The sequence below is a fragment of the Dendrobates tinctorius genome, unplaced genomic scaffold, assembly GCF_039654945.1.
Source record: "Dendrobates tinctorius isolate UK_male_01 unplaced genomic scaffold, ASM3965494v1 ptg000039l, whole genome shotgun sequence".
NCBI lineage: Eukaryota > Metazoa > Chordata > Amphibia > Anura > Dendrobatidae > Dendrobates > Dendrobates tinctorius.
This window is the reverse complement of record NW_027361707.1, coordinates 18,309,287-18,450,513: the sequence shown is the minus strand read 5'-3', so window position 1 is coordinate 18,450,513 and position 141,227 is coordinate 18,309,287. Positions and strand designations below refer to the sequence as shown.

Genomic DNA, 141,227 nt, shown 5'->3' with positions numbered 1-141,227 from the left:
TATGCTGCATAGTGCCATGCCTTAAGAAAATGATGATGAAAACTATGGAAACCACAGTGATGACCATGCATGCCGATTTCGAAGATCCCCTGTATGAAAAATGTCCCAATGAAAACATGCAAGCACCACCTCCGGAATATGCCTGCCTGAAGCAAGCCAACGAGGGAAAGTCCAGGATCTGACTTCCTCCTGTGCAAAGTCCGTTAGGAGGGGGTCCATCTACTAGAGATGGGTCGTCTCGTATATACGGTGAAGATTAGTTAGTTAGGTTCCAGCATTGTTGAGATAGGTAGGCCGGGAGGACAGATCGATAGGTTCGACGAGATTAGGATTTTGATTTTGCATATCTCCAAAGGAGGGACTGTTAAGGGAAGAATATATGGCACATGAATATATACAAGAATCAAAACTGTATCACTATATGGACGCTTTGCTGGATATTGGGATCATGTTGCTTTAAGATACTTCTGATTTTCTTATATTCTCTTAGGGTTGTTTCTGTATGGTATCACTCACCTAAGCTTCATCAAATATTGAATAAACTGGGTGGACCAGGGTGAGTCAAGCTAGAAGACAATACTTGTGTATATAAGTATTAGCTAGCAATGTGGGAGCAGTCAACGGTAGCCCAGAAATGTACATAATAATTGTGTAGCGACCTGGGAAAAGCAAATAGTAACTGGAAACATGCCCATGATGTAACTGATGATGTAGCTCAAATTCTGTTATAAAAGCTGTACACGTTTGATTAAAGACAGAGAAGAATCATACTGACACGATACCCTCTTGTCTTGTGTATTCTTTTCTCGAGTATACGTATACCTTGTGCCAAAGCTACAATTCGGCCACAGACAATTAAGACGGGTCGCACCTTAGTGTGACAGAATCATCAGTAAGGTGTCTAATTTTTTCATTAGCTTATTCAGGAAGCTAATTTGTCTGATGGTGGGAACATAAGTATTAACTATTGTGAAGGTTTGGCCGTTCAATTTGCACAGGAGAATATGACAATGTCCTTTTTCGTCTTTTACTTCAGAAAGCAATTCAAAGGAAATTGAGTTACTAATCAGGGTTAAAACCCCAGCTTTCTTTCGTGGGCTGCAAGATTCAAATACAAATGGGAAATTTTTGAGATTTATAGAAGGGTGGTTGTCTTTTTTGAACTTGGTTTCTTGAGACAACCTCAGGATGCATCCCGTTAATCTCCTTACCAATGGAAAAATCTCTTCCAAGGGCTATTTAGCCCCCTGACATTGTATGATACGAATTTTATTTTCATGCTCGTATGAAGTGGGGTAGAGGAAATGCAGAAACCAGAGTGCACCTACCTTTGTAGAACTTAGTTGTCCAAAAACCTCAAAATATATACCTATTTGAAACCAAAAACAAAAGAGACACAAAAACAATAAGAACAAAATTGTTCTTCAGGAAGAGCCGATCCGGAAGGCTATAATTCCTTAGTGGGGAAAGTTTGTGTATGGATCCCATTGGAGGCATCCCTTGGCATAACAACACTATTCCCAGAAGGAAAATAATCTCATGCGATATATGAGTCCATAAAGTAGTAGAGAAGTGAGAAAACCTGTGGAAAGAAGAAGAATAAGTAGTACAGTACAATACATTGACCAAATAATCAAGAAGTGTAGAGGGGCCTTATAACAAGGTGAGTAAATATATTGGCCAGGTCTCTCCGTTGGATCATCCCTTCTTTGACGAGGGCCCAGGGTCTTGAGAGTTGGAGATTCTATGGCGGTCAGGTATCCTGTAGTAGGACAGGAAATCTCTTCCTTCTTTAGGTGAGAATAGGACGGTCGTCTTTCCTTTGTAGATTATCAAAAGTTTAAGTGGGAAGCCCCATTTATAGGGGATATTATTTTCCCTCAAGGTGGAAGTGACTGGCTTAAAAGACTTACTTCCTTCAATCATTTCCTTTGAAAGATCCGTAAATAGCTGAAGGTGAGCATAGGGTTCTGGAAAACCTCCTAGATCTTTAACCGATTGTTGAATTTTTTCCTTAATCTTGAAGAAGTGTACCCTTAAGATGGTATCTCTAGGTAGATCTTTATCGATATTCCGTGCTTTGGGAAGTCTGTGGATCCTATCTATGATGAGATCTTGGTCTGTAAGTGTCGGTAGTAATTTTTTTAAAATTGTCTTGACGAAGTCTTCTAGTTTATCCGGTGAGATAGATTCTTGTATTCCTCTTATTTTCAAGTTGTTTCGTCTGTTCCTGTCTTCTATATCCGCAACTTTAATTTTAAGTCTGTGAAATTCAGATTTGAGGTCATGGGTGTCTTTTGATAAATCATCAGTGTGTTCTTCCACTACAGTTAGCCGTTTTTCGTGGTTGTCTAACCTGCTACTAAATTTATCCAAGGTGGACTGTAAAATTTTATTTTGGTTTTCAAACGATTGAGACATACTGGACGTGATTTTCTAGGCGAGAGTATCCATGTAAGAGTGTATGGATATAACATCCAGATTTTGGGAAGGAGAAGGATTGGTGTTATGCATCTTAAATTTTGACCTTTCCGGTGAAAAGTTTGGTGAATTATCTCCCGACTCAGGACTTGAAGCGTCGGTTGGCGATGTGAATTTTTCAGAAGTTTTACCAGAATTTTTCCTTTTTGATGAGAGAGATGTATCCATGACCTCTTTATGAGGAGATCTGGCCTTAAATGGGTTAACGATATCCACTTGATCTTTAAAGTGAGGATTGTAAGGATCCTGAAATTTTTGTGCTTTTTGAGGAGTCGTATTAGACACTTTCGTTGATTTGGATACTGGAGTTGCATTGTGACTCATCTTGTGCCTTTTTTGAATCCTGCCTTGAAGGGATTATATTAGAGAGAATTGATATTATTGGTGATGTTTATACTGAATAAACGTTAAAAATATAGAAAATTCTTGTGTCTTCCTATGCCTTTTTATAAAAGGGACCATGAGGAATGAGATACACCACAGAATCAGATGGCACTTTTAATATTGTATGATGCATACAGTAAAATCCTTTATTAACTGCGTGCTGATATAGACGCGCTCCCTGTGACTTTAGATGCAGCCGTGACAGGCGGCTAGTCTTCACATAGGGCTCAGTGACGTCAGTCCCCGCTCATAAAATATGCAACAGGGGAGCCGGCAGCTGATACACGGCACCGCGAAGAAAGGTAAATCACCCCAGTGGAGCCGCACAGGAGCGGTGGGGAGTGGAGGTAACATAGAAATAGGCACAAATCACAGACTATTTTGTGTCCTTCCGCCTCACAGATCTGTTATGACAGGAAAATGACGTACTTGAGATAGGACGTTGAGATGAAAGAGATCCCTCCGCAGCCGTTATAGCTCCCGCAGCCTCGCACAAAGCAGGGGAATATAGCTAAATTAGGACACCCTGGGACTTCCAAAGGGGTCTAAAACAGACAAGAGGAGATTCCAAAAAAAAAAGTCAATGTCTTTTAATTATGCAACGAGAGAAATCCTGTCAGATTAGGCACAGGGTGGGGACTATTTTGTATCCTTCCGCCAATCAGCTGGTATATGACAGGATTTTTGTAACAAAATATCTCCAAAAGACAATAAAAATCTTTAAAATGTGGTAGACAAGCGTGGAGATACTTTACAGCCGGTGGGTAATGGAGGGAGCAGGGAAAGGATTTTTTCACTCACGGTTCAAAATGGTGTCACCTTGCAGTAAAATGGCAAGAAAAGGTCTCATATTTCAAAAATGTCTTTTTTAATGTCCAAAGCTCAGACAAGGAGTATCAGAATGTACCTCTGAGTAGCGAGAAAACAATCCTTCCGTTGGTTATTGAAGAGAGCGATTTTCTTTTGCTTTATTTGTCGCTTTAGGAGATGCCTCCTCAGAAATCCTGAGCCGTGCGTGTTACACCATCGCCAGCTCAGGCCACGCCCCCGACAAATGGATTATGGCCTTAAACACCCACGGTGGTCATTATGAGTATCATGTAATGCCGTTTTGGGCTGTGTAATGCCTCAGCAGGCTTTCAAGAACTGGTAAATGACTTCTTCCTGGAACTCCTCTACTCGTGTGTGGGAGATTACCTTGATGACACCTTGGTGTTTTTTCTTGATTTGCCTACACACGGGAGGGATGTTTGCCAGGTTCTGTAGAGATTAACCCCTTTCTGACATCTGACATATTACCCCGTCCACGGGACTCAGGCCTCTATGACCGGGGACAGGATAGTACGTCATCGCGATCAGCGGCGCTCCCGGGGGGGCGCCGCAGATCGCGGCCGGGTGTCAGCTGATTATCACAGCTGGCACCCGGCACTATGTTTCAGGGGCGGTCACGGACCGCCCCCCCTGGCACACTGCGATCAAACATGATCGCAGAGTACCGGGGGTTTAGAGAAGCATCGGCAGGGAGGGGACTCCCTCCGTGCTTCCCTGAGACCCCCGGAGCAGCGCGATGTGCAGTGCTGCTCCGGGACCTCCTTCCCTGCAGGTCTCCAGATCCAATATGGCCACGGGGACCTTTGGGGGCTTGCAGGGAAGCGGCTTCTTCAGTGCATGCTGAGAGCAGGGCAGAGGATGCCTGTGCAGCGCCTGTCAGATCGCTGATCTGACATAACGCTGTGTGATGTGTCAGATCTGCGATCTGACACATGACAGTGATGTCCCCCCCTGGGACAATGTAATAAAGTTAAAAAAAAGTGTAAAAATATTTTATAAAAAAAAAAAAAAAATCGCTAAATAAAAAAAAAATTCCCTTTTGGAAATAATAAAAAAAATACACATATTTAGTATCGCCACGTCCATAGAGACCCACCCTATAAAACTGTCCCATTAGTTAACCTCTTTAGCAAACCCCTTAAAAAATAAAAATAAAAAACAAAGCAAAAAACAATGCTTTATTATCATACCGCTAAATAAAAAGTGCAATAACGCGCAATCAAAAAGATAGATATAAATAACCATGATACCGCTGAAAATGTCACCTTGTCCCGCAAAAAACGAGCCGCCATACAGCATCATCAGTGAAAAAATAAAGTTATAGCAGCGCAGAATAAAGCGATGCAAAAATAATTATTTTTTATATAAAATTGTTTTCATTGCATAAAAGTGCCAAAACATAAAAAAAGACAAATGAGGTATCGCTGTAATCATACTGACCAGAAGAAAAAAACCGCTTTATCAATTTTACCGGACGCGGAACGGTGTAAACGCACCCCCCAAAAGAAATTCATGAAATGCTGGTTTTTGTTCATTCTGCGTCCCAAAAATCAGAGTAAAAAGCGATCAAAAAATGTCACGTGCCCGAAAATGGTACCAATAAAAACGTTAACTCGTTCCGCAAAAAATAAGATCTCACAAGACTCGGTGGGTCAAGATATGGAAAAATGATAGCTCTGAAAATGTGGTGATGTAAAAACTATTTAAAAAGCGTCTTTTAGCGTGTGACAGCTGCCAAACATACAAACCTGCCATAAATAGTAAATCAAACCCCCCTTTATCACCCACAATGTTAGGGAAAAATAATAAAATTAAATTTTTTTTTTATTTATTTCCATTTTCCCTTTAGGGTTAGGGCTAGGGTTAGGGTTAGGGCTGAGATTAGGGTTAGGGATGTGTTGGGGTTAGGGTTGGAGTTATAATTGGGGGTTTCCACTGTTTAAGCACTTCAGGTGCTCTCCAAACGCAACATGGCGTCTGATCTCAATTCCAGCCAATTCTGCATTGAAAAAGTCAAACGGTGCTCCTTCTCTTCCAAACTCTGCCATGCGCCAAACAGTGTTTTACCCCCACATATGGGGTATCAGGACAAATTTCAAAACAACTTTTGGGGTCCAATTTCTCCTGTTACCCTTAGGAAAATAAAAAATTGGGGGCAAAAATATCATTTTTGTGGAAAAAAAATATGATTTTTTTATTTTCATGCCCGGGAGTTATAAACTTCTGTGAAGCACTGGGGGGGTTCAAAGTGCTCACCACACATCTAGATAAGTTCCTTGGGGGGTCTAGTTTCGAAAATGGGGTCACTCGTGGGGGGTTTCAACAGTTTAGGCACATCAGAGGCTCTCCAAATGCGACATGACACCCGCAGACCATTCCATCAAAATCTGCATTTCAAAACATCACTACTTCCTTTCCAAGCCCCGACGTGTGCCCATACAGTAGTTTTCTCCCACATATGGGGTATCCGTGTACTCAGGACAAATTGGACAACAACTTTTGGGGTCCAATTTCTCCTGTTACCCTTGGGAAAATAAAAAAGTGGGGACTAAAAGATCATGTTTGTGGAAAAAATATGATTTTGTTCTTTTCACGCCCGGGCGTTATAAACTTCTGTGAAGCACTGGGGGGTTCAAAGTGCTGACCACACATCTAGATAAGTTCGCTGGGGGGTCTAGTTTCCAAAATGGTTTCATTTGTGGGGGGTTTCCACTGTTTTGGCACATCAGGGGCTTCCCAAACGCGACATGGCGTCCGATCTCAATTCCAGCCAAAAAAGTCAAATGGCGCTGCTTCCCTTCTGACCTCTGCCATGCGCCCAAATAGTCTTTTACCCCCACATATGGGGTATCAGCATACTCAGGACAAATTGAACAATAACTTTTGGGGTCCTGTTATCCTTGGGAAAATAAAAATTGGGGGTGAAAAGATTTTGGTGGAAAAAATATGAATTTTTAGTTGTACGGCTGTACGTTATAAACTTCTGTGAAGCCCTTGGGGGTTCAAAATTCTCACCACATATCTAGATAAGTTCCTTGGGGGGTCTAGTTTCCAAAATGGGGTCACTTGTGGGGGGTTTCCACTGTTTAGGCGCATCAGGGGCTCTCCAAACGTGACATGGCGTCCAATCTGAATTCCAGCAAATTTTGCATTGAAAAAGCCAAACAGTGCTCCTTCCCTTCTGAGCTCTGCCATGTGTCGAAACAGTGGTTCCCCCCCACATGTCAGGTATCAGCGTACTCAGGACAAATTGCACAATAACTTTTGCAGTCTAATTTCTCCTGTTACCCTTGGTAAAATAAAAAAATTGGACCTGAAGTAATTTTTTTGTAAAAAAAAGTTAAATGTTCATTTTTTTTAAACATTCAAAAAATTCCTGTGAAGCACCTGAAGGGTTAATAAACTTCTTGAATGTGGTTTTGAGCACCTTGAGGGGGTGCAGTTATTAGAATGGTATCACTTTTGGGTATTTTCTATCATATAGACCCCTCAAAGTGGCTTCAAATGTGATGTGAACCGTAAAAATAAAATGGTCTTGCAAAAATGAGAAATCGCTGGTCAACTTTTAACTCTTATAACTTCCTAACTAAAAAAAAATTTTGTTCCAAAATTGTACTGATGTAAAGTAAACATATGGGAAATGTTATTTATTAAGTTTTTTTGTGTGCCATATCTCTGTGATTTAAGAGCATAAAAATCCAAAGTTGGAAAATTGCGAAATTTTCAAAATTTTCACCAAATTTCTGTTTTTTTCACAAATAAACGCAAGTTATATCAATGAAATTTTACTACTAACATGAAGTACAATATGTCACAAGAAAGCAATGTCAGAATCACCAGGATCCATGGAAGCGTTTCAGAGTTATTACCTTATAAAGGGACAGTGGTCAGAATTGTAAAAATTGGCCCGGTTGTGAACGTGCAAACCACCCTTGGGGGTAAAGGGGTTAAGGAAGAACAGTATGTACTCCTCCAAGTATGAAAACTGCATCTTCAAGAAGACAGGTATATTTCCATCCCCATAACGTAGTGAATGCGATACCCCTTCTCCCGACGCGTTTCGTTATAGCTCATCAGGGGAGTCGATTGGGGCCATAGTTGCCATATATTTCAGGTGGCGGTTGCCGTTTTATGTCCAGACTGACATCATGCGCATGATGTCAGTCTGGACATAAAACGGCCACCGCCACCTGAAATATACAGTGCCGGCAAAAAAAATCTTTACACTTGCGCAGCAAAAATACACTTTACATATAAAATCCACATCATAATTTCACTTTTTAAAAGTGTACACAGTGGGGGAGATAATAAAAAAAACTGTCTAATATTAAAGCTGGCTTTGTTGCAAATATCATCCAATCAACGCTCAGTTTTCACTTCTCTGGTAAAGCGAAAGCTGTACTCTGATTGGTTGTTATGTGCAGCTCAGCCAGTTTTGCTATTAGGCAGTCTTTTATTATCTCCCTCATTTTTTTATTATCTCCCACAATGGGTTGAAAGAAGCTTAAAATGGAAGAGAAATCCCGTGCCTTGGCTCTGCTCGAGAAGGGGGATTCGGTGATTGCTGTAGCTAGACATCTGGGATTGTCAAGAGAAGCAATTTATCAACTGAAGCGGTCGGCGGCATCATTGCCTCCTGGGATGGTACTGCAGAGGAAGTCAGGCTCTGGCGCACCTAAGAAGACTTCACCAAGGACTGATAAGCTTCTGAAGCGTGAAGTGATGTCACATCCTTCTATAACTGCTGTTGAACTAAAAAACAAGTACTCTATGCTCCTCCAGAACATCGCAACTAGGACAATTCGTCACCGCCTGCAGAAGGACTGGGTCTACCAAGTTGCTGTGCCGCAAAGAAGCCCCTGCTCACAGCAGCAATGATGAAGAAAAGGCTTGCCTTTTGTAAGAAATATCAAGATTGGATATCTGAAGAGTGGAAGAAAGTGATGTTTAGTGATGAAAGCACTTTCAAGCTGGTCAGGGGAGGCTCAAAGGTTGTGCGTCGTCCGAGTACCATGTCACGGTATGACCCAAAATATGCAGTTAAGACTGTTAAACACTCTGACAGTGTGATGGTATGGGGTGCATTCAGTGGAAGCATGGGCAGGGCAGGTTTGTACTTCCTTCCCAAGAATGTAACTATGAAAGCAAGCAATTATATTACTGTTTTGGAAGAACACATGCTTACTTTTTGGGTCATACATCAGTGTGATTACTTTATGCATGATGGAGCCCCTATCCACAAAGCCAAGACCGCGAGAAAGTTTCTCAGCGACCATAACATTAACATTTTAGAGTGGCCAGGTAATTCCCCTGACCTTAACCCCATAGAAAATGCCTGGAATTTAATGAAAAACAGGGTTCAAGAGACACGACCCAACAACATCAACAATCTAAAGGAGGTGCTGAAGACACTGTGGGTAAACATGGACTCCGCATACTTAGCCAGCCTTGCTGAATCCATGCCTAAACAACTGCAGATGGTGATAAAATGTAAGGGTGACATGACAAAATACTAATTGTAATAAAATATCCACAAGAAAACACTTGAATCCACTTGAATATTAAGATTTTGTGGTTTAATTGAACTTGTAAAGATTTTTTTTGCCGCCACTGTATCTTCAAGAATACCTTTTTTCCATTTCTTGGGTATATCATCTCCGAGACCAGTCTGAAAATGGATTCTGAGAAGGTATCCACCGTCCACATGGGTTTTCTTGCCTTCCACTGGATCAACATGTTAGGGCAAGTTAGGATAGAATATGGGTTGAACTAGATGGACTTAAAGTCTCCCTTCAACCTTAATAACTAAGTTACTATGTCCTAAAGTGGTCCTGTCCTGATGATCAAAGCTATCCAGTGGTTTCTCAGATTCGTTAATTATTACCACAAGCTTATTCCGCATTTCTCCTCTCGAACTGCTCCTATTTCTGCCCAGACCCACAAGGGGCAGAATGCCTTTCTTTGCTTAAAACAGGTCTTCTGCTCAGCTCCTGCATCGACCAGACAATAATATGCTATTCTTTTAGGAAGTGGATACTTCTTACCCATAAGTCTCCTTCCGGTCATATGGTGACTTGTGGCTTTTTTCCAAAATCTTCTCAGCTCCACAACGCAACTACTTAATAGGTGATCGAGAACTGTTGGCAATAAAGCTGTCTCTCGAGGACTTGCAATTCTTGCTTGAAGGAATGATGCACCTGTTGGTTATTTAAACTGACCACAAGAATCTAGCCTATCTGCAGTTCGCACAGCAGCTAAATCCTCTGTAAGCCAGGTGGTCTCTGTTCTTGGCCCATTTCAATTTTATTCTCCATTTCTGGCCGGTTGATTAGAACCTCAAGGCAGATGGTCTCTCTACATCCTTTCTGTCTTCAGGAGGAGGAGCCTCAACATAACACAGAACCCTCCAAAATAGTTACAGCTGGTCCGCTGGATTCTGGGTCCCATCCAGAAAGATTTATGTTGCTGTACAAGACAGAAAGCAGGTTCTTCACTGGGTCACTAGTCTAAATTGGCTGGTCATACCGGATACAAGAAAATGGCTGTCCTGGCATTATTGGTGGCCGATCCTGTGCAAGGATATTGCAGATTTAATCTTGGCCTGTCCTTGTGCCCAGAACTATACTCCGAACAGCTTCCGACCGGTTGGCTACTTCCTTTGCCTGTACCACCTGCCCTATAGCTCCATATTGCGATGGATTTCATTGCCAACCTTTCACAATCTGCTGGTAGTTCCGTCACCTAGGTGGTTGTGGATCGCTTCTTTAACATGGCCCATTTCACTCCACTGTCCGGACTTCAGTCTGCTTCTGTGCTTGCAGAACAGCTCATACTACATATCTTCTGTCTCCATGGTTTACCTCTCCATATAGTCTCATATAGAGGCATCCAGTTTACATTTCGCTTCTGTAGAGCTACCTGTAAACTACTGAATGTCACTTTGAATTTCTTTTCAGCCTACCATCCACAACCCAATGGGCAGGAGGTAGAGCAGGTCAACCAGATCCTGACCAACTTCATACAGCTTGCCAAGCTTGCTAACACAACTGAGCGCCCTGTTGATATTTTCATTAACCAGTGGTGCCGGTTGGTTGTCATGGCCAAAGTAATTTTTTCAGTTTTCCATCTATTAGCCCTGTCCCCTGTACATCTAAAAATATGTGAGCTACTGAGCTAACGTCTTTTAATCAGTCTAGATAACTTATTCAACCAGAAAGTCTCATCCTTCTATTCGGTTCATGTACGTGTTTTTTTTCAGGCTATAATGACACCATACATGACTATGTGTCTGATTTCTATAGGTTTTGTATAATTTTATTATGGTTTCTTGCAACATGCTAAATGAAACAAATTAAAAAAAACAGTATTGACATGAGCTAAATTTCAAGCATCATATTCGGTAATTTTTTTAATAAATTTGTACAAATTTCAGCAAACCTGATTTCGCCTTGTTATTACGGTATATTGTGTGTAAATTGATAAGACAAAAAGTGAAGCGAGTCTGAATATTTTCTTAAACCACTATGGGAAGTAATTATACCTCTGGCTCTATCTGACAAGTATGCAATCACACAAGTTCATAAGAAAATTATAATCAGAATTCAAGAGAATATGACCCAAAGTAAAAGAATTTGTTTTCAGCAATTAATCCCTACAGCCCGCTTTTACCTTCATGACCAGGTCAAATTTTACAATTCTGACCAGTGTCACTTTATGAGGGAATAACTCTGAAAGGCTGCAACAGATCAAAGTGATTCTGAGAATGCTTTTTGGAACATATTGTACTTCATAATAGTGGTAACATTTCTTCGATACTAAAAATTTGAAATTTGGGGAAAACTTTGAACATTTTCCAATTTTCAAACTTTCAATTTTTATGCCCTTAAATCAGAGTGATAAGTCACAGAAAATAGATAACAAATAACATTTACCACAGTTAAATAACATTTGCCTACTTTATATCAGCACAATTTTTAAAACAATTTTTTTTTGTTAGGAAGTTATAAGGAAGTTTCTCATTTTTTCAACAAAATTTAGAAAACATTTTATAGGGACCACATCACATCTGAAAAGACTTAGAGGGGCCTATATGAAAGAAAATACCCAAAATCTATAAACTGCACCCCTCAAGGTGCGCAAAACCACATTCAAGAAGTTTATTAACCCTTCAGATGCTTCACAGGTATTAAATGGAATTTCTTTATTTTCACAAGGAAAACAGGAAAAAATGGACTCTAAAATTTGTTGTGCAATTTCTCTTGAGTACACGGATACATCATATGTGGGAGAAAAGTACTATTTGGGCGCACGGTGGGGCTCAGCAAGGAAGGAGCATTGTTTGACTTTTTGAGCGCAAAATTGGCTGGAACTGAAAGCGGATGCCATGTCTTTTTTGGAGAGCCCCTGATGCGCCTAAACAGTGGAAGCCCCACACAAGTGACCCCATTTTGGGAACTAGACTCCCTCAAAGAACTTATCTGGAGTTGTGGTGAGCACCTTGATCTCCCAGGTGCTTAACAGAAATTTATAATGTGATGCAGTAAAAAACAAAAAAATCTTTTTTCCACAAAATTATTTTTTTAGCCCCAATTTTTTTATTTTCACAAGGGGAACAGTCAAAAATGGACCCCAGAAATATTTGTGCAATTTATTATGAGTACGCCAATACCCCTTATATGGGGGAAAAGTACTGTTTGGGCGCACAGCAGGGCTCGGAATGGAAAGAGCAATGTTTGACTTTTTGAACGCAAAATTGGCTGGAATCATTAGCGTATGCCATGTTGCGCTTGGAGAGCCACTGATCGGCCTAAACAGTGGAAACTCCCCACAAGTGGTGCCATTTTAGAAACTGTTTTAGGCTAGTTTCACACTAGCGCTTTGGAGCGCAGCGACGGCCTGCGCACGGCCGCCGCTAAGCCCCGCTCCCTGCCGCGCCTCCGCCTACCGGCGCATGACGCTGCATGCGTCCTGCGTCCCCTATCTTTATCACTGGGGCGCAGGCCGTGCGCAGTATGCGTTTGGTGGCGCATGCGCCTTTTTGACGGTGCGCCGACCTGTGCCAAACGCAACCTGCTGCAGTTTGGTTGCGCCGGCGCACCGTCAAAAAGGCGCATGCGCCGCCAAACGCATACTGCGCACGGCCTGCGCCCCAGTGATAAAGATAGGGGACGCAGGACGCATGCAGCGTCATGCGCCGGTAGGCGGAGCTACCGGCGGAGGCGCGGCAGGGGCGGGGCTTAGCGGCGGCCGTGCGCAGGCCATCGCTGCGCTCCAAAGCGCTAGTGTGAAACTAGCCTTAGCCCCCAATTTTTTCATTTTCACAATATTAGCAGGAGAAAATGGTCCTAAAAATTTGTTGCGCAATTTCTCCTGAGTACTCTGATGCCTCATACGTGGTCAAAACTACTTTTGAGGCACTGTGCAAAGCTCAGAAGGGAAGACGTGCCATATTGGAGTTCAGATTTTCCTGGGATGGTTTGAGGGTGCCATGTCACATTGGCAGAAGCCCTGAGGTACCAGAACAGCAGAAACCACCATATATCAACTCATCTTACAAACGACACTCCCCAATGAATTAATCTAGGCGTGCAGTGATCATATTGGCACCACATGTGTCTCACAGAATTTTATACTATTTGGCAGTGAAGAAAGAATAATTAAATTTTTACCACTAAAATGTTGTTTTAGCTCCAAGTTTTTAAAATTTTCTAAGGGCTAATAGGAAAAAATGCACTTTTCAAACAAACTGCAAAGCTCGGAAGGGAGGAGCGCCATATTATTAGTGCCGATTTTACTGTTATGGTTTGATGGAGCCAAGACCCACTGGCAGAGCTCCTGAAGTGCCAGAAAAGCAGAACTTCTCTTAAGTGACCCAATTTTACAAACTACACCTCTTAAGAAATTAATCTAGGGTTGCACTAATCATCTTGGCACCACGAGTGTGTCACAGAATTTTATACCACTGGGCAGTGAAGGAAAAATAATAATTTTTTTTTACCACAAAACTGTTGTTTTAGACCCAGATTTTACATTTGCACAAGAAGAAATGGGTACAAATGGCACCAAAATTTGTCCCACAATTTCTGCTCAATATAGAAATACCCAATGTGGCTGTACAGTACTGCTTAACCATACAGTGAGAACTCAGGAGAGACAGGGCGCTATTTGCCTCCTGGAGCCCAGATTTTCCTAGAATAGTTTGTGGACTCTGTATAAAGAGCCCCCAAGTGCTAAAAGAGTAGAATTCCACCTCAAGTCACCTTATTTTGGAAATTATACCTCTTTGGCTAGAAGCTATGATTGTCCTCATACCCAAACCCAACACTGACACAACCCAAATGAAAAATTATAGGCCGATCTCCTTGATCAACACCGACATTAAGATTTGCGCCAAGACTATTGCAAACAGATTAAATCAGTTCCTCCCCAACCTAATAAACAATGATCAAATTGGATTTGCTATTAACCGACAATCTGTCGACGGCACCAGGAAATTAATTAATATTATAAAATTAAAAAATGTGTGCAAAACTGTAAAGCGCTGCGGAATATGTTAGCGCTATATAAAAATAAAGATTATTATTATTATTATTATCATCAATTCTAAGAAGTCTAGAGCAACAATCATCTCCCTCGATGCCTAGAAGGCATTTGATCACCTAAATTGGGTATACTTACTTGCAACCCTTCGTAAATTCGGCTTCCATTCAAAAATTCTGTCTAGTATCTCAGCCCTTTACTCTAACCCCGCCGCAAAGGTATATGTTAATAATCACTTGCCTCCGTCCTTTAAAATCTCAAATGGCAGGAGGCAGGGGTGCCTACTTTGACCCTTCCTCTTTGTCCTGGCCATGGAGCTGTTGGCTCAGCTTATAAGGGTTGACCCAGACATTCAAGGCATTGTGGCAGGTCTTAGAGACTTTAGAATTAGCCTTTTTGCCGATGGCATCATCCTAACAGTCTCAAATCCCTCCGCTTCAATTATGAAAATCCAAAGCTTACTCTCAAATTTTTCCAAAATATCTTACTTCAAGATAAACGAATCCAAATCGAAAATCCTGCCATTAAACCTAACCCCTTCCCTCACTAACAGTGTCAAACAAATAACTCCCTGGACTTGGTCACATGACCACATAACCGCTTTGGGCTTAAAATTTTCTAATTCTATCTCCTCCCTGATCCCGCTGAATTTAGCCTCTCTTAACAAATCCATTTCCGAAGATATGTCCTCATTCGGTGAAAAAGGCCTCTCATGGTGGGGGAGGATTATCACCTTTAAATCCTACATCCTTCCAAAAATCCTGTATGTGTTTAGATCGTTGCCATTGCCGATACCAGTCTCTTACCTAACAAGTTTTCAAACACGTACCAATAATTTTATTTGGGGCAACAGAAAGGCGAGGATTGCCACTAATATCCTTTATAACAACAAAAGATTTGGTGGTGCCGGCTTACCTAACATCTCGGCATATTACCAGTCCTTCTTAATCAAAGAGTCTATTCTGGTGGCACCTTCCAGCACCCCCAGCTTGGTGTGAACTGGAACAATTCCTTAATAAAAATATCCAACCTTATCGCCTAATCCTAGACGCAATCCTACTTTAAAAAATATCATCCCTTTCCCATCCTATATTCAGTGTTACTTTGGACTCTTGGAAATTATTTTCCAAACAAAAACGGGGCACAAAATCTTACTTTCCTTAAAAGTCTCCCACTCCAATTAATTTGTGCCCTTAATAATCAAGATATTGATTCCATTTGGACAGAACATGGAATCAAAAAAGTTAAAGACCTTTTTAATGATGATGTCCGCATCCCCTTCACTCTAATCAAAGAGATTCAATGTCTCATCTTCTTCATTCTGTAAGTACGTTATACTAAAAGACCTAATTGAAAAATTTCTATCATCCAAACCAATCTTATCAGAACCCGCAGCCAACCTTTTAACCAACCAAAACCATAATATTATCTGGTCTACTTCATATATATACATGTGATTAAATAAAAGCCAAACGCTAGTCAAATCTCAATCTGCTGAGATGGGAAAAAGAACTACATATAGCCCCCAGGGTCAGCGGATAGGGAGCAGGCCTGCTCCATTTCCTATGCAGCCACTATCTCGATGTCTCTTCAAGAGGCCCATCACAAGCTGCTAACTTGGTGGTACTATACACCAGCCACACTTTCCAAGATAAATCTGGAAAACCCGTTGACCTGCTGGAGGGGATGCGGCCATTACGGTAGCTTACTTCACATATTCTGGCATTGCCATCTAATCAAACCTCTTTGGAAAGACATATCTGCCTTAATTAATTCACTACTCCCCAAACCCATCACTCTGTCACCTCAATTAGCCCTCTTATCATTAAACTCAGACTTCATTGAACATTCCACCATTCCTTTGGTGGTCCACATCGTATTAATTACCAAAAAATCTATCGCCTTTCATTGGAAAAGACCAGATTCCCCAAAATCCAAGATATTATTGAAAAAAATTACCCTCCATAAAGCTTTTGAACAAAACATAGCTCAAGTGAATGAGTTTGATAAATTTACTAGAAAATGGTCCAGATGGATTACTCTATTTCCTTAAAGCTTACTAAAGGTATTCTACAGCTTTGTATTACTCCTTGCTTATTCGATTCTTTTTGTATTCAGTGCCTTTGTCGATATTGAGTTATTGAGATGTTTGTAACAATTACCTTATTTCCTATCCTTTGGGTTTCAAGGACCACATGGTCCCTTTTTTCCTTTCTTTCCCCTCCCTGTCCCACCTGTTTCCCTCCCCTTCCTTTTGTTATGTAAAACCGTAATGAAAATTTTGGAAAAGGAAATTATACCTCTTTGGGAATTGTTCTACAGTTGTAGTGGCGATTTTGAATCCATGGCTTTTTTTTTTGTTTACAGAAAAAATGCAGTGAATTTTACCAAGCAAATTGCAAATTAACGTTGTATTGACCAGTAAGTTTTAGTGACCAGTACGTTATGCCCAGTCAGTATGCCCAAGCTCGGTAAGTACCAGCCGATGATGACGTACTAAGTACGTCCAAGGTCATGAAGGTGTTAAAATAAATTTAAAAAATAAATGAAAAATATTAAAACAAACTTTTTATATAAAAAAATAAATATGGCTCCTAATTTCCTCTATAGACTACATATATGAGGAGGATGGGGGAGCTGCATTTCATGGCAGTTATTAAAAATGCAGAAAACAACATTTACCAAAAAGGTATTATTGTTCCTATATCTCAAATGCTAAGAAAAACTAAAAAAACAACAACTTTTTTTTTAAAAAATCACATCTTTAAATATATACGGTACCTAATTTTCTAATTAAAAAAGCTAAATGCAGTCATTTATTTCTGCTTCATTCTGCATGTAAATAGTGACATTCTCGCAGGGATTTTGGGCTTGATTCATCACTTATGGTTTCTTTTTAAGCCTTTTTTTTGTCTTGTAGTATTTGTTTTTGTGCCAAATTCTTCAAAATTGTCAACATGGTTAATAAATTTTGTGCAAAATATAAAGCGCGCTTTAGTTTTGTCTCATCTTTTGTGCATCATTTTAGAGCAATAAAAAAATACATCAGCTAAAATGCTTCAAAAGTACATTTGTGCAAAAAATGTTTTGTGACCTTTTCAGAACTGAATCATCCAAAAACATATGGAAAAAAAAAAACCTGCCCGTAATTATGGATATAAGAATAAAAAAAAACAACTTGTGAATACATATGAAATAGACTGCAAAGAAAGTGGAGATTAAAAGAATCCAAAAAAAAAAAACAGGCTAAAGCACCGTAGACTAGATTGAGAACAAATGCCCTCTTATGTTTTATCACGGATTCAATGCAAAGATGGCATGGTGACAAAAAAAGTGCAAAGTCAAAATGTCTGCTTTCAAAATGTGATTATATATATATAGACTGGGGAACAAGAAAATTATTGCCCGAGATATTTATTTAGCTTGTTGTTAGGTCAGTTTTTGTAGCAGATTCTAAATCTGCCCATACTTTTCTTCTATCAGCTCTAGTTAATGAGCTGGGATATACCCCATGTATTAAACTAATACCTTAATACTTTTTTTAAATGCACATTATTTTTAATTACATTAATATTCAAGTATTTGTCACATACCACAGACCATCTTTGATTCTATAATTAAATATCTCTGTCGCGGAAGAAATCCCAAATTCATGTGTGAGAAAGTCTTAGTTACTCACCGGTTAACGGTATTTTTCGGAGTCCATGACAGCACCACCTGAGAGAGGGGATCCGCCCTTTAGGAACAGGAAACCTACAGATACAAAAAGGGTGGCACCTCTCCCACGCATCAGTTGGATTACAGAGCACAAGAGGACTTCCAAGGTTAATGCATGATTTATGTACAGTATTCTTTACAATTATAACTTTTATCACCAGTGAGCATATACAAGAAAAAAAGACGTGCACACCCCAATTAAACTAAAGGGAGGGAATATACGGGTGCTGTCATGGACTCCGAAAAATACCGTTAACCGGTGAGTAACTAAGACTTTATTCGGTCGTCCATGACAGCACCACCTGAGAGATTTACAGAGAGTAATATCAGCTTTAGGGAGGGACTACAGCCTGCAGCACCCTTATACCAAAAGAGAGGTCTGTGGAAGCACCCAGGTCTAGCCTATAATGACTATAAAAGGTGCTCGGAGAGGACCAAGTAGCCGCCTTACATATCTGGTCGATGGAGACTTCTGATCTTTCGGCCCATGAGGTTGCCATTGCCCTGGTGGAATGCGCCCTCAGCTTTCCGGGTGGCGACCTGCCCTTTGATGTGTATGCTATTGCAATCGCCTCTCTAATCCATCTGGCTAGTGTATTTTTTGATGCTCTACAACCTTTTCTGGGGCCTTGATGAGAGATAAATAGGGCATTATCTTTCTTCCAGGGATCAGTGACTGACAGATATTCTATGAGGCCTCTCCTGACATCCAGGGTGTGTAGTTTCCTTTCCTTCTCGTTAGTTGGATTAGGGAGGAAGGATGGCAGAACTATCTCCTGTGTCCTATGGAAACTAGAAACTACCTTTGGCAAGTACGCTGGATCAGGTCTAAGTATTACCCTATCCTCTTTAAACTGTAAATAAGGAGGACACCTAGATAAAGCCTGAATATCGCTTATTCTGCGAGCTGATGTTAGAGCTACCAGGAAGGCTACCTTGAGGGACAGGTTTTTTAGGGAAGCCGACGAGATAGGTTCGAATGGAGTCTCTGTCATAGCAGTGAGGACTAGGTTCAAGTCCCACGGCATAAACCTATCCTTCATTATTGGCCTGGATCTACCTGCTGCCTTAATGAATCTGCTTATCCAATAATTACCAGCAATGTTACAGCTAAACAGAGCCCCCAAGGCTGACACTTGTACTTTAAGGGTACTGGTAGAGAGTCCCATGTCTAGACCTTTTTGTAGGAACTCTAATATCTGCATTATAGGTGCTGAATCCCCAGCGATTACTTCTGAGTTTTGAAGGAATTTTTTCCAAATCCTAACGTAAATTTTTGTGGTAATGATTTTCCTACTTTTAAGTAGGGTGTTAATTAGGTCTGCGGAGAAACCCTTCTCTTCTAATAATGACCGTTCAAACTCCACGCCATCAGATGAAGGCCAGCCACCTGAGGATGGAAGACTGGGCCCTGGGACAGGAGATCCGGGATGTCCGGCAGAACCCAAGGATCGGACACCGACATGGTCCTGAGGCATGAGAACCATGTTCTCCTGGGCCAAAACGGAGCGATAACTATCACCCTTGCTCTGTCTTTCCTGATTTTCCTCATCACCAGGGGTAGAAGAGATAGGGGAGGGAAGGCGTAGGCTAGTTTGAAGTCCCAGTTTATCAGGAAGGCATCTACCGCCAGAGGATTTTCTCTGGGATTCAGGGAGCAGAATTGTTTCAATTGCGTGTTGTCTCTGGTGGCGAATAGGTCTACCTCTGGATATCCCCACTTTTGAACAATCAGATTGTTCCGATTGCGGCTTAAAAAGTCTGCCGTGATGTTGTCTTTTCCTTTTATATGCAATGCTGTTAAAGATAGGAAGTATTGTTCTGCTAGATGGAACAACCGCTCTGCTACAAACATCAGGGGTCTGGAACGAGTCCCGCCTTGGTGATTGATGTATGCCACGGTGACCTGATTGTCGGAGAACACTCGCACGTGATGGCCCTGTAGGTACACAAGGAGCTTTTTAGCCGCCTGTTCTACTGCCGTCAATTCTTTTAGGTTAGATGACATTCTTAACTGATGATGTTGCCATTGGTCCTGGACTAAAATTTCACCCATATGAGCTCCCCAACCGTAAGGACTAGCATCCGTGGTGACTATGCGGGTTACTTTATACTCCCAGGGCACCCCTTTTGATAAGTTATCCTTGTCTAACCACCACTCTAGGGACTCCCTTGTGTTATGGGATAAGGTTAGCTGACCCTCCAAGTAACCTCCAAGGACTTTTTGATGTAATAAGACCTCGCTCTGTAGTTTCCTTGCATGAAACTGGGCCCACTGGACTGCTGGGATACAGGCCGAAAGAGAGCCTAGAAGGGACATGGCTTTTCTGAGGGACATGGTGGGGTTATTGGAGGCGTTCAGGATCTGATAATCTAGGCGAACAAGCTTGTCCGGAGGCAGACGGCATTCCTGTTTTTCAGAATCCAGGGTTAGGCCCAAAAATTGTTGGACTTTCATTGGTTGCAACCGGGACTTTTTGACGTTCAGCAACCATCCTAACCGTTCTAGGGCAGACATTGCCTTTTGTAGCTGTTGTAAACAATGGTTCGCCGTTTTACCTACAATAAGAAAATCGTCCAGGTAGGGGATCACCAGAATGTTCGATTCACGTAGATGGGCCATGACCTCCCCTATCACCTTAGTAAACACTCGGGGAGCGACTGCCACTCCAAAAGGGAGGGCCGCATATTGGAAATGTCGAATTGACCCATCCAACTGAACCGCCACTCTGAGGAACCGCTGATGGCCTGCATGGATGGGTATATGGTAGTATGCGTCTTTTAAATCTAACACCACCATGAAGCAGTTTTGGAATAGCAATTTTATTGCAGATTTAATCGTTTCCATCTTAAAGGGACGTATGACCAAAAACTTGTTGAGGGCCTTAAGGTTAATTATTGTCCTAAAGGAGCTGTCCGGTTTGCGGACCAGGAACAGAGGGGAGTAGAATCCCTTCCCCCATTCTTCCTCTGGAACCTCTATCAGGACTTTCTTAGCGCACAGGTTATGAACCTCGGCTTCCAGGGCAGCTTGTTCTGCCGCAGACGACCTGAGTGGGGTGATTTTAAATTGATCAAGGGGAACCCTAGAAAACTCTAGTCGTAGTCCCACGGCTATTATCCCCAATATCCAGCTGCTATTGGAGATCAGAGACCAGGATGGGTAGAAGGCAGCTAGTCTCCCTCCTACTGGGGCAACTAGTCATTGGGGCGGCTTTTTCGTATCCCGAGCTGGACCTTCCTGGCGCCCTCCCCCAAACATGAATCCTGTACCTTTCCTTTTTTTATCATCCCATCTGCCCTGATCTCTGGACGGCCTTCTCCGGAAAAACCCTTTCCTGGCAAAGGGACGTCTGTAAGAGGGGTTCGGGAGACTGGGAAATTTCTTTTTGTCATCTCCAGCTTTCTCCAACAATTCGTCCAAGACGGGGCCGAATAGGTACTCCCCCTCGCAGGGAATGGAACAGAGACGGGACCGGGCTTGAATATCTCCTGGCCAGCATTTTAACCAGAGCGCTCTTCGCGCTGCATTAGACAGACCTGCGGCTTTAGCCGCCATTCTTGCAGAGTCTGCAGAAGCATCGGCTAAAAACGCCGCGGCATTCTGAATGATGGGCAAATTTTTCCGAATAGATGATCTTGAAGTTCCATCTCTTAGTTCGGAATCTAGCTGATCTAGCCAGACCATCATAGATCTGGCTGTACAGGTGGCAGCTACCGCTGGTCTTAACGCGCCTGCTGACATCTCCCATGTCCCTTTAAGGAAAGAATCCGCTTTTTTATCTAACGGATCTTTCAGGGAGGCCATATCGTCAAATGGTATGGCGGATTTTTTAGATGCTTTGGCTACTGCTGCATCTAGTTTCGGGGCTTTATCCCATCTGTTTACTACCGGGTTATCGAAGGGGTATCTCCGCTTAAAGGCTGGTGGCATGGAGCCCCTTTTCTCCGGTCTCTTCCATTCTCTATCAATTAGGCTCTGAACCTTTTCGTTCAATGGAAAAGCTTTACGTTTTTTGGGGTCCAACCCCCCGAACATTATGTCCTGTGCTGAGAGTTCCCGTTTTTTGTCCGCTACCCCATGGTGGACCGTATAGCTTTCACTAATTTGTCCATCTGGTCTAAGGGGAAGCAGAACCGGCTAGAGTCTTCATCCGAGGAAGATGACGAGGAGGCCGAGGAGTCCGAGGAATTGTCACCCTTCCCAGGGGCGACTGAGGCCTCCGAGCCTGAACCACTAGCCTCTCTTCTCCTAGAAGGTTCTCTTTGAGGTAAAGCTTTCATTTCTGCCCTGATCATGTCTCTCAGGTTTGAAGTGAAGTCAGGTGTCTCTTCCGCTACCTGCATAAACGGGGGAGAGTATAAGGGCCTGACAATCTACCCCTGGACTCCCTGTCCTTAATAACTCCTACCGTCTGCCGTATGCATGGCTGGCATAACTTTTTAGGGTGGCCATCTGGTAGGGGGGAACTACAGAGGGCACATTCCCTGTGTTTCTGTTTTCCCGTAACCTTCTTCCCCTGAAAAAAAAACATAAGGGAACACTGCATCAGGGTACATTCGCGGAGATCTCTTACCCATGCAGATGAGGCAGGTACCGGATCACGGAGGGAGGCAGGGGGGTCCTTTCTGGAGGAACTTTCGCGGCTCTGGTCGCTAGTTCGTCTCTGTTTCTTCTGCTGGCCACTCGCCTGTTTCTGCGGGTGCTCCTGCGTCTCGTCCTGCTGGACTAAGGGGGCTTCCGACGTATCCATTGCTGGGGCCTTCAGAAACACCCCAGCGGCGTCCCCATCTGCCTTATATGGCCTCCTGTCCGGGTCAGCAGGCATCCTGCCAAAGCACCACCCACCCGGCTCTTGCGTTCCCTCCCCCATGCTCCGGCCCCCCTTGCGTTCGCCGGGTCGCCGCGCGACCCCCGGACCGGCACGCACCCGCGGCGCGCGCCGGAGGCCGCCGGCACCCGACTTCCGGTATCGGCGCTATCGCTCCGCCCCTTCCGCCGCGTCACTTCCGCCGCGTCACTTCCGCTGCTCACAGAGCCCTGCGGGAGCACGCGCGAAGGAGCCGCGCAGCCCTGCCCGGAGTGCCAGCACCCCCCGCGCCCGCCGCCATGAGCCCGGCCAGGGGACAGCACCGACCTGGAGGACTGGGCCTGGGGAAGCACACCGGGGCATACATACCAGGTGCTGGCTTTGGAGACGGCATCCACCGGACCCCTGCTCCACCTGCTTCGTCCACTGCCGTGGTGACCTACCCGGCCCCACCGTGGCGCTTCCAGGGACCCCGCACTGACCGAGGTAGGAGACCCCCTCGCTACCTGGGTCGGTCAGCCGGCCTGGGTATTCAATGATGATTCCATGACGGACGATCTGTAGAGAGTCCTGTCCTCTAGGAACAGGAAACCAACTGATGCGTGGGAGAGGTGCCACCCTTTTTGTATCTGTAGGTTTCCTGTTCCTAAAGGGCGGATCCCCTCTCTCAGGTGGTGCTGTCATGGACGACCGAATAAACTGTACATTAACTCAAAAAGTAAAGCGGATACATAAATTATATATACACCGTATAATTATTATATATATATATATATATATATATACACACATGCATACACATACACACACACACACATATACATAAATACACACTGCTTAAAAAAATAAAGGGAACACTAAAATAACAGAATATAACTCCAAGTATATCAAACTTCTGCCAACACTGTGCAGGACCCTTGGCATTTGCCACATAACCCCAGGGTTGGCAAATTCGCCACTGGCGCCCTGGGCTCTTAACAGATGAAAGCAGATTCACACTGAGCACATGTGACAGACGTGACAGAGTCTGGAGACACCGTGGAGAGTGATCTGCTGCCTGCAACATCCTTCAGCATGATCGGTTTGACAGTGGGTCAGTAATGGTGTGGGTTGGTATTTCATTGGAGGGTCGTACGGTGTTGGGCTGTGAGCACAACTCCCATCTGTGGACATCAGGCACTCAGACCATCCTCATGGAGTTGGTTTCTAACCGTTTGTGCAGACACATGCACACTTGTGGCCTGCTGGAGGTCATTTTGCAGGGCTCTGACAGTTCTCCTCCTGTTCCTCCTTGCACAAAGGCTGATGTAGCGGTCCTGCTGTTGCTAGCGCCTCCAGCCTCTGGACACTACGCTGAAAGACACAGCAAACCTTCTTGCCACAGCTCGCATTGATGTGCTATCCTGGGTGAGCTGCACTATCTGAGCCACTTGTGTGGGTTGTAGAGTCCGTCTCACGCTACCACGAGTGTGACGAGTGTAAAAGCACAACCAACATTTAAAAGTGACCAAAATATCAGCCAGAAAGCATTTGTACTGAGATGTGGCCTGTTGCCCCACCTGCAGAACTACTCCTTTATTGAGGGAGTCTTGAAATTTGCCAATAATTTCATAATTTCCATCTGTTGTCTATTCCATTTGCACAACAGCATGTGAAATTGATTGTCAAACAGTGTTGCTTCCTAAGTGGACAGTTTGATTTCACAAACTGTTTTTTTAAGTGTTCCCTTTATTTTTGAGCAGTATATATATATATACACACACATACACCTCAATGGGGGTGGTCTTTGTTGTCCTTACTCATTCTCGGGTCCTCTACCAGAGGCCTGGAAGTTTGAGGGTTCTGTGCAGGATCTTAGTTGTTCCCAGTATTGTGCTTTTCTGGACAGAGAGCTCAGCCTCGACCACCCTCCTGTTGGTATACAATCTTTGGATGCTAGACTTAGGGTGGAGACCTTCATGCATTGTGAGGAACTTTTGTGTCTTCACTTCTGCAGCTTCCATCTCTTCTTTTGGCCAGCACACTATGCCAGCAGGGTATCTGATGACTGGCAGGGCATATGTATTGATGGCAAGGATTTTATTCTTCCCATTGAGCTGGCTCTTCAGGACCTGTCTTACCCTTTGATTGTATTTGGATGTTGCTGCTTTCCTTGCCTCCTCATCATGGTTACCATATCCCTATGGGATGCTGAGGTATTTGTAGCATGTCTGTACATCTGCTAAATGCCCTGCTGGTAATTGATTACCTTCCCTCTCTTTATTACCAACCGGCCGCACTTCTCCAGTCCGAAGGACATTCCAGTGCCTTCACTGTAGATCCTTGTCAGGTGGATGAGTGAATCGATGTCTCGTTCATTTTTTGCATACAGCTTGATATCATCCATGTAGAGGAAGTGGCTGATGGTGCTTCCACTCTTTAACTTGTATCCATAGCCAGACTCTAATTATCTGACTGAGGCGGTTCATGCCTATGCAGAACAGCAATGGGGACAGTGCATCATCTTAGTATATGCCGCATTTGATGGTCACTTGTGCTAGTTGTCTTGAGTTGACTTTCAATTTTGTTATCCATAGCCCCATTGAGTTTCTGAAGAAGGTTATTAATTTCCTGTTGACATTGTACAGAGCCAAGCATTCACAGATCCATGTGTGTGGCATTGAGTCATATGCTTGTCTGTAGTCAATCCAGGCAGTGCTGAGATTAGTCTGTCTGGATCTTGAGCCTTGAGCGACTGCTCTATCTACTAAGAGCTAATGCTTAGAGCATCTGGTGTTGGTCCCGATGCCTTTCTGAGCTGGATTCATGTACTGGTTCATATGGTTCTGTAGCTTGGTGGCTATGATGCCTGACAGGAGTTTCCATGTTGTTGTAAGGCAGGTTATTGGGCGGTAGTTGGATGAAACTGTTCCTTTATGAGTGTCCTTCAAGATCAGCACTGTTCTACCTTGTGTTAGCCAAGCTGGATGGTGGCCTTCTTCTAGCAGTTGGTTCATCTGCTTTGCTGTTAATTTCTTTAGCCAGTAGGAGTGGATCATGTCAGGGCCAGGTGCTGCACAAGCTCTTCATATTCTTGACCCGATGTTGGATGTCTGCTTCTGTAATGGTGACTGGTTCTTGCTCTAGGTGGTTGCTGTGTTTCTTTCTCAGATCTGGCAGCCACATTGCACTGGTGTTGTGTGTTTTTTCCTCCTCCCATATGACCCTCCAGTATTGTTCAGTCTCTGCTATTGGTGGAGTTGCTGCCTTTGTGCTGTTGTTCTGTAGTTGGAAGTACATTTTGGATGGTTCTTTGGAGAACAGGGCATTTATCTTCTTGGCCTCAGCTTCTCTAGTCTTGCGAGTGCTGTGAGCCTTTGTTTAGCAGTCTCTAGGGCTTCAGCTGGGGTTATGTCTTTGTACTTGTCCAGCTTGGTCTTATTCTTGATATTTACACCTTTCTGTATTTCTGTTAGTTGGCCGACTTCCCTTTGTGTCACCTTGATTCTTTTCTCCAGCCTTCTTTTCCAAAGGGAGCACATACTTCTGTTGTTCTTGCTGGTTGTATAGCCAAGCATTTCCATGATTGCTGAGGCAATAGGCATAGATCAGTTTATAAGTTTGAGTTATAGTGGAGGTAGGTATTGATGCAAGTACTCTAGCATACTGTCTGGTGGTGTTACTTTGCTTGGCAGTCAATCTCTGGTGTTGATGGTATTTAGTTTATCTAAGATCTTCTGTTTTAGAAGAGCTGCAGTGATCTTCAGGGGGTTGCACATGTTGTTCTTCCAGGTCTTCATATGGGGGTGAATCTGCGTGTGTGCAGTTGATCCATCACAAGTTGTGATAAGTTGCAGGTCTTATATCCACCCAGAGTTTCCTCATACGCTTCATATATCCTCTTTCATTTGTCTGCTGTTATAGTATCATTTCATCAGATCCAGGTGATATTGTCCATGAATGGTTTGTTCCAGTAGTCCATTTATCATCAGAGTGTCCTGGTTCGACATCTGACGCGGACCTTGTCCATGATACGCTCATGTTTATTGAGGTAGGAACTATAATATACACTACTGATATATGTATGAATCCCACATTGGTGGTTATGTGTTTTTAACAGCTATAACAGCCACCTAAGGTACTATTATAGTGTCAGGAGCCTTACATTAGTATATAATTTAGGAGCCTTAGTATATAATTTATTTTCAATTTATTTTCACAGGTCAGATTTCAACCCTAGTCTCCATGTCATAGGCTGTGCACTGAACCACTACACTATACATAATAATATATATATATATATATATATATATATATATTAGCTGAAGAGCCCGGAACTGCCCGGGCATAGTAACTAACTGTGGTTAGTTATAGCAAATAATAATTATCCTCCATCCCATAGTCCCGTGCCCATATAGCCATCATACATATCCTCCATCCCATAGTCAAGTGCCCATATACCCATCACACATCCTCCATCCCATAGTCCCATGCCCATATACCCATCACACATCCTCCATCCCATAGTCACAGGCCCATATACCCATCAGACATATTCGCCATCCCATAGTCGAGTGCCCATATACCCATCACACATCCTTCATCTCATAGTCCCATGCCCATATACCCATCATACATATTCTCCATCCCATAGTCCCGTGCCCATATACCCATCATAAATATCCGCCATCCCATAGTCCCGTACCATATAACAGTCATACATATCCACCATCCCATAGTCCCGTGCCCATATACCCATCACACATCCTCCATCCCATAGTCTCGTGCCCATATACCCATCATAAATATCCGCCATCCCATAGTCCCGTGCCCATATACCCGTCATACATATCCTCCATCCCATAGTCCAGTGCCCATATACCCATCACACATCCTCCATCCCATAGTCAACCATTATGACATCATAATGAGCGGCGGGGCTTGCAACCTATGATGACATCAGCGTCGCCATGGCAACCATTATGACATCATAAAGAGGGGCGGGGCTTGATACACACACACTTTTTCCCCATTAGGTAGATAGGGGCAAAATTGTTTGGTGAATTGGAATGCGCGGGGTTAAAATTTCGCCTCACAACATAGCCTAGGATGCTCTCGGGGTCCAGACGTGTGACTGTGCCAAATTTTGTGGCTGTAGCTGCGACGGTGCGGATGCCAATCCCGGACATACACACATACATACACACACTTGAGCTTTATATATTAGATATACAGTATATATATCCATATCCTAGTATGATTCAGAGGACTGAATATACCAGAAATCAAGCCCAATACCTGACGCACCCAAATTTTTTTCTCATTTGTTCCCCATACTTTTCTCAGTGATGTTGCATGTATACAAAAATTTCCCATTCATCTGGTTAATTCGTGGTTGCACCAAATTTGTCCTAGAGTCGGATTGGAAAACGGTAGAGGTGAGCGACTTTGCCTTTTTTAGGGTTGAGTCGGGTTTCATGAAACCTGACTTTCTCAAAAGTTGAGTCGAACGAAATCGGCCGACTATAGGGAAAAGTCGTGAAACATGAAACCCAATGCAAGTCAAAGGGGAGAAAAGTCGGCAGTGAGTGGAGGACTGTAAACACACCTGGCATGAATTTTAACCCTAAAGGCAGCGAAATCTCTCTCTTTTCTCCCTCTCCCACTCCAGCTACGCTACGCTTCTCTCATTGGCTGAAAAAGTCACGTGCAAGCATTCGGTGAAACCTGACTTTGGCGCTTGGGTCACCGACCGCATGGCCGACTTCACACTGTGGTCGGGTTTCCTTTCATGAAACCCGACTTTGGCGAAAGTTGGCGACTTTTGAATCTGACCGACCTGTTTCGCTCAACTCTAGAAAACAGCATTATGCGTGCTGTCACATCTATCCCAAAATGATACTAATAAAAACGTCGTCTCGTCCCTCAAAAAATAAGCCATCACACAGCTCCATCAGATGAAAAATAAAAATGATATGGGTCTCGGAAAAAGGCGACAACTCCAAACATTTTTGTTTGAAAATTGCAGAATTTTTTTCACCACTAAAATAATGAAACTGGACATTTTTGGTGTCGCCATAATTATATTGATGAGGAGAATTATATATTCAATGGTCATTTTAACCACAAATTGTACACCATAAAAACAATTCCCAAAAAACAATGTCAGAACTGTTTTTTTCACAATTTCACGGCACTTGGATTTTTTTTTCCTGTTTTCGAGTAAACTATGTGGTAACATGAATGGTGTCATTCAAAAGTATAGCTCATCCCGCAAAAACAAGCCCTCACATGTCTATATGGACAGAAAAATCAAAGTTATGGCTCTAGGAAAAAGGGGAGAAAAAAAAAACAAACGAAAAAGGAATTCTGATCCATACATTCCCTGGCGTCTTCTACTGGTCTGTTACTTCACCTATAGTCCGATTATTCTTATTTTTAAAAGGTAGCGATCTCGTTTTACGGCATTTTTTAGTTCTATAGGTCATTGATTTTGTGGGTGAAAGATATATATATATATTTTTTTTTTTAAAAGAGGAAACAAAATGTGCCCCAATCTCAGTTTCCTCTAAGTTGTCTAAACACAGGTGCCAATCTTGTACTTCTCGAATCCTTACGGTTGGAAAGTTACCCTGACATTAATTGTAGCTAGAGTTGAGCGACTTTGGTCGGATCGGGTTTCGTGAAACCCGAATGAAACAAAATAAGTTTCAGATGAAACTCGTCCGACTAGAGCAAAACAAAGTCGGAGTTTCGTCCGAAACCCGACCCCAATGCAAGTCAATGGGAAATAAAAGTCGGACGAAACTCCGACTTTTTTTGCTCTAGTCGGACGAGTTTCATCTGAAACTTATTTTGTTTCATTCGGGTTTCACGAAACCCGATCCGACCAAAGTCGCTCAACTCTAATTGTAGCACATCTGGTTTTAACACACAGCAAAAAAAACAAAAAAAAAAATGATGTTACGCTTGTTAGATGCTGCACAGTTTGGTATATATTAGTGATACTAATACAGTTGTGGTTACAGTGTTTCTGGCACAGGAAGCCACAAAAATATGTAGTCACTTTCGAAATTTTATAGTACACCCTCCATATTAACCTGAAATATCATGCCTGAGAACAGGACAACCTCACACCTCCCCAGAAGCCACCAAGATCATCACATGTCTAAAAAAAAAGTAAGATGCAGTGGTTTTGAGGGGGCTATACACAAGACCCTTTCGCTTGACAACTTCTGGCCAGGAACAAAGAACCATGGACCTTCTATGTAATTCTGCGTATATAGAAAAAGAAATCAACAATAACTGGCAAATGTGGCACTAACCACATTGTATGAGTATTTTGCACAGCTGCATGTCCTAAATTCTTAAATACTTAACAACAAAACCAATATAAGAGAACAAACACCCTGGCAGACCTCAGCTTTGTGACACACAGTTCAGAGTTCCACTTCTTTGACATGAGCCCCAACATCCTTTGAGCTTAACTTTAGTTTCCTTTCAATCGTTTTCATTTTTTTTTACTCACTTATACAGTGCTTTACAGGACATCAACATAGGAGACTTTACTGAAAATTCTCTCCAGATGGCACAAAAATTTCACATGAAATTTTTCTTTGGTTTCCGCGCGATGCAGGAGATGATCCAATAATCAAAGCACTGAGCTCCACAAGTTATATGCTAGTCCTATCATACATGATCATTATCCTTAGCTTCGATTTTCAAGGGTTGGGTAGTAAATTCTTTTATCTAAGCTTCCAGCATAATTTCCATCCACTCAGAAAAGATGACTTAGGCCGGGGTCACACTGACCTGCGCAAAATACAGTCCGTAGTTTACAGGCGAAATACGGATGAATGACCCCTAAATAGTGCTCCGTAGGTCATCCGTAAGCAAGGTGTGGTCGCGTATTTTGCACATGTGAGCATCCGTATGGCGGGATTTTCTCACAGGCTTGCAAAATGGACATATAATGGAGCCCTATGACAGGGTTTCTAACAGAAACCAAAGATTAGATATAGACACATAGAATGCATATATATGTATTCTATGTGTATATATCTATTCTTTCGTTTCTTTATTAAAACTGTCAGTGTGAGTTTACTGTATAGCGCACTGAATTGCCGGCTTTGCTAAAAGACACCTGGTGCATATTTCTCGCAAGACAATGTGGCCCGTGTGTAATCCGTTGTTTTTGCGCACCCATAGACTTGCATTGGCGTACTACGGGCGTAGTACGCTGACAATCGCAGCATGCTGCGATTGGCACGGACCGTAGAATACGGATGAGAAATATACGGCTGGTGCGAGTGACCCCATAGAGAATCATTGTTCCGTGTCTAATGCGTGCTTTTAGCGCCTCTCACTCGGCTGTATTCCTCGCCAGTGTGACCCCGGCCTTAGGCATTTTCTGATGGCCATGAGGTTGGTTGTCCGCAGACTCCCACCACCCCCATCACAGCACGGAAGAATTTTGCACATGGAAGAATTTTTCACCACTGGTAATCAGGACAGGTGAAGAATTCTCTCCACCTGGTGTCGTTCTATGGACAATTTTCCGGAGCGCCCGACTTTTTAAAGACCTTAATAATGGGAATCTGCCCTCCTACATCAGCGTCCTCTATATCTAAAGGGAAGAATGTTTCTACACCAATGTAGGACAGGATCTTTACGATAAGTGTAGGGAGACAAACAATGAAAGTGGTCACCGGGCAAAGCTGTCAAGTTGAATTGACAAAGGAGATCTTTCTTGAGAGTCATGACATTACTTGTTCTGGTTACTAGATTACTGGAGATGGGTCATTGCTCAGGTTTTTTTTTTTGCATGTGGAGTCACCAAAGTTTTTTCTAACTTAAGATCATTGTCTTTTGCCTCATGGGGATATTTGCCTTTCTCTGGAGAGAAGGCTGAACTTTGTTATTATGCTATTTTACGGCCACGAATTAACTGCTCACGGTGTCCTATTATTATTATGCATTTATATAGCGCCATTTATTCCATGGCGCTTTACATGTGAAAAGGGGAAATATAGACAAGTATAATAAACATGTGTAAGACAAGGGACACACAAGTACATAAGGAGAGAGGACCCTGCCCGCGAGGGCTCACAGTCTACAGGGATGGGTGAGGATACAGTAGGAGAGGGTAGAGCAGGTCGGGCGGTGGTTCAGTAGACCGAGGATCATTGCAGGCTGTAGTCCTAGGGACGCAGTGGGTGACAGCTAGGCTGCCCAATAGATGGCAGGGGCATACTGGGCTGTCAGTAATGTGAATGGGATAGCCCAGCTGTCCAATCAGGACTGGAGTGTGCTGACTAACCTCATGCTAATTATGGATAACCAAGCTGCCCAATCAGGGGCTGGGGCATGCAGAGCTGTCCCTATGCAAGTTTAGGATTGCCCAGCAGCCTAATCACAGGCTGGGACTGCTGGACTTCCTCCAAATGTCACCATTTCAGAGTAATCATACCATTGGTCAGACCATTTCCAGTCGTAGCTTTGCTTGGTGGACTTTGTGCCTTGTGCTGTAGGCTAAGTGCACACGTACCGGAACTCTTGCGGAAATTACCGCGAGAATTCCGGAATTCCAGTCCGCGGGAAAATCGCATTTTAAATTCCCGCGATTTTCCCGCGGAAAAACTAGCATTTTGCAAGCGTATTTAGCTTGCAAAATGCTAGCGTTCTCCAAGCGATCTGTAGCATCGCTTGGAGAACTGATTGACAGGTTGGTCACACTCGTCAAACATAGTGTTTGACGAGTGTGACCAACTTTTTACTACTGAGGCCGCCTATGCAGCATCAATAGTAAAAGATAGAATGTAAAAAAAAAATAAAAAAATGGTGTTATTCTTACCCTCCGAAGTCCCGCGCAGGCGTTCCCAGTAATCCTTTGCGAAAATGCCCGCGATGACGTCAGTTCTCACGGGATCGCGACGTCTCGCGGTAATTCGCGATGACGTCACGCGAATGACCGCGAGACTTCGCGATCCCGCGAGAACGGACGCCATCGCGGGCATTTTCACAAAGGATTACTGGGACCGGGAGCGTGGAGAGAAGCGGGAAGACTGCGCGGGACGTCGGAGGGTGAGAATAACAATATTTTTTATTTTTAAATTCTATTTTTTACAGGGATATGGTACCCAAAGCCCGGAGGACAGTCTCCTCTCCTCCGGACCGTGGGTACCATCCGCAAATGTTCTGCTTACTTTCCGCATGGTGGGCACAGCCACATGCGGAAAGTAAGCGGAACAATGCATTCCTATGGGTGCGGGATCACCGCGATTCCGCAAATTAATGAGCATGCTGCGGTTTTTACCGCGAAGCGATTCCGCCGAGGTAAAAACCGCAGCATTAGTACAGCAAGTAACACAATTATGCTCATACCTGCTAAAAGTGATGTTATTCAAAACATCAAAATTAATGGGTAACTCCCCATAGACATGGAAGCCTTCATAGAATATCGGAGTCAAACAAACCCAACAAAAACTACTTTTCAAAGTCACATCAGTAAAAAATGCATTTTTATTACACATTTCTTACAAAAAATATATAAATTAAACAAAATGAGTCAATATCAAGGTGGAGACATATTAGAGAGACAAATCAGGTATAAGGTGAAAACACCAATCAATATTGAACCCCTAACAGAAGGGGAAAAGATTGTCACACCCTAATTAGGACACAGGAGAGGGTGAAATGGGAGTAGATTTTTATATAAACGTTTATGTATAACACACCTTCACTTGTCTGGGAACAACACATGCCATGGTCACTAATAAATTCAGAAGTGAGGGCAAAATCATAGCCCAGAGTTGTTCACTCACACAGGAAGGTGAAAAAAGTAATAATCTTGTACCTATGCTCCCATTGTGACAAGCCACTCACATGCTATCCATAGTCAGGGAACCGCTAAAGTGCTATTGATAGTGCAGTAATGTACATCACCTTACCCATATAGGGTCCTGAGGAGCCTCTCTACTGCCCGACGCGTTTCGCCCTACTGGGCTTCCTCGGGGGGCTGTGTGGATGCATTATTGGACCACCTGTATGCTTTTATAGGGGAGTAGAGAGTTTGCAACTGGCGCGCGCCATCTTTGAAAAGTCGCGCATGCGCAGAAGCTCTCCTGAGTAGCGTCACGTCACTACCGGTCTTCCCGGAAGCTGGCGTGCGTCATCGCAGTGGCTGTTGCCATGGCTGCGTGTACACACAACGGGACAGTATGGAAGACCGCAGCGGCGCGACAGGACACTCATGCGCATGCGTGGGACACCAAACCGGACTCCTCTGTACATTAATGAAACAGATATGAAAATCTATTAACCATTCAAAAAAGTTTCTCAAACCACATAATATACCAATGTAGACATGGGGAGCCACAATATAGATGCATTCCAACATGAATGATTCATAACTATCTATTTTAACGCATAATGAAAATTTTATATTCGCAGTTATTATTAATCATCCGTTTAAAGTACAATAAAGTAGATATGCCAAAAAGACAATTAATGTACAAGAATAAATCACAAAGCTCTCTTTAATATAACATAGATAATTATTACAATAAGGATCAGTTAGCTCCAGAGTTATGCGTACGTCTTCCATCAATTTCTTGCAACTCTTCACTCCCCGATGTAAATAGTCGTAAAACAATATTAAAGCATGTAGAAGAATAGAGACCTCGCAAAAAGACAAATAAGACAAAAAATATTAAAATATTAACATACAAAAAAATACAGGTAAAATATTTTAAAAACGAGAAAAAAAGGATCATTTAGAGGAATGGCGTAAATGACAGCTGCTCATTAAGCCCTGCTGGGAACATTGTACCTAGGGTCACAATCCACCGGCACTCAAGCTGTGCCAATGCCTTTTTGTAGTCGCCCCCTCTGGCTCCACAATGAATGCGGTCTATGCCGCGAACCGAGAAGCCAGTCGGGTTTGAATTATGGCACAGCCTGAAGTGCCTAGGGATTGTTTTTAAACCAGAAACGTCTTGTATTTCCTTTGCCGCCACTATGTCCCTCCCATGTTCGCGTGTGCGAACACGGAGTTCGCGAGATGTTAAGCCCACATAGATTAGCTTGCACGGGCATAGTGCATAATACACCACATATCTTGTACTGCACGATATATATGATAAGATTTCATATTCGTTCAAACCATCTGCTGAAGAAAATGCGGTTGCTTGGCAAATGTTTGCACAGGCTCGACATGAGCCACAAGGAAAACAACGCCATTTTTTCTTTGGTTGCTGTGACCCAAACAGGCCCCATGAGGGGGCTGCCACATAGTGACTTCGTACCAACAGGTCTTTAAGGTTTTTACCCCTTCTAGCTGTCATTAGTGGATTAGATGGTGAAACCTTATTCAAGCACGGATCGGTCTGGAGTACAGACCAGTGCCTCTGCAAGATCTGGCGCATATTATCCCACTGGTTATTAAAAGTGGAAATATATCTTAGGACAAAGTCCTTTTTACCATATATATTAGTACGACCAGACCCCACAAGCAATTGGTCGCGGGGCGTAGCCCGAGCTCGACGATAACCTTTTTTAATACACCGATTACTATATCCACGCTCGCTGAATCTTGAGCTCAGGTCACGAGCCTGGTCCCTGAAAGCCCCATCGGTAGAACATACCCTTTTCATTCTTAAAAATTGCCCAATGGGCACTGCTTGAATGGTGGATGATGTATGGGCAGATGTAGCGTGTAACAATGAATTGACCGATGTCTCCTTACGGAAGACATCGGTCTGTATTCTGCCCTCATCGTCCACCATTATTTTAATGTCCAAAAAATCTATTACTTTAGGGTTGATCTTATATGTTAATTTAATATTTAAATTGTTTTTATTCAGCTCACCGATGAAGTTCAAGAAACCAGACTCGCTCCCTTGCCAAATAATAAAGACGTCATCAATAAATCGAAACCAGCACTGCGCATGGGCCGCGGCCTGCACCCCGCCCCCAAAAATACCCCTTTCCCAGTGACCCAAGAAGAGGTTAGCATAGGACGGGGCACAGGCCGCGCCCATCGCAGTGCCGCGCTGCTGCAAAAAAAACCGGTCTTTAAAGATAAAAAAGTTGTGAGTCAAAATAAATTCAAGGAGCTCCAGAATCAGCGAGCATAGTGTGGATTCATAATTACTTGTACTCAGAAAAAAACTGGTTGCCTCCAGACCGTCTACATGCATGATGCTCGTGTAGAGCGATTCCACATCCACTGTCGCTAAGTGCATATCAGGTTCAAGTGACAAACCGTCAATCTTCCTCAGGACGTCCGTAGTGTCCCTGACATAGGAGGGCAGCGTTTCCACCAACGGTTGAAGATAGTAATCAATAAACTTACATACAGTGTCACACAGCCCTCCAATGCCAGAGACAATCGGACGCCCCGGAGGGATAGTTGGATTTTTGTGCACTTTCGGCAACAAGTAGAATGTTGGAATTATCGGGTTTTCCACCATAAGTCCCTCACAAATTTTTCAAGGAATAATACCCTGTGTAACTGCCTCATCCAGAATCTGGAACAATTGTAGAGAGAATTTTTGAATCGGATTGTCAGGAAGTTGGATATATGCCTCCTTGTCCCTCAACTGACGGAATGCCTCCCTCTCATACATAGTAGATGGCCAAAGTACCACATTTCCCCCCTTATCGGCCTGTTTAATTACCACGTCTTTTAAACCCCTTAATTCTCTTATAGCTTCATGTTGTACTTTAGTCAAATTAACATGATTCATTTTGCTCGGAAGCTTTTTAAAATCTTCCAAGACCAATTTATTAAAGATATCCACCTGCGAACAGGTGGAAAAAGGGGGAAACGTGGTTGACCTAGGAGTAAGAAAGGTTGGAAAGGTACCTGTACTTGAGGGAGGCATGCCGGTTTCCAATTCTTCGCGTATATTAATAGCTTCTTGTTCCTGAGTAAGCAGGTTTGCATCAGTATCTTCCGGTTTAAAGTGCAATTTGCACAAAACCACCTTCCTCAGGAAAAGCTGAAGGTCCTTCATTGCTACAAAGTAATTGAATTTGTTAGAGGGAACAAAAGTAAGACCCTTACTTAAAACATCCAACTGAGGCTGCGTAAGTTTATGATCTGATAAATTAATTACCTCCAGATGACCTTTAGATTTCTTTTCCTTAGATTGTGGAGGAGTCATTTTCCTCTTTGTCTGTGTTTTGCCTCTCTTCTGGCCAAATTTATTTGTTCCCAATCTTTCCCCTACAAAGGGTAGTAGGGAGGAGTTGGATGCTACCTCCTCATCCACAGAGGATGCTGAAGAAAATGAATTATGGTGGGTTTTACGGGTAGACCTGAATTCCCCTTGAATCCTTCTCCACCTATATGCTCTATTGTTAGCAAAATCATTAACATCTCTCTGATATTTTTTTGTCTTTGAGGACACTATATCCTGCTCCCACTTAGTGAAATCTTCCTCTAACTCTGTATTAAATTTGGCCAGAGACTGGGCATGCATTTTTTCACGCAGCTCCAGCTGGATGTGATTAATTTCATCCTCCAATTCACTTAAGGTTTTCTCATTGGATTTAATTAATAGTTCCATATACCCCTTTGAGCATACTGAAGAGACTTCTTCCCACTTCTGTCGAAAGATCTCATCACTAATGGAGAAAGATGGAAACACCTGTACACGTAGTCCACGTGGAATAAGGCCTTTATCCACATAGCGTTCTAAAAACGACTTATTCCACCAAATCCTCGTCTTTTTATTACATAAATTCTTTAACCGTGCTGTTAGATCCTCAGTTTCTCGTGAAGAAACAGCCACACCTTGATCTCCACCAAATACCTCATTCAATTTGTTAATCCACGCTTTCTCACGTGCTTTTTGATCCATATACTCAGGTTGATGCGCTGTGGAAAGCCACAGAAAAAATATTAGTAACACAATTATGCTCATACCTGCTAAAAGTGATGTTATTCAAAACATCAAAATTAATGGCTAACTCCCCATAGACATGGAAGCCTTCATAGAATATCGGAGTCAAACAAACCCAACAAAAACTACTTTTCAAAGTCACATCAGTAAAAAATTCATTTTTATTACACATTTCTTACAAAAAATATATAAATTAAAGTTGCAAACTCTCTACTCCCCTATAAAAGCATACAGGTGGTCCAATAATGCATCCACACAGCCCCCCGAGGAAGCCCAGTAGGGCGAAACGCGTCGGGCAGTAGAGAGGCTCCTCAGGACCCTATATGGGTAAGGTGATGTACATTACTGCACTATCAATAGCACTTTAGCGGTTCCCTGACTATGGATAGCATGTGAGTGGCTTGTCACAATGGGAGCATAGGTACAAGATTATTACTTTTTTCACCTTCCTGTGTGAGTGAACAACTCTGGGCTATGATTTTGCCCTCACTTCTGAATTTATTAGTGACCATGGCATGTGTTGTTCCCAGACAAGTGAAGGTGTGTTATACATAAACGTTTATATAAAAATCTACTCCCATTTCACCCTCTCCTGTGTCCTAATTAGGGTGTGACAATCTTTTCCCCTTCTGTTAGGGGTTCAATATTGATTGGTGTTTTCACCTTATACCTGATTTGTCTCTCTAATATGTCTCCACCTTGATATTGACTCATTTTGTTTAATTTATATATTTTTTGTAAGAAATGTGTAATAAAAATGAATTTTTTACTGATGTGACTTTGAAAAGTAGTTTTTGTTGGGTTTGTTTGACTCCGATATTCTATGAAGGCTTCCATTAGTACAGCATTGCGGAATCCCATAGGAATGCATGGGATGCTTATTTTTCGCGTTTTCGCGACAAAATCGCGCGGTTAAAACCGCCGCGGAAACGCGAAAAAAACACCACGTGTGAACTCAGGCTTAGTGTTCTGCTCGTCAATTATTTTGTTGCCTGACTTCGCACCTTGCCATTGATCATTTGTTTGCCTAGCTTTTTGTCTATCCGTACTGTATTGGACTGCCAACTTTGGACTGACCTGTTTACGTTTTTGTCTTGCCCCTCAGCCTTTGCCGGGCATTATTGGTAGCAATTTGGGGCATGACATTTTAATTGCTTTTTATATCTTTTTTTTTTAAGGAGGTGTGGAGATTGAAAAACTAATTCTGGCATTTTCTGTTTATGGTGTTTACCATACTGGTCAATTAAATTTATATTTTGACAAGCCTGACTTATGGATGTGTAGGAGAAAACACCGTGTGCACAACTGTGGTGGTGCCGAGGTAGGTTCCCAAACTAAATACAGTATAATTAAAACCTGGGACTCAACTTAATGGTTAGTGGAGCAGTTTATTTGTAGTATCAAAAAAACGTTTCGGTCAGTGTTGACCTTGATCAGTTACTACAAGGTGAAAAAGTAAAACAAATGAACAAACAAAATGTAACCATAAATAAAGTATATACATAAATACTGGAATTAATAAATTCTTGTCATTGTGATCTATATATAACATACAACTCAGTTTGGGACCAAAAATATTCAGTGGTCAAACTAGACCGCCCCCGACACGTTAACCCCTTGCACACCGCGATCAAACACGATCGCGGTGTACCGGGGGTTAAAGGGAAGCACCGGCAGGGAGGGGGCTCCCTCCGTGCTTCCCTGAGCCCCCCACTGCAGCGCAATGTGCAGCGCTGCTGCAGGTCCCCGGATCCAAGATGGCGACAGGGACCTTCGGGCCTGCATGGAGCTGGCTTCCTCAGTGCCTGCAAAGCGCAGGCAAGATGAAGTCTGCTTCAATGCCTGTGACAGATCGCTGAACTGTCACAGTGATCTCTGATGTGACAGATCAGCGATCTGTCACAGCACAGTGATGTCCCCCCTGGGACAACCTGTGTAAAAATAATTTAAAAAAAAAAAAAAAATCGCTAAAAAGAAAAAAAAAAAAAATAAAAATATTCCCTAATAAATTCATTTTTTGGAAATAAAAAAACAAAACAATAAAAGTACACATATTTGGTATCATCGCGTCCGTAACGACCCGCCCTATAAAACTGTCCCATTAATTAATCCCTTTAGCGAACCCCTTAAAAAATAAAAATAAAAAACGAAGCAAAAAAATAATGCTTTATTATCATACCGCCGAACAAAAAGTGCAATAACACGCGATCAAAAAGAAGCATGTAAATATCCATGGTACCGCTGAAAACGTCATCTTGTCCCGCAAAAAACGAGCCACCATACAGCATCATCAGAGAAAAAATAAAGTTATAGCTCGCAGAATAAAGCAAAAGAAATTCATGAAACGCTGGTTTTTGTTCATTCTGCGTCCCAAAAATCGGAATAAAAAGCGATCAAAAAATGTCACGTGCCCGAATATGATACCAATAAAAACGTCAACTTGTCCCACAAAAAATAAGACCTCACATGACTCAGTGGGTCAAAATATGGAAAAATTATAGCTCTCAATATGTGATGCAAAAACTATTTTTACAATAAAAAGCGTCTTTTAGGCTATGTGCCCACGTAGGGTTTTAAAACGCACACTAAAAACCGGACTCCTTCCCAGAAATCGCGCGGTTTTTTCCGCGCGATTTCACCGCGATTCTGTTCACGATTCTGCCGCGATTTTCTCAAGCACTTTCCAAGCGATTTGAAGCATCGCTTGGAAAGTGATTGACAGGTTGGTCACACTCGTCAAACATAGTGTTTGACAAGTGTGAGCAGCTTTTTACTATTGAGGCCGCCTATGCGGCATCAATAGTAAAAGATAAAATGTTAAAAATGATAAAAAAAAAATAAAAAATCGGGGTATATTTACCTTCCGACGTCCCGCGCTGCATTCCCGGCCTCAGCATTCCCAGTAATGCCTTGCGAGACCTGTGATGATGTTGGTCTCGCGTTACTATAGCGATCTCGCGAGACCGCTAGAGTCAAGCGAGACTACGTCATCACAGGACCTTGCCGCAAGGCATTACTGGGAACGCTTAGGCCGGGAATGCAGCGCGGGACGTCGGAAGGTAAATATACCCCGATTTTTTATTTTTTACAGGGGTATGGTACCCAGGGCCTGGAGGACAGTCTCCTCTCCTCCACACTGTGGGTACCAACCGCACATGAGACACTTAACTTCGCGCATGGTGGGCATAGCCACATGCGGGAAGTAAGCGATTCTCATGCATTCCTATGGGTGCGGAATCGCGGCAATTCTTTGCGATTCCGCACAAAAGAATGATCATGCTGCGATTTTTTCCGCGATGCGTTTCCGCCGCGGAAAAAAGCGCAGCATTAGCACACCATGTGCGGAATGCCATAGGAATGCATGGGGGGCGTTTTGTACACGATTTTTAAATGTTTTTGCGCCGAAAATCGTGGCAAAAACGCTTAAAAAACGCATCGTGGGCACATAGCCTTAGCGTATGACAGCTGCCAAACATAAAACCCGCCATAAATGGTAAATCAAACCCCCCGTTATCACCCCCTTAGATAGGGAAAAATAATAAAATTAAAAAAAAAGTATTTATTTCCATTTTCCCATTAGGGTTAGGGCAGAGATTAGGGTTAGGGGTGTGTTGGGGTTAGGGTTGGAGTTAGAATTGGGGGGTTTCCACTGTTTGGGCACATCAGGTGCTCTCCAAACGCAACATGGCGTCTGATCTCAATTCCAGCCAATTCTGCGCTGAAAAAGTCAAAATGGTGCTCCTTCCCTTCCAAGCTCTGCCATGCGCCCAAACAGTGTTTTACCCCCACTTATGGGGTATCAGCCTACTCAGGACAAATTGCAAAACAATTTTTGGCATCCTATTTCTCCTGTTGCCCTTAGGAAAATAAAAAATTGGGGCAAAAATATCATTTTTGTGAAAATAAAATATGATTTTTTTTATTTTCACGCCCGGGTGTTATAAACTTCTGTGAAGTACTTGGGGGTTCAAAGTGCTCATTACACATCTAGATAAGTTTCTTAGGAGGTCTAGTTTCCAAAATGGTGTCATTTGTGGGGGTTTCCACTGTTTAGGTACATCAGGGGCTCTCCAAAGGCAACATGACACCCGCAGACCATTCCATCAAAGTCTGCATTACAAAACGTCACTACTTCCCTTCCGAGCCCCGACGTGTGCCCATACAGTAGTTTTCTCCGACATATGAGGCATCTGTGTACTCAGGACAAATTGGACAACAACTTTTGGGGTCCACTTTCTCCTGGTATCCTTGGGAAAATAAAAAAATTGGGGACTAAATGATCATGCTTGTGGAAAAAATACGATTTTTTTATTTTCACGCCCGGGCATTAAAAACTTATGTGAAGCCCTTGAGGGTTCAAAGTGCTCACCACACATCTAGATAAGTTCCTTAGTGGGTCTAGTTTCCAAAATGGGGTCATTTGTGGGGGGATTCCACTGTTTAGGAACATCAGGGGCTTTCCAAACGCGACATGGTGTCCGATCTCAATTCCAGCCAAAAATGTCAAATGGCGCGGCTTCCCTTCCGAGCTCAGCCATGTGCCCAAATAGTCGTTTACACCCACATATGGGGTATCAGCGTACTCGGGACAAATTGCACAATAACTTACCCTTGGAAAAGTAAGAATTGATGGTGAAAAGATCATTTATGTGGAAAAAATATGATTTTTTAATTGTACAGCTGTACGTTATAAACTTCTGTGAAGCCCTTGTGGGTTCAAAGTTCTCACCACACATCTTGATAAGTTCCTTGGGGGGTCTAGTTTCCAAAATGGATCACTTGTGGGGGTTTCCACTGTTTAGGCACATCAGGGGCTCTCCAAACGTGACATGGTGTCCGATCTGAATTCCAGCAAATTTTGCATTGAAAAAGTCAAACAGCGCTCCTTCCCTTCTGAGCTCTGTCATGCACCGAAACAGTAGTTCCCCCCCCCACATATCAGGTATCAGCATACTCAGGACAAATTGCACAATAACTTTTCCAGTCTAATTTCTCCTTTTACCCTTGGTAAAATAAAAACAATTGAACCTGAATTATTTTTTTTGTGAAAAAAGTTAAATGTTCATTTCTTTTTAAATATTCAAAACATTCCTGTGAAGCACCTGAAGGGTTAATAAACTTCTTGAATGTGGTTTTGAGCACCTTAAGGGGTGCAGTTTTTAGAATGGTGTCACTTTTGGGTATTTTCTATCATATAGACCCCTCAAAGTAGCTTCAAATGTGATGTGGTCCGTAAAAATAAAATGGTGCTGCAAAAATGAGAAATCGCTGGTCAACTTTTAACCCTTATAACTTCCTAACAAAAAAAAATTTTGGTTTCAAAATTGTGCTGATGTAAAGTAAACATGTGGGAAATGTTACTTATTAAGTTTTTTGTGTGCCATATCTCTGTGATTTAAGGGCATAAAAATTCAAAGTTGGAAAATTGCGAAATTTTCGCCAAATTTTTTTTCACAAATAAACGCAAGTTATAGGAATGCAATTTTACCACTACCATGAAGTACAATATGTCACGAGAAAACAATGTCAGAATCACCGGGATCTATGGAAGTGTTCCAGAGTTATTACCTCATAAAGGGACAGTGGTCAGAATTGTAAAAATTGGCCCGGGAGTTAGCGTGCAAACCACCCTTGGTAGTAAAGGGGTTAAAAGTACACCAGTATTTTCATCTATTTCACCTGTTTGATCTAATAATGTAACCATAAAAAAATAAATCTATCGTTTAAAAGTGAAAATTTTTATTGTAAAAATGTAACTCAGGTACAAAATATACAACTCAATATTTTTTTTTTTTTTTTTTTTTTTACAATATAATACATCTCATTGGTCATTAAAGTTTAGGCAGAAACGGTCAAAGTGCAAAAAGTTCCATATAACTAATTAATGAAGTTCACAGAAAAGATTCCCACTCACCAGATACCAATGTCCGGTTCTACCCAACATACTGAAAATCAACAAATACCTATTCACATCTCCTGTTAGTAAGTCCAGTTGGCAGAAAAAAAACAAGACAAAAAAAAAACAATTTTTTTCCATAGTACAGGAACTAGTAATTACTGAAAATATACAAAGAGAGTTCTTATTTCCTTTGGTGCAACAGTAACGGTAAAGTCCTCCATGCTTTTCGTAGACATTCTCTCATCTACATAGAAAAAAAGATTAAAAAAAAAAAACAATTAGGTATAACTAGCACACTAAATATGCAATACGTATATTAAAAACATATTCAGTCCTTTAATATAATAAATAAGCAGAAGGAACTTCATCTTCTTTCAGTTCCACCGCTGCTTCATAGCTATATCGAACAATTCTGAAAACAGCTAGGTGACTACTTTGATTGTAGGTAGATTTTTTCTATATAAGAAAGTTCTATAACTTTCGAATACACTTGTTTTCAAATGTTCGGTTTGCTGTCAGTGAATGAGAAAACACTTGCTTACATTCACAAGCTGCAAATCAATACATAGCTAGTCAGCTGAATACAATAGTGGCCTGCTTAGACAATGCTCTGCGAGCTTAACAGCTGGACCGCAGACTGATACATTGTAGCAAACTCATTTAGCTCACAGAGCATGATCTAGACTGTACACAATTGTAGCCCGTTTAGACAATGCTCTGTGAGCTTAACAGCTGGACCGCAGACTGATACATTGTTGCATAATTGTTGACAGAAACTACTTGGGGCTGGTTTCCAGTATCGGTGATCGATGGCCGAGACTCTAAAGGAGGGGATTCACGATTCCGTGCCAGGCAGAGACTGTCAGATACAGATATTTGTGCATGATCTGCTTTTCAGTGTTTTAGATTGCAAAATGCAGAACAGACACCGCCACATCAAGACCCCGATTCAGGAAACCACAAATTAACTAATGCTTACATTACCTTCTAGCTGGGATTATCTTTTGGATACACGACCAAAAGTTCTACATTTAAACAACATATTCTAAATTTTCGTTTCTCATGATTGCCAAGATTTCAGCTTGCAGTAAGGTTGATGAAGAAGTATCCAGAGGCTGAAACCCATTCAGAGCGTAAACGTCCTGTGACATGTGAGTATTTCCTGCAATTGTATTCAGTGCAGTAAATGAACTGCCCAAATCTCTCACCCCAAGGACTTGCTACATTGTATCACATCCAAGTAATTGCTTGAAGTATGGGCTTTTTAGCTCACAGAGGATTGTCTAGAATGCTGGTGGGGGAAATAAGTTGTTACCAGATGGGCAAACTCAAACAGTAAAGTTTGGCGTCCGTACTGAACACCTATCGTTCAGGCACGGACACCGAACAGTATCACGGACTTCACTAGGAACACCGGGTGTTTGTCGCGCTGTCAAGTGCATGACAGCACGGTAAACACCGCTTCTGATCGGCGGTGAAATCAACCCCGCCGGTCAGAGAGCCGCGGTTCCCACGCTGTCAAAAGACAGCGAGAGGGCTAAGCTGTGATCGGAGGTATAAACGGTCACTGAGGCTGCGCTTGCAGTAGTTCATTCACCCCAGACATGGATTACGGCGTGCGACAGAACGGACAGGTATGGTATATTGTTTTTTTTTTTTATTTTAGTTTTATTACGGGAGATGAGATCTCAGCGCCGAGATCTCATCTCCCGAGATCTTAATGCCGAGATCTCCATCTGTACATGTCCCAGCAGCCATTTTCCAATAGTCCACCGCACAGTAAACCATGTAAGTGTGAGGGCTCTGGACTTTCACAAAATGCCACTGAACACCCGCAGCAACGCACATCGAACACCCCCCTCATCCCAGCCTGTGGCCTGCAGCAATGCTTCCATCTAGTCTCTTCTAGCAGCGACCCTGCTCCACCGTGGCCTGTAAAGTATATCCGCATTATAAGACGAACCCCCCCCCGTCTTATAATCCGAAAAATAGGGTATGTCAGGAAATTATATTTACTCTACATTAAAAGCATACCTCTCTAGTTTCAGAAAAATGTTGATATGTCGAAGTGATGGCCATACGTCTCGAAAGGCACAGTGGCAAGCTGAATCTTTCTGCTCAAAGTCATAGTTTTTAACCCCTTCATGACCCAGCCTATTTTGACCTTAATGACCTGGCCATTTTTTGCAATTCTGACCAGTGTCCCTTTATGAGGTAATAACTCAGGAACGCTTCAACGCATCCTAGCGATTCTGAGATTGTTTTTTCGTGACATATTGGGCTTCATGTTAGTGGTAAATTTAGATCGATAATTTTTGCGTTTATTTGTGAAAAAATCAAATTTGGCGAAAATTTTGAAAATTTCGCAATTTTCAAATTTTGAATTTTTATTTTGTTAAACTAGAGAGTTATGTGACACAAAATAGTTACTAAATAACATTTCCCACATGTCTATTTTACATCAGCACAATTTTGGAAGCAAAATTTTTTTTGTTAGGAAGTTATAAGGGTTAGAAGTTGACCAGTGATTTCTCATTTTTACAACAACATTTACAAAACCATTTTTTTTAGGGACCACCTCACATTTGAAGTCACTTTGAGGGGTCTATATGGCAGAAAATACCCAAAAGTGACACCATTCTAAAAACTGCACCCCTCAAGCTACTCAAAACTACATTCAAGAAGATTAACAACCCTTTAGGTGTTTCACAGGAACTAAAGCAACATGGAAGGAAAAAAAGGACATTTTAATTTTTCCAACAAAAATTTTCTTTCAGCATCAATTTTTTCATTTTCACATGGGCAACAGGATAAAAAGGCTCCTTAAATTTGTTGGGCAATTTCTCCTGAGTACACCGATACCTCATATGTGGTCATAAACCACTGTTTGGGCGCACGGCAGGGCTCAGAAGGGAAGGAGCGCCATTTGACTTTTTGAATGGAAAATATGCTGGAATATTTAGCGCTTGCCATGTCGCGTTTGGAGAGTCGCTGTGTGCCTAAACACTGGAGCTCCCCCACAAGTGACCCCATTTTGGAAACTAGACCCCCCAAGGAACTTATCTAGATGCATAGTGATCACTTTGAACCCCCAGGTGCTTCTCAAATTGATCCGTAAAAAAAAAAAAGTACTTTTTTTTCACAAAAATTATCTTTTAGCCTCAGTTTTTTCATTTTCACATGGGCAACAGGATAAAATGGATCCTAAAATTTGTTGGGCAATTTCTCCTGAGTACACCGATACCTCATATGTGGTCATAAACCACTGTTTGGGTGCACGGCAGGGCCCGGAAGGGAAGGAGCGCCATTTGACCTTTTGAATGGAAAATTAGCTCCAATCGTTATCGGACACCATGTCGCGTTTGGAGAGCCCCTGTGTGCCTAAACATTGGAGCTCCCCCACAAGTGACACCATTTTGGAAACTAGACCCCTTAAGGAACTTATCTAGATGTGTAGTGAGCACTTTGAACCCCCAAGTGCTTCACAAAAGTTTATAACATAGAGCAGTGAAAATAAAAAATCATTTTTTTTCCTCAAAAATGATTTTTTAGCACGCTATTTTTTATTTTCACAAGGGTAACAGGAGAAATTGGACCAAAAAAGTTGTTGTCCAGATTGTCCTGAGTATGCTGGTACCCCATATGTGGGGGGGGGGCACTTTTTGGGTGCACGGCAGGGCGCAGAAGGGAATGAGCGCCATTTGACTTTTTGAAATGAAAATTAGCTCCAATCGTTAGCGGACACCATGTCGTGTTTGGAGAGCCCCTGTGTGCCTAAACTTTGGAGCTCCCCCACAAATGACCCCATTTTGGAAACTAGACCCCCTAAGGAACTTATCTAGATGCATAGTGAGCACTTTGAACCCCCAGGTGATTCACAGAAGTTTATAATGCAGAGCAGTGAAAATAAAAAATCTTTTTTTTTCCTAAAAAAAATTTTTTTAGTTGGCAATTTTTTATTTTCACAAGGGTACTAAGATAAATTGGACCCCAAAAGTTGTTGTCCAGTTTGTCCTGAGTACGCTGGTACCCCATATGTGGGGGGGAACCACTGTTTGGGCACACGTTGGGACTCAGCAGGGAAGTAGTGACATTTTGAAATGCTGACTTTGATGGAATAGTCTGCGGGCGTCATGTTACATTTGCTGAGCCCCTGTGTGCCTAAACAGTAGAAACCCCCCACAAGTGACCCCATTTTGGAAACTAGACCCCCCAAGGAACTTATCTAGATGTGTGGTGAGCACCTTGAACCCCAAAGTGCTTCACAGAAGTTTATAATGCAGAGCCGTGAAAATAAAAAATCATTTTTTTCCCTCAAAAAAAATGAATTTTAGCACACAATTTTTTTTTTCACAAGGGTAACAGGAGAAATTGGACCCCAAAAGTTGTTGTACAGTTTGTCCTGAGTACGCTGATACCCCATATGTGGGGAGGGACCATTGTTTGGGCACAAGTCGGGGCTCGGAAGGGAAGTAGTGACGTTTTGAAATACCGACTTGATCGAATGGTCTGCGGGCATCATGTTACGTTTGCAGAGCCTCTGATGTGCCTAAACAGTGGAAACCCCCCACAAGTGACCCCATTTTGGAAACTAGACCCCCCAAGGAACTTATCTAGATGTGTGGTGAGCACCTTGAACCCCCAAGTGCTTCACAGAAGTTTATAACGCAGAACCGTGAAAATAAAAAATCTTTTTTTTCCTCAAAAAATGATTTTTTAGCCCGCAATTTTTTATTTTCACAAGGGTAACAGGAGAAATTGGACCCCAAAAGTTGTTCTCCAGTTTGTCCTGAGTACGCTGGTACCCCATATGTGGGGGGGAACCATTGCTTGGGCACACGTCAAGGCTCGGAATGGAAGTAGTGACGTTTTGAAATACAGACTTTGATGGAATAGTCTACTGTCGTCATTACGTTTGCAGAGCCCCTGATGTGCCTAAACAGTGGAAAACCCCACAAGTGACCCCATTTTGGAAACTAGACCTTCCAAGGAACGTATGTAAGATGTGTTGTGAGCACTTTGAACCCCCAAGTGCTTCACAGAAGTTTATAATTCAGAGACGTGAAAATGAAAAAATCATTTTTTTCCACAAAAATAATTTTTTAGCCCCCCAATTTTTTATTTTCCCAAGGGTAACACGAGAAATTAGTCCCCAAAAGTTGTTGTGCAATTTTTCCTGAGTACGCTGATACCTCATATGTTGGGGTAAACCACTCTTTGGGCACACATCAGGGCTTGGAAGGGAGGGAGCACCGTTTGACTTTTTGAACGCAAAATTGGCTGGAATCAATGGTTGCACCATGTCGCGTTTGGCGACCCCCTGATATGCCTAAACAGTGGAGACCCCTCAATTCTAACTCCAACCCTAACCCCAACACACCCCTAACCACAGCCCTAACCCTAACACATCCCTAACCACAAGCCTAACCCTAATTCCAACGCTAACCCTAATTCTAACCCTAATTCCAACCCAAACCCTAATTCCAACCCTAACCCTCTTTCCAACCCTAACCCTCTTTCCAATCCTAACCCTCTTTCCAACCCTAACCCTCTTTCCAACCCTAACCCTAACCCTCTTTCCAACCCTAACCCTCTTTCCAACCCTAACCCTAACCCTCTTTCCAACCCTAACCCTAACCCTCTTTTCAACCCTAACCCTCTTTTCAACCCTAACCCTAATGGAAAAATAAAAATATTTTCTTTATTTTATTAGTTGTGCCTACCTATGGGGGTGATAATCGGGGGGTTTATTTACTTCTTTCATTTTGATCACTGTGAGAGTGATCAAAATGAAAGAATGGAATCTGCAGCCGGCAGATTCGGGCGGGCGCACTGCGCATGCGCCCGCCATTTTCTAAGATGGCGGCGCCCATGAACCGGACCCGCCGGACACCGGGAGCGACAGGGGGACTTAGAAGGTGCCGGGGGAGGTGAGAGGGGGTGAGGGGGTTATCGGATTCTGGCGGGGAGCAGAGGGAATGGGAGGGGGGCAGATGATGACAGCGGCGGCAGATCGCCGCTGTCATTCAGTTGCTGGGGGGCGATCGCCGGTGGGGGGGGTGGAATCGGTGTCTCCAGCCATGTCCGATGCTACAGCAGCATCGGCCATGGCTGGATTGTAATATTTCATCATTTTTCATTGATGAAATATTACTATCGCTCTGATTGGCTGTTTCACTTTTAACAGCCAATCAGAACGATCGTAGCCACGTGGGGGCGAAGCCACGCCCCCTGTGGCGAAGAACAAAGCCCCCTGTATCTGCGGGTTGGGTGACCTTTCAGTGACCTAGGTCACCCGACCCGCAGGGGGGCTTTAAAGTCATGACGCCACATAGGCGTCATGGGTCGTTCTGGCACGACTTTTCATGACGCCTACGTGGCGTCAAAGGTCATGAAGGGGTTAAATTGAAGGGTTGGCAAGGGAACATCAACAATCAAAACTTCTGACTTAGGGCTGAGTGTTGGGCTTTTTCAGAGAATGTGAATGAAAACACTTACCTAAAGTCGAAAACTTCTGACAATCATTTTGAGGCTATGTTCACACGTCGCTTTTTTTCGCGTTTTCGCGGCGGTTTTAAACGCGCGATTTTGCCACAAAAAATAAGCATTCCATGCATTCCTATGGGATTCTGCAATGCTGTGCTAATGCTGCGTTTTTCCCCGCGGCGGAATCGCTTTGCGGTAAAAAAACGCAGCATGCTCATTAATTTAGCGGAATCGCGGCGATCCCGCACCCATAGGAATGCATTGTTCTGCTTACTTTCCGCATGTGGCTGTGCCCACCATGCGAAAAGTAAGCAGAACATTTGCGGATGGTACCCTTGATCAGGAGGAGGGGAGACTCACCTCGGGGCTGCGGGTACCATATCCCTGTAAAAAATAGAATTAAAATAAAAAATATTGTTATTCTTACCTTCCGGCGTCCCGCGCAGCCTTCCCGCCTCTCTCCACGCTCCCGGTCCTAGTATTCCTTTGCGAGAATGACCGTGATGACGTCACGATCTCGCGGGAGCACGAAGTCTCACGGTCATTCGAGATGATGTCGCGGGAGCGCGAAGTCTTGCAGTCATTCGCGCAAAGGATTACTGGGACTGGGAGCGTGGAGAGAGGCGGGAAGGCTGCGCGGGACGCCGGAAGGTGAGAATAACAATATTTTTTATTTTTATAATTATTTTTTACATCCTATCTTTTACTATTGAGGCTGCATAGGCAGCCTCAATAGTAAAAAGTTGGTCACACTCGTCAAACGCTATGTTTGACAAGTGTGACCAACCTGTCAATCAGTTCTCCAAGCGATGCTACAGATTGCTTGGAAAATTCTAGCATTCTGCAAGCTAATTACGCTTGCAAAATGCTAGTTTTTCTGCAGGAAAATCGCGGGAATTTAAATGCGATTTTCCCGCAGAATGGAATCCGGAATTCTCGCGGTAATTTCCGTGAGAGTTCCACTACGTGTGCACATAGCCTGACACAAAAATTATTTTGATCTGTAGGTACACCTTAAGGCTATGTACCCACGTATGCAGAAAATTCCTGACAAAAAACGGACTCCTTCCCAGAAAACGAGCGTTTTTTTCCCGCGCGTTTTCCACACTTTTTTGTGCGTTTTTTTCCGGAGCGTCCCCAGTCTCATAGAATATAGTTAGAAATGCAGATTTTTCCGCAAAATTAATGCGCATGCTGCGTTTCTTACCGCGATGCGTTTTTTCACGGAAAAAAGCGCATCAATATGCACAAAAAGTGCAGAATTCATTCAAATGAATGGGATGCTTCTTGTAAGCATTTAAGCATTTTTGCCGGTAAAAACGCTTAAAAAACGTGAAAAAAATGCTTACGAGTGCACACACCCTAAAAGGCTGTCTGGGATAAAAAAAAAATGTCTTTCATAAGGTTTCAGCTATAGAATGTAACAAACAGCAATACCTATCCTGCCCAAGTCCAGTGCTGCCTCACCGCTGCTACTCAAGGCTTCACTGACAAGCTTCAACAGTGACATCACTACAATAGCGCAATGGCGGTTGAAGCCAATCCCTAGACTTAGCGGCTCTTCTGCTGTAGATGGGAGGAACTGCGGAGTCCAGTGATTGGCTGAAGTAGTCATGTGCATTATAGTTGTGAGATCACCGCTGCAGCTTGTTAAGGCTAGAGCAGTGGTGGAAAAAAAAATTGCTGGATGTAGGGAGAGTGAGTATTTGTTATTTTCTACAGCTGCAACCCTATGGACCAAAAATAATCCCGGAGAACCCCATTAAGCTTGATTTATAAAAATGAAAAGAATCCCTTTAAAGCGATATAATTAATATTTTGATTCCCTATGATTGAGAGTGCAGCTGCAGGAACCCGATCGGATAACTGGAGTGGAGAGACATCTCTACACTGGCAGCAGTAGATGCAATAAATGTCTCATACATGAAAATTCCGCAACCAAAATCATAGCAGAATGTGGGTCATCTGCTCCCAATGTTCAGAACTCCAAAGTGGAGAATTTCTACATTAAGGCTATGTGCACACGTAGTGTTTTAAAACGCTTACTAAAAACCGGACTCCTTCCCAGAAATCGCGCGTTTTTACCGCGATTTTACCGCGATTATGATCGCGATTTTCGCGTGCGATATTCAAGCACTTTCCAAGCGATTTGAAGCATCGCTTGGAAAGTGATTGACAGGTTGGTCACACTCGTCAAACATAGTGTTTGACAAGTGTGACCAGGTTTTTACTATTGAGGCTGCCGATGCGGCATCAATAGTAAAAGATAGAATGTTAAAATGCTAAAAAAAATAAAAAAAAATCGGTGTATATTTACCTTCCGGCGTCCCGCGCTGCATTCCCGGGCCTCAGCGTTCCCAGTAATGCCTTGCGAGACCTGTGATGAGGTAGTCTCGCGTTGCTATAGCGATCTCGCGAGACCGCTAGAGTCACGCGACACTACGTCATCACAGGACCGTGCCGCAAGGCATTACTGGGAACGCTTAGGCCGGGAATGCATCGCGGGACGTCGGAAGGTAAATATACCCCGATTTTTTATTTTTATTCTTTTTTTTACAGGGGTATGGTACCCAGGGCCTGGAGGACAGTCTCCTCTCCTCCACACCGTGGGTACCAACCGCACATGAGACGCTTAACTTCCCGCATGGTGGGCATAGCCACATGCGGGAAGTAAGCGATTCTCATGCATTCCTATGGGTGCGGAATCGCGGCAATTCTTTGCGATTCCGCACAAAGAATGAGCATGCTGCGATTTTTTCCGCGATGCGATTCCGCCGCGGAAAAAAGCGCAGCATTAGCACAGCATGTGCGGAATGCCATAGGAATGCATGGGGGGCGTTCTGTACACGATTTTTAAGCGTTTTCGCGCCGAAAATCACGGCAAAAACGCTTAAAAATCGCTACGTGTGCACACAGCCTTAGTGTACAGGAGGCACAGAATGTACTATGAGATATACCTGCTATGTTTGGGTATAGCCGTAAGTTCAGGAAATACTTATAGTGATAATTAAATTAAGAAATTACTCATATTTCTTCCTTACTATGTGGCTGAGGTGTTATAAAACGTACTGCTCTTTGATCTAAGGAAAGAGGGGGCTTCAAAAGATGATACTATAGGGTGGAGGAGCACCGCTGTGCAGATAACATCTTCCCAGTCTGTAGTACTGGCATTTACATACATGTAGAAGAATAACAATCTACCAATACTATGAAACCATAGTATCATGTTAAAAAAAAAAAAAAAAAAAACAACACTCCAATGGAAGGACTTAAATAGTAATGACTGATTAGGAAGTATGTACCCACCACTGTCTTTTTGCTGTGTGAACTTCCACTTCCACCGCTTCATGGTGGTCAGGTCCCAGGTTCCGGTAAGAGAGCGTTCCTCTATTAACTTCACAGTTCCCAGAGACTGAAGAAGAAGCTAAGATAAGAAAAAAAAAATGAATAGTTAGTGTGAGGAGCCCATGCTAACCACTGCAATTATTACCAATAATTCAGTAATATGGAAAACTCAAGGTGAAATGCTTCAATCACATTGGATGCATTTTTATTTGTTAAGCAGTAAAGAAAAGCTAAAATGTAGCACTAAAGGGGTTATTGGGCAAAATTAATTGATCAGCTATCCATAGGATTGGCGGTACCGGTAATTTATAGATTGTTATGGGGCTGAGGAGCTCCACTCCTTTAGGAATGAATGGAGCAGCGGTTCGGTGTGTGCGCGCTTCAGCTCCATTCTAACACGGATAAAAGTGCCTCGTTCTGCCAAACCAGTGTGGGTCCTGAAGAAGTTACTACCTATCCTGTGCATAGGTGGTTATGTCCTTTCAACCCCTTTAAATTTAGATCACTAGAAAATGTGCGGAGAATGTATTTTGTCATAAATTATCTTGATTTTTTTCTAAATTATAAGTTTTTTTTAAATTAAAAAAAGTTTTACTAAAAACAATGGTTTGCCTATTTTTCGATTAGTAAACTTTCGATTTTTTTCTTCAATGTCTTTTTTCTTTTACCATGGAATCCCTATATATTTTAATGCATTCATGCCTAAGCATTAAACAAGTAATATCTTAAGACCGCTTCTGTTAGACCTATGGCTATCAATTAAAACCTTCTAGCATTACAATGGTGCCTGGATTTCCCCTCTAAACTCTCTTCTATAATACATATACAGCTCTGGTAAAAATAAAGAGACCACTTTCAAATGTTCAGTTTATCTGATTTTTCCCTTTATAGGTATATTTTTTAGTAAAATGTAAATTGTTCTTTTAGTTTACAAACTTCTGACAACATGTCTCCGAATTTCCAAGCAATAAATTTTGTTTTCTTTTTCTGAAAAGGAGAAATGGTCAAAATAAAAAAAAACACAACAGTGCTTTCAGACCGCAAATAGTACTATGAAATCAAGTTCATAATCATATAGAAATAACAATATTAATGTTTTAACTCAGGAAGAGTTCTGAAATCGATACTTTGTGGAATAACCAAGATTTTTAAAAACAGCTTTCATGTGTCTTGGCATGATTGCCACCAGTCTTTTCACGCTGCTTCTGGCGCAAAAATTTAACCAGTTCTCCTTTGTCTGATGGCTTGTGACTATCCATCATCCTCTTGATTACAATCCAGAGGTTTTCAATGGGGTTCAGGTCTGGAGAATGGGCTGCCCATGACAGGGTTTTGATGTGGTGGTCTCTTATTTTTTGTCAGAGCTGTATATATGAGCCTAGTAACTGGAAATGATCCATGCTGCAGCCACTTTTTCTGGAGTCATTGTGGTCGGATAAAGCGATGACTCTATATGAAAGCACATGTGAGAACACAAGGTCAACCTCAGAGGAAAATATTGTGTCTGAAGAGAACATCCTACTTGAGATTCATTAAAGCACTAGTAAATAGAAGTCCTTGCGTTATCTGCCTCTAGCAAACTCTAGACTTTTCATTATTAAGCCTGTATCTGGCAAAGCAGCGTGAAAAGCAACTGGCCAACCACTTGTGCCGCTTCCGGGGGTACTTATAGAGCGTTGTCGGATCCCAATAAGCAAATCTGCACTTATGCACTGGAGGAAAAAGTATCACTCTATAAGGGTTCATTCACATGCGTAAAAATACGCCAAGTCCAATGCTAATGTTAATCAATGAGTCAGTGCTGATCTGCAGGTTTTTCCTTAGTTGTATTCGGCCTGACCCATGTTGCCCTCTGTGAGACCCGATGGCTCTGATGAGCGATTACATTACTGATGTCAGTGTTCTTCAGAGCCACCGAGTCTCTGAGAGCAGCGTAAGCTAGGAGTGGCTGCTGCTAAAGCCTATGGAGACTCAGAACGAGGCTTCATAGGCTATATACGACAGACTCGAGGAACGACGACGTGGAAAGTGCTGGATTACGCTGGATCTACGTGGAATTTTTTTTTTTCTTATTTTATAAAAAATTAGTGAACAAGAGACAATGTCTTGAATTCATTTCCCTCTATGTTTTTCAGGTTTCCATTTGTGGACTATGTCGGACCTGCATGGCGTCTCTTTTTGGTGAGCACAAAAAAAAACACGTATATTACTTACCTGTAATGAATCAGATTAGTCTATGCCTGATGAAGAGACCTGAGTAGTCTCGAAAGCTTGCAATGTGTTACCATCTTTTCAGTTAGCCATTAAAAGGTATCATCCACTGAGGACTCTCAATTCTGAATATTTTTCTATCTGCTGGCTAACCCGGTACAAAGATATACATCTTTCCTGATATATTTACACACACACACACACACACACACACACACACACACACACACACACACACACACACACACACATTTATACAACTTTACTGACTATAACAATTGCCCCCTCAACCCCACTTTAAGTGGAAAACTATATACAACGACCCACCAACCAAAGGGTGAAGAATTAGTAACAGGAGGAAATATAAGGGTGCTGTCGTGGGTTTCGTAAAAACACATTACCGGTAAGTAATATACGCGTTTTCCTATCACCCATGACAGCACCAACAAGAGAATTACTCTATCAGGGAGGAACCACAGCTTATAGAACCCTTTTCCCAAACGTAAGATCAGAAGAAGCAGAAAGATCTAGTCTATAGTGACTATAGAAGGTGGAAGGTGCCATTGCCCTTGTAGTGTGGGCCCTCAGGTCATCCGGGACCGGTCAGCCTGCCCCCACATAGGCCAACTTGATAGCTTTCCTTTATCCACCTTCCATCCCCTTCCTAGAACCCTGGAAGGAGATAAAGAGAGCCTTATCCTTCCTCCAAGATTTTGTTGCCCGTAAGTAGTGAAGGAGGCACCTCCTGAAATCTAGGGTGAGAAATTTCTTTTCCCTCTCATTCTTCGGATTAGGACAGAAGGAAGGTAGAGATATCTCCTGCGACCTATGGAATCTGGACACTTCTTTAGCAGATAGGCAGGATCAGGTTTTAAGACTACCCTATCATCCATTACCATAGTAAAGGAAGGATATTAATAATAATAATAACAATAATCTTTATTTATATAGCACCAACATATTCCGCAGCGCTTTACAGTTTAACAGTTCCAAACATAAGTAACAACGTTAACAATACAATAATTAAAGCAAAATAAGATGACCCTGCTCGTGAGAGCTTACAATCTACAATGAGGTGGGGGAGATACAAAGTACAGGTGTGTATTTACAATGATGTACTTACAATGATGGTCCAGCCATCTTGAGGGAGTGAGGGATGGAAGGATCTGCTGAAAGGGCCTAAATGTCACCGATTCTCCGCGCCGATGTAAGGAGTATGGTTTTTAATGTAACTAGCTTCATGGATCCTTCAGCAAAAGGTTTAAAAGGGGTTCAGTTAAAGCATTTAGACCAAGTTTAAGTCCCATGGAGGGACCCTGGTCATCGGGACTAGTTTGGATCTAGCGCAGGCCTTAATAAATCTGACCACCCACCGATTACCTGCAAGGTTGTAATTATATAGAGCCCCTAAGGCTGACACCTGAACTTTCAATGTACCAAGTGCCAGGCCCATCCGATTTGAAACACTCCATCTGATTTGAAAGGTGTCCACAGCATGGGGATTCTCTTTCGGATTGAGGGAATAGAACATCTTTACTTTGCTGTTCTGACGAGTGGCAAAAAAGTCGATCTCCGGTCCCACCCACATGTCCACCAAACGCCTGAACACCGTTGTTTTTTTAGAGACCATTTGCCCTGCAGAAGTGGCCTGTGGCTCAAAAAGTCCGCTGTTACATTGTCCTTCCCCTTGATGTGGAGTGCGGATAGTGACAAGATGTTCTTCTCCGCGAGGCTGAAAATACGTTTAGTCACATTAATTAGGGTCCGAGACCGTGTGCCCCCCTGATAATTTAGATATGCCACAGTAACCTGGTTGTCTGATAATATCTTCCCATGATGGTGTTGCAGGAATGGTAGAAGAGCCTGTAATGCATTCTCTACTGCCCGAAGCTCTAACATATTTCAGGAGGCTTTTCTTTCAATTGCAGACCATGCCCCCCTGAACTAAATAGTCGTCCAGATGTGCTCCCCACCCCCTGGGACTGTCATCTGTGGTAACTACCCTGGTGATGTGAAGAAACCACGGGACCCCCTCCCGAAGGGATTTTATGTTCAACCACCAGCGAAGAGAACATACAACCTCCTATGGTAGTGTTGCTAAGGGGAGAATATATGGCATATGAATATATACAAGAACCAAAACTGTACCACTATATAGACGCTTTGCTGAATATTGGGATCATGTTGCTTTAAGATACTTCTGATTTTTCTGTATTGTATAACCCATCTTGGCTTCATCCACTAGGGTGGATCGGGCCAGAAGACGATAATTATGTACATAATGATTATGTAGCGATATGGGAACATATGAGATCAATACTAATTTGCTATTTGGGGTAAACAGTAATTTGGAAATGCACCCATGATGAAACACAATGAGACAGCGCGATTTCTGTTATAAAAATGGTATACCTCGAATTAAAGATAGAGAAGAATCATTTTGACATGATACACCTTGTCTTGTGTATTCTTTTCTCTGTGCACGTATGATCTCTGCCAGAGATCCAATTCGGCCACAGACAATTAAGACGGGCCACACCCTAGTGTGGCAGAATCCATAGAAATCAACAGTTGGCGCTCAAATAGTGGGGCTCAGGCCGATACCAGACGATCACAGCCGCAACAAAATCTCCCCCAGGACGGACGTCTTTCCAGCAGGATGAGGCTGCAGCTCGAGACCTGGTGAGAAAATATATCATCTTACCTACCCTTCTGTATTCACGTCCGGCTGGGAGGAGATAGTTGGCTGTCTACTCTGAACCCTTAAACTGACCACGTTTGAAAGTCCTGATTCTACGGACCGGTCAGATATATAATTCCTTAATTGTCTGTGTGTATTGTCCGGTCTAACCAATTCGGAGGGTGTGTCTAGAATCTGTCTAGTATCTGTTAAAAACTATTTCATACTGCACTAGGGCTACTAGAAACATAACAGAACAGAGTACAAAGGGGGTGTTCACACTGGGTCATCACCCTGGTTCCGACCTTAGACGGTCGAAGAAGAGATATATAGATATACATATATATATATATATATATATATATATATATATATATATATATATATATATATATATACACACACATACACACACACACATACACGCACATATAGGTGCTCACATCCGGCCATACGCCCACGGTATAAACTGGGCCCGGTGACGTGAATGACACGGCATATATATATTTTTAAGGAAAGAGGTGATTACTATTTTCCCCTTCTGCTGAAATATCAACCACCTATCTAGAGGTGATTACCACTATTTGCTACACCTAAAGTGGCAAAAGCCCAGCCTTAGTTGCCTTGGTAACAAAAGAACAGTGAAAGGGATAAGGAATACATTGATTATTGTATTGCTATTCATAATAGTTTTTATGTTTTGTAGAATTGATGCATTGTTGAGACACGCCTGTCCGCAGCTCTCATACTGAGTATATTGCCATACTGGTTAGAATGCTACTTCAGCTGCATTTCCTGAATTCAAAGTGTTTGACAATCACGCTAAATTATCTGTATTCAGTCCGGAGGGTAAAAAATTATATTTTTCAGAGTGTAATAAGTTGTTTTATAGTATACGCACATACACAGTAACCCTTCAGGCATATTTATAATTACGGTAATCTAAAAGTTTATGAGATTTTTGCTAAAAATACAGTGGTTGAAAATTAAGTTATAAACATGGGTCATACCGAGTCTAAGACTAATTATTTTTCTGCTCAAGAGGTAGTGGCACAAAGAGAAGGCAAACGGTATGTTAAAAATGCGAAGCTCCTCCTGAAACTTACGGGGTCTACAACCCGAGGAGGGAGACTTGATGAGACAGAATGGAAAAATATGTTAATTACCAAGAAAGGATTGTTACGTGATAAAATACTTGGAGGGATGCAGAAGCATGGTATAGAACTTCCAGAGAAATTAAGAGACAAATGTGGGTTGAAGAATGTGATTCTGCCACTGGTGAATATATGTATAAGCCACCTCTTGATAAAATGACTCCGGCTTTGGCAGCTGCACCTGCACCACACAAACCACCTCCGTATTCTCCAGAGGGGTGGACATGTGCAGTCTGCCAAAAATCAGAACCCAGATTGGAGGGACACATGTGCCGTTTGTGGGGCACCATGCCCACGCAAATCTACCTCCTCCTCTGTGCTAACACTCTGACAGAAGCTCAGACAGAGTCCATCTCCTTACGACAAGTCCTAGCACCAAAAACCCACCCTGGTCACGATTTCCTTAATTGTCTGCCTTATCTGCTTTGCCTCTCTGCTTTGCTGTTTTGGTTGTTTGCATACGTGATTGTTACCTCAGCCAGCCTGAAAAGGAAAAAATATAGATAGGGAGACATACTGAGCAAATTCACTGTCACTCTGGTTCCGGTCCTGCTCTCGGCTTGACCGATGATCGCAGAAGTCTGAACTGTGTCTCTCACGGTGAGCAAGTGGGAGTAGAGGCTTGATTACTCTGAGTGATTTTCTAACCTCTGAGTTCACACGTGGCGTTTTTTTCGCGTTTCCGCTGCGGTTTTAACCTCGCGATTTTGCCGCGAAAAATAAGCATCCCATGCATTCCTATGGGATTCCGCAATTCCGTGCTAATGCTGCGGTTTTTGCCGCTGCGGAATCGCTTCACGGTAAAAACCGCAGCATGCTCATTAATTTGCGGAATCGCGGCGATCCCGCACCCATAGGAATGCATTGCTCTGCTTACTTCCCGCATGTGGCTGTGCACACAATGCGGAAAGTAAGCAGAACATTTGCAGATGGTACCCACGGTCCGGAGGAGAGGAGACTGTCCTCCGGGCTCTGGGTACCATATCCCTGTAAAAAATAAAATTTAAAATGAAAAAATATTGTTATTCTCACCCTCCGACGTCCCGCAAAGCCTTCCCGCCTCTCTCCACGCTCCCGTTCCCAGTAAGCCTTTGCGAAAATGCCCGCGATGGCGTCCGTTCTCTCGGGATCGCGAAGTCTCGCGGTCATTCGCGCGACGTCATCGCGAATTACTTATTTTTTTTTACATTTTATCTTTTTACTACTGATGTGGCATAGGCGGCCTCAGTAGTAAAAAGTTGGTCACACTTGTCAAACACTATGTTTGACGAGTGTGACCAACCTGTCAATCAGTTCTCCAAGCGATGCTACAGATCGCTTGGAAAACGCTAGCATTTTGCAAGCTAATTACGCTTGCAAAATGCTAGTTTTTCCGCGGGAAAATCGCGGGAATTTAAAATGCGATTTTCCCGCGGACTGGAATTCCGGAATTCTCGCGGTAATTTCCGCGAGAGTTCCGATACGTGTGCACTTAGCCTAAGTGGTTGATGACTTCTTGCAGGTTTCCCACCGGACATCATCTGGCTAAGATGATGGTGTTTTAGCTGCAGCATAGGTTTATAGGTTTTATTCTAAACGGGTGGATGGGTAATTTCAATTACCGTGTTGATGTGACTGAGTGATTGCGCTCTCCCTGAAAAGTATGGTTTGCCCAGGTGTAGATTTTTCACCTCTACAAATCAGGCTGGCATATGGATAGGTAAATTGTGAATTGTTTTGGTGTCAAGGATTCGCAGTATTTGATGTCAGTACCAGTTTTAAATTCATTGTCTTTTGTCTTTTGTAGTGTGTATGATTTGCCAGCAGGAGGCGTACTAGCATGTGGTTAAAATTTTTGAATGCATTCTATGTGTGTATACATTTATATATGTTGTGAAATTAGAGAATTGGTTAAACTAGTTTTGTTCTGCATACTATAATTATAAGGTTAGTTGTTAAAATTTGTTCAGGTAGAAAGAGAATTACTTGAATGGTAATTGCTTTGATTTGTACAGATATCTGTCCTCTCTCCTCCTGTACCAGTTATGACTTGTATTGTTTAACATTATTGTACTTATTATTATGTATACCCCTCCTTACATGTAAAGCACCATGGAATAAATGGCGCTATAACAATAAATAATAATAATAATAATAATAATAATAATAATATCTCTGTGAGATCCGAGGTCTATTGTTACTTTTTAGTTATTATTGTTTTACTAATGTCACTACATTTCTTTATGAGATGTTTTCCTTGAAATGTTTTAAAGCGAAAGTTTTGAGGAAACAGAAATTTTAACAATTTATCAGGTATTTTTATACTACGCAGTTTCTGGATGCACAAGATTTGTGAAATACTCTGGTGTTAGTTGTTGGTTAATTCCCTATATTACTGTGTTCAAGATAGCTAGACATCACTATGTTCATTGAAGACCCCTTTACTCGGACATAAGGAGTATATACATACATACAGCTTTTACAGTCACATATCCAACTGTTCATAACCCCGTGAGAATTTTCTTTCAAGACGCACACATACACATGTTTTTCAGATATACTCAGAATTCAGATGATAGAATGGGTGGGAGCAGTCAGCCAATATCTATAAGACAGATATGACCCATAGTGGAGTGAGGAAGAAAATGTACGTTAAGAAACCCTCCGATCACGAGGGGAGGAGCATTAGATAAGAAGGGATAGAAGAATGTGTTAATGAGTAGAGAGCAGCGTCCCAGCCTCAGGTATTATGAGGTGTTACAGGACCCTGAAGCATTTTATAAGATGGCAGAGGAAGTTAGGAAAAAAGGGATGAGGAAAGGAATATAACAAGATTACGGAATTTTATGCAAAACAAATATGTACACAGGAAGATGTGTCAGTTGCAATATCTGCATTACATTCATTTATACTTCTATATACATTCCCGATGACTGGACGTGTGCCAGCTGTCCAACGCAGAATGCAGAATATCATGAGACTTGTTCTGACTGTCAGATGACCAACCCAAAGAGCCGTACCTTCTTTCCAACTATTTATATAGACGGCACGTCTTATGCTACATCCTGTCCAGTATCCATTATAGTTTTATTAATGTAGTTTATGAAAAGAATAATGAAGAAAAAGATGAATATGACATGGAGGTATATAATTAAACAGAACAGGAGAAGACAGGAAATAAATAGCTCAGACTGATAATCTACAATATTTATCGCTATATGGTGGGGGGGGGGGGACATAATCATCATCATCTTTTAAGCCTTAAAGCTCGTACTTTTGTACACAATCTACTCCACGCAAGCACTCAGGGAAATACCAGGAGACAGATACCCTAGTAAGCAGTTTGCCAGACCCCCATTCTCCAGGATGTCATGCAGGGGAAAGGAGAAACTCTGGATAATTTCTTCCACCAATGTAACAAAAAGTTTCTGGATCTCAGATTTCAAATTAGTTCCCAGTTGGAAGAAGCTTGACACCCACCAACATCGAGCTCCAGATTTTAATAGGGTATTGGCATACTGATTCCACAACCCATGAAAGTACGTATACTCTTACAGCCCCCCGCCACAAAAATACAATAGAGAAACAACATCTCTCACCCAGACAGAGGTTGAGGATACTCCTCTCAAATTCCTGGTGGGTCCCGATGCAATCAGAAGAGTAATCAGGGATATTGATCTACTTGTTGAAGAAGTATGTAGTCTTTTCTGTTTTACAGGACACATCTGTAGATCATGTGGGTATTGAACTAATGGCACTGATCCCAGACTCAATATTGGCAGGCTGAAAATCCAGTTTGTAAAGGTGGGGCCGAAGTCAGTAGCTTTGCTGCCAAGGAAATTGCAATATTCACCCTCCATTTCATAATTTGTAATTATTTTTATCAAGTTATAGATGATACATGACTTATGTGCTGTCAATGAAGTTATAGTACTGAACACATCTAAGGTGCCAAACCCACACAATTCCATTTATTTTTCTATGGTTTACGGTGATTGACCTGGCCAATGCTTTCTTCAGTTTATTTCTACAAGCTGCAAGCCAGTACCTGTTTGTTTCTACATATGGTGCCAGCAATATATTTGGACTATGATGCCTCAAGGGGCACAGTATAGCCTCTCTATGTTCACCTGAGCCATGATCATGGTCCTGGAGCCCAGGAAGAAGACACATTCCATTGTTATTTTTTACAATATATTATTATTATAATTATATATATATATATATATATATATCTCCTCTTCCTCTGACTGAAGACAGCCAATACTGCTCTTCTACACATGCAACCTTTTTATAACTATTTTAAGGTTAACCAAAGAAGGCATCAATGGGTTTTATATGCTAAATTGCAATCACATTTTCACAGCTCTAAGGCTATACTGAACTGTTTTGCCTGTATGTCATGAAGAAGCCTGACCATGTAAATGGAGTCCTAACACAGCTTCACGGAGGAAGACAATGCCTTCCTGGCTTCTACTCTCCAAGACTTGACCAAGTGGCTCGTGGAGTCCCAACCTGCATGAGAACCGTGTTTGCAACCCACCTGTGCTGGACAAAGCTTCTGATATTTTTTATGGGTCACCAGTTGAAGATCCTGGCCCAAAGCACCTGTCTGCAATGCCCTACTCTGCTCCCGGACAACGTCATCATCTCCAGATGTGCTGTCCAGCTACTCTTCTACCTCTGCCAAAGGGGGGAGGAAGATGGAGGATGAAAACCACATCTCTGACACATTAGTGGAAGAGGTAGTCGACTCTGAAACGGCTGAACGTGATTGTCTTGCTGTCATGAGGCAAGGGAACACCTGGAAGATCCTGACCTGACGCTCTTTCTGGATAGACCAAGGTATGCAGACCAAGAAGGCAGTTTGAACACTGGTATAGCAGTAGCTACAGAAGATACATGCTGCCAGCAAAACCACTGCCTATATCCAAAAGGCAGGACTGCGGGCCTTGACAGAAGCATACGAGAGGTCCACTCAACATGAAGCTATCAAGATCAATCTGGAGGGAAATAGACTTCATCACGGCTAACAGAACGCCGGTCAGACACCACAAAGCCATACAAGAATTAATGGAGTCCTTGTTGATGCCAGGAAGAGTTGCGGTGGTAAAAGTAAAAGCACACACCCTGGAGACACTTCAAGGGAAGCAGTGGGCAACAGACTAGCTGAAGTAACAGCAAAAGAAGCAGCAGTAATACCGGTTGACACGGAAACAGAGGAAAAGGGATAACCCTGGAAAAAGATGTTCTGACACTCCAGAAACAAGTATCCAAGGAAGAAAAGAAGAAATGGACCTAAGATGAAGTTATACAGGATGAAATACTCTTCATCCGTCTGCACTTATCTTTTTCCTAGCTCAAGGGGGTAGTCAGTCACCAAGGGGTAGTCACTCATGAGAAGGGTATACTGACATTCCGGTATAATGTCTCCACCCCAAGAGGAACATATCAATTTGACTACTGTCTCACAATAAGAATGTCCAGGCCCCATGGCACAGTTTCATATCGGGTTAAATACACAATTCATCTGTGTCAATACTGCTGAAATAGGGGAAGGTTCAAACTGGGAGGATTAGTCTCTTGTTGGGTGGCACACTGGTGAAAGTGACTGGAGACCTCAACCAGCCCAGGCCCTGCAGCGAAGGGACAAATGGGTAATAAGCCTATTAAGCCGCATGACCCTGTTCAAAGCCCATTTTAAGGGTCAGAGTGACCTTCCAGATTCAATACTCCCCGTCACTGCCGCTCACTGCCCCAAGCAGGGATACATAGTTCTGTACCTTACTATTGACAACCCTTCAGAGAGTGAGCAAGGGTTATATGTACTAGGCTCAAGTACTAAACTTGGGAGGGAAAATGGTGACAAAAAAGGTAAATTTTGGCTAAGAAGCATAGATACCAGTGGGGGCACACAGGGAGCACATGACAAATTCAAAGTCGAGAACGAAACAATAGTTGTGTTTAAATGTACCATCACCGTAAATAAGAATGCAAAGCGGATAAACTATTTATGCAATAATCAACGGTTTATAAAATATACTGGGGATGTCATAAAGGCAATTATTGACCCATTAAGTTTACAATAGTTATTTTATGTCCTTTGATCATATTTTCCTTAATTCTATGCTGTATAGCTCCATGCCTTAAGAAAATGATGATGAAAACTATGGAAACCACAGTGATGACCATGCATGCCGATTTTGAAGATCCCCTGTATGAAAGATGTCCCAATGAAAACATGCAAGCACCACCTCCGGAATATGCCTGCCTGAAGCAAACCAACGAGGGAGAGTCCAGGATCTGACTTCCTCCTGTGCAAAGTCCGTTAGGAGGGGGTCCATCTACTAGAGATGGGTCGTCTCGTATATACAGTGAAGATTAGTTAGTTAGGTTACAGCATTGTTGAGATAGGTAGGCCGGGAGGACAGATCGATAGGTTCGACGAGATTAGGATTTTGATTTTGCATATTTCCAAAGGAGGGACTGTTAAGGGGAGAATATATGGCATATGAATATATACAAGAATCAAAACTGTACCACTATATAGACGCTTTGCTGAATATTGGGATCATGTTGCTTTAAGATACTTCTGATTTTTCTGTATTGTATAACCCACCTAGGCTTCATGTAATACTGGGTGGACTGGGTGGATCGGGCTAGAAGATGATAATTATGTACATAATGATTATGTAGCGATATGGGAACATATGAGATCATATGAGATCAATACTAATTTGCTATTTGGGGTAAACAGTAATTTGGAAATGCACCCATGATGTAACACAATGAGACAGCGCGATTTCTGTTATAAAAATGGTATACCTTGAATTAAAGATAGAGAAGAATCATTTTGACATGATACACCTTGTCTTGTGTATTCTTTTCTCCGTGCACGTATGATCTCTGCCAGAGATCCAATTCGGCCACAGACAATTAAGATGGGCCACACCCTAGTGTGGCAGAATCCATAGAAATCAACAGTGTCAGTGTACCATCCAGATACCCCTGCAACTTATGTTGGCTTTCTAGAACGAATCCCTGCAACTCCCTTGAGTGGATCTGGGCCCACTTCACTGCCGGGATACATGAGGTCAGGGAGCCCAGGAGGGACATAACACTTCTGAGGGTCATCCTTGGATTTTAAATTGACCTGGAGATGAGACTGAACAGCTTTTCGTTCTTTTGTTCTGGCAGACAACATTCCTGCCAGCAAGAGTCGAGCAAGAGTCCCACAAAGATTTGTGTCTTTTGTGGCTGTAACCTTGACTTCTCCAGGTTCAAACACCACCCCAAATTTTTTAAGATGGTGGCTATATCCTCCACTTGATTGTGGCAGTGAGTGAAGGAACGGCCTACTATCATATCAGGAAATCGTCCAGATATGGGTTGACTAATCTGTTTCTTTCTCTGAGATAGGCCGTCACCTCCACTACTAGTTTTGTGAAAACCCGAGGGGCCACTGCCAGGCCAAAAGTAAGTGCCTTGTACTAGAGGTGTCTCACAGTGCATCACATTGGTACCGCCACCCGAAGATATTTCCTGAACGCAGCGTGTACTGGCACATGGTAATACACGTCCTTCAGGTCCAGGACGGCCATACAGCAATTCAGAAAGAGCAGATGAATTGCCAATTTTATTGATTCCATTTTGAACTTTGGAATCTTCAAAAACTTGTTCAGGCCTTTCAAATTGAAGATCGACCTCTGACTCCAGCGCTATCTGCTCTGAGACAGACACTCGTGGGGCCGTAATGATGAATCTGTCTGGGGGATACCTTCCGAACTCCAATCTCAACTCTGCCCCCACCAGGTTGAGAATCGGACTGGATGAGAGTGCGTTCCTCCCCCCTGGGAAAGAGAGTCATTTGGAGAACCTCCGCCCACATCGGGAAGAGGTACCGAACAGGAATCCTTTGGATTTTTTCGGTCCGTCTTCCTGTCTCCTCTGCTCCGTGGGGATGTTCTCCTCCAGTTGTATCTCTTCCCCCGAAAGGACTGCCTGAAAGAAGATAAGGGAGGCTTCGGGAACCCCTTTTTCTTATTGGCTGCTTTTTCTAAAAAGTCATCTAAAGCTGAACCGAATAGATATTGACCCTCACCGGGTAGAGAACAGCTTCCCTTTCGCCTGAACATCCCCTGGGCAGCTTTTCAACCAGACCGCTCTCCGGCCTGTGTTAGATAGTACGGCTGATCTGGGGGCCAGCCCGGCTGAGTTGGCCGATGTATCCGTTAAGGAAGCTGCTGCTCCCCTGATCATTGGAAGCGTGATTTTAATGGCTTCACTGAACGAATCATCGATCAATTGGTCTTGTTGAGCACATTGTAGGATCATGAGGGACCTCACTGTGCAAGTTGCCGCAATGGCTGGTCTCAATGCCCATGTAGATGACTCATGTTTCCTTAAGGAAGGTATCAACTTTCCTATCAAGGGGGTCCTTTTATAGTCCTGAGTCCTCAAAGGGGAGGGATGAGGTTTTTGGGGCCTTAGATATGGCAACGTCCAACTTGGGAGCTTTACTCCAGGACGAGGAGGCCTCCTCCTCAAAGGGATACTTTCTTTTGACGGACTGTAAGGGGCCTTTCCTTTCCGTATTTTCCCACTCTCTACTGAACTGATGAGACTCTGCAATTTCTCGTTCATAGGAAACACTCTACGCTTTTTCTGAGGTGCCAAACATAACATCTTGGATAGATCTCTTAGGCCTCTAATCCACCACACCCATTGTGGACCTTACTGCCTTCACTTGTCCACCTCCTCCAGAGGAAAACAATAACCTAAGCCCGAGTCAGGCTCTGATTGAGGGGAATCCCAAGTATCCCTCAGAACTCCCTCATCCAATGACCTTGATGGTGAAGGAGATACTTCAACCCTATCCCTTCTTGATGTTTCCCCTGAAAGGGACTGGGTATTTAATGAATTCTCCACCTCGGCTGTGATGAGTCCTCAGGGTGGAAGAAAAGTCAAGGGTCTCATTGGCCACCGTGCCATTGATACACGGCTGGCATAAGTTTTTTGATCATGCACTGTCCAGATCCTGCCCGCATAGAGCACAAACTCTGTGCTTTGACTTCATCCTAGAGGGCTCCTACCAGGAGGTCAGATAGAGAAGGAGAGGTGGAGAGAGAGATTTGCATTATTAAAATGGCATTCTCATAGCTCACAAACCACTCAGAAGAATTAAAAGGTACCGGAACAAAAGGCAGGATGTCGTCCGAAGGGCCTCCTTTAGGGACCGCAAAATCTTCCATCCTGGAAGAGCTGCGCCGACTTGTCCAGGAATCCTTGGACCTAAGCTCACTGGATCGTCCAGAACTCCCATTCCGGTGAGGCTGGCGTCGAGGTCACTGCGGGTGATCTCACTCCTCATGCTGCTGCTGTGGATGCAGGTTCTGCTGCTGCTGGCGCTGTGGAGAGGGCTGCTGTGCCTCCATCGATGCACCGATGCCCCTGCCTGGCCGGCAATCCACCCTTAAGAACTATGCTGCTGGCTGGCATTTCCTGCAGCTTCCGGTACTGCCCCCAGAAGTGTTCTCGGTTGCAAAAGTCCCGGCTGCGTCATCAGAGCTCGACTTCCTGTCACCGGCCGCGCTCTGACACTGCGCCAGGATGCAGAACTGCGGGCTACCATGTGGTGAGGGTGACGCAGGCTCCCGCCCGACCAATGATCGGAACCGCATTGGGGCCCCCCGCGGCGCTTCCAGCATCACTGGCGCAAGCAAGGTTGGTGCCCTGCCGCCCCCGACCGGCCCAGGCCTGGGATCTTCCATCTTCTTCTTGCGATGCCGCCATACAGGTAAAAGGCTCCGCCCGTCAAGGACAGGAAACCACTGATGCGGACAGAGGAGCCACTCTTTATCTTAAACGTTCCCTGAAGGGTGGATCCCCTCTCTCGTTGGTGCTGTCATGGGTGAAAATTATCTTTATTGATTAAAAAACCATATGCAATGGTCTACACCAAAAAAAAAAACAAAAAAAAACGTGCACAAACAAAAAACAGCCGTGTACCCAAATTACCAATTAAAAATGGGTAAGCTAGAAGTCCCTCTTATGTTAACTAAGCTGTCGCCTTCCTGGCTGCGGAGGTTGGCACCCTGGGGGGGGGGGGAACGTCGCGGCACCCCCGCTCCACGATGGCTGACCCTGGGAGCCCTGTAACACCCTACAGCCACTAAGAGAACTCTTCTGCCCGATGTCTTAAAGGAACCCCTATCAATAGACATAGACGATCCTATATCTAAGAGGACCCTAGACCCCAGTTAAAAACAAAAAAGAACACAATAGGCAATTGGTGACGATTGACAATTTCACAACGTGGTCAAAGGATAACAATATTCCAGGGGTTTGGGCCCTTGGTTTGCCAAAATAGACTGTAGTCTCTTAACATGCAGGCAAATTTCAAAAGTTGCTACAGAAATTAGATACTGCTTATACTGCCAACTAATGGTTGGCATAGATGAAAAATGGTGCTCTTCAGAAGACTATTAGAGCCAACTCAGATGTGGTCACTGTAGGAAAAACCTAATGTTGGTTAAATCAGTGTTTTCTAAGGATGCAGTGTATGTTCACACTTTTTCCAATAGCAACAAAAAGACCAACAATGCCACATTTCAAATGTGACAAAAAATGCTGCATGATATTGCCCAAAGGAAGTAATAACCCCATCATTAACCACGTGTATAAAACGGAAGTGATTTCTAAGCATGCAGACTGTGTTCATAAAACTGCTGCAATAGATACTGCTTTTTAGTGCCAATTGTTAATGACACAGATGAGTAACAATGCTAAACCAACTTAAAACTACAATAAGGTCAATGAAGGACCCGAAATACAGCACATTCATGGCAAGAAAAAAAAAAGTGTGGTTTGCACACATATAGATATAATTAGCAGGTTTTTACTGCAGACTATGGTCCAATCTATACTCTATTGTAGTGGCACAGATACCAACATATCCTGACACGGTGTGTAACCCCACAACTGATAATCAGGAAAGAGAAACAGCCACATATAACAGATATGAAAAAGAGTGCTGCCTAGTGCTGCCAAAAGAATGATGGTATTGGAAGTGGTTTCTAAGCATGCAGACAGTGTTCAAAAAACTGCTGCAATAGATACTGCTTTTTAATGCCAATTGTGGTCTTGTAGATTGTGAGCCTTCGCGGCCAGGGTCCTCTCTCCTCCTATACCAGTTATGACTTGTATTGTTTAACATTATTGTACTTGTTTTTATTATGTATACCCCTCCTTACATGTAAAGCGCCATGGAATAAATGACGCTATAACAATAAATAATAATTGTTAATAACACAGATAAGTAACAATGCTAAACCAACTTGAAACTACAATCAGGTCAATGAAGGACCTGAGAAGCAACACATTCATGGCAGGAGAGAATAAAAAATGGTTTGCATACATATAGATATAATTAGCAGGTTTACTGTAGACTATGATCCAATCTATACTCTGTATTGTAGCGGCACAGACACCAACATATCCTGACACGGTGTGTAACCCCACAACTGATAATCCGGAAAGAGAAACATCCACATATAACAGATATGATGAGAAATGCTGCATATTGCTGCCACAAGAATGATGGTACTCATCTGGTTAACTGCCACCAGCCACAGAGAATTTTACGCCTCGACGCGTTTCACCCATTAGGCCTGATGTAACAAAGACTTGTGTCCTGATTCTGGTGTGGTGTGAGTTGGCTCTAATAGATTTCTGAGCACCATTTTTCATCTATGCCAACCATTAGTTGGCAGTGTAAGCAGTATCTAATTTCTGTAGCAACATTTGAAATTTGTCTGCATGTTCAGAGACTACAGTCTATTTTGGCAAACCAAGGGCCCAAACCCCTGGAATATTGTTATCCTTTGACCACGTTGTGAAATTATTTCAATTGTCACCAATTGCCTATTGTGTTCTTTTTTGTTTTTAATTGGTGTCTAGGGTCCTCTTAGATATAGGATCGTCTATGTCTATTCATAGGGGTTCCTTTAGGACATCGGGTAGGAGGGTTCCCCTAGTGGCTGTAGGGTGTTACAGGGCTCCCAGGGTCAGCCATCGTGGAGCGGGGGCGCCACAACGTTTCCCCCCCCCCCTAGGGTGCCAACCTCCGCAGCCAGGAAGGCGACAGCCTAGTTGACGTAAGAGGGACTTCTAGCTGACCCATCTTTAATTGGTAATTTTGGAACACGGTTGTTTTTGTTCGTGCACTTTTTTTGGTGTGAACCATTGCATATGGTTTTTTAATCAATAAAGATAATTTTTAGGGATATATATGATTTAACAGTTGGATACCCTTTTTGGATCAATTTTTGATAATTTTTTGCTGTCATGGGTGATAGGAAAAAACTGATGTAAAATGCACCTGATTTATTAAGCAGCGTGTGTGTGCACCAAAAAATCTAAAATCTACATAAATTTGCATTACTTCCTGGAGTAAATTATAATAAATTTGTATAAAGCCAAATGCAGCTCGCACCCTTCTGCTAAGCCTTAATTTTTTTTTTTTTTGGGGGGGGGGGGGGGGGGAGAGGGCCCACAGAGGTGGACGAAATCTAAAAAGTTGCAAATTATGGGATGCATCGTAATTTGTAACTTTCTTTAATCAGAAAACTTCCAAAGTCACATTAAGGGCTCATTCAGTCAAAGTACAAGAAAAACAGACTGATTATTCTGACCATGCCTTGTTTAGAGTGTGGCCCGAGTCAGGTTTTTCTTGTGCATGGAGAAAAAAGAAAAAAAATATATAGTTTCTCCACTTTCTCCTTTCTGACAGTCCTTTATTTTTTTTCATAGACCCATAGACTTGCCTTGCCAATTTTGATCCGACCCTCAGATCAAAACCACCATGGTTACTTACCGGTAGCCGGTTTTTCCGGAACCCATGACAGCACCACATGAGAGAGGGATCCGCCCCGCCAGGACAGGAACCTACTGAAATATAAGGGGCGGCACCTCTCCCCCGCTTCAGTTGGATTACAGAGCATTGAGAGGACTTCCCGGTTAGTTACATGTTTATCCAACACCACATCACACAAATACACCCGACTATTGTGCACACCCATACGGTGAAAAAAGGGGGGGGAATATACGGGTGCTGTCATGGGTTCCAGAAAAACCGGCTACCGGTAAGTAACCATGGTGGTTTTCCCTTCACCCATGACACCACCACATGAGAGATTTTTGGAGACTTCGAAACACCTTAGGGAGGGACCACCGCTTGCAGCACCCTTCTACCAAAGGTCAAGTCAGCCGAGGAGGATAGATTTAATCTATAGTGCTTAAAAAAGGTTGAGGGTGAGGCCCAGGTAGCGGCCTTACAAATTTGCTCAATTGATACCTCTGCCTTTTCAGCCCAGGAGGTCGCCACGGCTCTGGTGGAATGAGCCTTGATGCCATCAGGAATCGGAACACCACTAGCTGAGTAGGCTACACTAATGGCCTCCTTAATCCATCTGGCAATAGTCCCTTTCGATACTCCATAACCTTTCCTGGCACCCTGGAAGGCTACAAATAGGGACTGGGACCTCCTCCACTGGCTGGTTACTGATATATACTCTAAGAGGGCTCTTTTCACATCTAGATTATGGAATTTCTCCTCTCCTGGGTTTTTCGGATTTTCACAGAAGGAGGGGAGGACGATTTCCTGGCTACGGTGAAAATCCGACACCACTTTCGGTAAATAAGCAGGGTCTGTTTTTAGGACAATTCTGTCCTGGTATACCTGGGTATACGGTGGACTAACTGATAGGGCCTGCAGGTCACTTACCCTACGTGCCGATGTAAGGGCCACTAGAATAATGGTTTTTAGGGTAAGATATTTCACTGATAGTTGTTGTACTGGTTCAAATGGTTCCTTTGTGAGAGCTTCTAACACAAGGTTTAAATCCCAGGGAGCCATTTTTTGCGATGGGACTGGTCTAGACCTGTGGCAGGATTTAATAAACCTAGCTATCCATCTGTTTGCCGCTATGTTACAATTATATAGAGCGCCTAGCGCTGAAACTTGTGCTTTGAGTGTATTTACCGCTAGGCCTAGCTGTAGACCTGCCTGTAAGAACTCGATAGTCTTGATCGGGGGTTCTTGGTCTAATGATTTCCCCAGAAACTGCAGAAACTTATTCCATATTCTACCGTATATATTAGTTGTTACTGGCTTCCTACTTTTCATCAGTGTAGCCACCAACCCAGGGGAGAATCCTCTATTACTTAAAAGTGACCTTTCAAATTCCACGCCGTCAGATGGAACCCCTTGACTTGCGTGTGGAATACCGGACCCTGAGCTAGCAGGTCTGGAATCTCTGGCAGTACCCACGGATCTGAGAGGGACATTATCTGTAGTAGTGAGAACCATGGCCTTTTTGGCCAGAACGGGGCTATTAAGATCACTCTGGCCTGATCTTCCCTTATCTTTTTCACTACTACTGGGATTAGAGCTACCGGAGGAAAGGCATAACTTAGCTTGAAATCCCACGGAATTTGCAAAGCGTCCACTGCCCATGGCTCTTCCTTTGGGTTTAGTGAACAGAATCTTTTTACCTGCCTGTTGCTTCTGTTGGCAAAGAGGTCTATTATTGGCTCTCCCCAAAGATGTACTATCTTTTGGAACACTACCCGATTCAGGGTCCATTCCCCCTGTTTTAGTGTGTTGCGGCTTAGGAAATCGGCTTGTGTGTTTTCTACCCCTCTGATGTGTAGGGCTGATAGGGAGTGTAGGTGTCTCTCTGCCCTGTGAAAGATCTCGTTGGTTTCGAGCATTAGGGAGCGTGACCTTGTCCCTCCCTGGTGGTTGATGTAGGCTACTGTTGTGCTGTTGTCCGACATAATCCGGACATTGCGGCCTTCTAGAGTGGGCATGAATATCCTTAGGGCTCTGTTTACTGCCCGTAGCTCTCTTAGGTTGGAGGATGCGTTTTGCTCTAGGTGTCCCCAGGGTCCCTGGGCTACCTGTCCCCTTAGGTGCGCTCCCCACCCCGAGGAGCTTGCGTCTGTCATTATCACGTCGGACACTGGCTTCTGCCACGATGTCCCTGTTAGTAGGTTTGCTCTGTCTAGCCACCATCTGAGAGAGCCTTTGGTTTTTACGGAAAGTTCCAGTCTTCCTTCTAAACAGCCTTTTAGCGACTTCTGTGCTGATAGGACCTCTGCTTGTAGTTGACGGGTATGAAATTGTGCCCATCTGACCGCTGGGATACAGGCTGTCAGAGTGCCTAACAAGGACATTGCCCCTCTCAGGGTCGTGTGAGGTTGATCTATTGTTGCCAAGATCATATCCCTTACCTTTTCCACCTTGGCGTCTGGTAAGAGACAAATTTGTTGATTTGAGTCCAAGATGAAACCTAAGAACATTTGCCTTTGTAAGGGTTGTAGCCTTGACTTCTTGACATTCACCATCCAGCCGAGATTCCGTAGGGTATCTATCACCCTTTCTACTTGCTCTGTGCAGTGACGTTCTGAGTTGCCCACAATTAGAAAATCGTCTAGGTAGGGTATTATAATTGTGTTGTGGATGCGGAGGAATGCTGTCATCTCTGCAACTACTTTTGTAAACACCCTCGGTGCTATGGATATGCCGAATGGAAGGGCTCTGAACTGAAAATGTTTGAGGTTGCCCCGAATGTAGAGCGCTACCCTTAAGTATTTTTGGTATTCTGAATGGATCGGGATGTGGTAGTAAGCATCCTTTAGATCGACTACCGCCATGAAGCAGTTGTGGTGTAACAGCCTTATAGCTGAAGTCACTGACTCCATTTTGAAGGTTTGGTTCTGTATCCAACGGTTGAGGCCTCTCAGGTTTATAATCGTCCTGAACGAACGATCCGGTTTTTTTATTAGAAAGAGGGGCGAGTAGAAACCCCTTCTTTCCTGTCCTCTTGGGACCTCGATCAGGACATGTTTGTCCAGCAGGCTTAGGATCTCTGCCTCTAAGGCCAACTGTTCTTCTACCCCTCTCCTGACGGGGGTCACCACAAATGATGCTCTTGGCAGTTGAAAAAAGGGGAATTTTAAACCTTCCTTTATGATGTTTAAAATCCAAGTATTGGAAGATATATTTTCCCAGGCCTGACCAAACACCCCTACGGGGATGCCGGCGTCATTGAGGGGACTTTTTTGCGGATGAAGCGGCTCCCCCGAACATGAATCCAGACTCTTTCTTTCTCTTGTCTTCCCATCTTTTCCGATCTCCCGGAGGCCGGCCTCTATTGAATTTCCCCCTCCGAAAGGGCGGTCTTCTTTGATCTCCCTGAAACCTGGGGAAGCCCTTCTTCTTATCACCCGCTTTTTCTAGGATTTCGTCCAGATTTTTTCCAAAGAGAAATTGTCCATCACATGGAAGGGAGCATAACTTGGCTTTTGATTGTAGATCTCCCGGAGTCACCCTTTAAGCCATAATGCACGCCTTGCAGCATTTGATAGTCCCGCTGCTCTCGCCGTCAACCTCATGGAATCGGCCGAGGTGTCGGCTAAAAAGGCGGCTGCTCCGTGTAGCAGATACATGTCTCCTAAAATTTTCTCCCTAGACATCTTGGAAGCAATTTTTTCTTCTAGCTGCTGTAGCCAGATCATTAAAGACCGGGCTGTACAGGTACCGGCTATCGCAGGTTTTAGTCCCCCCGCTGTTGCTTCCCAAGCATGCCTTAGGTAGGAGTCTGCTTTCTTATCTAGTGGATCTCTTAGTACTCCTGAGTCTTCTAGGGGCAGGGCCGACCTTTTGGATGACCTGGATACCGCCGCATTGATTTTTGGGACCATGTCCCATATTTCCGTATCCTTAGGGTCAAAGGGATATCTCCTTTTTGAGGAGGAAGGAAGGCTACCTGATTTTTCAGGCTTCTTCCACTCCCTTTCGATGAGCGCCTGGACTTTTTCATTAACTGGAAAGGTGCGTTTCTTCCTTTCCTGTAACCCACCAAACATTACATCTTCTAGGGATTTGGTCGCTTTTTCCTCCTGAAGGCCCATAGTTGACCTAATGGCTTTAAGGAGACTATCATTATCCTCAACCGGAAAACACGGTCTGCCCCCTGTGTCACTATCCGAGGAGGAAGAGGACATGCGCTCAGCCTGATATTCGGACGAGGAGGAGTCTGATGAAGAACTTGGGGAGTTTCTTCTACTTTTTTTCTTTTTCTTTAATAATAATTTAAGTGAACCTTCCACCTCTGATTTTATGACAGATCTGAGGTGAGTTGCTAGGCTCGGCACTTCCTCCGCCACTGTTTGCTGTATACAGCTAGCGCAAAGGTTTTTTTGCCAATCTTTCGCTAGGGGGTTCTGGCATATCGCACACTCCCTATTATTTCTTTTGCTCCCTGCTTTTTTGCCTTTCACCTAAGGAAGCAAATAACACACAAAAAGGACCCTATTAATAATGGTCTAACATTCACGAAGATCCACTCACCACCCACAAAATCGGGTACCGGGCTGGAAGGCTGCGCTGGAGCATGTGGTCTGTGTTCTCTCGATCTCGAGGAATCATTTGATCTGTGGCTCGGACGGCTGCTGCTCTTACCGCTCGAACGGCTACCGTGCTTCCGTGCCGAGGTCTGCGACGGGGGTAGAGACAGTGGGGACGGTGAGCGTTCCTGCTGTGACCCCATTGTAACAGCCCGGCCGTTCTGCTCCTTGCCTCCTTTAAATAGGCCCCGGTGAGCGATCCTTTTGTCCCTCCCCCCTGCGACCGCCGGCCATTCTTCTTTTTTTTTTTTTTCTTCTTCTTTTGTGGCCGGCGCCGCACTAGGCGCCATGTCCGTCGCGTCCGTGACGTCAGCCGGCGCATACCCAAGCTGCACCGCGCCGCTGACGTCAGGCGCCGGAAGTCGCGCCCGGCTTCCCCTGTCCCAGGGAGGAGCGAGCGGGCGCGCGCGCAGGGGGAGGGAGGCACGGAGGAGCGCCCCGAATGGAGGCTGCCTTACCGCACCCGCACGAACCCAGGGCCTGCTGGAGGAACCCCGGGGACTGCGCTTCCAGGCGCCGACGGCCAGCGCTGCAGGTAAGCTGACCTGCTCTTCCCGCGCCGGGACGGCCCTGGGTCCATGTCTTCATCCATGGCAGGCACCGCCGCTGTCAGCCTGGGATCCCGCTCCAGGACAGGAACCCAACTGAAGCGGGGGAGAGGTGCCGCCCCTTATATTTCAGTAGGTTCCTGTCCTGGCGGGGCGGATCCCTCTCTCATGTGGTGCTGTCATGGGTGAAGGGAAAATTGGACATGCTTCCATGATTTTCCGCAGACTGCTCAGGCCTCAAAAAAGAAAAATTGCAGATATGTTAATGGCCCCATAGACTATTACAGATAAACACTAATGGTGCCCATAAGCGAAAATTGGAGGCCTAAGCACTCTGTATCAGAGTCAGTCAACGAAAAGAGGTGTAAAGTTAGATTGGACAGTCTTTTTTGAGGCTTTTGCCCACCATAGCACAGTGTTTTACCTTACCAAATGCTATGTGCATTATACGAAGGCAATAATACTTGGATACCACAGATATAAGGAACGGTAAAGATCAGAGGGTGGTGCATTTATCCTGTGCTGAATATACTCTTAGAAAACGAGATGCCTTTAATTACCTTAATATTTATTGTAGCCGATTTGGAGAGGATGGGGTCTTCGTCAACTTCATACAGGTGCTGCATCCTTAAAAGAACACGGCTAAAATCTGCATCACCCCGCGTATTACCTTGTGGGAAAAGGTGGAAATCGTTAAAAAAATAAAATAAATTATGAAATTAAGCTGTAGATTTTATTGGTATCATTTTTGGGTACCAATGCCTTTTTGATCGCTCTATATCACATTTTGTAATGAAAACTCTCCCCAGTGGTGATGAGTGAACCTGCTCAGCTAAGGTGTTATCTGAGCATGCTCTGGTGCTAACCGAGTGTCTTCGGCATTCTTGAATACTATGTTCGAGTCCCCGCGGCTGCATGTTTCATGGGTGTTAGACAGCGACAACACATGCAGGGATTCCGTTTGTTGTGCAATGCAAAGCATATATTGCGACAGCTGTCTAAGGCTGGTTTCACATTAGCGCTTTTTAAGCGCACGCACGGCCGGTGGTAGCTCCGCCCCCGAGCCGGCTCTCTGCCCGGCGTGCCCGCCCCTTGCTTGTAGCGCCGCCTCCTAGCGCACAGCGGCGCCTGCGATCGGCGCACCCTATCTTTAGCATAGGGTGCGCAGATCGTGCGCAGGCCGTGCGCTAGTTGCGCTTTGACCTGCGCTGCGCACTTTTGACGGTGCGCCGTGCGCGCCAAAATCAAACTTTTCGGATTTCGGCGTGCTCGGCGCACCGTCAAAAGTGCGCAGCGCAGGTCAAAGCGCAACTAGCGCACGGCCTGCGCACCCTATGCTAAAGATAGGGTGCGCCGATCGCAGGCGCCGCTGTGCGCTAGGAGGTGGCGCTACAAGCAAGGGGCGGGCACGCCGGGCAGAGAGCCGGCTCGGGGGCGGAGCTACCCCCGGCCGTGCGTGCGCTTAAGAAGCGCTAATGTGAAACCAGCCTTACACCCGCAAAAAATGCAGCTGCGGGGTCTTGAATATATTATTCAAGCACGCTGAAGACATCCGGTTAGCACACGAACACGCTCGGATAAGACCTTATCTGAGCACGTTTGCTCATCACTACTCCACAGCAATTCTCTATTTTTTTTTTCACAGATAATCCCCATTACATATATTTTCCGTATTGTTTTAGATTTTATTTTAGTGGGAAAAGGGGAGCGACTTAAACTTTTATAATTACCGTATATACTCGCGTATAAGCCGAGATTTTCAGCCCATTTTTTTTTGCTGCCTGAACGTCACTGACAGAGAACCCAGAAGACAGAGCGGCAGCGGTGGACCGGGGGACAGGTGAAAATCTGAGGTGCCGGGGCCCTGAGCCAGCAGTGACACAGTCACTTGTCCCCCATAGCACACCAGTGATCCCGCGTGCTCAGGACACCGGCACCTGGCCCCCAGCGACGAGAGGAGAGTATGTAATTTTTTTTTTATTCGCAGCAGCATATGGGGGCATATTCTATGGAGCATTTTATGGGGCAGCGTATGGGGCATAATCTATGGAGCATCTTATGGGGCAGCATATGGGGGCATAATCTATGGAGCATCTTATGGGGCAGGATATGGGGGCATAATCTATGGAGCATCTTATGGGGCATAATCTATGGAGCAGGATATGTGCATAATCTATGGAGCATCTTATGGGGCCATAACCTTTATGGAGCAGCATATGGGACATATTCTATGGAGCATCTTATGGGGCCATTATTAACCTTTGTGCAGCATTATATGGGGTGTATTTTGTATGGAGCATCTTATGGGGCCCATCATGAACTGTATTAAGCATTATATGGGGCTCCTGATTCAATATGGATAGTCAAAAACATTTAACCTACTGATGTCTCAATTAATTTTACCTTTATTGGTATCTATTTACCAGTAGCTGCTGCATTTTCCACCCTAGGCTTATACGAGAGTCAATAAGTCTTCCCAGTTTCTTGTGGCAAAATTGGGGGGGGTCGGCTTATACACGAGTATATACAGTATATATTTTTACACGTATACTTTGTTTTTGAATTTTAAAAAACTTTTTAAAACTAATTTGTGACATATTTTTGAATTGGCAGAGCAGCTCATCCACTCTCTTACCCCTTAGATGCCACAGTTGCTATTGACCACAGCAACTAAAAGGTGTTAAAGTGTAACAATCGGAGTTAGCTCCAATCACTGCAGTTTCAGGATTTGCAGTGTAAAGAGTGGGCTCATGTACTAACTGAGCGTTTAAGATGTATATTTTAAGTTGTGGTAACAAAGGGGTTAATCCTCTGCTGTACAATTTCAGTAGATTGAGGTTAAAGGCGTTTTGCAGTTTCGGAAACAGCCGGGCTACAGTTTAAAAACAAAACCATAACAACTTTGCTTTATTCACTCACCCTGGGCTCAGTGCCGAATCTCGGCTGCTGCTCCTGGTGTCTGTCATTGCCTGCAGCTCTGACTACAGTACTGCAGCCAGTCAGTATGCTCAGCGGCTTTGCCTGACAGCACATGCCGCCAAGCACACCGATTGGCTGCAGAACTGTCAACATGACATCAGCGCTACAGACAATTAATTAGAGACAGAGGCCGAGACTCTGGGAGTGTGAAAAAAGCTCAGGGTTTTTTTTTGTTTTTTTTTTAAGACACACTGCAGCCAAGGTTTGCCAACTGTCCAGAAATTTCTGGACAGTCCATATCCAAGGGGTAACGTTTCTCCTTGCAGAAAGTGAAAGTGACATGTCAAGTCTGACATGCCAAGATAGGATACTTTTAAGCCTTGCAATGCTCCTCTGGGAAATTAAATATGCAAATCGTATCTTCAGAGAGGAAGAGAATTGAAACTCTAGTGCCGCCTATTGGATGTAGCAATCCTAAAAGTCAATATCGACCTTGTCGCATGACTAAGGCTACTTTCACACTTGCGTTTTTTTGCGCTGCGTGCGCAGTGCAAACGCGCATAAAAACGCATCATGCGTTTTTAATGCGTTTTCTTGTTTTTTGCAAAAAAAACACATGCTTTTTTTGCGCTGACGTGCGCATGACCATTGTGTGCGCATGTGTTTTTTTGAGACAGGTCGGACGCACAAAAAATGCAACAGGATGCATTTTGTGCGCCCGGGCGCACACTACAAAAAAACGCATGCGCATACAAACGTGTACAAACGCATGACAATGCGCACCCATGTTAAGTATAGGAAAAAAATGCAAGCGCATGTATGCGCAAAAACACAGCGCAAAAAAACGCAAGTGTGAAAGTAGCCTTAGAATATAAACCAAACCACAATATCAGTTTGCAGACACTGTTTTGGGGGTACTGCCCCTCGCGAGTGCAAAGTTTGAGAGGCATCCGATCTAAGGGAATATATAACGCACGGTCATAAATCAGTTACTAAAAGGTGCAAATAATAAAGGAGGGCTTCCATTCCGAATCCCCCTTTTAGGTAAATGTGAGAGTCACGGCTCTTGAGGTTTGGATGATTGCATAGAAGGAAATGGATGGTGTAAACTTTAATAAGAATGGTCCTACCTTTATGTACGGTGTGCATGTGCTCCGTGTGGTTTGAAGAATATTTCCATCCAGGAATACTGAGGATCTGAAGGTGAATATTAGGGGGCAAAGTAACTGGAGAATCATCCACCATGCGATTTTCAGCTTCTCTGTGCCCTGACCAACAATAATGATTAGAGGAAAGAAGGTGAAGACTTTACAATAAAAATAATTTTAAAACAATCTAGACACCAGCGTTAAATTTACCTATTGGCACAACATAAATACATGCTTTTTTTTATTTATTACGCACCAATGCTGTCAGGACCTCCGAGTCTAAATTTAAGAATCCTGATATTCTTTGCTTCTCGGATGTAAAATTGATACTGCTTGAACCAGATTTTGTACATCTACTTGCCATCGTGACCAGACAGCTTTTCAGAAAAAACAATTGGGTGACACAAAAGATTAAAAAAAAAAAAAAAAAAAAAAATTACCTTTTGATGGACTTAACATCACCAATGGTTTATGCTCCAAATACAGCCCCAATCTCTGGTACAAAGAATTGGTGACCTCTTTGGATCCCACCATGAGCCAGATGGTGGGCCTGACTATGGACGTATCATCCAGTGTAAGGTTGTAGTTCAGGTCCCATTCCATGTTGTTCCACAGTCTTCTATGCAACATAATCTAAACACAAAGAAAAGATAAAACTGCTCATCTTCTCCAAGAGTCCTCTTAGGCACATTTAGTACTTGCGTCATTAAAGGGAACCTGTCAGGACGGTTTTATTAATTAAACTATTGGCATTGCTGCACAGATGGTATAAGAACAATAAAATATCATCTGTCCTCTAGTAATCTGATGCGCCAATAGTGTAAAATAAAGCTATGAAGACATGTGCAAATTAGCCTGGAGGTGCATTAGGGGTGTGTCAAAGCACTTGGGAAGTTCTTCTAGTACTTTACAGACATACCACTTGATCAATAAAATAGTCCTAACGGGTTTCCCTTAATAAAAGACCTGTCACATCAAAAGTGTCCAGTTTGTGCTCTTACTTCTTCCCACTGCTCCGCCGAGTATTCCATTTTTTGTAGTCAAAGATATGGTTCTCTTTAGAGCCCTAATTTTTGTGGTCTTTACAAGTAGGCGGTGCTTAAAAGGGTAACTGCATAGCGGCCCAGTGACACGCTCACAGTAAATACAACCACGCCCACTTGGAAGACCCCCACCCCCAAAAAAACCCAAAACATATCTCTGGAACCTAATCACGGATTTACAGAAGAAGAAAAAAAAAAACGGAATAGTCAGGGAAGCAGAAGTAATAAAATAAGAGCAAAAACTGACTACTTTTGACCTGGTGACACGTCCTCTAAGCTTTTTACCATACCTCCACTTGACCATTATCTTGACTGGAGACTCCATGTGACCGCTCAGCCAGGAGGACGAGCCTTGTCTTCTCATCTTCAATATATGCAGTACGGACCATTGGGTAATAGTTCTATTAAAAAAAAAAAACCCACTTTAAATAGGTTGTGAGGTACCTGGAATAATTTTCATCGATCCATCCTGCATTTCAGTATAGTCAGTGAAGTGACATTGATCAGGAACGTTGCTACATCGAGTGCTGTTGCGTCCTCCATCGTACCCTTGCCACTGTATTACTATCGTATGTTTTGAACTCTCTTGCTTGAATCTGGAAGGCATTGTCATCAGTGTAAATCCTCTTATTGGTCTGGAGACTGGTCTGTATTCGGATTATGGCTTCACGATTGAGTTCCAGGGGGCCAACTCTGTACTGCTGCTCTATGGGCCGGCACGCCAGTGTATTGTCATAACCATCGGGGACATGGTAGAGTCTGGAGAATATTGCAAAGGTGTAATTCTGCTGGTTCACATCTCTGTAGGGTCAATAATAAAAAAAAAAACAAAAAAAAACACAACACTAGTTATATGCGCGATCTGTTCAGTAATGATCAGGTGCCTAGCATCAAAGCTGCTACATTGCCTCTAGAGAAAGGGGGCCCATCCTATTTGCTATAGGGTAAAGGCCTCTATACAAATTAGCCTAAAATCAGCTAAACCCGCCAATATCAGTTCTACCGACACGCATAAGTATGGGGGATTCCCAACTCTCCCCAACAGATGATGTCGGGGGAGATAAGGATATGGCACGTCTGACTCCAAACTGTCGATACTTTCGTTGTCTAAGAGATAAGCCACCGCCAAATACGTCCGACAGTGGAAACCACAGAGGATACAGTAGCACTTGGCAAAAGCCTACTCTCCTCTGCATGGGAGAGTCGGGAGTTATAACTGGCGATCAAACCATTGTTTCTCTGACAACTATGTAAGGAATCTGCATTGTTATAAAGAGTGGGAAATTGATCCATGGGTCATAGAAATGGTGCGGTGGGAAGAGAAACACCCTGCCGTTCTGTCCTGGATGACAAGACCTGGCCACAAACAGCTGTGTGCTTCCTTAGAATTACCCTTGGCATAAGATTTCACAAAATGAATGATAAAACCAACCAGCTTTGGAAAAAAAAAAGCATAATTAAAGTTTGCATTTAATGCTATTAATTTTGGCTAATATAAAAAAAAATTTTTTTATAAATCTTGTCTGATACAAAGAAGAAAGATAATGGGGCCTCCATCTACTTATCAGTCTCAGAGCGTTTACCTGTAAAAATACTGTCGCACTTCTGTCACTAGTTTCCCTGTCACAATCTCGAGTCCCACGGACTTTGATGCAGGAACCGCATTTCCATTAGAAAAAAACATGTAGTTATCAGATATTGGCCCAGCACCAGTATCCCCATTCGCATGGTATTCCAAAAATTCCTGGGTGATCTGAACGGTGTCATTTCTCTCCCTGCAATTAATAATACATATTAATTAATACAAAGCGATTCAAAAGTTAAGAGCAATCTGATTATCTATCTGCAAGACACAAAGCTAGGATTTTTTTTTTTTTAAATATAATCAAGAAGGCAGAGGGACATCACACGTGCACCCACCATGAATATGAAATCGATCCAACATTAGGTGTCTAAGACTCCATTCACAAAGCTTTATAAAGGGATGTCTGGCCTTAGGCTACAAGTCTGCAGTCACACTATGACCGTAGACTTGTGAATTCTCATAGCAGGTGCTCTGCATATTGTCAGGATTCATCCATGCGATTTGAACACGCGGTCACACACTGATCAGATGTGCGTAGCCTCATTCAATGCAAATGTATTGAACGAATTTGGAAAAGTCTAGTCAAAATGTGGCCGGAAATCACATGTTTGTCCATTATAGAAGATGCATTTTCATACTGCCAACTATGAAATGGTCAATTAATACAGAGAGTCATCTGTACATGGAGCAATCAGTTCAGGATACTCATCTACTGCCCTGCATCACACAAACAAACCACTGAGTAATATGAGTACTATGTAATTCCCACCTTCGCCTGCAGGGGCCCGGTTTGGCAAACTAAAATTTTAGCGTGGAGCTGGTAGACACGCTAGAAGGCTATTCTGACCAAATCAAGAGTCTTTATTTTTACATTTTAGACAACCTCCTTAAATTAAGTAATATATAAAACATCTCACCTGTCTGTTATGCTGACAAGTACATTAGTGTCCAGGTCTATCCACAGAGTGTAGCAGTCGTTGGACACAGGCATTAACTTCTTTTTGGAGTTTTTAGTTTTACCCGATCGCTTTCTAGAAAACTTCAACTGTCGTCCCACATTCATTGTCTCCTTCTCGGGCTCAGTATTCTCAATCTTTATAGAATACCGCCTGTAGCCAAGACCCGGCAGGACAACAAGTACATACAAGTCAAAGGCATGCCCGGGATCACTGGAGTTCTGTATCTAGAATAAAGAGATGAGGTCAATAAAAGAGAAAAGTATTTCAGGATCATTTCCACAATGCATTAGCTACAGACACAAACATTACAAATGGCTGTCATTTGGGATATAATAGAGAACCTAAGTAGATCTTACAGATCAGGATGGCGAGCAAACTGCAATCTATGTCCTACAAGGAATGGTTAAAGGATTTATAAAACTGGGAAATTTGCATCACCGGGCCTTTCCTAAAGAGGATAGTGAACAAGTCATAACCCCAACAGGCCAGTTAAGGTGTCAAAGTTATCTGAGCACTAGTGTTGAGCGATACCTTCCGATATCGGGAAATATCGGACCGATACCCCAAAAATATCGGATATCGCCGATTCCGATACCGGAAATCAATGCAAGTCAATGGGACACAAATATCGGAATGAAAAAAAAAAACCCTTACTTTCCTTGTAGGTTAATTCAACATGAAGGAAAACAACTAAGAATAATGTAGAATGTATTGGGGGAGGTGGAGGAGACATTAAAGGCATAGAGGTTTAGCCTAATCAAATGGAATAGCAGGAATTAATTTTTTTTTTAAATTTTTTTATTTCTTCGGGGTGGTTTTCAGGGTCATCGTCTCCAGGGGCGTCGTTTTCGGGGTCGTCGTCTTCTTCGGGGTGGTCTTCAGGGTCGTCGTCTTTAGGGTCATCGTCAGGGAGATCCAGAGTGATTACCAAAACCATTTCAAAAAGCTTGAACTTGGAAATGTAGCAGAAGGTACAATAAGATTGAGGAACTGCTGAGAACCAGCTGACGGTACTGGAACCTGGATGGGTAGCCGAAGGTACAAGAGCCAATGAAACTACCGAGGACCAGCTGATGATACTGGAACCTGGTTACTAAGCAGGAGGTACCTGTGCCAGAAAGCACTACCAAGGACCAGCAGATGTTGGTGGAACTCTGATACCGAGAAGGAGGCACCTAAGCCAAAGGCTCTGCCTGGAACCAGCTGACGTTACTGGAACCCAGGGGGACATATTCAAGATTGACTTCCAAAGAACCAGCTAATGGTACTGGAACTCAGATAGGCAGCAGAAGGTACACATGAAAAAAAAAAAATTTGCAAGGCCGTGAGCCAGCCGGAGTTACCGAAACCCACAGTCCTACAGGGGGTGCTTGTCCTATTGGCACTACGGAACCAGCCTTCATTGCCAGATCCCGCAGCCCACATAGGAAGCACCTAAACTGCAGGCACCATAGAGTCGACTAATCCGACCGCAACACGACAGGACAATGTATTGGCGGCAAAGTGACGTTGACACTACCCGGAAACAGCTGGCGTGCTGGAACCAGGCTGGGCAGGAGGGAGTACCCGTGCCAAAGACACTTCTGAGCAGCAACTGACGGTGTTGGAGCCCAGGGATTACAGTAGAATCAGTGTAGCCAGAGGCCTAATTGGAGCAAGTTTAATATCTGTAGTAGTGTGAATGTGGACAGAGCAGGCGAAATTGCAGGACACACAGCAGGGGATCAGCTGACGTTACTGAACCCCAATAACACAGGAGCAAGTGTTGACTGTGCAGACGGCACTTCTGAGCAGCAACTGGCGGTGTTGGAGCCCAGGGATTACAGTTCAGGTGGTAGAAACATGAACACAACAGGAGACCTGGATACTGTTGCCAACCAATTATTTAATCTGGAAGAGGACTGGCAAATTCCTGCGAGATCCAGGCCTTGTTCATTTTCAGATACGTAAGCCGGTCAACGTTATCGGAGGATAGTCGCATGCGACAGTCTGTTAGTACACCACCTGCGGCACTAAAGACATGTTCCGATAATACACTAGCAGCGGGCAAGCCAGCACCTCCAATGTATACTGGCTAAGCTCTGGCCATGTATCCAGCTTAGAGACCCAAAATTTGAAGGGGGAAGAGCCGTGTGGGAGAACACTGAGAGGGCAAGACATGTAGTCTGTCACCATCTGACGGAAACGTTGCCTCCTGCTGACTGGAGCCGTCTGTGATGGTGTAGACATTTGTGGCGGGGACACAAAACTTTGCCACATTTGGGCCATACTGGTCTTGCCTTGTGCTGAGGCGCTGCTTCTGCTCCCTCTTTGTGCAGAGCTTCCTCCACTGCCTCGACGCACTGAGCTGCTTTGTAAAGCACTAGCAGCACTGCTCTCGGGTGGAATGGAGAACATGATGGAATGCACTAGTGTGTCTTGGTACTCCCGCATTTTACGCTCCCGGTTCAACGGTGTTATGAGGCTTTGTAAGTTGTCCCGGTAACGAGGATCTAGGAGAGTGTACACCCAATAATCAGCCGTGTTGATAATGTGGGCGATGCGGCGGTCGTTTCTCAGGCAGCATGAAATCAACCATGTGCTGCAGACTGCCAACTGGCCAAGAAACGATGTCCCCTGCTTGAGGCGTCATCTCTGCCTGCTCTGCATCACCCCACCCTCGCTCTACATACTGACTACTAGAGCATTGTGTACCTCCCTCCTTTGGACAGATGTCTTCCTCCTCCATTGACTCCTCCTCATCCTCCTCACAAAGTGTCCCCTGCCTAGGCCTTTGTGAGGAACCACGTTGCGCAGACTGTCCAGAAGCAGATGACATTTGTGACTCCTCATCCTCCACCTCTTCCACAACCTCCTCCCTTAGTGCTTGCAGTGTTTTTTCAAGCAGGCAGAAAAGAGGGATAGTCATGCTGACTAGTGCATCATCTGCACTCGCCATTCGCGTGGAATCATCGAAGGCACGAAAAACGTGGCAGATGTCCTTCATAGAGGCCCACTCAGTGGTGGTGAAGTGTAAAAGCGCGCAGTGCGACTTGTCTGCGCCTGATGCAGCTGGTACTCCATTACTGCTGCCTGCTGCTCACACAACCTCTCCAACATATTTAACGTTGAATTCCACCTGGTGGGTAGGTCACATATGATGCGATGTTCCGGAAGGCGGAATCGGCGCTGCAATGTGCGATCTTGCCATGCTGGAACGCCGCAAGTGAGCGCACTCTATGCGGACCTTGTGCAGCAGTGCATCAAGATCCGGATAGTCCCTCAAAAAACTCTGCATGACCAAGTTGAGCACGTGCCAGACATGGGATGGGAGTAAGGTTGCCTAGGCCCAGAGCTGCCACCAGATTTCGGCCATTGTCACACACTACCATGCCTGGCTGGAGATTCGCTGGCACAAACCACACGTCGCTCTCCTGCTTGATGGCATTCCAGAGCTCCTGCACTGTGTGGCTTCGATTCCCCAAAGAAATTAATTTCAATACGGCCTGTTGACGTTTGGCCACAGCTGTGCTCATATCGGTCGTAACAGGTAAGCGTTCACGGGTCCATGTGGAGGTAGATTGTGACGGCTCCTGCAGCGCTGATTCAGAGGAACTGGAGTATGAGGAGGAGTCAATGTGTACAGACTGGATTCCTGCAATCGTTGGAGTTGGCAGAACACGTACAGCGCCACTCTCAAGATCTGTACCCGGCTCCACAACACTTACCCAATGGGCAATGAGGGAAAGATATCGTCCCTGTCCATGGTTACTGGTCCACGCATCGGTGGTCAGGTGGACCTTGCTACTGACGGCGTTTAGTAGCGCATGTTTAATTTTTCCCTGCACATGCTTTTGCAGGGCAGGGACGGCTTGCCTGCTGAAATAAAAGCGGCTGGGCACGTTGTATTGTGGGACTGCCAATGCCATGAAGTTACAGAAGGTGTCAGTATCCACCAGCCTGAATGAGAGCATTTCAAGGGACAGTAGTTTTGCAATGCCAGCATTCAGAGCCTGCGCTCGGGGGTGGTTTGCAGAGTATGGGCGCCTTTTCTCCCATGCCTGTGCTACCGATGGCTGTAGACTGGCCTGGGAGTGTGAGGATGACAGGGAACATGGTGCTGTGGGTGGAATGACACCGTGTCTCTGTACAACAGTGCCAGAGGTTCTTCTATGGCGATCCTGTAAGGAAGCCGAACCAGCTGTGTGTGAGCTGGAGAAAGAGGCTATAACACGATCTGAAGAGGTGGTAGGTGGCGCTGTAGGTTGGCCTAGGTCTTCAGTGTGTCTTTGTAACTCCACCACGTGCTTGGTCCGCACAGGTTTCCACATATTTGTGGTATTGAGGTTGCTGACACTTTTCCCTCTTTTCACTTTCTGATTACACAGCTTGCATTTGACAAAGCAAATGTCATCTGCAACTGTGTCAAAAAAGGACCAGGCACTGCAAGTCTTGGGAGCGCCTGTTTTGGGTTTTGGAAGAGGCATGCTCCTAATGGGTGCCGAAGTGGAGGCTACAGGCAACCGAGTCTGCCCCCTCCCTCTCCCTCCTTTTTTGGCCGTTTGGGGAATCTCTTCCTCAGAGCTGCTCCCACCACCTTCCTGTACCTCACGCCATGATGGGTCAAGGACCTCATCATCTACACTACCCTCTTCAAACGACTGCTTCTCCTGGGTTGTCTCGACAGCACAGTACGCACCAGAAAGTGGCACCTGAGTCTCATCATCAGATGCATACTGAGGTGTGCTGACCATAGGCACTGGCCCACCCGCCTCTTCAGATTCAGAGAGACAAAGCTGTTGCGCATCACTGCATACTACCTCTTCTTCAAATTCTCGAATGCTGCTTGGCTGGCCCCCTCTTTCCAAGCCAACAGATTCAGAGAACAGAAGTAGAGATGGCTCCTGTCCAGGGCTCTCTGACTGCCTGGGCAATTCGGCAGGTGGTGAAGAGACAGATGGGTGCTCTTCAGTGCTCTGGAACTAATTGAAGTCAATGCGTTAACTGCCATCCATCTGACAACGGCTTCAATTTGTTCGTCCCGCAGCAGTGGCGTACAGCCAGCTCCTACAAAGCTGCGCATAAAGGACTGTTCCCTGGTAAAACTGGGGGATGCTGAGTCACTGATGCCCGCAGCAGGCACAGAATCCCCACGTCCTCTCCCTGCTGAATCCCCCACGTCCTCTCCCTGCAGAAACTCCATGCCCACGACCACATGCCTTGCTCCCTGCCTTCTTCATCTTGGTAGACTGATAAAGATAGGCAGAAAAGTACTAAGGGCTTAGTGTGCTTATTCCTGAACAGCTGCTAACAGGTATAAGAAACACTAATTTTATAAAGTGTGGACTAGACTTTAATATGATCTAATGTGGCCTACACAACTGTAAAGTGGAGTGTTTGGTGAACTTTATTACCTTTTTTTTTTCCCCTCACAAAAAGACACTGGATGTGCCCAAAGATGTAAAACCGATAGTATCACAAACTTTTTGTAGCTATTACAATGCAGGAAGGTAACCTACAATGCAATAGATGAGGCTCCAAAAAATAGGCTAAAAATACTAATCTGGCTGGGGCTGCAGGGCACAAGTCAGCAGAAAGGCTCCTCTATCTACTCCTATATAGTGTTTGCAGATATTCTAGCTGGATACGGATGGAACCACACTAATAGGAGAAATCTGGAAAAATGAGCAGCACTTATGCAAAAAAGGACAATGTGACGCACGCCGAGCGGACTACAACCGGAGGTGCAAGGCAAAAGAAAGCTTCTCACACAGCGGTTGCTAAAGTAGCCTGGGTAAAGCACAATAAAGAAAATCGCTAGCTCAAACTGTCCCTCAGAGTCAGAACAGCAGCGTCCTGTCCCTAAGTAAATTCACAGCAGAGTGAACCCAAAATAGCGGCGGCGGCTTTTATAGTGCATCATGACATCATTTCAGCAGCCAATCACAGCCATTCCATTAGTTAACATGCATAACAGGATGTGCCCACACTTCTTAGGATTCCTCATTGGCTGAATAAAATCAAACTGGCTCATTGCATTATGGGAACTTCCGATTCCGGTATTCGATATTCTAAAAGTATCGGAACTCAGTATCTGAACTCCGATACAGCGAATATCGGCCGATACCCGATATTGCAGTATCGGAATGCTCAACACTACTGAGAGCACAAATCCAAGGGTGTCCAAAGCTTTGAATCTGCCTATTTTTCGTTATTTTTAAAATGTAAAAGAAGAAAGAAAAGCATATGTACGTGTATATACATACGTGTGTGTGTATGTGAAAAAAACTGGGAAAACTTATTGCCTCGAGTATAAGCCTAGGGTGGAAAATGCAGCAGCTACTGATGAATTTAAAAAATAAAAATAGATACCAATAGATTATGCCCCTATATGCTGCCCCCATAAGATGCTCCATAGATTATGCCCCAAGATGCTCCATAGATTATGCTTCAATATGCTGCCCCTATAAGATGCTCCATAGATTATGCCCCAATATGCTGCCTCTATAAGATGCTCCATAGATTATGCCCCCCATATGCTGCCCCCATAAGATGCTCCATAGATTATGCCCCCATGTGCTGCCGTTGCTGCTGCATTTAAAAATTTAAAAAATGACATACCCACCTCTCCGTCGCTGGGGCCAGGTGCCGGTGTCACTGCTGGTACCTGAGATATTCACCTGTCCCCCGGTCCATCCCTGCTTGCTGCTGTCTAGCACGTCATCTGTCAGTGACATTCAGACTGCAGGGGGTGCGGCGCGCACTAACCACGTCACCGTGCCCTCTGCTGTCTGAACATCACTGACAGATGACGTGTCAGACAGCAGCGATGGACCCCGGACAGGTGAATATCGCTATACTTACCCGTCCTGGCGCGGTCTCTGCAGCCCCCAGCTTTTCTGCCATCTCCCTTCCTGCCTTCAGCGGTCACGTGGTACCGCTCATTAAACTCATGAATATGCGCATATTCATGAGTTTAATGAGCGGTACCATGTGACCGCTGAAGGAAGAAAGGGAGATCGCAGAGAAGCTGGGGGCTGCAGAGACCGGGGTAAGTATGACCTGACACCCCCGCCCCCCTCCCTGGTGTATATGACTCGAATATAAGCCGAGAGGGGGACTTTCAGCCCAAATAAAAGGGGCTGAAAATCTCGGCTTATATTCGAGTATACACTGTGTTCCAAATTATTATGCAAAAAATATTTCATCATATTTTCTCTAAATTACCTATATGAATTGCAGTCATTGTTATTTTCCAGTCATCTAATATTCTAGTATAATTGCAATGTTTTTGAACAAACTGCCTATGAAAACAGTATATTTTTAAAAATAAACACTCAAAATGCATGTTCCAAATTATTATGCACAGCAGAGTTTTCAACCTTTTTATTTTGAACAAAAAAATGGTCAATTGTGAAATTATAAGCATTATCAGCTTATTACAAAATGAAATCAAACAGTTTTCAAGTCAAAACTTTATTCTAGGTGATGTTACATTTGCACATAGGACCCCTTGTTCGAAAGAAGCTTCTGAACTCTCTCGTCCATTGAATTTGTCAGTTTTTGGATGGTTTGTGATTCAATTGTTTTGCATGTGGACAGAATACCCTCCCAGAGCTGTTGCTTAGATGTGAACTGCCTCCCGCCATCATAGACACTCCTTTTGATGATGCTCCAGAGGTTCTCAATGGAGTTGAGGGCAGGGGAAGATGGTGGCCACACCATAAGTTTGTCCTCTTTTATGCCCATAGCAGCCAGAGATGCAGATGTGTTATTTGCAGCATGAGACGGTGCATTATCATGCATGAAAATGATCTTGCTGTGGAAAGCACGGTTCTTCCTCTTGAACCATGGCAGGAAGTGCTGTTTTAGAAACTCCACATAGATTATGGAGTTCATCTTTACCCCTTCAGGGATCCTAAAGGGGCCGACAATCTCTCTCCCCATGATTCCAGCCCAAAACATTACTCCACCTCCTCCTTGTTGGCGCCTTAGCCGTGTTTTCATGGGGTGTCCATCAACCAGCCATCCTCCACTCCATCCATCTGGACCATCGAGCGTTGCACGACACTCATCGGTGAACAAAACAGTTTGGAAGTCAGTCTTCATGTATCGTTTGGCCCACTGGAGCCGTTTCTGCTTGTGTGCAGTGAATAGAGGTGGTCAACAGGATGGCTTATGCACAGCTGCAAACCTCTGAAGGACCCTGCATCTTGTTGTTCGGGAGACGTTGGAGGCACCTGCAGCTTCAAAAACTTGTCTGCTGCTATGACAAGGCATTTTTGCAGCTGCTCTTTTAACCTGACGAAATTGCATGTTGGAAAGAGTCCTCAATTTTTCCTTATCAGCACGCACACGTGTGTGCTGGGAATCAGCTACATACTTCTTAACCCCTTCGCACCCGAGCCTGTTTTTGCCTTCGTGACCGGGCCAATTTTTTCAATTCTGACCAGTGTCACTTTATGAGGTCATAACTCTAGAACGCTTCAACAGATCCTACTGATTCTGACATTGTTTTCTCATGACATATTGTACTTCATGATGGTGGTAAAATTTTTTAGATATGATCTGCACTTATTTGTTAAAAAAAACAAAATTTGGCAAAAATTTAGAAAATTTAGCAATTTTCAAACTTTTAATTTTTATGCCCTTAAATCAGAGAGTGATATCGCACAAAATAGTTAATAAATAACATTTCCGACATGTCTACTTTACATCTGCACAATTTTGGAAACATAATTTTTTTTTTTTAGGAAGTTATATGGGTTAAAAGTTGACCAACGATTTCTCATTTTTACAACAAAATTTGCAACACCATTTTTTTTAGGGACCACCTCACATTTGAAGTGAGTTTGGGGGGTCAATATGACAGAAAATACCCAAAATTGACACCATTCTAAAAACTGCACCTCTCAATGTACTCAAAACCACATTCAAGAAGTTTATTAACCCTTCAGGTGCTTCACATGAATGAATGGAATATGGAAGGAAAAAATAAACATTTAACTTTTTTTCACAAACATTTTACTTCAAAACCATTTTTTTTTATTTTCACAAGTGTAAAAAGAGAAAATGAACCACTAAATTTTTTGTGCAATTTCTCCCGAATACGCCAATACCCCGTATGTGGGGCTAAACCACTGTTTGAGCACACGGCAGAGCTCAGAACGGAAGGAGTGCCGTTTGACTTTTTCAATGCAGAATTGGCTGGAATTGAGATCGGATGCCATGTCGCATTTGGAGAGCCCCTGATGTACCTAAACAGTGGAAACCCCCCACAAGTGACCCCATTTTGGAAATTAGACCCCCCCAGGGACTTATCTAGATGTGTGGTGAGCACTTTGAACCCCCAAGTGTTTCACTAAAGTTTATAATGTAGAGCCGTGAAAATAAAAAAAAATCATTTTTTTTCCACAAAAATGAACTTTTAGCCCCCAATTTTTATTTTCACAAGGGTAACAGGAGAAATTGGACCCTAAGAGTTGTTGTCCAATTTGTCCTGAGTACGCTGGTATGCCATATGTTGGAGAAAACTACTGTTTGGGCACACGGTGGGGCTCGGAAGGGAAGTAGTGACGTTCTGAAATGCAGACTTTGATGGAATGGTCTGTGGGTGTCATGTCGCGTTTGCAGAGCCCCTGATGTACCTAAACAGTGGAAACCCCCCACAAGTGACCCCATTTTGGAAACTAGACCCCCCAAGGAACTTATATAGATGTGTGGTGAGCACTTTGAACCCCCAAGTGTTTCAGTAAAGTTTATAATGTAGAGGCGTGAAAATAAAAAAATCATTTTTTTTCCACAAAAATGATCTTTTAGCCCCCAATTTTTATTTTCACAAGGGTAACGGGAGAAATTGGACCCTAAGAGTTGTTGTCCAATTTGTCCTGAGTCCGGAGTACGCTGGTACCCCATATGTGGGAGAAAACTACTGTTTGGGCACACGGTGGGGCTCGGAAGGGAAGTAGTGACGTTCTGAAATGCAGACTTTGATGGAATGGTCTGCGGGCGTCATATTGCATTTACAGAGCCCCTGATGTACCTAAACAGTGGAAACCCCCAATTCTAATTCCAACCCTAACCCCAACACACCCCTAACCCTAATCTCAGCCCTAACCATAACCCTAACCACAAACCTAACACCAACACACCCATAACCTTAATCCCAGCCCTAGCCCTAGCCCTAACCCTAGCCCTAACCCTAACCCTAGTCCTAGCCCTAACCCTAGCCCTAACCCTAGCCCTAGCCCTAACCCTAGCCCTAACCCTAGCGGCCCCGTCTCACTAAGCAATCTCGTTAGCGAGATCGCTGCTGAGTCACAACTTTTGTGACGTAACAGCGATCTCACCAGCGAGATCGCTATGTGTGACAGCGATCAGCGAGCGGCCCCCCTGCCGGTATCGCTGATCGCTGGAAGAAATCTCTGGACATTTCTTTGGTCGCTGGTCTCCCGCTGGCCAGCACGCATCGCTGCGTGTGACAGGCGGGAGACCAGCGATCAGGTGTAAAAAATAATAAAAAAAATAATATAGTTATTCTCACCTTCCGATGTCCCGTTCAGCCATCCTGCCTCTCTCCACGCTCCGGTCCCAGTGATCCTTTGCACGAATGACGGCGAGACTTTGTTATCCCGCGGTCATTCGTGCAAAGGATCACTGGGACCGGAGCGTGGAGAGAGGCAGGATGGCTGAACGGGACGTCGGAAGGTGAGAATAACTATATTTTTTATTTTGATTCTATTTTTTACAGGGATGGCCAGCGATGCCGGGCGCTCGGCATCGCTGTGCTGATCGCTGGTGAAGCTGTCTGTGTGACAGCTCACCAGCGATCACATAGCGACTTACTAGCGATCCTGACACCTTGATATCGGTGTCGGGATCGCTGGTAAGTCGCTTAGTGTGACGGGGCCTTAACCCTAGCCCTAGCATTTTTTTTTTTTTTTACTTTTTTTTTATTTTTGTCACAAGATCGCTGCACTGCGATCTGACTCATAGTAACGCCACTTCACCTCTGATCATCTGTCAGTGTGAGATCAGAGGAGAAGCAGCGTTACTATGTGACAAGATCGCTGCCTGGCACATAATAACGCCACTTCTCCTCTGATCTCACAATGACAGATGATCAGAGGTGAAGCAGCGTTACTGTGTGACAAGATCGCTGCCTGGCACAGCTGTGCCAGGCAGCGATCAGCTGTGCCAGGCAGCGATCTAGTCACACAATAACGCTGCTTCACCTCTGATCAGCTGTCAGTGAGATCAGAGGGAGAAGCTGCGTTACAATGAGGGAGATCGCCGGGAAACAAGCAGCTTTCCCAGCGATCGCTCCCATTGGCTGCTGTGACGCTGACGTCATCGGGACCTGAACCAATCAGGTCTCGATGACGTCGGGGGTCCCAGCATGCATTGCGCACCGGGATCCCCGCGTTGGAAGGTATGTGGGGGTCCCGGGTGGCACAAAACCGCCGACAGTAGATAAACGTCGGCGCTGCACAAAGCCCAGCAAGCGCCAACGTTTATCTACTGTGGGCGGTCGTGAAGAGGTTAATTGTGTGATGATCACAATGAAGTGTCTTGGCAATGTTGATTGTAGTCATGCCTTGACCTAAATACTCCACAATTTGTTGCTTCTCTGCAGCTGACACATCCTTTTTCTTTCCCGTTTTGGCAAAAAATGTAGGCTGCTTAATAATGTGGAACAGCCTTCTTAAGTAGTCTTGCCTTTATTTGGACACACCTGCCAAACTAGTTTGCACAGGTATCTGCAATTGCTTTCAGTGATATAAAGAGCCCTGACACACATCACCATCAATGAGTTTAAATGACAAACAAAAAAACTCTAACCTTATCACTCCTGAACTCTTTTTGCATAATAATTTGGAACACAGTTTATACGGTATATACACTGCTCAAAAAAATAAAGCCAACAACTAAACAGAATATAACTCCAAGTAAATCAAACTTCTGTGAAATCAAACTGTCCACTTAGGAAGCAACACTGATTGACAATCAATTTCACATGCTGTTGTGCAAATGGAATAGACAACAGATGGAAATTATTGGCAATTATCATGACACATTCAATAAAGGAGTGGTTCTGCAGGTGGGGACCACAGACCACATCTCTGTACCAATGCTTTCTGGCTGATATTTTGGTCACTTTTGAATGTTGGTTGTGCTTTCACACTCGTGGTAGCATGAGACGAACTCTACAACCCACACAAGTGGCTAAGGTAGTGCAGCTCATCCAGGATGGCATATTAATGCGAGCTGTGGCAAGAAGGTTTGCTGTGTCTGTCAGCGTAGTGTCCAGAGGCTGGAGGCGCTACCAGGAGACAGGCCAGTACACAGGAGATGTGGAGGGAGCCGTAGGAGGGAAACAACCCAGCAGGACCGCTACCTCCGCCTTTTGTGCAAGGAGGAACAGGAGGAGCACTGCAAGAGCCCTGCAAAATGACCTCCAGCAGGCCACAAATGTGCATGTGTCTGTACACATGGTTAGAGACAGACTCCAGGATGGTCTGAGGGCCCGACATCCACAGATGGGGGGTGTGCGAGCTAAACACAAAATTTAGTGCTTGGAAATTCGAAGACATGTCAGCAGAGCACGGCTGCTGAAATACTCACTAAGACTGTTCATCGCAGAGAGCAGCGAGTATTCATTATTCTTCAGTAGCACGCAATGTGAGCCACCAGCTTCCTGCTGTTCCCAGAGGTCACGTGTGCCAATACTTGAGAAATGAATATTCATCTTCCTTAAGTATCGGCACACGTGACCACCAGCAGCAGGAAGGCTACGGCTGACATTGCGCGCTACTGAAGAGCAATGAAGAGCTGCTGGCAACGGAGCAGGACACTGCGACGGAGCGGAGGAAGGTAAGTTTAATGGTTTGTTTGAATCTTTTCCGATGGGGCCATGCATACCAGAATAAGGATGGGACCAATTGTACCAGGAAAGTGATGGAGCCAACCATGCCAGGATGCCAAAATAAATGAATATTTATTGCCCTCCACACCCATGGGTGTGGAATGCAGTGCATATTCATTTCTCATCAGCAGCGGGAACAGGAGTTAGCCGGAGCCGCCGGCTCCTGCCTCTATGACCCGCTGCTCTGCCAAAACCGCTCCCCCACCTCCCCACCACAGCCAAAGCCAGTACACCTGGACTCTAAGGCACACACCCCATTTCCCTCCACATTTTGGAGGAAAGTGCATCTTATAGGCCGAAAAATAATATATATAAGATGCCGAAAAATAAGATAAAATTATAATATACCATATTTTTCGCTTTGTAAGACGCACTTTTTTCCCCCCAAATTTGGGGGGGAAAATAGGGGTGCGTCTTACAATGCAAACATACCTTTTTTTGGTGCTGCCGCTGCGGGTGTCCGTTAAATGCCGCCGCGCTGGGCCCCCCGGGTGCTTGCCGCCGCCGGGCTCTGTCCCGTGCTGCGTCGGGGGCTCTGACGTTCCTTCCATGCCTATGCGGTGGATTGCTTCCTGGAAAATGGCCGCCGTGCAAGCGCAGATGGAGATCTCGGCATTGAAATGCCAAAAGTATTAACAAGGTCCCTTAGTCTGTTTTAGTAAGCTCCACAATCATGGAGAGGACTGCTGACTTGAAAGATGTCCAGAAGGCAGTCATTCACACACTCCACAAGGAGGGTAAGCCCCAAATGGTCATTGCTAAAGAAGCTGGCTGTTCACAGAGTGCTGTATCCAAACATATTAATGGAAAGTTGAGTAGAAGGAAAAAAAAGTGTGGTAGAAAAAGGTGCACAAGCAGCCAACCGGGATAACCGCAGCCTTGAAAGGATTATTAAGAAAAGGTCATTCAAAAATTTGGGGGAGATTCACAAGGAGTGGACTGGTGCTGAAGTCATTGCTTCAAGAGCCACCACACACAGACATATCCAGGACATGGGCTACAAGTGCCACATTCCTTGTGTCAAGCCATTCATGACCAAAAGACAAAGCCAGAAGCGTCTTATCTGGGCCAAGGAGAAAAAGAACTGGACTGTTGCTCAGTGGTCCAAGGTGTTGTTTTCAGATGAAAGTAAATTTTGCATTTCATTTGGAAATCAATGTCCCAGAGTCTGGAGGAAGAGTCGAGATGCCACAATCCAAGCAAGCTGCTTAAGGTCTAGTGTGAAGTTTCCACAATCAGTGATGGTTTGGGGAGCCATGTCATCTGCTGGTGTAGGTCCCCTGTGTTTTATCAAGACCAAAGTCAGTGCAGCCGTTTACCAGGAAATTTTAGAGCAATTCATGCTTCCCTCTGCAGACAAGCTTTTTGGAGATGGAAATTTCATTCTCCAGCAGGACTTGGCACCTGTCCACACTGCCAAAAGTACCAATACCTGGTTTACAAACAACAGTATCACTGTGCTTGATTGGCCAGCAAACTCGCCTGACCTTAACCCCATAGAGAATCTATGGGGTATTATCAAGAGGAAGTTGAGAGACACCAGATCCAACAATGCAGACGAGCTGAAGGCTGCTATCAATGCAACCTGGAATTCCATAACACCTCAGCACTGCCACAGGCTGATCACCTCCATGCCACGTCGCACTTATGCAGTAATTGATGCAAAAGGAGCCCGGACCAAGTATTGAGTGCACTTACTAAATATACATTTCAGTAGGCCAAGATTTTAAAATCATTTTTATTCGGACTCCCATGACAGCACCACGAGAGAGGGGATCCGCCCTTCAGGAACAGGAAACCAACAGACAAAAAGGGAAGCACCTCTCCCACGCATCAGTTGGTTTCCTGTTCCTGAGGGGACGGGATCCTACAGACCGAATTCCAGATGGATCCCAGGCCGACCGGCTGGTACAGGTAGCGGGGGGAGGGGGGGTGGTCTCCTACCTCGGCCAGGTGCGGAGCTCCTGGAGACGCCACGGTGGTCCTGGCTGGGCTGCACGGCAGTGGTGTTCGCAGCAGGGAGCGGTGTCCAGAGGATATCCACCTCCATTGGGAAAAGCCGGCACTGCTAAGTATGCCCCCAGGGTCTCCCTGCTCCGGCAGGAGCTGTGGCTGGGGTTAGGAGTTGCCGGCACAGCTGGGTGGTGTCCGGGACCAGGGAGCGCTGTTGGACGATGCCCGGGCATCCCGCATGACTTCCTGTTACCCAGAAAGTGTGTGCAGGGCCGCGGTGACGTCGGGGGGCAGAGCCTGGAGGCACTTCCGGGTCAGCGGCACCACTGCGCAGGCGCGAGGATTCCAAGATGGCGGCGCCCATCGGAACAAAGCGCCGGTAAGCGGCGCCAGCTCGGAGGAAGGAGACCAATCGGGGGGGCGCGGCATGTCTGCTGACCGGAGGAGGGGTATTTAAGCAGGGCCCAAGGAGGGTTCCGTGCTTCTGGACACATTATTGCACGCAATGATGGAGGGCGAACAAGAGCAGCAGCGGCGGCAGGAGCGACAATCATCACTGCCGCCCCTAGAGGACCTTTGGCAGGTCAAGCAAAGGAAAAAAGAATCTCGGGACAGTAAGGAGCGTGCCAAATGGAGTGACCAATCCAGTCATAAAAGCTCCTCCAGACAGACGGGAGCATCGACTGAGAAAGATCCCCCTCATACTCCGGTACTTATTGACTGCATTGGTAAGTGATCTACGTGAATGTTCACTCAGTGACGGGGCCTCCCTCTATGTTTTTTTTTCAGGGGGAAGAAGTCCACGAGTAAGGCAAAACACAGGGAATGCACTCTCTGTGCATGCCCATTACCGGACTCATGCCCAAAAAGGTTGTGTCCCCCCTGTATCCAGCAGACGGTGGCGGAGGAATCGCCTAAAATCGCTGCAAGTCTAAAAGACATAGTCAGGGCAGAAATGAGAGAGACCCTGAAATCCCTGTCCCAACCGGGGAGCTCAAGGGTTACGGACCCTTTGGAGTCAGATTCCTCGGTGGAATGGAGGAGAAATAAGGACTCCTCTGGTTCATCCCCCTCGTCCTCCTCAGAGGAAGAGGATTCCGGTCGGTTTTGTCTACCACTAGACCGGGTGGACAAGCTGGCAAAAGCGGTGAGAGGGACAATGGAGGTGGAGGAGCCTAAACCACAATTGTCCATGCAGGATGTCATGTTCGGGGGGGCTGGATCAGAAACAGCGAAGGGTCTTCCCTTTAAACGAAAAGATTCATGAACTAATTCGTAGAGAATGGATGAAACCAGATAAGAGAGGTTCGCTACCACCAGCCTTCAAAACACAGATACCCCTTTGATGATCCTGCGGTTAACACTTGGGACAAAGCTCCTAAATTGGATGTGGCAATCGCCAAGGCATCAAAAAGGTCCTCACTACCCTTCGAGGACATGGGGACCATTAAAGAGCCCCTAGACAGGAAGGCAGATACCTTCCTTAAAATGAACCTGGAAGATGGCAGCCGGTTCCTTAAGACCAGCAGTAGCCTCAACATGTACGGCCAGGTCCATGATGGTCTGGTTAGACCAATTGGAGTCCCAATTAAAACAGGGGATGCCTAGACAGACAATTTTAGGTGCCCTACCAGTAATCCAGGGGGCCACAGCCTTCCTAGCGGAAGCCTCAGCTGATGCGGTTAGAATGGCCGCTAGGGCAGTAGGACTTTCTAATGCGGCTCGTAGAGCCCTGTAGCTAAAGTGCTGGCCGGGAGACATTCAATCCAGGTCAAAACTCTGTACTATCCCGTGCGAAGGAGAATATTTGTTCGGAACAGTCCTGGATAAGTTACTTGATAAAGCTGGGGACGACAAGAAGAAGTTCCCTAATCTGTGGTCTGCATCCTACCGGCGTTCGTTCAATAGAAGGAAATTCGGTCAGGGAAGGAGGCGCAACCCTTCACCTAATAGAGACCATCCCAGATGGGAGGATAGAAGGAGGAGAGGTACGGGCTTTATGTTCAGGCGTTGTCAGCCTTCCTCCCAGCATGGCTACAGATCACCAATAGTGACTGTGTGTGGAACATAATATCCACAGGACTCAAGCTAGAGTTTAGTTATGTGCCTCGAGATACCTTTAAACTAACTCCCTTACGATCTTCGCCACTTGAACAAACTGCTTTAGAAGCAGAAGTCTTGAGTCTATGCCTAAAAAAAGGTCCCGGAATCCGAGAGAGGTAGAGGCTTCTACTCTCCCCTGTTCCTGATCCAAAAGCCAGATAAATCTTTTAGAACCATTATTAATTTACGCTCCCTTAATGAATTCTTGGTCATAAAGATGTTTTACGGCAGTCGTGGGTTTGAAAGACGCGTACTATCATGTGCCTATCCACGCAGATTTCCAGCATTTCCTGAGAGTGGTGCTTTCAATGGATAGTTTAATCCATCATTTTCAGTTTAGGGCTCTCCCTTTTGGCCTCTCTGGGTATTTACAAAGATAGTGGCCGAAGTCATGGCTCATCTACGGAAGGCTGATATCCTGATTGTCCCGTACCTAGACGATTTTTTGATTGTGGGAAATTCGGTGGACCATTGTCTATCTCAGATAGGAAGGGTTAAGTCCAGACTAGAGCACCTCGGGTGGATAATAAACTACGAGAAATCCCGGTTTCAGCCCCTAAAAGACCAAAAATTCCTAGGCTTACTGTTAAATTCAGAAACCCAGTAGTGCCTTCTGCCATCAGATAAGTTACAACATATGCAACAGCAGGTGCTTTGGGTGGTTGATAAACCCTCCATGACCCTCAGGCAAGCCATGCCTTTGTTAGGTTCTCTGACTTCATGTATGCCAGCAGTCAAATGGGCGCAGTTTCACACTAGATCCCTTCAGAAGGACATCCTAGTTAGCGACAGGGCCTTAAGGCCCCGTCACACATAGCGATCTCGCTAGCGAGATCGCTGCTGAGTCACAAGTTTTGTGACACAACAGCGATCTCACCAGCGAGATCGCTGTGTGTGACAGCGATCAGCGACCGGCCCCCCTGCCGGTATCGCTGATCGCTCTGGGAAATCTCTGGACATTTCTTTCGTCGCTGATCTCCCGCTGGCCAGCACGCATCGCTGTGTGTGAAAGGCGGGAGACCAGCGATCAGCGATAATAAAAAAAAAATATAATACTATACTCACCTTCCGACGTCCCGCGCAGCATTCCCGCCTCTCTCCACGCTCCGGTCCCAGTAATCCTTTGCAAGAATGACCGCGAGACTTCGCGATCCTGTGAGAACGGACGTCAACGCGGAAATTCTCGCAAAGGATTACTGGGACAGGAGCGTGGAGAGAGGCGGGAATGCTGCGCGGGACGTCGGAAGGTGAGAATAGTAATATTTTTTATTTTAATTCTATTTTTGACATGAATCAGCGCTGAACACAGCGATGCCGCACGCGCGGCGTCGCTGTGCTAATCGCTGGTGAAGCCGTCTGTGTGACAGCTCACCAGCGATCACATAGCGATTCACCAGCGATCCTGACACGTTGATATCGTTGTCGGGATCGCTGGTAAGTCGCTATGTGTGACGGGGCCTTTAGAAGGGTCTCTACAAGGTCAAATATCTTTGAGCCCCTTGACCCGTACATCTCTTAGATGGTGGCTTGACGAGAACAACTTTTCCTCAGGGGTGCCCTGGGTGACGCACATAACCCGCATAATAACAACAGATGCTAGCCCCTCGGGTTGGGGGTCCATATGGGGGACATAGTGGTCCAGGGACAATGGGACTCCAAAGCTGAGACCTCGTCTAACCAGAGGGAGCTATTGGCGATTGAGTTGGCAGTTAAAAAACTCATTATGTACCTACAGGGTCATCATGTGAGGATCCTCTCGGACAACCAGTCCTATATCAAACACCAAGGTGGAACACGCTCCGAGGCCCTGATGCGGATAACAGAATGTCTGTTTCAAATAGCCGAGAAAAATTTTCAATCTTTAACTGCGCTCCATATCAGAGGGAAAGACAACATGAAGGCAGACTTTCTAAGCCGCAGGGCCCTAAGGCAAGGAGAATGGACTTTAAACACGGACATTTACGACCAGATTGTCCGAAGATGGGGTCAGCCGGAGGTAGACCTCTTTGCCAGCAAAGAAAACAGAAGAGTAAAAAAGTTCTGCTCCCTGAACCCCAAGGAAAATCCACTGGCAGGGGACGCTTTCCTAATAAAGTGGGATTTCTCCTTGGCATATGCCTTTCCACCATTAGCCCTCTTACCTCTGGTGGTGAGAAAGATCAGGGAAGATCAAGCAAGAGTCATATTAATTGCTCCATTCTGGCCCAGGAGGACCTGGTTCGCATGGTTGAGGACAATGTCAGTATGCGATCCCTGGGTACTACTGAACCTTCCGAATCTTCTCTACCAGGGGCCAGTCAACCATCCGCAAGTAGCGGGACTCAATTTGACGGCATGGAGTTTGAGAGGGCACTGTTGAAGGATAGATGGTTCTCCCAAAATTTAATTAATACCCTTCTGAAGAGCAGGAAGCAGATTACTACAAAGATCTATGCTAGAACTTGGAGCCGATTCCGGTCCACATCCGAGTGTAATCTAAGGGACGGAATACCTACAAAACAGATTCTAGAATTCCTTCAGAGGGGTCTCGAGTTGGGTCTTTCCAAGAGTACTTTAAAAGTGCAGGTTTCAGCCTTGGGGGCCCTATTTACCTGTGATATTGCCAGCAACTACTGGGTGACTAGATTCATCAAAGCTGCCAATAGATCTAGACCCATACACAGGGACAAAGGTATACCATGGGACTTGAATTTAGTCCTTACAGCTATGACACAGAAGCCCTTCGAACCTCTGAATTCGGCCTCGTTAAAGATTATATCCCTGGCCTTAAGACAGCTTTTTTGGTAGCAATAACGTCTGCATGTAGGATAAGTGATATACAGGCACTTTCCAGGTTGTTCCCTTATACAGAGTTTCTACAGGATAGAGTAATCCTAAGACCGGACCCAGCATGCTTGCCCAAGGTAGCATCACACTTTCACAGGACACAAGAGATAGTGCTCCCTTCCTTCCTCCCTAATCCTACCAACTCTAAAGAGCAGAAGCTTCATGCGTTAGATGTTAAAAGATGCCTACTAGAATATATATCGGCTACTGTTCCTTGGAGGAGAGAGAATGCATTATTTTTATCCTTCCACAACAGGTGGTGGTTCGGCTCCACAGAATCTGAGGGCGCATTCCACTCGGGAATGTGCCTTAAATTGGAGTAAAAAAATTATATATAAATTGTAAATAGGATGTATAGATTTTATATATTGTATATATGCTGTGCCACTAATCATCCTAGCCTCTCAAGCTCTGTAATCCAACTGATGCGTGGGAGAGGTGCCGCCCTTTTTGTCTGTAGGTTTCCTGTTCATGAAGAGCAGATCCCCTCTCTTGTGGTGCTGTCATGGGCTTCCGAAAAATACTGTTACCGGTACATAACTTAATACTTTCAAGCTGGTGTTATAAAGTATTCTAATTCACTGAGATAATGACTTTTGGGTTTTCATTGGCTGTAAGCCATAATCATCAACATTAACAGAAATAAACACTTGAAATAGATCACTCTGTTTGTAATGACTCAATATAATATATGAGTTTCACTTTCTGAATTGAAGAACTGAAATAAGCCAGGTTACTTACCAGTAATGCTCTTTTAATGAGTCCATGACAGCACCCACTGAAGGTAGTGGGATCCGCCCCATAGGAACAAGAAACCTACAGAGAAATAAAAAGGGGGCGGTCCGCCTCTCCTCCTCAGTTGTATTTCAGAGTACCAGGAGGACTGCCAAGAGTTAGGCAAAGTTCTTGCATTTTATGTTTAACTTATTTACTTTTATATTTAAGGAGTATACTCTATTACTGACTGAATATGAGTCAACAGTGTGATGCAGCAGCAAAAAAGGCAAATGCAATTCTAGGATGTATTAACAGAAGCATACAGTCTAGATCACGTGAAGCCATTATTTCCCTCTACTCCTCTTTGGTCAGACCTCATCTGGAATATTGTGTCCAGTCTTGGGCACCACATTTTAAAAAAACGACATCAACAAACTGGAGCAAGTTCAGAAAAGAGCAACCAGAATGGTGACCGGTCTGCAAACCCTGTCTTATGAGGAAAGGTTGCAGGATTTGGGAATGTTTAGTTTGCAAAAGAGAAGACTGAGAGGAGACTTAATAGCTGTCTACAAATATCTAAAGGGCTGTCACATTGTAGAAGGATCAACTTTATTCTCATTTGCACAAGGAAAGACTAGAAGCAATGGGATAAACTGAATGGGAGGAGACGCAGATTAGATATTAGAAAAAACTTTTTGATTGTTAGAGTGATCAATGAGTGGAACAAGCTGCCACGAGAAGTGGTGAGTTCTCCTTCAATGGAAGTCTTCAAACAGAGGCTGGACAGACATCTGACAGGGATGATTTAGCGAATCCTGCTTTGAGCAGGGGGTTGGACCAGATGGCCCAGGAGGTCCCTTCCATCTCTACGATTCTATGATTCTATTAATACGTGGTGTATCTATCGCTGTTATTATCTTCATAGGGAGGGAAGTGAGCGGGTGCTATCGTGGACTCATTAAAAGAGCATTACCGGTAAGAAATCCGGCTTTTTACCCTTCGCCACGACAGCACCCACTGGAGAAATTCCAGAGACCATCACCTGCGTGGGACCACCGTGCCAAGGACAGTCCTGCCAAAGCTTAGGTAGGAAGTTGATGAGAGGTCAAGTCTATAGTGATTATAGAAGGTAGAAGGGGTTGACCAAATTGCCGCCTTACATATGGCTTCGATTGGAACGTCTCCCCTCTCGACCCAAGAGGATGCCATTGCTCTAGTACAATGTGCTCTGATGCTCTCCGGAGGATCTTCATTTCTCACGAAGTAAGCTAATCGGATGGCATCCCTGATCCATCGGGATAAGGTGCTCTTCGTGACTCCGTACCCCTTTTTACAGCCCTGAAAAGATATGAACAGAGCCCTACACTGCCTCCAGCTCCTGGATCTTTCAATGCATTTTAGGACAGTTCTCCTAACGTCTAGGGTGTGAAATTTCTGTTCTTCAGGAGTGGAGGGGTCCCTGAAGAAAGTGGGGAGAAGTATCTCTTGTGATCTATGGAATTTTGCTGATACCTTAGGAAGGTATGAGGGGTCTGGTTTTAAAACCAACCTATCCTGATATATCTGTAAGAAGGGTGGATCTATGCATACAGCTTGAATGTCGCTAACTCTCCTAGCAGATATTAGTGCTACTAAGAGGGCCGTTTTGAGTGACAAGTATTTTGGGGATAGAGTGTCTATTGGTTCAAAAGGAGCTCCTGTTAGGGAGTCTAGGACCAGGTTTAAGTCCCAAGGAGGGATTCTAGGTATGTGAACAGGGGCCATTCGTTCACAAGCTGTAATAAATCGGGACACCCATCTATTCCCTGCTATATTATGGCCGTAGAGTGCTCCTAATGCAGACACTTGGACTTTCAGTGTATTTACTGCCAGACCCAGTTCTTTTCCTTTTTGTAGGAATTCCAAGATAGGAACTATCGGAATTTCTGTGGAATGAGAGGTTGTATGGAATTGCAGAAATTTTCTCCATATTTTTGTGTAAATCTGGGTAGTACACTGCTTCCTGCTCTGTAGGAGTATAGTATTTAGTGTTTCAGAAAACCCTCTTGATTTTAGTAGCTGCCTCTCAAATTCCACGCCGTCAAGTGTAGACTGTCCTCTTGGGGGTGGAAAAAAGGTCCTTGGGAGAGTAATAATAATAATAATAATAATAAATTTTATTTTTATAGCGCCGACATATTCCGCAGCACTTTACATTTCAGAGGGGATTTGTACAGACAATAGACATTACAGCATAACAATAATCACATACAGTAGATTATGACAAATAACAAGAGGAGTGAGGGCCCTGCTCGCAAGCTTACAGTCTATGAGGAAAGAGATAGACACGAAAGGTGGGTGGTAACAGTTGCTCTGATTGTATGGACCAGCCATAATGTTAAGTGTGCAACAGTACAGACACAGAGGGCTAATGGATGCATAAAGCATGTGGGAACATGATGCTGGGAACCTGGTTATGGTAAAACTTTTGGCTCTGCCACACAGGGATAGGTTAGGTTAATGTGTTGAGGCGATAGGCCAGTCTGAATAAATGCGTTTTCGGGACACGTTTAAAATTGTGGGGATTGGGGACTAATCGTATTGACCTGGGAAGTGCATTCCAAAGAATTGGCGCGGCACGTGTAAAGTCTTGGAGACGGGAGTGGGAGGTTCTGACTATTGAGGATACTAACCTCAGGTCATCAGCAGAACGGAGGGCGCGGGTAGGGTGGTATACTGAAACAAGGGAGGAGATGTAGGGTGGTGCTGAGCCATGGAGGGCTTTGTGGGTGAGGGTAATAAGTTTATACTGAATTCTGGAGTGGATGGGTAGCCAGTGTAATGACTGGCACAAGGTAGAGGCATCGGTGTAACGATTGGTGAGGAATATGATCCTGGCTGCAGCATTCAAGACAGATTGGAGAGGGGAGAGTTTGGTAAGAGGGAGACCGATTAGAAGAGAGTTACAATAGTCGAGACGAGAATGAATAAGAGAAACAGTAAGAGTTTTTGCAGAGTCAAAAGTAAGAAAAGGTCGAATTCTAGAAATGTTTTTGAGGTGCAGATGACAAGAGCGAGCCAGTGATCGAATGTGGGGGGCAAAGGAAAGCTCGGAATCAAGTATGACCCCAAGACAGCGGGCATGTTGCTGGGGAGTAATAGTGGAACCACACACAGAAATAGCAATGTCGGGTATAGGTGCATTAGTAGCGGGAGGAAACACCAAGAGTTCAGTCTTTGACAGGTTCAGTTTCAGATATAGTGAGGACATGATGAGTAGGTTGGGGATCGAAAGGAGGACCCAAGGATCTGATATCGACATGGTTCGTATTCATGAGAACCACGGTCTCTTGGGCCAGAACGGTGCTATTAAAATTATCCTCGCCTTGTCCTCTCTGATTTTCCGAATGACCTGTGGTAGAAGGATTATCTGAGGGAAGGCATATGCTAGGTCGAAATTCCATGAGGCCTGAAGGGCGTCTAGTATGTCTGGATGATCCGTCAAGGACAGGGAGGCGAATCTTTTTACTTGTCTGTTCTCTTTCGTGGCAAAGAGGTCTACTTGAGGCTGCCCCCATAGAGCTATTATGTCCTTGAAGACACGGTGACTGAGGCGCCACTCCCCCTGCCGAAGTGCATGTCGGCTCAAGAAGTCCGCTTCTTGGTTGTTCTCTCTCTTGATGTGGAGGGCAGAATGGGACAACAAATAATTTTCAGCTAAGCTTAAGATTTTTGCTGCGGAAGACATCAGAGTCTCTGATCGAGTACCTCCCTGTCTGTTTAAATACGCCACTGTGGTGGTGTTATCCGATAAGATCCGGAAATGCTTCTGCTGGAGCTGTGGAAGGAAATGATGTAATGCATAATCTACTGCCGTCAGCTCCTTTAAGTTAGATGAATATTGTAGTTCCTCCTTACTCCACCTTCCCTGACAGCAGCTATTCCCCATATGGGCTCCCCAGCCGTGGGGGCTAGTGTCGGTGGTTAAAGTATGGGATGGTGATATTACCCATGGAACTCCTGCGGTCAAATGATTACTATCTAGCCACCATACTAGAGAAGTCAAGACTTTCTGGAATAGGGTTATCTTGTTCTCGAGGTGACTGCCAAGCCGTCTGTCCTCTTGGAGGATGTGATGTTGCAGTGTGCGGATGCGATATTGGGCCCACTGAACTGCTGGGGTACAAGAGGTGAGCGACCCCAATAGCGACATTGCCTCTCTCAGGGACATGCGTGGTTTGTCCATTGCTGCTCTAACCTTATTTTTAATTAGCATAATTTTTACCTGAGGGAGTAGACACCTCTGGGTCATAGAGTCTAACTGGAACCCTAAAAACGTCTGGAGGGAGAGTGGAACAAGTCTGGACTTCTGGAAGTTGATGATCCAGCCTAGATCCTGCAAAGATGAGACCGTATCAGCCACATGTTTAGCACACTGGGCGATCGAGTTCCCGATAACTAAGAAGTCATCAAGGTAAGGCACGATCAAGGTGTCTTTTTGACGAAGATGGGCCATCACCTCCAACATCACTTTGTGAAAATTCTCGGTGCTGTAGAGAGACCGAAGGGCATGGCCGTATACTGAAAGTGACGGATCTCGCCTTCAAATGCTACTGCGACCCTTAGGTACCTTTGGTATCTGTCATGGATAGGGAGATGATAGTAAGCATCTTTTAGGTCAATGCCTGCCATTACACAGTTCGGAAAGAGAAGCCTAATGGTGGAACTGATCGATTCCATTTTAAATTTATAATGTTTAATAAACGTATTAAGCGTTTTCAGATTTATAATTGTTCTAAACGTACCATCGGGTTTGGGAACCAAAAATAAAGGAGAGTAGAACCCTCTTGCCCCTCTGGGACTTTTACCAAGACCCTCTTGGATAGTAGACTTCAAATTTCCATTTCGAGGGCTTTTTGTTATATTGGTGAATTAAGGGAGGTTATAATAAATTAGTCGTGGGGAATACGAAGGAATTCTAGTTTTATTCCTTCTTTGACTATATTTAAGATCCACGAACTCGATGTTATTGTTTCCCATTTTGGAGCAAAAAGTTTCAGTCTGCCCCCCACTGGGGGGACTGGTTGTTCAGTATTTATTCTACTTTCAAAATCCTGAACTTCTAAACATGGTACCCTTTTGCTTCTCTACTTTTGTGGCCCATCTCGTTGATCTTTCTGTTTGCCTCCTCTTTCCAAACGGCCACCTTTTAAAGGCTCTCCTGTAGAAAGGGATAGAAAAGTGAGGGAAACCCTTCTTCCTTTCTTTAGCTTTGGTGAGTATGTCACCTAGGACTTTCTCAAAGAGGGAACGCGCAGATCTTAGATACTGATTGTGCGTCCCCTTTCCAACTTTTCATCCATAGCGCCCGCCTGACGCTATTCACAAGACCCGCCGATCTGACTGCAGATGCATCGGCCATGAAGCTGCCGCTCCTCTAATTAATAGCGGCATGCAGTTTTTCCCTGGACACTTTCTGCTCAATCTGTTGGTCTAAGGCTAGTTTCACACTAGCGTTTTGGAGCGCAGCGACGGCCTGCGCACGGCCGCCGCTAAGCCTCGCCCCTGCCGCGCCTCCGCCGGTAGCTCCGCCTACCGGCGCATGACGCTGCATGCGTCCTGCGTCCCCTATCTTTATCACTGGGGGCGCAGGCCGTGCGCAGTATGCGTTTGGCGGCGCATGCGCCTTTTTGACGGTGCGCCGGCGGAACCAGACTGCAGCAGGTTGCGTTTGGCGCAGGTCGGCGCACCGTCAAAAGGACGCATGCGCCGCCAAACGCATACTGCGCACGGCCTGCGCCCCCAGTGATAAAGACAGGGGACGCAGGATGCATGCAGCGTCATGCGCCGGTAGGCGGAGCTACCCGCGGAGGCGCGGCCGGGGCTTAGCGGCGGCCTTGCGCAGGCCGTCGCTGCGCTCCAAAACGCTAGTGTGAAACTAGCCTAACCGAGCATTGCTCTGGCGGTGCATGTGCTGGGTACTGCTGGTTTAAAAATGCCCGTAGTTGCTTCCCATGACCTTTTTAATGATGACTCCGCTTTGCGGTCTAGTGGGTCGGACAGTAGGCCCGCATCCTCTACCGGAAGAGTAGACTGCTTAAAGGTGGAGGCTACAGCAGCATCAGCCTTAGGAATTTTCGTCCATTTTAGTAGCTCGTCGTCACTAAATGGGCATTTTCGTTTTGAGGCCGATGGGAGGAAACTTCTCTGATCTTGTTTTTCCCATTCTCTCTTTATCAGGGCCTTAATCGCCGGTATTACCGGAAAAGCTCTCCTTTCCTCTCCGCCAAACCTGCAAACATTATATCTTGCGTGGTTTGAGCGCTCTTTGTCTCCTCACACCCCATAGTGTTTCTTACAGATTTGACCAAGTTATCTACACTATCCAGAGGAAAACATGATCGTCCCTCAATATCTGATGACGATGATGATGATGACGTGAGTGAGGAGTCTGAGGCTCTCTCTTGTTCCTCCTCCGAATCTGAGCTGAGAGTCACTTGTTTCTTGCTCCTACTGAGGGAGTACTAGCACGGGCGATAGCCTGTAGCTCCTCCCTAATGATGGTCCGTATGTCCTTAGATGACACTGCGGCTCCCTGTCTGGTCTCCCTAATGCATTGTTTGCAGAGTTTTTTGGAGTAGGAGTCAGGGAGAGACTTGGCGCATAAAGCACATTCTTTGTGCTTTGATTTTTCTTTTTTCTTTGCCTGGAAAGAGGGGGGAGACATGGCGAGAAAAGGGGGGTGTCAGCTTAATAGGTAGAGTATTTTGCGCACTTACTCAGTGAAGCTTACAGTACCGGATCTGATGGCTGAGGTACATTCCTGGATCTTGCTTCTGCTGCGTCACTTCTGCGAGCAGTATCCGTGGATCCCTGCCGGAGCGGTCTCGGGAGGTGCCGACCCCTGTCGAGTCCCCTGTTGGAGGATGCGCATCTCCTGGGGATGACATCTTTTCACCGCCGACAGCCCGTGGCGGTTCGTTTTAAATAGGCTTTTTTCTTTTTTTTCCCTTCTCCTCTTTCTCTTCACTCGACATGGTAGTTCCTGTATTTCCAGGTCAGGCCTCGCGCCTGCGCAGTAGCGCTTCGCCGCTGTACCTCTGCCAATCTACCCCGGAAGTTCACCCATTACTTCCGGGGTTGGAGCGTCCACCCGGTCGGCTCATGCGCGGGCCCGGCTCTGAGTAGCGGCTCCGTGTCCCCAGGCGCCGGAAAGCTACCGGCAGCAGCGCTATTCCCAGCGCCACTGGCACTCTTACCAGTAAGGATGCGGCGGCTCCCCGATGCTCCTTGAGCCGCTGCAGAGCTTGGCGCCGCCGTCCCAGAGCTCCATGCATGCCGCCGGGGTGTTCCTGAGAGAGAGAGACCGGGTGGCCCTCCCCAGTCCCGGTCATCGCTCCAGCTCTCTACCAGACGAGGGGGGAGCCGTCTAACAGAAACTCCCCCGACGCTGCATCTGGACCGCAGCCCCTGCCGTTCCTTCCGATACTGCACAGGCGGCGTGCGTTGGCCCAGGTATGTGTTACTGTAGGATTCTTCCTGGGGTTGCCCTAGGAACAGGAAACCAAATCTGAGTGGCGGACCGCCCCCTTTTATTTCTCTGTAGGTTTCCTGTTCCTATGGGGCGGATCCCGCTACCTCCAGTGGATGCTGTCGTGGCGAAGAGTAAAAAATTAACTTTTTGAGGATATCCTAATTGTGAGAGGCATATATTCATTCCGCGTCAGATGTCAAGCAACCGGGGTAAATGGGTTACTGGAACAAACCATACATGACAACGCAAGAGAGCATGGATCTGATGAAATGCTACTATAACAGCAGACCAAATGAGAGAGGATACATGAAGCGTATGAGGAAACTCTGTATGGATACAAGAACTACATGTCCACTGACTGAGAAACAACTAGTCACCAGACGTTTCAATATCATAACGAGAAAGCTATTCTCACAACTTGAGATGGATGAACTGCACTGCAGATTCACCCCACACGAAGACTTTCAAGAACATGTGCAGCTCCCTGAAGATCCTGATCCAATTCTGCAACTAGAGAGCACCGCAGCTGATCTGAAGCAGAAGATCTTAGATAAACTAAATACCATCAATACCAGAGATCGACTGCCAAGGCTCAGCAAAGAAACACCACCAGACAGTATGCTAGAAGATGCCGGAAGAGCACTTGCATCAATACCTACCACCACCTTAACTCAAACTAATAAATTGATCTATGCTACTGCCTCAGCAATCATGGAAATGATTGGCTATACAACCAGCAAGAACAACAGAAGTACGTGCCCCCCTTCCCCCTTGGAAGAGAAGACTGGAGACAAAGATCAAGGTGACAGGAAGGGAAGTCAGCCAACTATCAGAAAAACAGAAGGGCGTAAAGATCAAGAATAAGAACAAGCTGGACAAGTACAAAGGCCTGACCCCAACTGAAGCCCTAGAGACTGCTAAACAAAGCACTTGCTGCAAAACTAGGGAGATAAATTAGAGAATCTGAGGCCAAGAAGATAAATGCCCTGTTCTCCAAAGAACCGTCCAAGGTGTACTCCCAACTACAGAACAGCAGCACAAAGGCAGCAACTCCACCAATAGCAGAGACTGCATAATACTGGAGCGACATATCGGAGAAGGAAAAAAAAAAAAAAAAACACACAACACCAGTGCAAGGTGGCTGCAAGATCTGTGAAAGAAACACAGCAACCACCTAGAGCAAGAACCAGTCACCATTACAGAAGCAGACATCCAACAGCGGCTCAAGAACATGAAGTCAGGGCCAGGTGCTGTCCAGCTCATGATCCACACCTACTGGCTAAAGAAATTAACAGCGCTACAAGAACGCATGGCAAAGCAGATGAACCAACTGCTAGAAGTTGGCCACCACCCAGCTTGGCTAACACAAGGTAGAACAGTGCTGATCATGAAGGATCCTCACAAAGGAACAGTTCCATCCAAATACCACCCAATAACCTGCCTTACAACAACATGGAAACTCCTGCCAGGCATCATAGCCACCAAGCTGCAGAACCATATAAACCAGAAAGACCAAAAATAACCATAAAGAAGGACAAAGTAGTTATATAATCCAAAATATTTTATTAATGTACAAACAATATAAACAATGGCAATGGGAAAATACCCAAAACACAGTGCCTGTATTTACAGGCCCTATAGCAAATAATTAGTTCAAATACAATATATTCCAAAATATTTTTACCAAATAGGCAGGCATAAAATGTAAAAACTAATATCTTCCAATTGAATCCATTATAAATAGCGGTTCCCAATCGATATGTAGCTAAAGGATTCCTAAAAGCATAAAATCATCCCACAAAAAATATGTGTAAAAACCAATATAAAAGAATAACTGCAAAACACGCCTTACACCAATGTATAAGGTATATACCAAATACACACAATCATCAAAGTGATGTCACAATAATAGGTGACTATATAAAAGAGTGCACATGCTATGTGCAAAAATATCAATTCTTATGGAAATAATTTATGGACTTCCATGCGCTGCTTGACAAAATACAGAATCCCACTTACGGTGAAAGATTAATCATTTATTCCCAACGCGTTTCGAAGTAAGGACTACTTCTTCCTCAACTTGTTTGTCATCCCCTGAGGAAGAAGTAGTCCTTACTTCAAAACGCATTGTGAATAAATGATTAATCTTTCACCGTAAGTGGGATTCTGTATTTTGTCAAGCAGCGCATGGAAGTCCATAAATTATTTCCATAAGAATTGATGTATCAGCGGTCACTCGGTTTGACCTTTGGATGTGAAGCAGCTAACCACGAATCCTATGTGCTTGATCTCTCCTACAAATAGGTGAGTGAATTTCTTTTAATCTTTTAATATTAACTCGGATAAGACCCTATTGCGCTTTTCTGTTCCTTTAGTATATTGCATGTGCAAAAATATGTAATTATAACAGGAGCAAAAAAGTGCCAATGTGCATAGATAAATATATAGACAAATACATAAATGCCCAAATATGATAGATTTAAAAAAAAGCCGCACTATTAATAAATAGTAGTATGTAAAAGGACTAAAAAGTGACAATGTGCACAATTTCAATGGGATATAGGCATACATATATAAAGCCCTAATATAATAAAACAAACATACAGGAATCGCTAAATGTTAAAAGGCCAAAATATTTGTAAATCAGGGACTGTAGCTTTAAATGCCGCGATACTGGATACAGCGCAACCCCGACACGCATTTCGGAATAAAAATTCCTTCGTCAGGGGGATGCCCAGGGAAGAAGTGGGGGAGCTTAAATACCCTTATCATTAGACAGCTAATGTGTCCAACGGAGGTGGTGTCTGCGCGTGCACCGCCAGGAGGACCCGGAAGTTCTGAGTGCTCGCATCACGTGACCGGCTGCACGGGGTCAGAGTACTCGGCGTTGCCACGGCCACGCGACGCAACACAAAGGGACCCGGGACACAGGCGGCGCATGCGCACAGCCCCAGTTTGGATACAGTCTTGGGGACTGAGGGAGCAAATAGATATAATAATATGGTAATGTGATTGTCCAATATATACCATTTGGTGTAAGGACAGATGTTAGCAGCAACCAAGAGGGGGAACAAGGAAATATTGTTATTTTGTATAATTAAGAATGAAAGTTGTATAACAATGGTAGTATTTATCCCATTACTTTATATCTCCGTTCATAATGCACCCACACACATAAATGATACACCATTTGAAAGGTAAACTTGCCCCCTTCAGCTGCTTACAGACAAAAAAAATTATAAACATTTGCCTTGGGGTCTTTCCAGCTTGATCAAGTGTTTGCCCAGCCTATTTCAGGCACATTGGAGGATTGCACACTTCACTGCAGGCGAGTCTCATAAACAAACACATTTGTAAACATGCACTGCTTTTTTGCCGATTACTTCGCCCCACACACACACACACGATACACCATTTGAAAGGTAAACCTGCCCCCTTCAGCAAGAAAAGAGCCAAACAAACCACACATTCACGATTTTATCGCTAAATACAGTTTAAACATTCATTTTCATAAACCTGCAGAAAGAAAAAATGACCTGCAGGTGGCACCTCAACCGGAAAACATTTTTTAGCCTCTACTTATCAAACCAATTTATTGTATTACCAATCTACATATATAAATACCTGTCTGTGTCCATCAGCTCATGAAATTCATTTACATTTGACCAGCTTGCTTTTTCTGAAATTTTGCATGGGGCCAAGCTAATCACGGATGAAACAAGGAGTATTCAGGAATACATCAGAAGAATGGCGACAAAAGATGAGATGCAGAGAGCAAGCTTAAGGCAGCAACAACAACAGATCTGGAAGGAAGAACAGGAACATGAATCACCATGGCAAGACAAGTCGCTGCATGGGATGTACCATAGACAGATATTGGAGGAGGCTGACATGGAGAAATCCTACCAATGGCTGGAGAAAGCTGGACTCCAAGACAGCACAGAGGCACTAATCAAAGCGGCACAAGAGCAAGCACTAAGTACCAGATCCATAGAAGCAGAAATCTACCACACAAGACAAAACCCAAGGTGCAGACTATGCAAAGAAACCTCAGAAACCATCCAACGCAGGAACAACGTATACCGAACGCCACAACCAAGTAGTGGGAATTGTATACAGGAACATCTGCACAGCGTATGCAGGAACTTCTGCACAGCATATGGGCTAAGTCCCCCTAAGTCCAGGTGGGAGACCCCAGAGAAAGTGGTGGAGAATGAAAGGGCTAAAATGCTGTAGGACGTCAAGATCCAGATGGGTAAGCAGGTGTTGGCTAACCAACCAAACATTGTGATAGTAGACAAGGAGCAGAAGACAGCAATGATAATAGATGTGGCAGTGCCAAGGGACATCAACATCAGAAAGAAGGAATATGAGAAGCTGGAGAAATACCAGGGCCTCAAAGGAGAACTGGAGAAGATGTGGAAGGTGAAGGCAACAGTGATTCCAGTGGTGATAGGGGCACTTGGAGAAGTGACCCCCAAGTTGGGAAAATGGCTACAACAGAACCCAGGAGCAACATCTGAGCTCTCTGTCCAGAAAAGCGCAATGCTGGGAACAACCAAGATCCTGCGCAAAACCCTCAAACTCCCTGGCCTCTGGTAGAGGGCCTGAGAATGAGATAGGACAACAAAGACCACCCCGGTGGGCGATGAGAATGAAGTTTTTTTTTTTTTTTAAATTTTGCCTAAAATACAAAAAAAGCGTGTCATCTATAACTGTAGGCCTTTTAGAGATCATATCATCGTCAAGTTACTTAACTGTTCACAATTGACTATGGGTGCCCAAACTTTTACATGCCACTGTAAATAATAAAAAGACTAGGGCCCTCTTAGTGGCACGAGCTCCTTACCTAGGTACCTGGAGACTATGGGACTGCAGAGTGGCCCATATAATGTAGGCAACACTGTACCCCGTAGAATTAAAAATTACTCCGTTCTTGAGAACAAATAGGATTTTTAATAAGCAATAAATTGCAAAGTTGCTTGTTTCTACACATAAGACCTTTAGACAACCTTTAAATGCAACTTTTTAAACATTTAATCTATTATAAATTGATTTATTTAATAATGTATGCAGTTTATTCTGAAATCTTCTGATAGATTCTATTTAAAGACATCAAAAAAAAGTTTTGAACACATACCAGATACAGGTATGACTCTTGTGGATACTGCACATTTGAACATACCTAGAAGATCAATATCTGACTGTACTATGGCCATCAATAAATTACACCCTAATTTCAGAATGAACATTTCTACTGATAAACACCAGCAGATCTGTAGGTAGGGCGCTGCGGACTGTCAGCCCTATATGCTGAAGTGCGACATTCACCAAAGGAAGTTGATTCATGTGGTAGGAAGTTGGAGGTCATCCCTGACATGATATGGCCACCAGTGTACCATCTGTGACAAATCCAGAATATCTCATACTAATAATGGTGTTAACAGAGATTCATAAAGACATGGCGATTCCAGCAGAAAAGTGGTCATCCAGGACTTAGATACTGATGTCGCTATCAAATCAGTAGAGGCCCATCACCCGGCAGTCCCACCGCTCAGCTGTTTGCAGAGTCAGGACACCATAGCTCCGTATACTGGATGTTCTCAGATAATGCAGCTTAGCTCTCACTACAGTGAATGTGGAGACGAGAGCTGCGGTTTCCCAGCTCCACACACTGGTTAATTATGGCAGTCACAGGATCGGAAAACACCTCATCAGGGAAGGTCTTACACTTTGTATCCTAAAAATATCCTAAAGATAGATCAGTAATATTTAAGTATTGGACAAGCCTTAAAAATGAGACTTTGATCGTAAATGCAGTCTGAATGTGTAGTCTGGAGCCCCCCTATATCAGCAGTCTGGATGTGTAGTCTGTAGCCCCCCTATAACAGCAGTCTGGAGGTGTAGTGTGGAGCCCCCTATAACAGCAGTCTGGAGGTGTAGTCTGGAGCCCCCCTATAACAGCAGTCTGGAGGTGTAGACTGGAGCCCCCCTATAACAGCAGTCTGGATGTAGTCTGGAGCCCCCCTATAACAGCAGTCTGGATGTAGTCTGGAGCTCCCCTATATCAGCAGTCTGGATGTGTAGTCTGTAGCCCCCCTATAACAGCAGTCTGGAGGTGTAGTGTGGAGCCCCCTATAACAGCAGTCTGGAGGTGTAGTCTGGAGCCCCCCTATAACAGCAGTCTGGAGGTGTAGTCTGGAGCCCCCTATAACAGCAGTCTGGAGGTGTAGTCTGGAGCCCCCCTATAACAGCAGTCTGGAGGTGTAGTCTGGAGCCCCCTATAACAGCAGTCTGGAGGTGTAGTCTGGAGCCCCCTATAACAGCAGTCTGGAGGTGTGGTCTGAAGCCACCCTATAACAGCAGTCTGGATGCAGTCTGGAGCCCCCCTATAACAGAAGTGTGGAGGTGTAGTCTGGAGCCCCCCTATAACAGCAGTCTGGATGTAGTCTGGAGCCCCCCTATAACAGCAGTCTGGATGTAGTCTGGAGCCCCCCTATAACAGAAGTGTGGAGGTGTAGTCTGGAGCCCCCCTATAACAGCAGTCTGGAGGTGTAGTCTGGAGCCCCCCTATAACAGCAGTCTGGATGTAGTCTGGAGCCCCCTATAACAGCAGCCTGGATGTGTAGTCTGAATGTGTAGTCTGGAGCCCCCCTATATCAGCAGTCTGGAGGTGTAGTGTGGAGCCCCCTATAACAGCAGTCTGGAGGTGTAGTCTGGAGCCCCCCTATAACAGCAGTCTGGAGGTGTAGTCTGGAGCCCCCTATAACAGCAGTCTGGAGGTGTAGTCTGGAGCCCCCCTATAACAGCAGTCTGGATGTAGTCTGGAGCCCCCTATAACAGCAGTCTGGAGCCCCCCCTATAAGAGCAGTCTGGAGGTGTAGTCTAGAGCCCCCCTATAACAGAAGTGTGGAGGTGTAGTCTGGAGCCCCCTATAACAGCAGTCTGGAGGTGTAGTCTGGAGCCCCCCTATAACAGCAGTCTGGATGCAGTCTGGAGCCCCCCCCTATAACAGAAGTGTGGAGGTGTAGTCTGGAGCCCCCCTATAACAGCAGTCTGGAGGTGTAGTCTGGAGCCCCCCTATAACAGCAGTCTGGATGTAGTCTGGAGCCCCCTATAACAGCAGTCTGGAGCCCCCCCCCCCCTATAACAGCAGTCTGGAGGTGTAGTCTGGAGCCCCCCTATAACAGCAGTCTGGATGTACACTGTGTTCCAAATTATTATGCAAAAAATATTTCCTCATATTTTCTCTAAATTACCTATATGAATTGCAGTCAGGTATTTTCCAGTCATCTAATATTCTAGTATAATTCCAATGTTTTTGAACAAACTGCCTATGAAAACAGTATATTTTTAAAAATAAGAAACACTCAAAATGCATGTTCCAAATTATTATGCACAGCAGAGTTTTCAACCTTTTTATTTTGAACAAAAAAATGGTGAATTGTGAAATTATAAGCATTATCAGCTTATTACAAAATGAAATCAAACAGTTTAAGTCAAAACTTTATTCTTGGTGATGTTACATTTGCACATAGGACCCCTTGTTGGAAAGAAGCTTCTGAACTCTCTCGTCCATTGAATTTGTCAGTTTTTGGATGGTTTGTGCTTCACTTGTTTTGCATGTGGACAGAATACCCTCCCAGAGCTGTTGCTTAGATGTGAGCTGCCTCCCGCCATCATAGACACTCCTTTTGATGATGCTCCAGAGGTTCTCAATGGGGTTGAGGTCAGGGGAAGATGGTGGCCACGCCATAAGTTTGTCCTCTTTTATGCCCATAGCAGCCAGAGATGCAGATGTGTTATTTGCAGCATGAGACGGTGCATTATCATGCATGAAAATGATCTTGCTGCGGAAAGCACGGTTCTTCCTCTTGAACCATGGCAGGAAGTGCTGTTTTAGAAACTCCACATAGATTATGGAGTTCAGCTTTACCCCTTCAGGGATCCTAAAGGGGCCGACAATCTCTCTCCCCATGATTCCAGCCCAAAACATTACTCCACCTCCTCCTTGTTGGCGCCTTAGCCGTGTTTTCATGGGGTGTCCATCAACCAGCCATCCTCCACTCCATCCATCTGGACCATCGAGCGTTGCACGGCACTCATTGGTGAACAAAACAGTTTGGAAGTCAGTCTTCATGTCTCGCTTGGCCCACTGGAGCCGTTTCTGCTTGTGTGCAGTGGATAGAGGTGGTCGACAGGATGGCTTACGCACAGCTGCAAACCTCTGAAGGACCCTGCATCTTGTTGTTCGGGGGACGTTGGAGGCACCAGCAGCTTCAAAAACTTGTCTGCTGCTATGACAAGGCATTTTTGCAGCTGCTCTTTTAACCTGACGCAATTGCCTGTTGGAAAGAGTCCTCAATTTTTCCTTATCAGCACGCACACGTGTATGCTGGGAATTAGCTACATACTTCTTGATTGTGCGATGATCACGATGAAGTGTCTTGGCAACGTTGATTGTAGTCATGCCTTGACCTAAATACTCCACAATTTGTTGCTTCTCAGCAGCCGACACATCCTTTTTCTTTCCCATTTTGGCAAAAAATGTAGGCTGCTTAATAATGTGGAACAGCCTTCTTAAGTAGTCTTGCCTTTATTTGGACACACCTGCCAAACTAATTTGCACAGGTATCTGCAATTGCTTTCAGTGATATAAAGAGCCCTGACACACATCACCATCAAAGAGTTTAAATGACAAACAAAAAAATTCTAACCTTATCACTCCTAAACTCTTTTTGCATAATAATTTGGAACACAGTTTAGTCTGGAGCCCCCTATAACAGCAGTCTGGATGTAGTCTGGAGCCCCCCCCATAACAGCAGTCTGGAGCCCCCCTATAACAGCAGTCTGGATGTAGTCTGGAGCCCCCCCCATAACAGAAGTCTGGAGCCCCCCTATAACAGAAGTCTGGAGCCCCCCTATAACAGCAGTCTGGATGTAGTCTGGAGCCCCCCCCCCCCATAACAGCAGTCTGGAGCCCCCCTATAACAGCAGTCTGGAGCCCCCCCCCCATAACAGCAGTCTGGAGCCCCCCTATAACAGCAGTCTGGAGCCCCCCCCCATAACAGCAGTCTGGAGCCCCCCTATAACAGCAGTCTGGAGCCCCCCCCCATAACAGCAGTCTGGAGCCCCCCCCCATAACAGCAGTCTGGATGTAGTCTGGAGCCCTAGATGAAGCCTCAACGAAATGTACACTGGGTGTGTTTCTCCTGGGTGGGTGCATATGATCTTTTCCATTATGGTTTTGTTTCTCATTTACTGATATTCCACTGTTATTTCTGTGCCTGATGCGGTATTCATCTTCTCGATACAGGCTCTATTAACAGTATTTAAGTCCGTTACTTCTTGTACATACCTATGTGCTTGGGCAGTGATTTAGTCAATATAGCTGCTCAGCCCTCTATCACTACATTATTTTACATCACCCTCCACATGTACATTGTTTTTTTCTCCATGACTGCCATTTGATTTACAATTTTAAAATTGTGCATGTGCTGGGATGTCACCAGATTGGCCACTTAGTCCTGTACTAGCCTCTTATTTTACAATACTCCACTTGCATATAGGTTCTCCTTTTGTGATTGCCATCAACAATTCATCCAACCATCCTTGTAGTAAGTAGCAGCCTGGAGCGCCCCCTTATAGAAGCAGCCTGGAGCGCCCCCTACAGAAGCAGCCTGGAGCACCCCCTACAGAAGCAGCCTGGAGCGCCCCCTACAGAAGCAACCTGGAGCGCCCCCTACAGAAGCAACCTGGAGCGCCCCCTACAGAAGCAACCTGGATGTGTAGCTCCCAGTATAAGAGTAGTCCAGCTGTTACATATCTAATCATTGTGTTTGTGAAGGATCCGTACCTGTGCTGGCACAATTTGGCCAAGCTCATCATACACTTCTGAGACCGAGGTATTCAGTGCCATACTAATATACGTGGTGACGTTCCATGCCACTGGGTTATACACAGTAATATGCATGAGACCTGCACAACATAAAAGATGATATTTTATACATTCCATTTTTTCTATATTTAAAAAAAAAAAAATAATAATAATAGGCAGCAGAGTGAATGCTGTATGTCTTCATTATTCTCCTGATACTTTGTATCAGATAGTACCAGACAAGCTGCCTACTTGACATGGTGATAAAGACTTTTTATGGCGCATTAAATAATCTATAGAGAACCCCACCCGATTGCTGAAACAAAGGAGCAAAAGTGCGGTCACGGTCTACGGATCAACTGAGCGACTTTGCTCCTTTGTCTCAAATGATTGTTGGAGGATTCAGACCCAACTGATTAAAATTTCAATATTGGCTAAAAATGTCGAACTTTTTTTTTTTTTTTTTTTTTAAGTTTAGGTGCCCTTCCATCACTCTGCAAGACAAGACCCTGTCCTCGCTCTACAACTCATCTGTCTCTTTGTGTAGAAAGAGGATTAAAATACCTTTTGGAGTTTCAGTGTTCTCGTGGCTGAACTGGTCTGTAACGATGGCTTTCATCAACTTTCGGACACCAGTTACTCCTTGATGTAAATGTGCCATATACATATCTCTGACCTTTGGAGACTCTGTACCGGTGATACCGTCATGATGTTGGACCTTTAAAAGCAGAGCGGAAATATTATATATAATTATCAACATACATATCACTGGCTAAACAAGGTCAAATAAAAATAAAAGGGGCACGCCCCCACGAGGCATTAGGAATGTCTTTATTGCAGTTTGCCATAAACTCATTAGAGCTCAGCTTACTGTTCTGACAGCTCAAGCTTTACCCTCCCATCTCTCAGTGTTAGAGATAACAGCAAGGAGGGAATTCTACATGGCAGATGCGAGATGAAAGATTGGGGAAAGCATTCAGGTCATTAGGGAGGGTAGTTCACTCAGATTCTAGATAGGCTAGGTTCACATTGCGTTAGGGGCATACGTTTATAGGATTCCGTTTAACGGATGCTCTAACACAGATGTCACTTTTGACATCATTTGTACCATAGCGCTAACGTATGCACTAATGCATGGTAGCAGTTTGTTACTATGCGCTACCATGCGTTAGCCCATACAGGTCTATGCACAGCGAACGGACGCATTTGCTGTGCGCTAGACCACGACGCACCCTCGAATGCTGTAGACCGCGTTTGAGGGTGCGTCATGAATTAACGCACCTTCGCTAACACATACCGATTTTGGCATGCGTTACTGTCATTGCGGGCAATGTGTGCGCTAACGCATCCTTTACACAGAGTTAGTGCCACTATGTAACGGAAGCTGTCAGCGCATTGCCTTTAACGCAATGTGAACCCAGCCACAGGGTAGGAAGCACATGCTAGGATGCAGTTTGCTTAAAAAAAAACAAAAAAAAAAACTGTACTTTACTCACCGTCCTCAGGTCCAGCGCTGTCTCTGCCATTGCTTCCGGTGTTGATTATTGTCTGCAGCTCTGAGACAGTAGACAGCACTGCAGTCAATCAGTGAGCGCTTAGTGGCTCTGCCCGAGTAGGGAACACGAACCGACTCGCACATAGTGCCTGAGCTCACTGACTGGCTGCAGTGTTGACATAAACACTGCAGACAATAAAAGGCATTGAGGGCAGTATCAGAGCTTCAACTTTGGACCCCAGTGAGTAAAGCACAGTTTGTTATTTTACAACAAACTTTGCCTGAAGACAGGTGTTCTCTGAAACTGGAAAACCCCTTTAAGTGTATGTGCACACACTTTTCTTTTAAGGAGGTTCTGGAGAAAAAAAAACAAAACACAAAACTCCTCAAAACCTGAAGTTTCTGCTCCAATAACTGATGGTGCACATACCCAAATATCAGTTTTACCTCGGAGACGGCCCATCGGAGAGCTTGCAGTTGTTCTAGTGCCCACATTTTGCACACTGGTCCAGATGGATATTTCATCCGATACTGAGTAAACGCAGACTCCCCCGCATAGAGCAGCGAGCTGGCCCGGCGTGCGACACCTTTAAGGACATTTCGGGATGCGAAAAATCCTGTCCAAGCTTCAAATATATCTAGAAGTTGAAACAATCACATCATCAGCTATTATGATATGTAAGTTCAAAACGCACGGCGCTAAAAACTAAGTGATATCAGCAAGCCTTCTACCAGCATCTACAGTGAGAGGAGAACAAGGTCACACCATACACCTTAGATGGTTAGCCAGTCTCGCCGAAAAAAGGAAAGGTCACCACCCGACAGTCATCTAATCGAGACCTAATGAGTAAAGCTGAAAGTTTTCCAACATACCTGAAGAATAAGGAAGGAAATCCTGGCTGCCTCGTACCTCCCAGGTTATGTTCCTATCGTATAGACTTGTAAAGTATTCGCTAAGCGTACAATATTGCACGTTCATGTCAAACTCTCGGTTACTATTTATATAATCCAGCAGTAAATCCATATTGTTAAACTGGACAGATGAGTTAAAGAACTGCTTGTCGCACCCCTGCAACAGAAATCATGAAAAAAAAAAAAAAAAAAAAAAAGACATAAAGACCATAGTTTGGGTGTATAAACGTAAACTGCAGATAAGCAAAATTACTATTGTTCTATGCTGTAGACAATAAACTTGTTTCTATAAGTCTTATCACATGCCCAGCTGAGCAGGTAGTTGCTACTTTCCTGCCTGTTGTGTCGGCGCCATTCTTTCTCAGCACAGAGGGGGTTACAGACCTCTCCTGCCGGCGATTCAGCTGCCTCTATAGATGTCATGTCGACAAAGCGGTGGCTTCTTTTCCACCCTGCTCTGGCAACAGGGCATGACTTCCGACATCAATCTGGCTGTTAATCAGAATGATGTCAAAAGTCCCGCCCTGTCAACAGAGCGGAACAGAGAGGAATCCGCTGCTCTGTCGACGTGACACCAGCAGAGACAGCTGAATTGCCATCATGAGCGGTCTGCAACACCCTTTGTGCCGGCAAAGAACAGTGCAAGACAAAACAGGCAGGCAGATAGTTATCAACTATCTGACTGTAAGCGTTTAGGCACATTTTTTTGTTTTTCACAAAGTCCCAGATATCCCCTTTAAAGGGAACCTGACAGCTGATACATATTGCCTGTGGATCGGGAAGCATGTATCAGACACTGACTGTATGAGCTCAGCCATGTTAACACTGCAGCATTTCCAAGAAAAACACACTTTAAAAAGTTGCTGCTTCTCCCCACCAGCTTGATTGAGAGGTCTCTCCCTTTGTGCTTGTATAGGGAGAGTCCTGTCAGTCACTGGCAGTGGGTGGGGAGAAGCCGCCAGGGACCTGCCTTTTCAACTAGCCTACTGTATGGCTCGGTCCCTTGCGGCTTTTAAAGAGTGTTTTCTTTGAAATGCTACAGTTTTTCAGTATCAAACGTACTGTAGCAGGCTGAAATCATACGGTCAGTGTCAGATACATGCTGTCTGAGGATCAGCTATCAGTTTCCCTTTAATACTCACTTGATGAGCAATGCAGTGATAATCAGGAAGACTTAATTTATCAAAATGACGTTTTCATAAAAAAATTACTACAAAATGAACTGTTGTCCATTAGGCGTCTCCCTTCTTTGTAATTTGCTGTCCACTGCCTGTTGTCAAGAGTAATCCACCTCCAGGAGCAGAGACACAGAGACGAATTACAATGAGTGGGGGGGCGGGACTTTGTCTCTTTGTTCCTGCTCTCCTGTCTGCAATAAGTGGGGGGCGGGACTTTGTCTCTTTGCTCCTGCTCTCCTGTCTGCAAACTGCATACTGGCATAACAGAAAGGTGAGATTTCAGTTTAGGGCAGGCAAGTAACTGGATAATCACAGGAGCAAAACATGCTGGAAGAAAGGAAAAGGAGGTTCTGGCACCTGTAGTGCTGGAAGAACGCTAATAAAGAAGAACTGCTCTCTCACAAAGAGTAGATTACAAGTTAAAGAGCATGATGATTAAGATAATTCCTGGACGTAGTAGGCATGTATGTTCATGAAAAGGTATTGTAGGGTGTGAAGGCCGCAAGACCTCACTTGTCAATAGGTTTTATATCAAAACACATTCAGCTTTATCCTTTACATGTTCTTTATCCATTTTGGATTGCTGCATTCTCTCAATAGGCTCGGGACTAACATATCAGGCATTGATGTTGTACCCTATGGATTGTCCATACAGTTCTATGGTCAGAATGCCTCTTTAGGTATGCTGGTCTATACATATTTTACCCATGCAGCTTCCTTTATTGCATGGGAGTCTCAGCACTATCTTTACAGTATACGTGCCATAACATCTAATATGAAGCATAAAACGCTATGAAGGAAAAGTAGAGGACAAAAGTTGTATTTACCCATGGCCACAAGACATCATCGCTTCTAAACCAGGCAGCTCGGGTCTTTATGTTCTTCATCATGGCTTCTGCGTACTGTTGAATGTTGTCACTTGTAACTGGCAGACTCATGTTGGGATAAATCCCGTCCTTTGGTGGATCAGGAAACAGCGCAATGCCATTCCAGTAAAATCCAGATCTAAAGGAGAGAGGAAGCATAGGTAACGTGAGGATTTACCCCCCATAGTTTTTTTATGCATGGAAAAAATAAAACGATAAAGCATACTCACTTTCCAGTGCCCTTGTGGATCAGATGTCGGCCGCAACGGTGGTCTGCACCGTTTGGAAGTCATAGCACCGCTGCAGTCTGTGATCGTCTGCAACAGTCAGGCGACTAAGAGAGAATCATCGGAACACATCTGACGACACGCTCTTCTAGTCACCTGATCACTATAGTCTGTAATAGGTTGCGACTTCAAGAATCGGCACAGACCTCCTGAATGGCCTGCGCTGGATCCACGGGGGGTCCTGGAAGGCGAGTATGCCTCCATTTACTATTTTTAATCAACTCAAGCCTAATAAAAACAGATTTTAGGGTGGGCATGCTGCTGAGACATGTCAGATAGGGCTCTTGTACTGGGAGCCCCACTGATCTTTAGAACGACACTACACCAGGCACAGTGCCTACCTTAAGTTCAAAAAATTAAGGCCATCTCTCAATTCCACTGGCTAAATGATAATACTTAAATGGGTGAATATCAGACCACTGGCATTCCCCCCAGGCACTGGGCCACAGTCACCTCAGTGACAAGACACCATCTAGGAGAAGGGCAATGGATCGGACGATGAGCATTGGCACTGCCACTCGGCTATGTTCATCCATGCCACAGAATCTGAATAGAGCGGCAGGGTGAACACTGGAGACTTGCAGCAGGGCAGAGAGTATCAGGCTGTGCGGAGGGGCAGAGGCGCCCAGTGGTCTCACAGAACTCCAGTGTGCTGGGTATCAGGGGGTACAGACTTTTCCCCATTTCTTTCTACTACTGTACCTGTTGGTAAATGGCAGGTAAGAAGGGGTACAGTATCTAAACTGGTCCATGACGTGTGTAAAGATCTCCTGCTTCTCAGATAAGGAGCGAGACCCTCGCCAAACAAACTGCAGGTTCTACAAAGAGAAAAGAAAGGGATATCCTTAGAGTAAACCACGCTGCCTACCTCCGGAGCTTCACGGCTTGCGGTGAGGACTCATTTTGGCAATTACAACAAACAACCAATGAATCCCTTGTTTTCTTTAGGAGATACAATACTAGTTCAAAAGGAAAGTCTGGCCCATCGCCCAGGAACCCCACCAGAGAGCCGCACAAGGGAACATAATGCTACATCCAAAGGATGGAGGATAAAAGGGTACAATCCTCTCCAGCCACCGCATACATTTACATACAGTACTTGAGTGAGTGCAATAGTATTTGCTAATGAGCTTCCTATTGGGCTACAGTAAAGCAGAGCAGAAATTGCATTGGAGCCAGATAGGTAAAGCATCCTGGAAATGGGCCATAGAGAAACACTGCTTTATATTCAATGCGCTCCATGACTATACCCAGGATGGATATAAATATATTTTTTTGATTCATGTAAGGAAGGGGTATATTTCAACTTATAAAAGGTATAGCTTATTGCTACAGTATTACATTGCTTTATGATGGGTGGGAGTCTGAATTCTGGGAATCCCACCCACTCTTAGAATGAAAAGGTTGAAATCTGATGTAGAGCTGTGTCTTTTATAAGTTTTCTTTACACAGCTGTGCACCCGCCAAGGAGCTGCAGACAGCGTTATTCACTTGAATGGGGGAAGAGACAATGAAGAGGGATGCACTGCCACCCCATCGCTGCACCCTCGCAATGCATATACAAAAACATATTCTGGGATTTCTATTTTCGCAGTTTATTTCTATTTGTGAAGGTTTTCACATAAATGTTGACGCAATAACTTATAAGCTGTTTATTATACCAATACATTCATACCTTGGAATCCTGCATGGCAGCTTTACTGTCATAATCAATGCGGGAAATAAGGTGGGCATTAAATCCAGACATGGCAAATATGGTAGGTGAGACGGCAGATGCTCCGAAGGGATCCACATGCCAAGAAAACTGAGGTCTTACTCCAAATGTTTCATACAAAAAGCCGTGGCCCTCTGTATAGGGACAGATGTATAGTATTATACAGTGTTTATTAGTAGCTAATCAACTTTACATTACCTGGATGTTGGCATAGTGGGCACTATTATTAGGCAACTTGTATTTTTGATGATTAATTTTATTATTAAACGACTCTATTGCCGGGAGATTCATCTAATTCAACCCCAGTGAGTGAACGACAAAACTGGTTTCCAGTGCACCCTTACCACACCAATGGGGAATTTACCAGGACCTTCTAGGGATATGCAATTGGGGAATTTTTAGCTTTATGTGAACTTCAGCGCACGGTATATACTATTTAGGATTAATGTAATCTGAGACCGTCTACATTTGCCTGTTTTTATCTGAGCAGCAGGTGTTCACTTAGGCCTCTTTCACACTTCAATTTTTTGTGTCAGTTAAAAGCCGCCAAAAGGACGAGAGAGAGAGAGAGAGAGAGAGAGAGACACACAGACAGAGACAGAGAGACAGAGAGAGAGACAGAGAGAGACAGAGAGAGAGACAGAGACAGACACAGAGAGAGACAGAGACAGAGAGACAGAGAGAGACAGAGAGCGAGACAGAGAGACAGAGACAGAGAGACAGAGACAGAGACAGACACAGAGAGAGAGACAGAGAGAGACAGACAGAGAGACAGAGAGAGAGAGACAGAGAGAGAGACACAGAGAGAGACAGAGAGAGAGACAGAGACAATTTTTTTTTTTTATTGTCCGGCACCCAGACAGAATTTCGGGTTAAATCAGTGTCTGGAGGATCCGCCGGCCAAAAAAACGTTGCAAGCTCCGTTTGGAAGTCTTTGAGGATGTTGACTGACAGCAACATTATGGCGGATCCGCACAAAAACGGATGCAACGGACGGAAATCCATCAAGAACCGCCAATAATGAAAGTAAATGGGGAAAAAAACGGATCCGCAAAGAAAAATGGCGGATCCGTTTTTTTTTCCAAATCGGCGGATCTTGACTGATTGTCAAAAACGGAAGTGTGAAAGAGGCCTTAGTGTTGTTTTTCTTTATGAAGAGCAGTGACGTCACAGAGAAGAGGAGCAGAACGGCGCTGGATCCCTGAGAAGTGTCGGAGGGTCTGTGCACACGTTGCGGATTCTGCTGCGTTGTACAGTACCATTTTAGCCTACGTAAAAGCAAAAATGCTGTGCGCATGCTGCGGATTTTTCTGTGCAGATTTGCTGCGGATTCAAATCCGCAGCATGTCAATTCTTTCTTTATAGAAATGCAGGTCATTTTACCTGCGGATTTAGCAAAATCCGCAGGGTAATCCGCAACGTGTGCACATACCCTAATAACACACTCACACGATACTACATGCACAGATACACACATTTAATTAAAAAACACACTTTGTGGGAGCGCAGTTTATCATAGCAATCAACAGGAAGGACTATGGAGTAGCAGTCATATAGAAGCCCTGCATATGAAGACACCATTATAATAAATGGCACATGGTAAGAGTTATATTTTTTGCATCATAGCCCAGGAAATCTGAATTAGGCCAAGGAATTAGGAGCAGGTACCTGTTAGTTGCAATATCTGATCATCTACTGCAGTAACGGCTTCATCGTGCATGACTTGGCCACCGATAACGAACTCTAATCGTCCCTCCTGTACCAACTGATGCACCTGTGACCACCAGAAGAAATATGAGGATGGGCTGCAGAATGGCAATAGCTGTGCTGATCTGAATACACATTCTTTTTCTTCAATATAGGCATTTTCGGGCATTACCCAGCCATACCCGCTAGATAGTTCCAGTCGGCCTGCACTGACACCAAGCAATTCAAAGTACAAGACCCTCATGTAAAGGATCAGGAGTCAGGACCCATTGGGTGTCAGATGTGGTCATATCACAAACTTGTATTGTCACTTTTCATCTGTGCTGCCTGACAACACACACACACACCTCCATGATTTCAGCAAGAACACACGGTCCGTGAAAAAATATATACAGTGGGGAAAATAAGTATTTGATACACTGCCGGTTTTGCATGTTTTCCACCTACAGAGAATGGAGAGGTCTGTAATTTTTATCACAGGTACACTCTACCTCCACATTATATGATTTTTGCATAATTAATTTGCATTTTACTGCATGAAACAAGTATTTTATACAACAGAAGAACAAAACTTAATATTTGGTACAGAAACCTTTGTTTACAATTAGAAGTCAGGCGTTTCCTGTAGTTCTTGACCAAGTTTGCACACACTGCAGCAGGGATTTTGGCCCACTCCTCCAAACAGATCTCCAGATATTTCAGGTTTCAGGGCTGTTCCTGGGTAACACTGAGTTTCAGCTCCCTCTGAAGGTTTTCAATTGAGTTCAGGTCTGTAGAGTAGGCCACTCCAGGATCTTGAAATGCTTCTTACAGTGCCACTCAGCTGTGTGTTTCGGGTCATTGTCATGCTAGAAGACCCAACCATGACCCATGTTCAATGATCTTACTGATGGAAGGAAGTTGTTGGCCAAAATATTGAGATACATGACTCATCCTCCTTTCAATATGGTGAAATCGTCCTGTCCCTTTTGAAGAAAATCAACAAAAGTATGATGTTTCCCCCACCATGCTTCATGGTTGGGATGCTGTTCTTGGGGTTGTACTCTTCCTTCTTCCTCCAAACATGGCGAGTGGAGACCAAAAATTTCTATTTTGGTCTCATCTGATCACATGACCTTCTCCAATGCCTCCAATGCATCCAGATTATTATTGGTGAACTTCAAAAGGGCTTGGACATGTCTTGGCTTGAGCAGGGGGACCTTGCGTGCCCTGCAGGATTTTAATCCATGACAGCGTAGTGTCTTACTAACGATAGTGTTTGAGACTGTGGTCCTAGCTCTCTTCAGGTCATTGACCAGGTCCTCCCATGAAGTTCTGGGCTGATTCCTGACCTTTTTCAGAACCATCCTTACCCCATGAGGCGAGATTTCGTATGGAACCTTAGACCGAGGAAGATTGACAGTCATCTTATGTTTTTTCATTTCCTAATAATTGTGACAACAGTTGGTGCCTTCTCACCAAGTTGCTTGCCTATTGTCCTGTAGCCCATCCCAGCCTTGTGCAGGTCTAGAATCTCAATGTTGCCCGACAGCCCTGAAAGCAGAAAGATCTGTATGGAGGAGGAAGCCAAAATCCCTGTTGCAGGTTGTACAAGGTCGGTCATGAACTACAGGAAACCTCTGACCTCTAATTGAAAACAAAGGTTTCTGTACCAAATAGTAAGTTCTGTTTTTCTATTGTATAAAATACTTATTTCATGCAATAAAATGCAAATTAATTATGTAAAAAATCATAAAATGTGATTTTCTGCTTTTTATTTTTACAGCTGAAGTGTACCTACGATAAAAATTACATTCCCATTGTTTCTAGGTGGGAAAACGTGCATAATCGGCAGTGTAACAAATACTTATTTTCCCTACTGTACATGTAAATAGCAGCATAGGTTATAATGGCATAAGCTTCCCATCTGTGAAAAGAACGGAAACAACATGAATGTGGAACAGGTTCGTCAAAATAAGACCTTAGTCATAGCATCGAGGGGGAATTCGGACTGTACTCACATCTCCACAATATGTAGAGAGGAGGAAAATATCTACAGTTTCACGGAGGGCAGAAATCAGACAATAGACAAGGAGGAACCACTCAAAGTAAGTGTCACGCCTCCCCGCCGGTGCCGTTACTTACCTGCGCGATCCCGGCGCGTCCCCGCTCCACGGCGTGCTCCTGCTCCTGATGTTCGGTGTCCCCGGCGTCGGCTCAGTGCGCCTGCGTTCACCCGGCGCTCTGACTCCTGGGATTTGTGACACGGTTGGCCCCGCCCCCAACATGGCGGTGCCCACCGTCTATTTCTTCCCGGCGTCTTCCCAGGTAAGACGCCTGTTTATCCGGTGCGGTGACGCTGTCCTCTCGGCCAGCGTTCACTCTTCCTGCAGGCCCCTCTCAGCTACCTTGTCTACTGTCTGCGCTACCTCTGGCAGCTTTCGTGTACTCCTTCTATTGCTTGCTCTGTGTCCCAGTCTCTGGTCCTGCTCCTGTGTCTCCCTCCGTACCACCATCCCTGGTAGCCTCCTAGTCCCTCTTGTCTGCGGGTCTCCTTGTCTGTCCACGCTGTTACTACATATCTCTCTCTCTTACAACCTCCGTCATTCCCTGGTCCTCCTGGTCTCTACCTCTCTGTCGCTCCGTGGTCACAGCAACTTCCAGTCCTACGACTGCCCAGGCTCTCTACTCCCTGTTACCTACCCCAGTCACCCCTTTGGCTCCGGCTGTCACTGTTCCATCCCCTGTGGGTCTGCCCCTAACACTCCCTGTATAGGGGGTGGCTCCACCTGGTCCGCTCGTTCGCGGGGGCTCTGGAGCCGTGACCCAGAGGGTCCACTCTGGGTTGTCTCAGTATCCTTTTTCATCATAGCAGAACCGTAACAGTTAGTAAGTGTAGGATGGAAACTCTGCTGCTATATGAAAGCAAGTGAAGAAAGCAGCACCCGGTTTACACACAGAGCGCACATCCAGCCTATATTATTGACATGGAAACTGTAAAATCTGAAACTTGGATCAGTCTGCAAACTGTATATCATCAGGGGGTGTGAAAATGAACAAAGGAAGGAAGATTGCAGACTGAAACTTGGGAGCTTCCTGAATGATTTGTTATGAAGTAGCTCTATGGAAGGCAAATCCATTTCCATCCGTCTTCCACAGGTACGAGTGCAGTAGCCCCAGTCTTTGGTGTTAGTTTTATCCCTTGGATTACCTGCTGCTTTTGAACGTCTCCTGCCACCATATCCCACCATAAACGGAAAAATTCCTGCTCGACCACAATGAACTTGCGATGCTTGGCCTTCATCAGCTCATCCACTACTGTTGTGTAGACACTGGCGGCGTAGGCATGCATGCTCTCCTGAAAATGCAACGTTGTATATTTTATTAAAACAAGAAAATATGAAATACAAGTGTGAACAGACAGGACTACACAAGTTAACTCAGCGGAAGACATCGGCCATAGAGGAGTATGTAATGGGTTAAAAAACGTTTGTCTGCTACTGAGCTATCCCTTCTTAATAGCTTTCCATTTAAAGGGGTTGTCCGGAGAAAACAAGGTATCCCACATACCTGCATAACAGGTGATAACTTATTAATAGGTGCAGGGGCTCCATCCCCTGGGACGATCTGCAGAACGAGATACTTTTATCCCGGTTAGTGTGGATCTACAGTGTGCCCACCTCCACTCTATCCATTCCCTGTCAGGCTGCCGAGGACTGCGCTCTCTTTTTTCCGGCAAGCCCCATAGAGAATGAATGGAGAGACGGTCAGGTATCCGCCATGCTGTGCTATTTTGTACTAGGGATAAAAGTATCTACCTGAGAATAACATTTGCCCCATCGATCAGTGCAGGTCCAGCGGTCAGATCCCTATCAATCATATCACCAGTGAATCCTACACCCAATCAGATATCAATATTATGTGTCCGCCAGGGGGTCAGTGCCGATATCGGAGGAATGGCACCAGTCCGGCAGGACAAATATCTTTTTTTTTTTTCAATTTTATTTTCATATGAAATGCAAAGTTCATTCTCAGAAAAATAAAAAAAACAAAAGTTTCCCCTTTTAATAGGAAAAGGCATAACGTGCTGATCACTGCAGCTCAAACTGCCGAGACCCCAAGACCATCACCACCCTAAACAGCAGCTCTGTGGGGTCGGTAAGCCAAACCTCCGACTCCTCAATTTCCCTGACTCCACAGCACGGCCTCACTACTGAGCATGGCCTATGCTACAGAATCAGGTTTTGGCACAAAAAAAATGCAAAAAAAACTTGATACCTGCGTTTTTTCAGCATTATTTCACCACCCATTCATTACAAATGGGTGAAAAACACTGAAAGAAATGACATGCTCCATTTTGAAGAAAAAAAAAAAAAAATACAAGCTCTATGCATGAAAATTCTGAACTCGCATAGACTTCGCTGGTACTGTAAAAAGCAGCTGAAATTTTGCAGAAAAAAAAAAAAAAAAAACAGGCTGCAAAAAAAATGACTAGTGTGAACTTAGCCAAAGATGTGCCAATTCTCTTAAAGGGGTTATCCAGGACTATTTAATTTTTTTTACTATGAGCCTTAGAACTATCAGGCAGATAGTGGTTACTATTAGCGACCTGCCTGTTCTAATCGCCAGCGATCTCGGCCTGCACAGAGCAATCATAGGTCGCTCCTGCAGCTTCTGGCGAGGTCCTGTCGACAGAGCAGTAGCTTCTCTTGTGCTCTGTTGATGAGACGTGACTGCTGATGTCATGCTGATTGACAGCCAGCTCAACTGTGGAATCGGCTGTCAATCAGCGTGACGTCGGCAGTCACGCCCCATCGACAAAGCAGCCCGAAAAAGTAAGAGCTGGTCTGCAGAATCGCTGGCAGGAGCGGTCAGTGACCTCTCTGAGCCGGTTCTGGGTAGAAAAGGTTGGCAGTTAGCAACTAACCTGCGTGTTAGTTTTTAGGCCCATAGTAAAAAAAAATTAAAATTGTCCCGGATAACCCTTTTAAAAGGCGTGATGGACATTGGATCAGGACTGGCATAATAAATACAACTATTTATGTATTTCCCGATATGTTTATCATTTCCTCATGCTTCCAAGCATGACGCTGGGTCATTTTTCTTATTTGTGGATTTTACGCATCTCATTCAAGTCTATGGGGAAAATTCGCTAATCAAACTCATTTTATTACAAAATTAATTGATTATTATTATTAGTAATTTATTATTACCTTTATGCATTATTTGCAGTTTATTTTTTACTTTTTAGTTCAAGATATTGGTGTTTTTTGCTTTTTGTTTTCTCTGATTAATGGTCATGTGTTAATTACATTGTGCATACACATTAACTTACTTTCTTAGTTCAGATTCGTTTTTTAAAAATTAATTGACGTGTTGCAAAATTCACAAATGAACTGCAGCATTAAAAAAAATATGAGAAAACCGCACAGTGAGTATGAGATGAATATAAATCCTATCTACTTTGATGGATCAGTAACGTGTTGTGGTTTTTGGTCCTAGAAATACACAGCAGAAAAATACGCATTACGGGAACTTGGCCTAAGGGTGCAGACAGACGGCCGTATTTCGAGGATCACATCGCACTGCACAGACTGGTCCGGCACCTCTCCTGATCCTAAGAGTGACGGATTTCTATGCAGCTGTCGCGCTCAGGTCAGGAGAGCCGACGGTCACTCCGAGGATTGCAACGCGATCCTCGCATGAGAAATACGACCGTCTATCGGCCCCCTAAAAGGCACTGCTCTGGGCTTTCGCAGTGATGACCTATCCTATAAGTATACGCTCTCATGCAAGAGAATAGGGCCGATTATGGGAATCACACTTTGATCCTTTCAGAAGACGGAAACGAAAATTTCTCCCTCTTCTCCATTCTGTGAAAAAAAATAATAAATGGCACTGCACTCAGATGTCATCCGAGCGCAGTCCGATGCTTCCAACGATGACTTGTAAGTGACATCTGAATAGTGGATCAAACTCTGGCACGCAGCGACTTTTTGCTTGGACCTGGGGAAATAAAAAATAAAAAAATCGGACATACATGACCCCATATACTACCACTGGTCCGAGCGTGATCCAATGTTCTGTGGAAAATATGGTCCTGTACCTGAGTCCTTATGATATGTCATCAATATCTGATCAGTGGGGGGTGCGACACCAGCATGCCCGCCGATCAGCTGGAATAGCTAAGCTGCGGAGTGCACAGCGCCATCCTCTGTATAGTGTCTGCATTGCCTGCGGGCTGTATACTGTGCAGCGCCACAACTGAGCACTTAGGCTGCCAACCAGGGCTGTGGAGTCGGTAAGCCAAACCTGCGACTCCGACTCCTCAATTTCCCTTACACCGACTCCGACTCCCACACATATTGCTTATATTTAAGTGAAAAATTTATTGTAGTACAATGTGAGCATCAGACATTTAATCATTTTTATGATCCAATAATCAAGATATTTAGATAGAACAGAATATATATTGGTGTACTACCCGGTTTTCATTCTTTTTGGTACAGATACGATATGGATAGACAGATATGGATAAATGGATATATAGATAGAGCAGATTTCTAATCTGCTTTTGCTATTGAAAACATTATCTATGAGCTCAAAAACCTTTCAGGTGATGCAGTTTTTTGAAAAGCTGATCTGCTTTTGCAGCTGAAAAACGTATCCTCAAAAAACACAGGAAAAACGCTGTGTGTGAATGTAGCCTTAGATCAGGAATAGAACAGCCATTTATAGGACATTTCATAACTTTCCCAAACTCCTATGAAAAAATATTCAGCACATTCTGCATTGAATTACTGAACCCAATTTATTATATATTTTAGGAGTCGGAGTCGGTCCATTTTATACCGACTCCAACTCCACCAAAATGAGCACCGACTCTGACTCCACGACTCCGACTCCACAGCCCTGTTGCCAACAGCAACAGGTAACCGACAGGGCTACCCCCACCCATCAGACATTGATGACCCATCTCAAAGATTAAAGTCCTGGACATCCCCTTTAAATCTTGTACAACTCCCAGCAGGCATTGCTGCTACATATACTGCAGGGGATGGTAGACTGGAACAACAGCATGGAAAGAGTGGAGAAACTGAAACCAACATGTGTCATGTGATCTAAACTGTGTCAGCTGACTGCATAATACATGTATACATAGGCTATGGCGGTACCTGCACTGTATACACCCAGCCGACGTCCATATGACTGTGGGGGATGACAAACACCTGAAGGGGGTATGCAGAGGTGCCATCTCCACTCAGGGAGAGGACCAGGAGCAGCAGCTGCAGCATCCTACCGCCAGGACCCGGATACTGCCCTGCAACACTGTATCACACGGGACTAAACCGATTCTACGGCAAGCCGGAGGAGGCAAAGTAGCTCAAACGCGTTTCCTATATCTGGGGGAGGCTGGACATAAAGGAAAAGGAAATCCACAGCGTATCAATTTCTAAATAGCTATTTAATTTGCTGATTTATTTTTCCCATAGGCTTCATTGAGATAAGGAAAATCTGCAGCAGAAACATACTAAAAACGCACGACGACTGTATCGATAAAAGCAAAGTGACAGAAAGTTTCCAAAATAAAGTGATTTTCTTTAAAAAGTGACATACTAAGAGCGACTGCAGAACTCGGATGGCGCGCACCCATACAGGTCTATGACGCATCGGACTGCACTCGGATGCACAGACTGAGTGCAGTCTGATTTAGGCTATGTTCACACTAGGCAGCATTTTTCTTCTGCAGCAAAACCGGATCTCTTGGCAGGAAAGAAGCGGACAAAGTCAATGGAGAAGATGGATAAATTAGGTTCTCCTTCTTCTCCGCACTTGTGATACAATTCCTTCATGCGAGAGCATCGGATCTCAGTACACTGACAATCGGATCAGAGCTTGAGCAGCGTGTCTTTACCATAATCGATCCACTTCTTTGCCAGTCATCGATCGTGTGAGCGAGCCCTTAATGTTATAACCACAGAAAGAAAAAATTAAAGGGCTTGTCCAGTCAGGCGATACTAATGACCATTCTGCAGGATAAGCCATCAATGTGAGATCAGAGGGGTCCGACACTCAGCACCCCACCAATCACCGGTTATATTTTATGGCAGTGGACAGAGGTGATCGCGCTGAATGGAGCTGCTTAGGCTGTGTGCACACGCTGCGGATTCTGCTGCGGTTCCGCAGCAGATTTGGCCGCTGCGGACCCGCAGCAGTTTTAGCTGCGGTGTACAGTACCATTCAAATGAATGGTCAAAAAAAAAAACGCTGTGCAGACGGTGCGGATTTTTCCGCGCGGTTTTGAAACAGCAGAAAGAATTGACATGACAATTCTTTCTGCGGAATCCGCAGCAGTTTCCTATCTCCACCATTGTAAAACCGCAGGGCAAAACCGCAGGCTAATCCGCAGATAATCCGCAGGTCTTTTGACCTGCGGATTTATCTGCGGATTTTGCAAAATCCGCGTGGATGAATCCGCAGCGTGTGCACATACCCTTACACAATGGCTCCTAATCCAGCACCCAGCAGCCAAAACCCATTCAGAGAGTTTACCTCCTGCAGGTGCCATAACAAAAAACATCTGATCCCTGGGGGTGCTGAGCATCAGACCCACACGAATCTCATATTGAGGACTTTTCTTGTCTAGGGGTCATCAATGTTTCCTGACTGGACAACTCCTTCAACTTGGACAGTCAATCAACACTAGATGACCACCATCTGGTAGTCATTAGCGATTGGTGGCTGTTCATTAGCCTGAGTGTACACTGGGTGACTATGAATGATCTGTTATAAATGCACTGGGAGGATTCTCCGGTGTCGGCGGTGATACCGAGCTGACCACAAGTATGTGACATGCACACTCCCGCCACATACTGGCTGGGCATGTCTGACATTGCTCAATGCAAGTGTAATCGGCGACGCCGTTCGCTTCTAGTCACAATGTGGCAGATAGTAGGAAAATCGCATACTTGTGGTCACATGAATCCTCACAGTGCACGCTGTTCGCGATGTGAGGAGTCACAAGTCTGCAGTCATATAGAGTAACTGCAGACTGTCTTGATAAACCTGGACAACCCCTTTAAAAAAACTTGTGGCATGGGGTTACCGCAACAGTGAGGAGCCAGAAGACCGTAGCATTTGATTGCTTCTACTCCTGCGCTGAAAAGAAGCAATTCACCTTCTTTTTAAATGGTGGTTATTTATTCTTGTCATCCCACAAACCTGTATTTTAGCAAAGGGCTGGATTTAAGGGTGAACCAGAAGTGATTTATTATTATTATTATTATTATTATTATTTATATAGGGCCATTAATTCCATGGTACTGTACATGAGAAGGGGGTTACATACAAAGTTATAGATATCGTTTAGAGTAAACAAATTTACAATGACAGACTGGTACAGAGGGGAGAGGACCCTGTCCTTGCGGACTTACATTCTACGGGTGATGGGTAGGACTGGTTAACCACACATCTCCCAAGGGGCGTGCGCCTGGGAGCACAGGAAGGTCCAACATTTTTCCTGTGTGCAACAAATGGAGGAAGTCCATGTGTGAGACGTGAGCTGGCTGGAGCTTCTGAAGGCCCAGGAAGCACCAAGGGTCTGGATGACTAATAGGAACCAAATGAAGCCAGGCTGGGGAAAACCTGAGGTGCTGTTAACCAGGTAACCCCGAGCCTGGGGAATTGTGTCCTGACGGACGTCAGACATTTGAACTGTGCAAACGGAACCGGACTGAAACGGACTGTTTGTGGGTTCTGTATGGTTCACATGCCCTGCCATGGGTTATGGAGTGGTTTATGATTCTGTAATAAACCCAAGTTGGACTTGTTTAAAGGAAGAATCATCTCCTGTGTAGTTTATAATTGCTGCCAAGCGAGTATACCCCAACCCGCTCAGTGAGCGCTCCGTCACAAGGGGTTAATCGGCCATGGTGGGAGCCCTGGGAGTCTGAGCTCTCAGCTGAGCATGGTTAGCCACTCCTATAACCTATATAATCTGGGTCCTAACTGACACACACTGTCAGAGTTAGCTTATGCTGCATGGCTTGCAGGATAGGTGTTTGGTGGTTTTAAGAGGAGCGTAGTTGATTTATCTGTGTGACATCGGCGGTCGTGC

General features: G+C 44.5%; 2 protein-coding genes and 1 long non-coding RNA gene across 3 annotated transcripts; 1 reads left to right on the top strand and 2 right to left on the bottom strand.

The window, feature by feature from the left end:
* Positions 1 to 33,245: 33,245 nt before the first annotated feature.
* On the bottom strand, positions 33,246 to 37,622 carry LOC141088447 (uncharacterized). Its single transcript, XM_073574519.1, has 2 exons — positions 36,610 to 37,622; positions 33,246 to 34,422 (listed from the first exon to the last, which is right to left on the bottom strand). Exons 1-2 carry the CDS (start codon positions 37,607 to 37,609, stop codon positions 34,313 to 34,315), a joined length of 1,110 nt encoding a protein of 369 aa, XP_073430620.1. The 5' UTR covers positions 37,610 to 37,622; the 3' UTR covers positions 33,246 to 34,312.
* Positions 37,623 to 43,373: 5,751 nt separating this feature from the next.
* On the bottom strand, positions 43,374 to 138,470 carry MAN2B2 (mannosidase alpha class 2B member 2). The gene is made up of 19 exons (XM_073574518.1): positions 138,286 to 138,470; positions 134,322 to 134,468; positions 131,093 to 131,198; positions 129,386 to 129,558; positions 128,413 to 128,528; positions 127,385 to 127,562; positions 125,341 to 125,536; positions 124,915 to 125,105; positions 123,537 to 123,690; positions 122,952 to 123,073; positions 85,038 to 85,303; positions 84,119 to 84,310; positions 83,084 to 83,336; positions 82,826 to 82,936; positions 81,933 to 82,125; positions 81,475 to 81,612; positions 77,986 to 78,095; positions 53,343 to 53,460; positions 43,374 to 43,794 (listed from the first exon to the last, which is right to left on the bottom strand). The coding sequence occupies exons 1-19, from the start codon at positions 138,403 to 138,405 to the stop codon at positions 43,706 to 43,708; spliced, it is 2,973 nt and encodes a 990-aa protein (XP_073430619.1). The 5' UTR covers positions 138,406 to 138,470; the 3' UTR covers positions 43,374 to 43,705.
* On the top strand, positions 58,033 to 66,267 carry LOC141088445 (uncharacterized). Its single transcript, XR_012231955.1, has 2 exons — positions 58,033 to 58,274; positions 65,543 to 66,267. It is a non-coding gene; the product is annotated as an uncharacterized lncRNA (long non-coding RNA).
* Positions 138,471 to 141,227: the final 2,757 nt, after the last annotated feature.

Bases quoted from the DNA above. Each gene is read 5' to 3' on its own strand.
- LOC141088447 (XM_073574519.1), bottom strand. From the start codon at position 37,609: ATGGATCAAAAAGCACGTGAGAAAGCGTGGATTAACAAATTGAATGAG. The intron at 34,423-36,609 runs GTACCTTTCCAA...TCTTTTTGCGAG, and splicing joins CATGCCTCCCTCAAGTACAG to GTCTCTATTCTTCTACATGC.
- MAN2B2 (XM_073574518.1), bottom strand. From the start codon at position 138,405: ATGCTGCAGCTGCTGCTCCTGGTCCTCTCCCTGAGTGGAGATGGCACC. The intron at 125,106-125,340 runs GTATGTTGGAAA...TTCAACTTCTAG, and splicing joins TTTCCTTCCTTATTCTTCAG to ATATATTTGAAGCTTGGACA. The intron at 78,096-81,474 runs GTAGGACCATTC...TTTTCCCACAAG, and splicing joins CATGCACACCGTACATAAAG to GTAATACGCGGGGTGATGCA.